At 39.0% G+C, this 110,646-nt stretch overlaps 3 protein-coding genes, 1 long non-coding RNA gene, 1 other non-coding gene and 2 pseudogenes across 5 annotated transcripts; 3 read left to right on the top strand and 4 right to left on the bottom strand.

Annotated features, from left to right (window-relative positions):
* The first annotated feature begins 12,495 nt into the window (after positions 1 to 12,495).
* LOC126973620 (putative nuclease HARBI1) lies at positions 12,496 to 17,061 on the top strand. The gene is made up of 6 exons (XM_050820957.1): positions 12,496 to 14,787; positions 15,269 to 15,474; positions 15,605 to 15,737; positions 15,817 to 15,961; positions 16,241 to 16,634; positions 16,812 to 17,061. Exons 1-6 carry the CDS (start codon positions 14,560 to 14,562, stop codon positions 16,813 to 16,815), a joined length of 1,110 nt encoding a protein of 369 aa, XP_050676914.1. The 5' UTR covers positions 12,496 to 14,559; the 3' UTR covers positions 16,816 to 17,061.
* Positions 17,062 to 45,918: 28,857 nt separating this feature from the next.
* Trnas-gga (transfer RNA serine (anticodon GGA)) lies at positions 45,919 to 45,992 on the top strand. Its single transcript has one exon. It is a non-coding gene; the product is annotated as a tRNA-Ser (tRNA).
* Positions 45,993 to 51,598: 5,606 nt separating this feature from the next.
* On the bottom strand, positions 51,599 to 57,020 carry LOC126973634 (putative uncharacterized protein DDB_G0290521). Its single transcript, XM_050820979.1, has 2 exons — positions 56,729 to 57,020; positions 51,599 to 52,558 (listed from the first exon to the last, which is right to left on the bottom strand). The coding sequence occupies exons 1-2, from the start codon at positions 56,765 to 56,767 to the stop codon at positions 51,659 to 51,661; spliced, it is 939 nt and encodes a 312-aa protein (XP_050676936.1). The 5' UTR covers positions 56,768 to 57,020; the 3' UTR covers positions 51,599 to 51,658.
* Positions 57,021 to 74,033: 17,013 nt separating this feature from the next.
* On the bottom strand, positions 74,034 to 86,567 carry LOC126973660 (uncharacterized). Its single transcript, XR_007731402.1, has 2 exons — positions 86,435 to 86,567; positions 74,034 to 74,564 (listed from the first exon to the last, which is right to left on the bottom strand). It is a non-coding gene; the product is annotated as an uncharacterized LOC126973660 (long non-coding RNA).
* Positions 86,568 to 96,716: 10,149 nt separating this feature from the next.
* LOC126973556 (uncharacterized) lies at positions 96,717 to 100,473 on the bottom strand (annotated as a pseudogene).
* Positions 100,474 to 104,510: 4,037 nt separating this feature from the next.
* Positions 104,511 to 107,342, top strand: LOC126973601 (uncharacterized). Its single transcript, XM_050820937.1, has 2 exons — positions 104,511 to 105,093; positions 106,272 to 107,342. The coding sequence occupies exons 1-2, from the start codon at positions 104,741 to 104,743 to the stop codon at positions 107,182 to 107,184; spliced, it is 1,266 nt and encodes a 421-aa protein (XP_050676894.1). The 5' UTR covers positions 104,511 to 104,740; the 3' UTR covers positions 107,185 to 107,342.
* LOC126973617 (dentin sialophosphoprotein-like) lies at positions 105,105 to 107,475 on the bottom strand (annotated as a pseudogene).
* Positions 107,476 to 110,646: the final 3,171 nt, after the last annotated feature.

The following is a 110,646-nucleotide window of genomic DNA, read 5'->3' as shown; positions in this document are numbered from 1 at the left end:
TGGAATATTATTCCAAAAATTTTAGTTATATGTGTATAATGTGAAAATTTTCGATTAATAAGCTAAAATTTATTTAAATATTAACAATAAGGCGATTTTATACTCTTATTGGAATATTATTCCAAAAATTTTTAGTTAAATGTCTATAATGTGAAAAAAAGTTTCACTTTTACCGTGGTTTCATAAAAACTCACAATCCTTTTTTTTATTTAAGACTTATGTTTCAGGCTATTCGATGTAAGCCTATAAGAGGCTGTTAAATTTAAAAATATTTACAATTATTATTTTCACAATTTTAAAGCTTCTAAAACTGCGCCTCTCCTGTTAAAATTGATCATTGTTTATTTAGAAAAAAGTTTTGAGCAACAGGTTTTTCGGGATCATATACTGCACTTCTCACATAATAACACAATAAAAATATAACCTAATAATATACGAAAACCAAAGTACAAAAAAAAAGTCTGTGTGTCAGCTCCGACGCACGACTGGAGTTCTCTCCTCAAGAACGATTATCTTTGAACAGTTACTAAACAAAATCAAGTCCAATGGAGTCGGTTACAAACAGACTTACAGCAGAAGGTAATAAAAGCGTATTAATTAAAAAAAATATAGATATTAAAAAAAAATAGCTTAAGTTAATAAATTGTCTATTTGGCGTTAAATGCGCTATATTTACTCTCAATATTAAATTGAACATTTAGTTATGTGTATAGCTCATATAAATTTCTATGAACTATATTGATAATTCAATATTAAATAAATACAAAGCACACATATTTATATATACAACATATGTCATATTAATGTATGAATTGTAAATTACTTAGTAGCCACGTGCTTATCAGATTTCTGGTACTATTATTTACACCACTTTCTTCCAAAATTTATAGAATTTTCACTTACTTAACTTTATGAAAGTGTAATATTAAATCAATTTCAATAATATATTATTATAAAGCTTCAAAATACAAGAAAAGAAAAATGATGTTTGCTATCCGTATCACTGCAATACAACTAATATAGGGACCGAGCGTCTAGAGTCTACACTGTCACGCCAACTGAAAAGTGAAAGTTGCGCGAGAAATGATGCGCACCTAAAACGTTACTATCCAATTGATGAGTAGGTTTTACTCTCCATATTTTCTCATACCGCGTGCCTTATACGAAAATCGATTCTTAAGGAGTAAACTCCAAAAATAACTGTTTACAGACAAAAAGAGGTTACATATCACTACCAGAGTCTGCCTGCTGTCAGTGTCGTGGCTATACAGTATTTAAAACTTTATAGAGTTATATACAGTCTAATAATTTAAATTATTATTACATTTAATGTTATAAAAGTAAAAATTAATGACCAGAAAACTATTTTTCTCAAATATACATGGAAATATTGTCATTATTTTCGAAAAAAGAACACGCGAAGTATCTAATTTTCGGACAGAAAAATCAAATCCATTGCTGGAGCGTTTTTGAATTTGGAACATTACAACGCTCCTGCAATATTGTATGAAACGGCGTGCGGGGATTATTAAATACTCTCTGATCGGATGCTTTTCGTCATTTTTGCATACCATAGTCTCTTTGCATTTGCCTGTCGGCACAGATGATAAAAGAATTGGCGGCAAAGCTGAAAATCCGTCTTGATTTTTTATTTACATACCTACTTAATATATATAAATTTAATAATAATCAAAATGAGTTCCAACGGTTCAGAGAGTGAAATGGAGATTGATTATACTACACCAGATTTAATATCAGAAACCAAATTAGCAATGGAAAACCTGCTTCCAGCGAAGTCAAAAGAAAAATACATGAAAGTATATGAAAATTTTATGAGTTGGAACAACGAGAAAAAAGTGAACATTTTATCGGAAACAGTATTTTTGGCGTATTTTAATGAGATTTCTGAAACGAAAAAGCCATCACGGGCAATTCATTCCGTACCAAAATGTACAATTCATGTTAAAAATGGCATTTACTTGAAAAATTATTGGAAATTAACTACTTTTCATAAACGACAATCGACCGGATTAAAAAGCAAGATACCGAACAATTTTACTGGTGAAAAAATAAAGCAATTTTTAATTAAAGCTCCAGATGATAAAAATCTTCGTCCAGCGAACATAACATCAGATAGGATTTTGCATGACGCAACGGGCTCGGATTACAAAATAATTTATTTCCGTTCAATTGTTTGGGTTTGTTTATAAAAACGAATGTCAATGCTTTTGTTTTTAAACAAGTTAGCGCTTTGTTAGATAACATAATAGATACTGCGTAATTTGAACAAATTTCGTATAAAGTAGATCTGTCATGCTTTTTTTAGATTTACCTACAGATAACATTTCGATTATTACTAATGAATGCAGTAATTTTTTATAACTAAAACATACTTCAAAGTTACTAATTACTTACACTCTCATAGTGTATATCGCGTATATACCTATATTTAGATAGGAACATCGTGGGAATATCAGATAACAGATTAGTCTTACAAATACAAGTAATTAGTAATAGAATAGTTACTAAAACATCATAGATAATACAAAAAAGAATTTTTAAATCGACTGCTACAGATAATTTTTACGGCTGACCGCATTTTGACGGCTTGTCGTATTTTCCACAGATAAAGTTTTAAAATTAAAAAAAAATATTTTATAGTCTGTTCAATTACCTTTCTTGTAGTATATCGTGTAGCTTGTTTTACTCTGTATATATATATACATATAACGGAAAAATATCTCTGCGCGTCCCCGCTTCCGCCTTGCAGACATTGTCTAAGAGAAAATGTCGTTCTTTGCAGAAAATCCACATGTTAAAATATTTAAGAGGTATCTACATCCAGGTGGAAATACCTACAGTGGAAAAGTGGTTTGAAAGTAAAATTACTAAACATCAATATAAAGTCAAGAATGGTCAAAATTTGCAGTCTAAAAACAATTTAAAGGAAAATTTTAAAAGTCCTCTTTACTTTTAATATTTAAAGTAAAGAAAACACTCCTTAACACCGACTGAAATAGAAGGGTGGTATAATGTGTGTATCTGTGTGTGTCTCTCTACTAGTTCAACTTTTTGGGTCAGCTGAACTGCTTGTTTTTGTTAACTTGATTGAGTGTTCTTAGGTATGATGTAAAAAATTGGTTAAGCCATTTAAGGATGCTGCAGCATAAGCTAGTATTTGTAGGATACTCTTGTTAATTACTGTAGATAGTTGGTGAGCAGGGACTGGTGATGGATTTAGAAAGAGAAGCAAGAATAGGTTTGCGTCAGAAGTGTAAACAATAATTGATCTTTACTGTAAAAAATCTGATTGCTATTGTATTTTGTTTGGAAGGAGACTCATTGTTTTAGCAGTTCTTCATATCCAAGTGCAGAGTTGTTCTTAGATCAAATTTATGTGGTGGGTATTGCTTCTAGTTTTATTCAAATTCAAATTTCAAATTTATACTTAGGGCATCCATTGTATAGACTTTTATCTTTGTAAGACGAGAGGGCATTTTTGATATGCTTCCTTTCATAATCATAACTATTGATATAGAATGACTTGTCATAATAGTAACGAGATTGACAAATGACATGTTTATGTTCATTACTATTGACCTAGTTATACCCCAGTTCGTTACCTGGAGTGTGAGCTCCCATTAATTTGATGCCTCTGCATTAACCATGCCACATTTGTTGTAGTCTCGCATTACTTTCCACCCATATGTGGGAGGTTAATCCATTCTTCAACATGATTTATTTATTTTTATTTAAACACCAGCAATGCATCTCTTGACACCTGATGTTGCGGATGACCATGGGTGGTTAGCTCACATATACCTATCCCCATGAGCCTCTTGCCCATTCGCCCTCTTATATAAAAAAAAATTAGTTTGATCTTTATGATCATGTTTGGGTGGTTAAGTATTGCTCTTGTATTGATTGTCTGGAATCCGTTCCTGTCTAAGATATCCAGTTTAGGGTTTATAGTAAAGGTCTCCTGGAACACCAAGCACCAATGAGGCAATTGAGCTCTGGGTAGGATCAAAGGTGATGTGCCTTTTCTGAAGGCATCTTAAATTGGCTGAAATTGGAGGAATGCTTGAAATAATGAACAGCTACGAATACTTTTTAATTTCTCGACATGTATTGTTTTTAATGCCCTATAAATAATATCCAGCGTCCTAAAACATGATTCAAAGAAAATGACTAGATCATCCCATTTAAGCAAAGTGTCAGACGGAATCCCATTTATTTTTATTTCACCCTGGAGCTTCAAAAGTTACTTTAACCCAGGAGCAGGGTCTGTAGAATGGCAGTTGAGGAGAGTTAGTGCTGGAAGCAGTGACGGATTAAGACTACTTCATGCCATTTAAGCAATCCATGGCTGTGGGCCCCCCTATCCGTATGTCAACTAGAATCGATCTTTAAACCTTTAATGCCTAAAAACATTAGTTTTTTGTAAAATAAGATAATGAGTTGGTATATTATAAATGAAAACTTTAGAAGTGTTAAGTTTAGGTCTTCTGGATATGTGTTTACTATATTTGTACTGTGCTGACTGTATTCTGCAGTTTGATCTGGACACATAACTTTAGCGGCATAGGGTATTTTATTCAAGAACGAGAAATTGTCGGATTTTTTTTGTGCTTCTTCCCTCAGGCATGATGCCCTAGGCAATTGCTTAATTTGATTAATCCGCCACTGGCTGAAAGGCGTGAAAATTTATGAGTGGCAGAGTAAAAATTTACCATTTTGATTCACTCTGACTCCAATTTCCTCCCAGTTATTTTCTCTTCTTTGTTGATATGAATAATAAGGGTTTTATAAATAATATAACAGCTATAGTCGTATTTTTAATAAGACGAAGTCAAATCAAATCAAAATCAGTTTATTCAAGTAGGTCACAAAAATGACACTTATGAATGTCAAAAGAAATAAAATATTTTTCTTATTGAATTTACCGCTACTTCGTAAAGGGATGAGCTAATGAGAAGTAGCAAGAAACTCATTGCCCCTCTTTTATATCAAGATTTACAGATCATTTCAATTACAATATATGTAAAATGATGCAACAAATACACTCAAACCTCAAATAGTCAATGTCTTACACGAGTAAGTCAAAAAAAAATAAATGTAAATTAATACAAAAGTTATTGACTACAGTAGCTGCATCATCCACATACACCATAAAATATAAATCAATAAAGGTATTCTGTGAGCATTTTATAAGCGATTATAAATAAATAAACATGTATATATCCATACATATATATGTATACACAATAACTTTAAAGAATCTGAAACCGAGTCCCCGGTAACAGGATCATCCCGCCACCACAAGCAGCGCCCGTTCACGGGCATGACGCATGAGCCAGCCATCGCCTCCCTCGACCATATTTTAGGGAAAGGGAGGACCCGCCCATGTCGCCGCCAGTCAATTGACTTACTGTGTTGTTACTTTTTGATGAAATAAAAACAGGGTTGTGACAAAGTGAATGATTGAAAAAAGTCTCCTGAATGAATGAAATTGCCTCGATTGTCTAGTGAATAGTTTGTGTGCCGAACTGCCGATATCGGGTACAGGGTTCGAATTTTAGTCGTGCTTTGTACATACCAACGAGTTTTTGACGACTGTTTCTATAGTATCTACCTATACTGAATACCGAGTGTTTTAAACATTAAGGAAAATATTGCGAGGAAACTTGTAAAACTGTCCTATTTTCAATACATCATTTAGTTGAAACTATAGATGTTTAAAATATAACAATTATATTGAGGTAAGGAAAATAAAAAACCATCGCTTATTACATAATTTGTTTTTATTCATCTTCAGTAAAAAAATCATCACTATCGCTTTCGGTGACATTCATTATTAATCTGTCTGAAACATTGTCGATCATGTGGTCGAGACACGCAGCTACTCCATTTTTCAGGTGTGATATGTTGAAGTCCCTCTTCAAAAAGTTTTTTTACTTCTGTCATTTTGAAGGTTTTGTTATTTCTTGCAACATATCCTTTAGCCTGCGCCCATACCAACTCAATGGGATTGAGCTCACAGTGGTATGGGGGCAAGCGTAAAACAATTATCCCATGCTTCGCTGCCACCTCGTCCACAACACACTTATCGCAATGTTCTTGTTTGTGCTGGCGTACAATGTCTGTAAGAGTAGCTTTAACCTTTTTTGGTTAAATAATAAGCTCTCTTCTACGAATCCTTCGATTGTGAAAAATATCAATTATTTATTGAAAGTACAATTTAATCTAAAGAAAACAGAAAATTGTCATTACCTCCGTTGATCCAGGTTTCATCTTGGTAATAAATATACCAGGGATGCACAGACTAGGGGCCATTCGGGCAAATTATGAACTGATGGCGGGCCGCCAGAAGTGTAGGTAATTAAAGACATTACAGAATTGATAATAATGTATTAAAATTGAAAAATAATTTATTAATTTGAAACGTGGCACTGCATAGTGCTTACAATCTTTTTTATATTTGTCTCAAATTTACTTGTAGCAACTCGTAAAACTGCTTCCAAACTTTCATTTGCGAGGCGGTTTAGTGTTTTTGTTTTATTATTATTTAGTATTGAAAAGGTTTGTTCACATATATAGGTAGAACCAAATAAGCTGGCACATTTCAGAGCGTTTATGCGCAACTCTTTGTACGTATTTTTATCAATGCAGCGGTAAAAGTTCAGCAAGTCTCTTTCGTTGAATTTGTTGCGTAAATCTTGGTCGTTTTGAATGTCGATAATTTCTAACTGCATCTGACTCTGGCGCATTTTCAACTGAAATCATGAAAGGATTGCTGAATATGTCCAACAGAGGTTTCACTTTTTAAACTCCGAAAATCTGTCTTGAAAAGATTGAATCAAAATATCTAGCTTTTCTACGTAACTGAAATTAATCGCAGTTTTGTTGAATTTTTCAGCCATTTTGTTATAATTCAGAAAATGATTGTAATTTTCCAGAATTCAATTGCGATCTGAAAAGTGTCAGCTTGCATTGAAAGGATGATACATGAGCGTAGAGCTGGGATATCAGTTGATTTTTGCCTTGAAGCCGTGTGAAGAAATTCAAATTATTTGTAATGTCAATTAAAAAAGCCAAATCGCACAACCAATCAGGATTTTTAAGTTCCGGGACATCCCTTTGCTTTTCCGCCAGAAATATTCCAATTTCTTCTATTAAATTTAGAAATCGTTCCAGTGTCAATCCACGACTTAGCCACCTCACTTCTGTATAATACAGTAAATCTCCATATTAGCTTCCGATGTCATCAAGGAATTGTTTGAATTGCCTATGATTGAGTGATTTTATGAAATTTACAGTCGAAACTACCACTTTCATGAATTTTTTTTAGAACAGAGGGCTTCTTGGTGCATAATGCAGTGAAACTGTGCAAGATCTTCAGCGTTTATGTTTTTTTCTTGCAGATGCTTTTTCAGCAAAGTAACTAGCCCAGAATTGACACCAATCATCGAAGGAGCACCGCCAGTCGCAACTCCCGATAGTTTTGATAAGTCCAAATCAGTTTTTGAAATGATAACATTAAGAAAAAAGTACATTGAGTATATCAACTGCTCTCGTTTGATCTTTCAATGATCACATTCCTAATAACTCTTCTAAGACTTCAAAATCTTGAGTAACATCTTGAGTCAGTGAGTCTGTAACGTTTGTGATGTTTTTGGCAATCGTGTTAAACCGACGCGTATGAAGTCTCTGTGCGTGATGTCGGTATTGGTTTTTTAGTTTGATAAATCTTGTTATGTCGTGTGGAAGTTTGTTTGTTTCGGTGTGAACGTCGGGATGTTCGCGTTACGGGATTATAGCGTCAGTCAGTGTCTGTATGGCGTTGTCCACTAATTCAGGTCGGTGTAATTTTAAGGAGCCGGGGGAGGGGAGGGCTTCGTTAATATGTTTTTTATAAGTGTCCCATTTAGCATTTCCGTATTTAAAGATAGGTCCCGAGATGCGCGGGATGAGACTATTAATTTCGAAAATAATGGGACAATGGTCCGAGATAACGTCATAAGTCAGTGGGTCTGTAACGTTTGTGATATTTTTGGCAAGGGTGAGTTGTAATTTAGCGGCAGAGTGCCTAGAGTTGGAGGGGAGGTGGGTCGCTTTGTCCGGAATTAAAATATTATATTCGTGACCTGCAAAGTGATTAAAAAGACGCGATCCATTGGAATTTGCTCGATTGCATACCAGTGTCTATGGCAGGCGTTAAAATCTCCGGAACAGATGACGGTGTTGCCGAGAGAGAGAGCTTTTGCGATGGCTGTCGTGATTCTTCTGTCTTGCTTAGGGCAATAAAAGTTAACTATCGTGATGGGTGTCTGTCCGCGGTGAGACTCTAATCTAATTGCAATTATATCGCATATACCATGTTCCACCGGTGAATGATGCGATATATTTGTCTTAACAAAAATTGCGACGCCACCTCGGGTGCGGTTGTCTGTCTGTCCGTCAAGTCTGTAACAGGTGTAACCGGGAATTGAAAAACGTCGTGTGGGTACGAGGTGTGTTTCTTGTATGAGTGTAATATCGATGTTGTGTGTACATACGAAATGTATATGAGTTCTCTTTTCCTACTCACAATAGCGTTTATGTTAAGCGACGCTACTCGTAGAGGACGAGCAGTGCCAGTCGGGGGAGGGGTCGCTGTCTCTTCATCCATGGATGCTCAGGAACTCAAACACTGTGATGATTTGCTCCTCGTAGCTCATGCTGCGGCGGAGCAGAGGCTTCAGCTGACCTGCGATTTTAATTAGTTTTATAATTTCGTGGGTTGACATTTCCTCAGAGTCTGGCTCTTCGGTTGTTTTAAAGGGTGATGAGTCTGTCTCGACTCTTTTAAAGACACCTGGCATAGGGCTTGTCTTGTCTTCCGGACTGGGTGCCCGTGAGGGGCGGCGGTCCGGCAGTGGACCGCGTTGTGGGTGGCTGACGGCCCTGTGGCTGAAGGCCTGACGGTGATGGGGCGTTCCCTGTCATTACTGAGTTCCACCCGCGGCCGTTCGCCATGTTCGATTTGAACAGGCGGGGCTGGGGTGGTGCGCTTTGGCGGGTCTGGAAGCGCTCCTGGCGCTCCTTAACGGCCTCAAGGTAGATGCGGCGTTGGGGGCACTGGCGGTACGAGGCCGCGTGCTCTCCGCCGCAGTTGCAGCACCGGACTGGAGCCTCCTCCTTCCGGTCGCACTCCGCTGTGAGGTGGGCTCCCGTGCACTTGACGCAGCGGGCGGCCCGGTTGCAGTTCCGTTCTGCATGACAGAAAGTCTGGCACCTGGAACACATGGTGCCGTATTTATTATTGGATTTATATTTAAATATGAGCACCGATTGATGGCAGATATATTTAATTTTCCTGAAGGCACCTATGTCAGTGCTCTTCGGGAGCGTTACTTGGTACCTTGGTACCAGTGCGTCGCCCTTAAAGGCGACAACCTTGGTGGGTTGGAACCCTAGTTCTTGTAGAGCCTTGCATAGCTCTTCTGCAGAGCTATAGTATAGACCTTGGACGACAGAGATGTGGGCTCTGTCGTCCTTTAATTTTAATTTTTAATGCCCGCGGCAAGAAGCGCCGCACGGCATCTCTCGAAGTTAAAGTTCTCCTTGGAGATAATTATTGGAGTCGGCCTCGCCTGTGAGGGCTTGGCCGTTACCTTGGCTCCCGGTGTCTCCTGTACCGGGAGCGGCTTGAACACGTTGTCCGTCGCCAACGGCTTGGGGCGTCCGTTGTCCGGGCGCGGCTTGGCCGCACGCCGCCGCGTCACGGCGATCCAGTCCGGCAGGCCGCCGTGCAGCCGCTGGCCGGACTCCTCCTCCGGCGGCGAGGCCGAGCTGTCCACATCCAACTCGGCGATCACCTTCGCCGAGGGTTGCTCACCGGGGCTAGGGCAGCCCCTCTTCATGTCCTGCGACACAGAACAACACACGTATTTACTTTCCACTGCTTCGAACCGTTAAAAGCGCGCCAACGGGGCGCGTGTAGTTACTAATAAAAGAAATTGCGATGATAATAATTCCACGAAAACCAGCGCGCAAACACGTCACGTCCGTTCAAGCGCAGGTAGCGGAGTCAACTTTTTTTTTTTTGCGCCCAAGCAAGGGAATGGGCTACCCTCCGTGATAACGACGGGAGGGAGGTGGTGAGTCCCACATAACCAAAGTCTGCGTTGGGTATGTGGGACTCACGTAAAAACCTAGGTGCCTACCCACTAAACACCACCTGCAGTTGGCTTTGGGCAGGTGCCCTCTAAGCCTACATCGAATGCGACCATCTCTTGGGGAGAGAGAGGCGCAAGTGGCACTGCCTATGGAGTTTCCGCTGGGATATTGCACAGAAGGTGCTATCTAATTGGGACTAGTGACATCAGAAGGATGATCACAAACTAGAGGTGAATCTAAATGCGTCTGATTATCCCCGGATGCCAAGAGGCGTTCCAGGTCAGACGAGAGTTTGTTAGGGGATCGGAGAGGGCGTGTCTGGGCCTCCTGACTTGATAACGTGAAGGAGGGGGGGGGGGGGGGGGCGGTATAATCCGCTGCCTCCTTAATCAGGGGATTTGGGTGATTGTCTGAGGACTTAAAGAAAGTTTCAGACAAGCACTTTAGGTGTTGTTGGATGGTGGGGAGCTCTAAGTCCCGGTGAAGGTCTGCGTTTCTAACGCACCAGTGGGCATTGACAGCCTTACGGCAGAAAATGGATTGGACTGTTTGGAGTTTATCTATAATATTGGGTTTCACATGAGCGAAAATTGGAGCTGCGTAAGTCATAATCGGTCGAATGCAAACCTTGAAGAGTGTTCGCTTGTTCCTAAAACACATTTTACTGTGCCTACCTAACATACTGCTTAGGCGGTACAGATAGAAGCGGGCGGTTCCGGTCACTTTCTGGACGTGAGGCCTGAAGGTGAGTTGGGAGTCGAGGGTCACACCCAAGTACTTGGCTGTGGACCTGAAGGGGATAGGGGAGCCTAATAGATGAATGGGTCGATCCCGGCAGAAGCGTCTGCGCTTAAAATCAAAACGAACTGCGGAGCTTTTATCCGGGTTGACCTCAATACGCCATTTCCTAAACCAGTCGGGGCTGTGTTTGACCTGCTCGGGGAAGTGTTTGAGCGCCAGGTTGGAAATACCGTCGGCTTCTGGAGCTTTGCGAGGTTTTAATCCACGGATGATGGATTTAACCTCCTCTACAGTAGTTGGAATGGGATCGTCGGTGAGAGGCATTGAGTTCAGACGGCTGACCTCATTCTCCACCAACGCTACGTGGAGGGGTTCAAAAGAAGAAGTGCTGGGTGAGCATTATGAAGCAATGCTTTCAGCAAAACACTCCGCTTTATCCCTGTCCTCGAAAGCTGTACTGCCGTCGGGGCGTATCAAAGGCGGAGTGTGGAATATTGCGTCAGTACGAAGGGCTTTCGCCACTTTGTAATACGCCTGGTGTGAAGGGGAAATGTTTTCCATGAGTGAATCCCAATTGGAATTCCTCAATTCGGAGAGACGTAACCTAACTTGGCTCTGGAGAAAGTTAGCGCGTGACCTATAGTTGGGCGTTGGGTACTTGGCGGCTCTTCTGAGAGGTCTTGGCTCTAATGAGGTTCATGACATCAAGCGGGAGCTTATAGTTGTTAACCTTAACCACCCGCATTGTCATAGAGAGCGGACTGCACTGTTTGGGTAAGTGCTTTTACCGTGATGTCAATCTTATCCGTACTATCGAAATAGTTGGACGAGATTGCATATGGTGAATTGGGGGCATCAAAAGTTGATGCAAGAGACTCCCTATAACCCTCCCAGTTGGTGAGGGTTTTAGGGTGAGTGGTGGTAGGGGTGGGGGCATGGGGCCCGAGCTTGATGGAGACTGGACGATGGTCGGAGCCCAGGTCATCGAGTGGCTCGATCGCCCTTAAATTAAGAGCGACACCCTTGACCAAGGCGATGTCTAAAATATCGGGAGAGTGTGCTACGTTATCCGGGTAGTGTGTTGGAGAGGTGGGACTTAGGACGTCTAAGTCCATAGACCTAATTAGACGGCGGAGCTTGATGCCATTCCCGTTTGTGGATAGGCACTTCCAGTCAGTGTGTTTGGAGTTGAAATCTCCAAACAAGATGACTGAGTCACCTAGTGAGAGAAGAGTCTCAAGGTCGCTCTGGAGAGGGATCTTGAGAGTAGGGAGGTAGATTGAGGCTATGATCAGAGACGGATGTCCTGACATGCCCAACTGACAAACGGTTGCTTCCATGTTGGTAAGCACTGGAGTAGCGATTTGCGAGCAATGAAGGGATCTCTTGTAGTAAATGGCTGTGCCTCCGCCACGACGGTCGTCGGCTCTGCCATTGTGTACAAGAGAGTAGGAAGGGATCGATAATCCCTTTGAAGCGTCGGGTTTAAGGAATGTTTCTTGGATAAGCAATAGGTCGATGTCCTTATTGCGAACAAATTCCTTAATCTCTGGGAGATTGAGAGAACGTGCGCTCTCCTTCGAGACTAGAAATTCTGTCCCCACCGCCGACTGCCGAGTCTAACACGTCGCGGGTGGAGGAAGGTGCGGGGCACGCATCGCGATGATACGTATGATGGATTTAGAGATCCGTAGACAATATTAAGGCTATTATTAATTATTCTTAGTTTTATTATATGTGTTTATATTTGATTATATTGAGTTTTATAAAACTACGTTACACCTGTTCCTCAGTTGAGGAAAGTTCGCGCCAGTGGCCGGAGGTGGCCCTGGTTTTGAAGACTGCTTCTTAGCAGTCTTCGTTGTTGAGGGACGAGGGGCGCGGGGACATCCGCGGTAGTTCGCGGGATGTCCTTCCTGCCCACAAAGGACGCAAGCGGGAGGAGTCTCCGCATCGCGGGTGCGTTTGCACTCCTTGGTTGTGTGAGGCTCTAGGCACTTGACGCACCTAGGCGGGGCTGAGCAGTTTGCAGCTGCGTGGCCAAGCTGGCAGCGATGGCACTGCCCTGGGAAGTCCCGTCTGTGTGGAGCTTCTACTCGGATGTTTGAGAGCCCACATACGATGAGCTCTCTCTTGAAAATTTCCCTCGACTCGGGGACATTGGTTAGGATAACCAGAGCCAGAGGGTATTTCTTGCCGGATCGGCTGTACATTTTGTGTACAACCTCGGCCTTGAACCCTTGCATGGTCAGGTCCTCCAGGATGACCTCACTGGGAAGCTCATAAGGGACGCCACGTAGAATGGCTTTCACTTTGCGCTTTTCCGGGAGCGCATAAGTGTGGTATGCGACACTCTTATGAGTGAGGACTCGGAAGTCCTCCGTAGTCGGGACGACTACGCGGATAGCTTCACCCGTGTTGGTAGCTCGGGTGTATTGCACCTTTTTGTCGGCGCAGAGCTGTGCAACATAAGTCCACTTTGTCTCGGATGAAGATAGGCGGTGGGGGCTTATTTGCAGGGAGGACAGGCGTGCAGCGCATGGCTGGCTTCATAGATGAGGTGATAGAGACCTCGGGCAAGCTAATGTCGAGAGACATTAGAGGGACAGGGGTTGGGGCGGAGAGTACGTTATCCGTGGAGGTGGCTGAGCGCTTGGACTGGCGCTTCTTCCTGGATTGAACCAGTTGGAAAGGTTCTCCAGAGGGACGTCGGGGGGTGTTGACAACGGAGCCAGTGACAGTTTCGTTGTCAGAGTCCTCAGAGGAGGACTGGACTGGCCGCTTTCGGCCGCAGGAGGCGGAGTCGGAGAACTCCATGTCCTCGGGAGTAGTTTTGTGAGCGGAGGGCTCATCGGGGGACGTGGGGGAGTCAGCAGGGGGCCAACTTGGAGTGTTGAATACGGAGGAGAGGCTATCGACTAGTGACTGGTCGAAATGGAGATTTGCGGCTTTAAGCAAAGCCACAATCTGGACTACAACGGCGTTGACATGGTCCGCTGATGGAGCCATGCTGATGAAGCCTCCCCGCCGAGGGCAGGGAGCAACGGGGGTTGGAAGTGGCGCGGCTATCCCTAATGGTTATAGCCGCGAACCGTCACCCTTGGGAAAGCCCAAGTGCAATGGGATCGGGTCGTCCGGTTTCTCTCAGGTCAGGAGGCGTGAGAAACGCACCGGGTCAACGTTAGCCGAGTTAGTTGTCACCGTTAGGTATCCTTCAGCTCAACCGCGATGACACGCAACTCACTTACTACAATAAAAATTGCTGTAAACAAGCTTGCGGGCCGGAACGAATTCCACGTAACCAGTCGAACTTGGCGTAGTATACTTCGTACCACACGTAGCGGAGCTGCGTAGCGTAGCAACTGGCGTAGCTTGGCGGCGTAGCGGGGCGTGAGCACAGGAGCCCTATTACGAAAATCGAAATACGAAGTTTAGGTTGACGGATCGTACATTTTCCTATTACGAAAGTGTTTCGAATCCGATGATCGAAACGAAGTTCGTGATTAGACATTTTGTCTTTCGTTTACCTTATTCCCAAATTCACTTGACATTTACGTTTTCGTTGTTGGACATTGTTATGATCGTAACAACAACGTCACTTTTTACGACAGACATATAGGTTTCGTTTTAGATAAAATATATTTATTTTACTATAAAATGGCACGTTTATTAATATACGAAGAGGTCTTTTTAAACGAAGAAAACCTTGAAAGAGCAAGAGAGCGACGTCGTCTTCGGCAATATTTATTTAATAAACAAATTCCCGATGGGCAATTTGTTTTAAATTATCGCCTTAATCGTAGTTTATATGAAAAACTGTGTGAAGAGATCATACCACTAATGCCTCCTAATAAAAATACGAGAGGGATTGATCCCTCAATCAAGGTAAGTTATATTATTATATTGGATATATAGGAACTCGTTAGTTAAATCCTAATTGTAAAAGATTAATATATTGGTAGGTATTGTCTAACAGCCACTGTTATGTTATTTTTTTATATTATAAACATTTTAATTTACATACCTCTTAGTTTTTGCTTTATTTTTGGGTACAAATAAATATCAAATACTTTCTACACGATTCTACTATTTAAATTGTCAAAATTTCTAAGGCCCATTTAATCACAATAAAATAATCACATATTCATTTTTATTTAAAAGATAAACATCTATAAAAACAATATAATTCAAATTGAAACTATTAAAAATCTTTGCTTTTACATTTTCATCAAAATTGCTTCTTCTATCAACAACAAAACTTTTTCTTCTGATTCCATTTTGTTTAAAAGCTTTTCTATTGAAAATTGTCCACAGGTCATAATATTTCTGTGTCAATATTCCAACCAACAACAATTTATACTTACAGATCCTTACTGCCCTTGCATTTTATGGGAGAGGGAGCTATCAGGGAGTAGTGGGAATATATGTCCTAAATATGGATGGCCCTATGGCACAGCCAACTGTGTCAAAGTGCCTCAAACAAGTAACCGAGGCACTTAATAGTTCATCCATATTAAGGACATATATTAAATTTCCCCAAAACAGACAGGAACGAAATTTTATAAAAGAAAGGTATTGTTTTACTTATAAATAATTTGACAATTAAAATATGATTCTCCCACAATGATAAGAGTGATGTGCTTGAGGATTTATTATATTTTTAAATGAAATTTCATTAGTAAAATTGCATTTTTGATTTCAGTTTTTATGAAAAATATGGGTTTCCTGGCATATGTGGGTGCATTGACTGTAGTCATATAGCTATTGTGAGGCCACAAGAAAATGAAGAGCGTTTTTTTAATAGAAAACATTTTCACTCCATTAATTGTCAAGTGGTGAGCTGTCTAGCATAACATACAATATTTTTTTTATACATTTTACAATAATATATTTATTATTTGTAATCTCTTTTAGATATGTGATGCAAATTGCAATATAATTAGTTTAGATGCCTCATATGGTGGAGCTACTCATGACTCATTTATTTGGCAGAATAGTGAAATTTGTGACCACCTGAAGAGTCTCACTAATACCACAGATGAGACCGCTATACTACTTGGTTCGTAGAAAAATTATTATTAAATTTTCATTAATATTATTGTTTCTTAACATTGTTAACATACAAAATTAGAATATTTCATGTTTACATACTTCATTTTTATGTGTTGTTAATTAAAATATAGATGTAATGTTATGTTTGATTGTATGATTAGTTTTAGATTGATTTGTTTGCTGCGTTTGTTATTCTTGTTTGTTTGTAACTGTCACATTAAGTAATACCTCTAATGATAGTTGCTATGTGTGGTAAATAAATAAATTAATAAATGAATTATTGTAGGTGACTCCGGCTATCCTCTAAGGAGATATCTGATGACCCCAATTGATGGAGCTCCAGATGACTCTCCAGAAGGACACTATAATGCCAAACATAAAAGAGTAAGATCCACTATAGAGCGCACTTTTGGGCAACTAAAAGGTCGATGGAGATGTCTTTTGGCAGCGCGGCAACTCCATTACAAGCCAGAAATGGCCGCAAAGATAACAATCGCATGTTGTGTTTTACATAACATGTGTGTTCAGTCGGGGTTAGATCCTGTAGAATTAACACAGGACGAACTTCATGTAGAAGCGGAAAGGCAAAGAAGGGTGAATCAACATGTTACTGGGCCACCATTAGAGCAGGGGCAGCGCACACGAAATGAGCTAATACAATTACTCAACAGAAATTTAAGGTAATCAAGTAGTTTTCCACTAGATTTAACTATAATTGCAATCTGCCTGTAAGTGATAATATAAGAAGTTGAGATGAAGACTACTCTGGCCAATATTCAACGAATTGTATTCTAAGAAATCATAAAAATTTGTGTTTAATCATGTAAATACAAATAATATTATTTCTTTTGTTGCAGATAAAGACAGAGGTTTTTGTACATATATATATTTAAATATAAAAGGGACTAAAGTTTTTCAAATATATTTTTCAAATTATTATTCAATTCTTTTAATTCCTCCAGGATGCCTGCTAGGATATCCCTTTTATCTACTTCAAGGCGAAGGATTTGTTGCTTTATGTCGGGCTGTGACACACGTACCCGTCTGCGTGGCCGCCTTGATGCTGTAAAATTTTGGTAGAAAATAAATAACTTAACTACATATTAATAGTGCTTGTTTTTTTGTCTATACCTTTTTATTACCTTGAATATTGTGTACTTCTGAATCAATATCGGGAGTAGCTTCAAGGGTCTCTTTGTTAGTAGAGGTGTTTGATATGGTTTCAGTAATTGTCATTGGTGTAGGCTGTTCTAATGGCTGCAAGTGGAAATGAAAAATATACAATTGATTAAGCATTATATCATAAATAGTCATACACAAATAACCATATGAATAACACTTATAAAACATATAATATTGATAATCCTTTATCTCAGATATAAGTAGGTTGGTATGTATATTATATTTCTTGGTATATTAATTACTCATTTTTTATACTATGTTAGTATGGTTAGTAACACATACTTTGAGCCCAATGGTTGTTTCCATGTACTGCTTAAAGAGGAGGGAGTTATTAGCAAATATATAGGTATATAAACATAATATAGTATATATCTGTGCAAATCATAAATAACAAGCATTACCTCAGGAAAAGCTGGCACATTGCAACCTGGTATATTTGGCTCACCAAAACCATGTCCCATTACAGCGATGACCTTTAAATCGTTCTGGGATAATATGCCAGCTGTTGGTGGCCCACCACCAGTGCCAGTGGCAGATCGAAGCGCTGCTGCATTGGCTTTTTTGGCCAAGTATTTTTTATCAGCCCACACCTTAGCACGAACATGCAATAATTATTATTTTTTATTATTTCATTTATTCAGGATACAAACGGTCACAATTCAAAAACTTTACACTATTTTATTTAATGAAGACCTATAGTTCCATAAAATAATTTTAAAACTACTTAATACTTACAATGTGAGTGCTTTGTTATAAATAAAATAATACAAAATTTAATTGCAAATAAAGTGATAAAATATAAAACCTATAAAATACAAAACTTAATATATTACGATATGAAAACAAAACAGAGAGATTTACTTATGCTACTTATGTTTAGACATGGCTTCTTTAATCATAATTTTGAATTTAGCAAACGGCAAGTGAAAAATATCTAATTTTCCAAATTTTTCATTAAAAAGTTTACAAGCTCGTCTGGTATAACTATTGCTAGTGTGACATGTATGTGCTCTTTTGATGTTAAACACATCTTTTTGAAGAGTGTGTCTTTCAGGTCTGCAAGGAACTCTAAAATTAATCTTATGTAGTAATTGAGGAACGTCCACTTTATTATTAAGGAGTTTATAAAGATATGTTATGTCTAAAATATCCCTACGATGTCTTAAAAGCATTATATTGTTGCGTTCAGAGGATTCTAAGTAATCGTTGTAAATATGTCCAGTACGGTATTCAAGTGATTTGACAAATATCTTTTGTAGTCTCTCTATTCTATCGATATGAACTTTATAGAATGGATGCCAAACAGTACAAGCAAATTCTAAATTGCTACGTACGTAGCTATGATAAAGCAACTTATAAGTGAAGATATCCTTGAAAGGTTTACTTAAACGTAATATAAAACCTAACTGTTTGAAGGCTTTATTTAACATTTGATCGATGTGAGGGACAAAATTTAACTTAGTATCCATAATAACCCCTAGATCTCTAATTTGATCAACTCTTTCTAATATTTGGTCATATAATTTATAATTGAATTTTATCATATCATTTCTAAGTATATAATCTTTTCATAAGAAAAGATTATTAGTATTGCAGAATTGCTCAAAATTCGATAGATCAGCTTGAAGAAGTTCGCAATCACTAGTATCCTTGATAATCCTAAAAATCTTTGTATCGTCTGCGTAAAGTAAAATATTCGAATTAGTGGCTATATTGGTTATGTTATTAATGTACAATATATAAAAAGTAATGGACCTAAATGAGAACCTTGTGGGACCCCAGAACTTATATTACAGTATTGAGAAGTATATCCCCTTAGAGCAACTGCTTGGCATCTGTTACTAATATATGATTTCAACCACCGGAAAAGGTCGCCATGTATTCCTAGTTGCCACAGCTTCTGTAATAATGTGTTATGAGAAATTTTGTCAAAACACTTGGCGAAATCTGTATAAATAACATCAACTTGACACTTGTCATCCATGGCATTGAGAATATATTCGGTAAACACAAGCAAATTGCTATCTACACATCGTCCTCTAACAAAACCGTGTTGACATGGAGTTATAATAGACTTAAGAGCCGAGTACATTTGTTCGGTAACAATTTTTTCTAGGATTTTTCCAAAAATATTTAGTTTGGAAATCGGGCGATATTTTTCGATATCTTGCGTTATAGACCCCTTTGGAATCGGACTAATAAGTGCCTGTTTCCATAGCTGCGGATAATATCCGTTTGTAATACATTTTTTATAGAGGAATGTGATTGGGATAGCTAATGAAGTTGAACAGCTTTTTATTACAATGGGGTGAATTCCATCTGGACCAGCACCTTTATTAATATCAACAGATTTTAAATATTTCAGTACTTTATCAACACTAATTTCGATAGAGTTCAAATTAATAACAGCATCATGACAGGGCTCCAGTTGGTCAATGTCAATCTGATGGATCTCTAATGGATCTGAGCTCAATGGTTCAAATACAGATTGAAAATGTTCATTGAATAAATTACAAATATGTTCTCCATCTGTTACAAGAGACCCTTTGTAAGACATTGTTTGTGGCAGTCCACTATTAGATGATATTGACTTAACAAAGGTCCAGAAATATTTAGGATTTAATTTGATTTTGTCTTCAGTGTAATTTATATAGTAAAAATAGCATTGACGTTCCATGCTATGTGCTCTCTTAATAATTTGAATGTTTGTTCGTCTAGTGGATTATTATATATTTTCCAACGCTTATGATACTTATTTTTCTCATTAAGTAATTTCCTCAGCGGTTTAGTATACCAGATTGGTATAGAATTGGAAGATTTGATGGACCGATGGGGAACATACTTGTTAAATAAGTTATCGAATAAGTCGTAAAATTTAAGCAAACATTCATCTAGAGATAAGTCACCAAAAAATAAATTCCAGTCTATAACTGACAGTTCTTTATTCATTCCTGTATAATCTGCAGTGTGGAAATTGTATCTGAGTTGTGGAGCCGCCCTAAGTGAAGATGAAGATATTAAACTTAAATCTATACACAAACATCTGTGGTGACTGTCCTCGGGTGTGAGAGGATGGTTACAGTGAGAGATGAGACAGAGAGTATTTGACATAATTAGATCTAGAATTCTATGATTATCATTGAAATTACCATTGTACTGTTTAAAATTACAGAAATTCAAGAATTCAATCAAAAGTCTAACACAGTAATTAGAACTGGGCGATAAAATTAGATCAGAAATTGACAAGCCTATTGTCCACTCAGCATCTGAGATGTTGAAATCGCCAGTTATCAGAAATATATCATTAGGTCTGTCTATTATTAGTTGACTTGATATTTCAAAAAAAGACTGTAATCCATTTCTGTGGTTGGCTCCGTGTGGAATATAAACGCAGGCAATGTTTAAGTGAAATGATTCACCTAATGGAATGGAGACCCACACGCAGTCTGCGGCGTCGGGCGGCGGCGAGGGCCAGTCGCGACGAAACGGTCGCCAGCGCTCGCGGACGCCCACCAATACACCGCCGCCGCGCCGCGCACCTCGAGCGGTCTGCGACCGGTCGCCACGGAAAACTATGTATCTATTGTCAATATACTCACGGTCATTAAAATCTGATGTTAACCAAGTTTCCGTTATACAGATAAAATCGTAGTTGCACATCAGCACCTGAGAAAGAAAATCGTGAGATTTTGTGCGGAGACCTCGCACATTTTGATAATATCCGTTCAATAGCTTACTATTCATTTTTATAAATTATACTACATAAAGTCATCCGTAACTGCACAATGTATACTAGATTCCAAACAGACCTGTACGAGAATGTGTTATAATTATGGGGGAACAATGGATTATAGAATAAAATATAATAAATAAAGAAGCCATATTTTGACGACGCATGACACAATAACACGGTGAGATTTACACAGTTTAAAAAAAGTCACTTCAATTTATATGAATCAGATTGATTAGAGATATGAATCACTCTAGAACTATCACTTTTTCTCATAAATATTTTACAGTCTCTGATCCACAAATAAGAATAATTTAATTCAATCTTCGGTTGCCGTGCTTGTTTTAAAAGCTGTTTATTGAGTGGAGTCAAATGGTCTCCGATATAGACGCTGACGGAGGGCCCTGGCAGGCCGATGTCGGATGTGGTGAGTCCTCGGCGGGCTCGCACGGCCGCCAGCAGCGTGTCCTTACCTATACGGCGAGTGTACTTCACCACTATGGCCGGTGAACGGCGATTCTCACTGTTGTTTTTATCACCAGGCGAGCCGTATCGACGCACACGGTGAATAGAATCGATTTCATTCAAATCGAAACTTAACCCCACTTTAACATACATTGAGCGCAATATGTCGATCAAATTTTCTTTATTGGATGCTGGTAATTTGAAACCTTGTGGTACACCAGAAGGTATCGCAATAAAGTCAGATCTTAGTCCATTTAGGACCACGGCTTGATTCCTGCTGGATATATAGGAGCTGAACCATCGGAGAAGGTCACCGTGAATGTCCAAAGATTCTAACTTTATGAGAAAGATTTCATGGTCAACGCGATCGAAGGCCTTTTCAATGTGTATATGGTGTCTACCTGACTGTTGTTATCCATTGCTGTTAATATGTGATCTGTAAACACCGCTTAGTTGGTGACGGTAGAGCGACCCTTGATAAATCCATGCTGTTGATGTGGAACAGTAGCTGCTATATAAGGATTCACAATTGAATGTACTACTTTTTCCAACAGTTTGCCTAAAGTGTTCAGAATTGAGATTGGTCTATAATTTTCAATTAGGACTTTGCTACCTTTTTGTGCACTGGTACTATGTGAGCTGTTTTCCATATTAATGGTACTGTTCCTACATTCAAAGATCTAGTAAATATAATAGATATTGGTTTAAGCAGAGTTTTAGCACATGATTACACAATGTTATATCTACGTTATGACTCGGTCTATTGTTTTATGGAAACATAATTTGATACGAAATACAATCAATGCAAAGTGATACAACAAATACGTTGTGTTTATTTAGATTATTATAACTACAAAATGTATAGAGTAGGTATTTTTGCTTTAACTAGGGATGTGAAGCGGCCAGTGCTTGCGACGGTGCTAGGTCAAACGTGTTTAGGCTAATTCAAAGTACAAAATACAAAAATAATACTTCCACTTGCAGCCCCGACAGCTACATTCATCGACGTCATTGTCGGCGGGCTCCCCGTCAGCTCCAAGTGTCCATCAGGAGTGGCCCTGCATCTATACAGCGGAACCAACATTTCTTGGTCCGACATTTTTATACAAATATGTTAGTTTCTGTAAAAAATTAAATAAAAACACGTGCACAGTTAAAAATGAGAACCTCCTTTTATTGAAATTGGGAAAAATACTTCATCAAATATTGTAAAAAAGAATAACACCCCATATCTAGAAACTCAGCCCCACTCTATTCTGACACTCACACATTCAAGATGATTAATTTATATTTGTGCGACCTTTTTGAGAGGACTCGCATTTAGAATCAATTTTATAAAAACCTATTTAATATTGCGACAAAATAACTACAGAAAAGTATTTAACGATAGTTTTACAAGTAAAGTAAAGATATTTCAATACATTCTAATGAATAAAAATAATAAAAAATCATCAAATAAAGGAAACTATACTTCAGTCTCCATCTTTAGCCGTTAAAAATTTGTGTAGAGGCTTTTTCAACAAATAAATATACCAACAAATACTATGTATTAGCCCTTCTTTGCATGATTTTTTCTAATTTCATGAAATAAACAAGGGGGACGTAATAAATGCTATAGATTAAAGGAAAAATATTAAAAAAAATCTAGTTTAAATAAATAATATGAAATGCATAAAAAACAATATGATGGAAATATCCATCATCATGCAATGTCACAGTTTTTAGTCAATGTTTAGCTCAGTACTAAATGAATAAAACATAGAATATCATAATACTTTTTTATTCTTCATGATATCTTAAGAAACAATTATTATTTTTATTAAGGCATAAATTAATTCCACATTTATTACAGGATATTGTGGAATAACCCTTACATTTAGGATATTTACACCGGAGTGACCCACCCACTATTGGCCAATGTTCTAAACCATCTCTCCTTAGGTCTTTTGGAGGTGAAGGGGCTGGAGAACCTTTTCTTTTTTTTGACAGCAATTCTTCTTCTAGGAAACTGCTGCTAGGACGCCCTCTTTTAGGATCTTAAGTGGTTCCTTTGTTGCAAAGCACAAATGCCAATTCATGTCTAAATTGACTCATTGTAAGCAAGCTCTTTTTACGTTCACCTCTTTTCTGAGCATTTTTTTTATAAACAATCCATGAGTTTATTACTGCAAGATCAAATAAATGAAAAAAATACGCAAGTACCACTTTTTAGATCTCATTGTTATATGATTTCTGTCCAAAAAGCTGTCCATAAGATCTACTCCTCCCAAGTGTTTACTATATTCTTGAACAATAAATGGGCAAGTAATATCAATTTTTTCTATTTTTTACTTGTCATATTTATGGACCACCCGAATGCCTTCCTGAGCTCTGATGCTCTCCGTATAAGAGGAATAAAAAAAAACACAATACCAACTCATGCAAATTTTATTGCATAGCATTATCCGCTCAACAGCGGAGGTGATACGCTGTATGGCGAAGTCGAAGAAACTGCTCTTCGCAGTTACCCCTTCGGCACTTCTCACGTCTAAAAGCAACCCGGCACGCACCATCTTCTCTTCTACAGCTGTGCCGATTGAAACGACAATATATATAGAGTCATGATAGCCACAGCCGAACCATAAACGCTCTAATGTAAATAGGTTGTTTGAATAGGTCTTTGGTTTTGCTTGAAATATTGATGCTGTGGTCTAAAAACATTATTTGGATTTTGATATTGTTGTCTTTGGTTTATCGATCTTTGAGTCGCTGGATAAGTGTGTTTGTAATTTTGTTGATTTTGTGGATACATGGGCTTAACAATTTGTGGATATGAATTATTAATAATACGCGGTGGTAGGAAGTATATTCGAAAACTATTGTTTTATATTATCGAATCTTCCTTCAGCTTCTAGTTGCAATATTTTTGTCGCCGTTTCGATAAGCCTACAATTGAAAACATAAATTTGGTCATGATAACCTTATCATGAGATTATTCCATAACGTATTTTGTGCCGTATTGATGTGTCGATTTATTTCTTCTTCTACTATGGTTTGCTCATTCTTCTTCTTCAACCTTGATCTACCCAATGGTGAGTGAAGCCGCGTTGACACGATCAAAGTATCCTCGGACCGAGTGCCCTCGTACGAGTCTGCTTCATACGAGTGTACACGGATACTGGTTTACACACATCAGAGTTCACTCGTTTTCAATTAGCACTCAAGATCACAATTCAATATGGCACAGACGGATTTCTTGCTACAGGGTATCGGAGCTGTTGCAGACATATTAATCGAAGAGTTGGCAAATCATTACAAGAAACAGCAAAAGTCACGCAAGAGAAAAATTTGGACACGCAAATGGATTTTAAGGCGCAAAGAGCAAATTACATCTGATAATTTTCTACGTGAAGTTGAAAAAGAAGATAAGGATACATATAAAAACCATTTAAGGCTCAGTAGTGAACAATTTGACTATCTATTACAAAAAGTAACACCAAAGATACAGAAAGAGGACACTCTTATGAGACCTGCTATACCTGCACGAACCAAGCTACAAATAAGTTTGCGATATTTAGCAACTGGTGATTCTTTTAGTTCTTTAGAAAGCAGTTATCGGGTTCCAAAGAGCTCCATGTCCAAGTTTCTGCCAGAAGTATTAGATGCAATCTATGAAGGGTTGGAGGAGTACATACAGGTTAGTAACAATAACTAGTACTAATCGATTTTTTATTGAAAGGCAATCTAAAATTACAATTCTCAAACTTAAAACATTTAAAAAATCATTCTTCAGCTGTCTCGTTATTATTGATCCCTCCGATGCTTCTAATTGCTGCTTCTAATGCAGAATGTTGTACCTCATTGAATGACGTTGAAATGTCTTGGGTTTCTGAATCATGTACCTGAACCTGAGAACCAAGATTGTTGAATATATGTTCTGGTATTTCAATAGTATATTCTGCTGCACTGCTTGATGAAGAGAAATGATTTTCCATGTGCATACGATGAATTCTTTTTTGTTTTATTACCTGTAATATATCTGCTTGAACATCAAGAGCATCTGAGAGAGGCAGTTGTCTTAGCTGACTGGCCACATTTTTAGCAAAGTGTGAAAACTCGTCTTCAATCTCTCTGCTATTTAGTGTTTGGTTTTTTATGAACTGCAGTGTCTCGATAGATTTTTCAATGTGTGGAGGTAGCGATGTTCGTTTAAATCTTTTACGTTGAGGGTTAGGTTTAGCAAATGTTTCATTATTCGGATTCGACACTGCTTGAATATCTGATTCTGGTGATAGCTCTCTTGTTATATCTGGAGAATGATGTAATGGTATATCTAATGAAGGCTGCAATGGTGTGTCTGGAGACGAACATGATGGTATGTCTGGTGAAGATTTAGGCGAAGCAGCATCTGAGTCCGACTGTAAAAAAAAATAATAATTTATTTTTAATTATCAGATCCCAAAAACAACTGAAGAGTGGATTTGAATTGAAAGGGGATATAACAATCGCTGGAATTTTCCTGATTGTTGCGGTGCGTTGGATGGAAAACACATTAATATACAGCAACCATAACACACTGGAAGTGATTTCTATATTTATAAAGGTTACTTTAGTACTGTTCTTCTAGCCCTCGTTGACAGTAACTACTGCTTTACGTTCATTGACGTAGGCAGCCAAGGAAGAGTTAATGATAGCTCAATATTGAAAAGAAAACTAGAGAACGGAACACTAAACTTTCCTACTTGGAAAGTTATATTAGGTGATGAAGCTTTTCCTTTAAAAAAATATCTCATGAAACCTTATTCCCGTCGGTTGCCACTAACTACAGAAGAAAAGATTTTTAACTATCGCCTGTCCCGTGCCAGGAGAATTTTTGAGAATGCCTTTGGAATAATGGTAATGAAGTTTCGTATTTATCGTACACCAATATATGTTTGTCCCGTTAAAGTTGACAAGATTGTAAAAGCAACCTGTGCTCTACACAACTGGTTAATAAAGACAACAACACGTTATTACGCTCCTACGGGAGTAATGGATTTCGACGGTATAGATGGTTCATGGAGATTAGAACCCAGATCCAGTTATGTTACTGATCTTGGAAATCAAGGCAGCAATCATTACTCACAGATGGCAGAGCAATGAAGGCAAAATATAAAAATTATTTTGTTAGAGAATGTGCAGTCCCTTGGCAAAACAGTCGCATATTTTAGAATAAGGAATAAGTACATCACTTTGTTAATATTACCTATTTAAAAATTCGTAATAAAAATACTTAATTGTGTACATCTAGCGTTTTAATGAAATAAAACACATTTTATTTCCTTTGGCTTCAACATAATGTTACAAAATCAAGGGTACTTACTACATTTGTAAATGTTTTTCTGCATTTCACTGCATTAGCCAAAAATCGGTCAGCTATTTCAAACAATGGTAGTGTAGGTACATAAACATCATCTGCGCCTGATCCCGTACTCAAAGACTTCTTGATTTTCGCCTTCTCTTGGCTGTAGGTACTTCTGATGTTGTTGATTTTTTTGTTTAAATCCTCGAGAGTGATGTCGAAATTAAAATTTTGTATCAATCGCTGGATTGCCGCATTCCTCGCGTCTTTATTTTTATATTCGCGTAATTTTAGGTTCCAGAGAACTTCTTTTGCTTCGTAAAGTTCAACAAATCTAGTAGTATCACACTCAGACCATTTTTTCATTGCACGAGACGCTTGTGAATTGTTATTCGCCATTTTGTTTTACAATTGTGGCCAGAGCTAGCTCGAAACAATAGAACGCGGTCCGAGTCGACCCAGATCGGACGGCGTAGTCCGAGTGCGCTCGGATTATGGGTTTCCACAATACGAGTAACGTCGGAGTGGGTATCCAAGTGTGCTCGGTCCGAGGATACTTTGATCGTGTCAACGCGGCTTAAAGGTCTCTTCCATTTTTTTTTTGTGGAATAGGAGGACAAACGAGCGTACAGGTCACCTGTTGTTAAGTGATCACCGCCGCTCACACTCTCTTGCAACACGAGAGGAATCACAGGAGCGTTGCTGGCCTTTAAGGAAGGTGTACGCGCTTTTTTTTGAAGGTACCCATGTCGTATCGTCCCGGAAACACCGCACAAGCAAGTTCATTCTGCAGCTTTGTAGTACGTGGAAGAAAGCTCCTTGTAAACCGCACTGTGGAGGACCGCCACACATCCAGATGGTGAGGATGATATCCTAACTTGTGGCGTGTCGTGCGAAGGTGGGATTCGGCGGCAGGAATTAGATAAAACAGCTCTTCGGAACACTCCCCGTGATAAATGCGGTAGAAGACACACAATGAAGCGACGTCTCTACGCAACGCCAAGTGATCCAGCCGTTCACTGAGTACTGGGTCCCCGACAATTCGAGCTGCTCTGCGTTGCACGCGGTCAAATGGATCGAGCTGATACTGGGGTGCGCCAGACCAGAGATGACAGCAATACTCCATGTGTGGCCGGACCTGCGCTTTGTACAGCGCTAGAATGTGGGCCGGCTTGAAGTATTGCCGTGCTCTATTGATGACGCCTAGCTTCTTCGAAGCCAAAGTGAGGAAGCTGGAGGTCCACTTGCACAAGCTCTCGGGAAGCCCAAATGATGGTAGTTTAGAGAGGAGCGCCTTGTGCCATACACGATCAAAGGCCTTCGCTATATCCAGGCTAACTGCCAGGCCTTCCCCCTTGCTTTCAATAGCCGCAGCCCATCTATGTGTTAGGTATACCAGAAGATCACCAGCCGACCGACCATGGCGAAAGCCGTATTGTCGGTCGTTGATCAACTGGTGACCCTCTAGGTATACCAAGAACTGGCGGCTTATTATGCTCTCCATGATTTTGGAGAGCAGGGAGGTAATAGCAATAGGCCTGTAGTTTGCCGGATCCGAACTGTCTCCTTTTTTTTGGATCGGATGGACAAGGGCTGACTTCCATGAGTCAGGGACTACGCCTTTGGAATAAGAGTGCCGGAATAAACGCGTTAGCACCGGTGTCAACTCAGGGGCACACGTTCTAAGCACGATTGGAGAAATGCCATCCGGCCCGCTCGACTTCCTGACGTCCAACGAAAACAGAGCTCGCCTAACAGTTTTCTGTCTGAACTGTACTTCAGGCATAGAGCTCTGACACCGCGGGATGGTCGGCGGTGTTTTTCCGTTGTCGTCAAGAGTTGAGTTGGAGGCGAAAAGAGCGCACAGGAGATCGGCTTTCTCTTTTGTCGTATGGGTCAGGGTGTCATTCCTCATGTGCAACGGCGGCATGGACGGCTGGTTGAAGTTACCAAGAGCAGCTTTCGACAACGACCAGAACTTGCGTGTTCCGGTCGGGTAACTGGAAAGCTGCTCGCCGATTTTGACGACGTGCTTAGACTTCGCACGGGCGATTTGCCGCTTAAAAAAAGTGGAAGCACGGTTGTATTTCCTCTTTAGAACTATGCAGTTCGGATCCTTTGTGCCCGGCGCCGCAACCCAAGTTCGATACGCCTGTTTTTTGCAGTCAGATGCTGCTTTAACTGACGCATCGAACCAGGGCTGTGATCCGCCACCGATCGGTACTACAGAGCTTGGTATAAAAATATCCATACCCTGTAGTATCACATCGGCTACTGCGACGGCGCAGGCACTAGGATCATCCGAAGGGAAACAAACCCTGCTCCAAGGGTAGGATGCAAAAAAGGAACGCATCCTATCCCAATCTGCTGACTTGTAGTGCCAAACGCGGCGGGTCGCTGGTGGTCTGCGACGTGGGCGTCGGATAGGCACTACACTCCTGACCAGGCAATGGTCGAACGTTCCGAGAGGGGCGTCGACAGTGACCTGGTAACCATCGGGATGTGTAGTATGTGTAGAAGATCTAATAAGGACGGCATGTGGCTATCCACATCCGGGAGCCGCGTTGGCGACGCAACCAATTGGGACAGACCGTACGCCAATGCAAAATTATGCACAGATCGCCCTGCGTAGTCTGTGGTACGTGATCCAAGCCATTCGGCATTGTACCCGTTGAAATCACCCAAGACTACAATTTCAGCGGAGGGGATCTGTGCAAGCACGTCGTCAATTGCCGCTTGAACGCAGCCCATGAGATGATCGGTTTCTGCGTTACCACTATGGGACCTGTAGACACACGCATAGATGCGGACGCGGTCCTCTAAATCTACGCGGAGCCAGAGAGTGGACAGGCCCCTACCCTCAAAATTGCCGAGACGGCGACAGCAGATATCCTCCCTAACGTACACACATACCCCGGCATGAGGCAAAAAATTGTGCTCAATTTTGTACCCGGGGTACGTTAAATATGACGTATCGCTAGGTCCAGATATCTGCGTCTCCGTAAGGAAACACAAGGCCGGCTTCGCCGTCTCAAGGTGGTGGTGGACGGCGTTTCAGTTGGAGTGAATTCCCCTGTTATTGCATGAGTCCATGTTTTTTTTTTTTTTTTTTTGAGAGGAGGAAATACTGTTACATATTTACGCCCCGCAACGGGGCGTAATATGCCGGACTCGAGTGTCCGCGTAAGCGGACGCCCCATACCGACTAAAACCTCCTCTGTGCTGTTAGCAGCCCTGGCTTTCACAGCGAAGTAGGACGTGGGCCGTGGAGGCCGCAAAGACTACGCAACAACAGTCGCGGGGCGTCGCCTAAGGAGACTCGAACCTCAGACCGGCTGTGTGCTTGTGGGAAGGAGAGAGAATGAAAATGAAAATGAAGATGAAATGAAGATGAAAAGATGAGAAGAACACACTCGCCGGCGAGTGTGGTGATGTTTAGTGTAATGTTTGTAAGTGTGTGTGTATGTGTTTATGATTGTATGTATGTATATTTGTATGTGTGTAAGTAGTGTAAATGTTAGTGTGCATGTATGTTTGTGTTTGTGTCTGTTTGTGGTTGTGTAAGTGGTGTATGTCAGTCCGTCAGTCAGTCCGTGTGTGAGTGAGTGTAGTGAAACGATTACAGGACGAGGACTAACGTCTCGTCGGGTATCAAAACAATGTGTGGTGTATCTAGGGTGCGGGCCGCTGGCCATCGTCAGAGTGACGAGTGCCAGTGGTTTGCGGTGGTTGACCGCGCCTACGCCTGCGAAGGCGGTGTGTGCGTGTCTGTGTCGGTGTTTGTGTGGGTGTCGCGTTCGCGATGGTGATGTCGTCATCCGGGTCTACCGTTACGTGTCTGGGACGTCTTATTGGGTTGAGACTATGGTGAAGGGGGGTGTACCCGTATGCCTTCCTAACCAAGATGTTGGGATGGTTAGGCGCCTTGTCAAAGAAGCGTTGCGAGATCTCTTTAAAGTGTTGAGCTATCGTCGGAAGCTCTAGGTCGCGGTGAAGGTCAACGTTTCGGATGAACCACGGGGCTCCGGTTGACATGCGCGTGAATTTATTTTGAACTACTTGCAAACGACGTAAGTATATAAGGTCGGGTGTGCGCGAAAACGACGCTTGCGTATGACAGTATGGGCCGTACGATGGTTTTGTACAGCGTCATTTTGTGTTTGAGCGGAAGTTTGCTTCGCCCACACACAAGTGGATAAAGGCGACTGAGGACAAATCGGGCTCTATTGCATACCGTATCAATATGTTTCTTGAAGTTCATATTGCTGTTGAACGTGACTCCTAAGAATTTGTAATCCTTCACCCACGGTATGAGTGTTTCGGACAATTTAATGACGTCGGTCACTTCACTTCAATCCGCCATTTTCTGAACCAGTTGCCTAGTTCATCGACGGCGGCTTGAAGTACTTTAATGTTCCTGCTCAAGGTTGAGCGGTTCAAAAGAGCGGAGCCAAAGTAGAGTGCCGTATCGTCAGCGTACTGAGCGAGCTGGACACTCGGAAACTTGGGAATGTCGCTCGTGAAGAGCGAGAAAATAGTGGGAGAGAGGACTGAACCCTGTGGCACGCCAGACCTGATGGGTCTGGGTGAGGATAGGGTGCCCTCTACTCGATATCGGAAGGAGCGATCAGTAAGGTAGGCTCGTATGATGCGCACGAGCCTGTCTGGCACTCCCAGTTGATACAGCTTGAATACTGAGCCGTTGTGCCATACCTTGTCGAATGCCTTCGCGACATCGAAAAACACGGCTGCCGTGGTAGCGTGAAGTTGACGCCGTACGAGAATGTACTCGGTGAGTCGGTGAGCCTGCTGGGGACACGAGTGAGCGGTTCTGAATCCGAACTGTATGTCGGGTATCAGGTTGAGCTCCGCGATGTAATGATTAAGACGCGCGAGAATTAATCTTTCGTAAAGTTTCCCGATCGAGTTAATTAAGCTAATAGGCCTATAGCTACTCGGATTAGCTTTAGGTTTATTGGGTTTTGGGATACCGATAACAATGGAATCCTTCCATTGTTCGGGGAACGCGCTATTAGACAATAGAATATTAAAAATGGTAACCAATAAAGTAATAAGAGTCGAGGGTAGGATTTTAAGAACCCTATTGTTTATAGTGTCAGGCCCCGGGGCCTTCTTGGAGTGAAGCTCCTTAATGATTAGCTTCACCTCTTCGTAAGAGGTGGGTTTTATTACATCGCCTGAAGGGCTCAGAGCGGAGCGACGTTCAACTTCACGATCAACTTCGTCAACGTGTGTCGGGTCGGCTGCTGCATTTGGAAAGCACTGACTCTCGAGACTATCGCCGAGGCATTCAGCCTTCTCATCGTCATCGAGCGCCGGCTGCAGTCCCGGTCTGTCCAAAAGGAGGCATGACAGTGGGCGGCTCCTGTTTGAACGCGCGAGGCAGCTTCCAGAAAGCCACATGTGATGGCTTAAGGTTGCCGAACAAGCGGTCCCAACGTTCGCCGCGGAGTTCCACGATACGTTCCCGTACCACCCGCTGTAGGTAGCGGAGGTGGCGCCTATTCTCGACCGACGGATACCTGTCGTAAAGTCTAGTGGCTCTGTGCTTCTGTGTGAGTAAGTTCCTGACCTCTGGAGGCAGGTTTGGGCGATGCGGTTGCATCGTCGGAACCTGCCTGGAGCAGGCCTTGATCCTATTCTGTATATGTGACGTCACATTAGAGATAGCACTCTGAGCCGTGTCGACCGAGTCCATGACGTCCGGTATAAGTTCAAGGTCGTCGGACTTGATAGACTCGAGATCCTTTTCCAGCCGTTGCCAGTCGATCACTGTTTTCGTCGGTGGTTTAAAGTTAACCGGTGGGCCTAGATTTAGGACGACGGGCCGGTGGTCTGACTCTAATTCGTGAAAAACCTCGATTGAATTTACATTGAGCGTGACGTTCTTAAGTAACGCAACGTCTAGAATGTCGGGTCGGTGCGCGACGTTATCTGGATAATGTGTTGGTTCGTCGGGTGCTATTACTGAAAAGTTCAGCGTGTCTGTCAGCGAATCTAATAAGATTCCGTTTCTATTTGTGGCTCTACTGTTCCAGCTGGTGTGTTTGGCGTTAAGATCGCCGCCCACTATGACTGCAGCCCCGTGGCCGAGTAATGCTTCTATATCTGTGTATAATACTTTTTTGTTGGGCGGAAGATAAGCTGAAATAACAGTGATCGGCTGGTGATTCGCCATACTGATTCGGATGGCAGAGGCCTCGATGTTAGTGAGGACCGGAGGATCTATAGGTATACAGTGTAGAGACTTTTTAAAATAAATGAGGGTGCCGCCCATACGGGTGGTGCGATCATTTCTGACTAAGTTGTAATTAGCGATACGCGGATCGCGTATACGTGGTTTTAAAAATGTCTCTTGCACTAAGAATAGGTCTACGTGAGCGAACTCCTTCACCAAGTCTAGATGAGGCTTAAGGCCTTGGGCGTTAAAATACGCTATACGGAGCGTATGTGGTTTAACCCGTCCGCTTACGTAATTAGGCATCGCGAATGTTTTTATACTTTCGCCCTATATCGGTGAGGGCACGGAATATTTTGCCGTTGTCTGCCATAACTTGCAGGAGCGACGGCGGGTCGTCCCGGACAGCCTCGAGCCTGCTGGCCAGGGCTGTGATTTCATCTATGTCGAACAGCTCTGACAGTTCGAACATGAAGGCAAAGGTGCTGCCGCCTTGTTTACCTGTTGCCGCGGACGCGGGCGCGGGTGTCCTCGGTCGCGGGACCGACGCCGCCGGGCGGGACGCTGGCGGTGGCCGGAGGGGCGCGGGGGCCGCGAGAGTGGCCTCTGTGGGCAGCGTTGGCAGCCGGAGGAGACCTCGCCCAGGCGTTTACCTTCGGAGGCGGCGCAGGTTTGAAGGTCGGAGTGAACTCCACCTTCTCTGCTCTGCCTTGCGGCTGGCGGCGCCCTGGGTGACGCTTGTGTTTGGGTGCCTTGGGACACCCGCGATAGTTCGCGGGGTGCCCCTTCTCCCCGCACAAGACGCAGGCCGGGGGCTCCGCGCATTGCGCTGGTCGAGGGCACTCCGGCGTGCCGTGTTTTCCGAGGCACTTCACACACCTCGGGGTGTGTTCGCAGTTGCGTGCCGAGTGCCCGTATAACTGACATCTGTGACACTGACCAGGCCCCCCGCGGTTGCGAGGAGCTTCGGCCCGGCTGCCCTGAAGGGAGCAAACCGATTTAATATTAAAGATTTCCTTTCCCTCTTGCGTGAGGTCGAGGACGACAAGAACCATGTTAAATGCTTGTTTGTTGGTGGTTCCGCGCATACGGTGCACCTCGTGTGCGGGGTAACCCTGCTCTTTGAGGTCCGACAGAATGTCGGCCTCGTCTAACTCTCTGGGGACGTTCCTAATAACGACCATCAGACGCTTCTCCTCAGGCAGGGCGTACGTGTGGAAACCCACACTCAGCTCTCTAAGAAGAGATGTCAAGGCGCGGTGGTCCGCTACCTCTTTGGTCTCTAATTTGATGAGAGATTGGTACGCCCTCGCCTGGAAGGAGAGCGTCTTCGGGATCCTATTTTTGATAACCAACCAGCGGCCTCGGTCTCCTATAAAAATAGGAGGCGGGCGCTTGGTCGGAGGCGGTACGCGGGCTTTAGCGGGCGCGGGCGCGGACGCGGGAGTGGAGCCAGTCGTGGCCGCGGGTTTCTTGGCGGGTGTGCCATCAAGAAAAGACGATTCGCGACCGCGCTTCTTCTTGCGACTGACGGTGATGAAGCCGTCAGCATCCGACGCGACACTCTCCGCTCTCGACGGTAGAGCGGTTTCGGGCTGGGCCGGTGAAGCACTGGAAGCCTGAGGGGCTTCCGTGCGGTCAGGACTGACCGCGGGGACCTTAGGGGTCGCCTGCGCGTCAAAGTACGCCTGACGGACAGGCGGACGGGCTGATCGGGTGATCATTTTTCTTGGTTTGACCGAAGCTACGGAGCTTGCGTCGGAGTCATTACCTAGTTCCATTTCGGATTCCCCATCGGAACCCGAAACGTCAGATGACGAGTTATATTTTTTGGATTTCACTCTAAAAGCGGGATCCACTGTCTGATCTATTGTTTTTTTAATAAGCGGTCTTCTCCGAAAATAACCTATCTAAGAGAGCGCTGAAGAAGCCCTCGTCGGGAACCATTGGTGAAGCCATGGTTGTCATATTTATTAACTTGGTTGGGCGGGCAACAACACCCGCTGCCCGAGTCAGGCAGAGGGGGAATATAATAATTAGGCGGCAACTATAGTTAAGTTGTACACTTGCACATTAATAAATAACATTAATAATAATAAAATATGCAAAATTAAAAGAAATTAATAATAATAATTAAGCCTAAGACTTAGCTTTGCTGGGTGTAGACTGGCTGGGCCGGAACCCCGAAATGGCCTCCGGTCCTCGACACTAACCTAAACGAAACATAGCGGCACTAGGCCGCTACTTCACGCCGGAATTCTGTGCGAGTGTGGTAATTAACCCGGACGAGTCTGGCCCGATTGTGCTGACGTCAAAAGACGGCTGCGTGACTCTCCCACTTCTAAAAGCCCTTAGTCGCCTCTTACGACACCCACGGGCCTGGGACTCCCCTATTCTTTTTATGCCCCGGTGAAAGTACAGGGCAATTTAGACCATTTTGTGCGGTCCTGAGTTTTCCGCATCCAGTGCTTCCCAGCCCCTCGCATCAAATCGTCCGTCCATCTTGCTGGCTGTCTCCCAACATTCCGGAACCCCTTTCTTAGTCTCCACTCCAACAACTTTTTACTCCATCTTCCATCGGACCTACGACAAATATGGCTCGCCCACTTCCACTTCCTAGAGGCTATAGTTTTTCCTATGTCAGTTTGTCCCGTCTTCTTGCGGATTTCGGTGTTCCGAACGTGATCGCGTAGAGAAATCCCCAAAATAGCTCTTTCCATAGTCCTTTGGGAGACTTGTAGTCGGTAGACGAACTGCCGAGTCAGCGTCCAAGTCTCGGCTCCATAAACCATACGGGCAGGACGCACTGTTTGAAAGTGCGGCGCTTGAGGTTTAAAGGCACTCGTTTGTCTCTGAACACGTCGGAAAGTTTGCCGAAAGCCCCCCATCCCAACTGAATACGTCACTTTATCTCACGTTCCTGTCAGCTCCTCTCGATACTTGACCTAAATAGACGTATTCGGCAACACTGTCGATCCGTTGACCGTGCACGGTCACATATTCAGCGTCGGCATTGCAGCACATATTTTTTGTTATTAGGCTGTTCATTTTCACAGTACAATTTCATCATCTGCGAAGCGCAAGTGCGACAGGTATTCTCCATTGATGGTTATGCCTCTATTGGAACAGTCGTGAAGCTTAAATATGTCCTCCAAGCAGACCGCGAAAAGTTTTGACGATATTTTGTCCTCCTGTCTCACCCCCCTAACGGGAACCGGTTTTGTAAGGTCGTGCAGTTTAACTTGCAGTGTAGCCTTGGTTTGCTCATTATAATTATCCATTAGTTTACTTTTTATGTAAAAAGTTTTTGCTTAAGTTCGCATTTAAGGTTTTATACGATCCTTTCCTCTTAACATTAGCTAATTCTATTAATAATGTATTAAATTCACGGTTGTCTCCGCATGGTCTATCATACTTATGCTTATAGCAGCTTTACGTTCTAGTTTACTCAATAGTAACATAACTTTTTCAGGTTTATCACCTCCTGCTATTATCAACCATTGCTTTGGGCAATTTATATAATTGTACAAAGTAAATGCGTCTCCATTATAGAATGGGACGAAACAAGTAAAACTTGTTGGGTCCATAGTCGCGTTATTTGTCTTTGTTATGAAGACTTGTTGGCTACTAGGTACTCTACGATCGTTTGACAAATTATGAGTCGAACTTAAAGTGCTCTTGCTATTAAGCAAGAGCACTTTAAGTTCGACTCACAGAAGGAGGGTGATTCACATCACCTTCTTACTTAGACTTAAGTCTTAAGTATTATTGTATTTAAATACAAAAGTAGGGTATTTCAGGAAAAATTGAATTTTGATCAAGAATAGTGCTTACTCGGTATTCACAATATTTTGATAACGACCGATGTTCTCAGCATTTTTCTTTTGACTAATTTATTTCTGTAGTTCCTAGCTTTGTGTAGGATGTTATTGAATGCCAATACGGAGTATTCCTCCATTGTGTTTTTTTAATGAGTTCATTGTGGATACCTCCATTATGTTCTTTTAATGAGTTCATTGTGTCTCATTGTTTAATAAACTCGTTGTTCGAAGTCCAAGGTGTTGATTTAACTGCTTCCTCTATGTGACCTTTGTGTCTATAAGGCATTGTTATATTGTTATCTTTATCGCCATTATGTGTCTTCTTACAATGAACTCTTAGGTTCTAGGTGGCTTGACTCGCGTGTCAAAATATCTTGAATAAAGGTATTTAAAAAAATGTATTTTATTAATTAATAAATAAAAGTACAAATCTTATTCCACTTTACAAAAGTATTACTGAGCTACGATGATGTGGATGATGGTCCTAAAAAAAATTAAATCTTTTGATACTTATTTTGTTTAGCTTTATGAACTCCATAACTATTCATCTGTTTTACCCAATTACATACAGTCCATTCACCTAAACCCAAACGGCCGTACAAATAAGAATGTTTTATAACAACTATATTCCACCATTATACTGAGTATGGATATACTTGGTATAATATGAAAATAGAATAAGAAAGTTGTTGACAATTATACCAAATATTGCCTTCTCTCTTCTGTTAAGTCAAAATACTGGGAAAATCATGTCAAAATGCACGGTTCGGCAACAGCGCAACTTGATCTTGATCACTTGTGGTTTTGATCACTGCTACATTTTTCTTATCCCTGTAGTCTAAAGTTTTATTAGAAGATATTAGTATTGTGTGAATAAAACAATGTTGTATTGAAAGATACATTTCATAAAACCTTTATTGTTCACCTTTGATTTGTGTTATCAGTTGTAAACATCATATTTAATAATAATAATAATATTGACACACTTATACACAAATTATCTTGCCCCAAATTAGGCATATATAGCCTGTGTTATGGGTTGCAAAACAACGATATATTTAATACAATATACTTACTTAAACATAAATACGTATAAACATACATATAAACATCCATGACTCGGAAACAAACATCCATATTCATCATATTATAAATGCTTGCACCTACCGGGATTCGAACCCGGTACCTCTAGCTTAGTAGGTAGGATCGCAAACCACTCGGCTATACATGTCGTCATATAATAAAAGCATTTATTTTTAGATTTACTTTAACACAAAACAATCTATCTTTTGCATTAAACAGAGTTTGATTAGCATGTCATGTATATAGATTACCATAATTGGTTCTTAATTACTTACCTAAGTTATCAACTGATGTAGAAACGCAGATACTTGGTTTATCATTTATTCCTATCACCTCCAGTTCTTGACTATTATCAATAGTGTGTAGAATAGCATCATCACTATCAAATTCATTTTTTATTTCATTTATCACCATAGGTGCAACCTGATGAATAAAAATTTAAAATTAGAGTATGGACATCATTAAAATGAGACAATAGACACATACAGGCCATACATAGCAAGTCATTAAGAGGATATTATTAAACAAGGTAAAATGAAATATGACTACCCAGAACCAGACAGAAAATACCTACTAAATATAAAAAACTACTATGATTACAAATAACTACCTAGTTCGGATGCTAATCAATTCGCAAATTAATAAATATATTAAGACCAAACCTGAACATATAATACACTCATATCTTGGGCCAAGCTTTCTTGCGCTCTTTGCTCTTTTAGAAGAAATTGTCGTAATTTCGTTTTACATAAAGGCAGACTTTTTAAATTTCTAATGGGTGGCGGGATGTTATTCCAAAATTTGGATGCCTCGTAACGAAAGCTACCCCGATGTTTCTCAAAGATCATCTGAACAGAACATTGCCGTGACCCACAGGACCTAAGACTAGCCGTTCTTGATAGTTTGTCATAAAGGTATTTTGGCTTCTCGAATTTTAACACACCAAATAGAAGGCAAGCCAAATGTAGTTTTCGCCGGTGTCTCATTTTTAACATTGAATGCTCATTCAAGAAAGGAGTTACGTGGTCTCTATGTGATATATTGAAACAATAACGGGCGCATGCATTCTGGACTCTCTGTATCAGTTTTTTTGTTACGGAAACTAACCGCGGGCCAAAGACGACATCTGTATAATTCAGTTTTGAGAGAACTAGACTTTCAACGAGGTGGATACGCATTTCCTTCGACAGATAAGGTCTCATCCTGTATAATACTTTCAGCCTGTAAAAGGAGTTACTGACAAGGTTAGTGATGTGATCATGAAATCGCCGTTCACAGTCGAGAAGAAGACCAAGATTACGCACTACGTATGTACGTTCAATGGGTTCACCGATCAAGATTATGTTAGGTGAAGACTTTAAGCGAGTAAGTTTGTTTTTTGGTGCCACAAATGATGTTAATAATTACCTACAATATATTTCAGAAAAGATGGTCCCAATATTAACACACCTCATAAACTGCTCCATTAAAACTGGCATTTATCCAGACCTGTTAAAGATAGGAATAGTACGGCCAATATATAAAAAAGGCGAAAGGAATGATTACAATAATTATCGTCCAATAACATCGAGCATAAATAAAATAATAGAGCGATATATTTGTGATAAAATAAATGCTTTTCTAACCAAAAACAATATAATAAACGAAAATCAATTTGGTTTTCAAAAAAACAAGAGTACTTCGCAACTTTTAGAAAAATTCTCTAATGAAATAAATGGTCACCTAAATAATAAACTAAATATATTAGTGATGTTTATTGATTTCAGCAAGGCTTTTGATGTTCTAAATTACGACATACTTTTTGAAAAGCTCTCGCAAAATGGGATACAGGGACCATTTCTTAACTTAATCAAAAGCTATCATAATAATCGTTGTACATCAGTGAAAGTATTAAACACTAAAAGCACTATGATACCTACACTAAGCGGCTGTGCTCAAGGCTCAATCTTAGGTCCTTTAGAATACTTACTATATGTAAATGATATGTGTGGTGTAATCACAAAAGCCTCAGTGTACCAATTTGCAGATGACACTTGTTTGGTTGTTGCAAACAAAAACCTTAAATTAGCAGAACATGATATGCAATCAGATTTCATTAATATGTGTATGTGGGCTCATGATGTCGGATTGGTTATTAATATTGACAAAACTAAACTTATGTATGTACATTCGTCTCATCATAAAACACAAAATGAACCCGCTATAATCGCCCACCACCACCGTTGTTTCCACAATCCAATACAGACGTGTGATTGTATTAAAATAGAAAATGTACAAGAATACTCGTACCTTGGGCTTGTGATTGATAATAGACTCAATTGAAGACCTCATAAAAACCATGTTTGTGCTAAATTGAGACCGGTGCTTTGTAAACTTGCATATTTAAAATATAAGTTACCTTATAGTGCCCTTAGATTATTATATATGGCTCTGGCGGATTCCGTTATAAACTACGGACTAAGCAGTTACGGAAGGACGTACAAGTCATATTTAGAGGATATATACAAATTACAAAAAAGTTTTCATAAAACTATCGTTCCAAATTATTTTTATAAACACAAAGAAAATACGGACCTTGCACTATTTAAACATTGCAAGGTTATAAATGTCTTTGATAAAGTGAAATTCCGTATATTGTCAGATATAAATGAATCTAAATTCCTTCGAGAAATTCAAAGACTGCCTCATCTAAGACAATTTACAGGAACAAACATGTCATTTAAATTACCTAAATCTACAAATATATATGGCACCAGAGCAAACAACTACGTCATTCCTCTCTCCCTCCTTAGAGATTCAAAAATTAAAATAAATATAAGTCATCTTTAAAAAAGTACTTATTACAAAATCCTTCTTTAATTTAATTGTATCTGCGGTAAGCTAAGTAGACAACTAATTTGTAATTACTAACATTTAGTTGATAATAATTTTTTGTTTTGCATTTTATTGATTTCTATACTACTTTGTTTAAAATTGTAATTTAACATCTTGTTATAACTGTATTTTTTTATTTGATTTATTTATTTGTTATTTGAAATTTATTAATTGAAAGTAATTGTTGTTTTCTTTTTAAATATTATGTAATTTAATTCTAAGCGGCTTCACACACAGATAAGCTTCCTAAAGTTTAAGTGTGTGTTATTATATTGTAAGCTATGACTAAAAAAAAATGTATTTTGATTTTACCGGATTAAGACATAAGCTGTTTTTCTGGGCCCACAACATAATACTATTAAGGTCATCGTTAAGCAACTGGACCGCGTTATCTATTTCATTTGGCTTACAAGATATATAAATTTGGGTGTCATCAGCATAAAAGTGGTACTTGCAATGCCTAATGTGGTTTTTGATGTCTGCTGTGTACAAAATAAATAATATGGGACCCAAAATAGAACCTTGTGGTACTCCATTTGCAACCGGTAAAATCTCAGATGTCAAGGTAGAACAACTGTTGTGGGAGAGCTGTACAGATTGGTGACGCTCACGAAGGTAGCTATTGAACCATTTTAATGCACCAAAGTCAAATCTATAGTAATTTAGTTTTGATAGCATTATATCTATATTTATTGTTTCAAAAGCCCTAGAAAAATCCAATAGAACAAGAAGAGTACAATGACCACTGTCTTGCAAACTAAGTATATTGTCAGTGACATCAAGCAAGGCAGGCATTGTGCTCCGACATTTCCTAAAACCTGATTGTGTCTCTGGTAACATATCATTTTTCTCCAGGTAGTCTGTAATCTGCTCACACACCACTTTCTCTTGCACCTTTGAGAGACATGGTAAGATACTTATAGGTCTGAGATCCTTCACCTCTGCAGGGTTAGGAACTTTAGGCAAAGGCCTTACTAAAGCCTGCTTCCAGCTATCGGGATATTAATTGCATCTAAAGAATTTGGTAAAGACAATAAAATCATATCTAAACTGATGCCATCACATCCTACAGCTTTGGATTTCAATGATTTTAAAGTTCTCATTAAATTGTTTATGGATATAGACTGAAGGTGAAAAATAGCATCATTAAAACTATGGTATTCAAAAAAAGTAATGTAAGAAAGCTGTGTATTCGGAACAGAAGGTGTTTTCAAGAAATGTTTATTAATTATATTAGGATCATTAAAGTGCGAAGGGAGTTCACTTCCAGTTTTAGGTAAAATTACTTTTTTTATATTCTTCCATAAATGTTTAGGTTGTTTGATTTTACTATTAATATTATATTTAAAAAATGCTACTTTTTCATTGTATAGTATTTGTTTACTTATGTTTTTAAGCTGTTATAATATTCTTTTTTACTGTCACACTTTGTTCTATGATAATCTGCTAATGCTCTCTGTCACGCAGTCTCATCATTAATTTAATGGAGTCTGTGGTCCAAGGATGGGATATTTTTTTATTTGAGTTATTCTCATTGGTGCGTGTAGATTAAAAAGTGCAAGGATTTGTGAATTAAAATTATTAACCAAATCATTGACATTATTTAGTGTTAACATGTTATCCCAGCTTATAGCCTGTAAGTCAGTGTTAAAGCTGTCTATGTTAATGTATTTAATAGGTCTATATATAATAGTATAGGGTTCAATCTTTTGTTTTTTAATATTAAACTCGCATCCAACCAAACAATGACCATACAAGGAAGCAACATGTTCAATAAATATATTTTTTGCTGTAAGATCGGAACTAATAATGTCGATCAATGTTTGTGTAGACTCTGTGAAGTGAGTTGGTGATGTAATCAATTGATTTAAGCCTAGGCACCTTAGAAAAGTTATTGGCTTCCTTGATTTTGATTCGTCAGGACAAAGAAGATTTATATTAAAATCATCTGTCAAGATTAAATAGTCATGACTGGGTATTGCATTAATTACATCTGTAAGAGCATAAAAAAATCTGTCTATGTCCTGCCATGGGGGCCGGTAAGCTGTGCCAATTACTAGCTTCTTGCCATTTATAGATAGCTTGAGCCACATATGCTCAACAGATATATGAAGTGGATCAGAGGACGATGACAGGGTGTTTGTAACTATGCCATTACGAATATAAAACCCAACTCCTCCACCACGTGCACGTATATCTGGAAGCCGTGGCTTGTGCCACAGTTTGTATCCCATGATATTTGGGGCTCGGGATTCTTCCCCTGATTTTAACCATGTCTAATTCACAGCTAATATATCCAGGTCAAGCATATTAACTTGTGCAACAAGGTTATCTTGATTTGTGCCTAGAGAGCGTGCATTATACAACCCAACTTTTAGATCTGTATTAATCATTTTTAGTTTCTGTTATTAATGTATATGATGTAACCATACAGTGAACCAAACTAAGACAAAGAAAATTCTCATAAAAGTATATGTGTATGTTTACTAATAAAATTATAAAGTTATGTATATCAAGGATATATACCATATTATTATTGCATAAATAATATAAAATGAAACTAATGAAATTAATTGTATAGAATGGATTATTGTAAATATCATAATTGTAGTTTCTTGGGATAACAAATAATTCTGTTACATTCTTACTATAATATAATATTAAATAATCAAAAAAAAATGAATAATCCAAAGCTAGTAGGAATGTTTAGTAACAAGGTAGTGATAACTTGGAACATCAGTGATCTATTAAAACTAAAAGGGTGATATAAAAGATACGTATCTACATATTTTGCAACAAACGAATAAACTAATAAAAAAACAATTTTATTATACCTAACATGCAAGCATATTTCCAATTGTTCGCGCGCGCAATTGTGCGCATTTTGAAAAAAAAAAATCTTGTTCATTAATGTAGATTTTAGTGGGACTCGTGGTGAGCCCGAGGCCCTCTGTAGTGATGTTGCGCCGTACCCGTGCCGCCTGCAGAAAAGCATCGCGAGCCGAACGGCGCAACAGCCGCGCTCCGTTAGTACAAGGTCGCGCTCTTCGAAGGTCAAACCCAGCTTCTCTATAATTCTACATACGAGAAGTGCTGCACTCTCTCCGGGTTGATCCGGTATTCCACTTATGTCAAAATCGTTGCATACAGCTTCCTGCTCCAGATCGTTCACCTGCGCCTTCAAATTCTCGATAATTCATAATAGGCCACTCACCTCCGAGCTGAACTGCAAGTTTTGACCGGTCTGTAGGTTATTAAATTTATCTTCCAGTCATGCTAAACGTGACTCCATATTGTCTAAACGCCCACTAAAATGTTCGACGTCGCCACGAAGTACACTAAGATCTTCCTTCATACAACCAAAATCATCTTTGATACTCATCATATTAGCATTTATATTTTTCAACTCTTTCAACATATCTGTACAAGTGCCGCACGAAGAATGCGACTCCCGAGAAGTTGATATGAAATCTGATTTGACACCCCGTACCGGAATCTCTGTGTTGTCTTTGCGGGGAGTACGAGCTTTACAATCTGGGCATAGCCAACCCGCAGCAACTGTTCCTTCAGCCGGGATGTTAACACAATGTTTATGAAAGTAAGACGGGCATTTCGAGCACCTAGCGCTATCTGCTGTGTTTGCAAAGCGGCCGCAAGCATTGCACTTTTTTCCCATATTTTATAAGCGATTTGATTCTTGAAGCCATAATGACAATTAACTAGATGTCTTTTTTCTAAAGTGTTATTCAGAATTTCCTTAATACTATTTGAATTTATAGTTAACTTATCTTTATTCGTACAAATCTGTAAGACTGCTTCAACCAAGAAGTTCATAAATTTGTTAGATTTTATGAGATTGCTCAGGTGTGTGTCGATATACTTTGAGTTTAATTGGAGGAAAGCAGATTCATTGAAGAGATCTGAGTATCTAACACTACGGGATTTCACTTTATTTTTTCAGAGGACAAGTAGTAGAGATATCTATGTGATCTCCACCACAGTTGACGCATTTTGTTAAAGTTTTTGGACACGTTTTAAAATTGCGATTGTCAGAACATATGGAACAAACTTGATTATTTCTACAATATTTTTCATTATGGCCAAATTTCATACAGCGCAGACACTGTTTAATAGGGGTTACATATACATTAACCTCATGCCTCAAGTGATCAAGTGTTACATATTCAGGTAATAATGTTGAAGCAAATGTGACTGCAACAGTTTGCGTTGGAACAAAGGAGACAACACCCTGTGTGTCCTTTACTCGCCTCATGAACCTTCTCACGGCAATAACTTTTTTACTCGAAGCAATTGATGAATTTTTTTGGTTGGAATAATCAGTGGGAACAGAAGTAAGAACTCCAGCGACCTACGTTTAGAAGTCGGAATTGAAGCAACCATCTCCAACTCGCTTAGTTAGATTTTTCATATTTTTAAAATACATTTGCATTGTTAGGCAGTCCAAAATTAACACCAACTTTGAAAGCATTAACGGACCTCAGGTGCAACACATCCGATACGCAATGCCTTCTAATTCCATTTGCCAGACCCAACCTGTCCTTGTCTGATATTTTGACTTCACCCTGCTTGAGGTTGAGAAATACTATAAATTCCTTCTTATTTGAAGTTTCGTCGTACAACCTATTATAATTTGTCGCTCTATAAGGGGTATACTTCTCTTAATCCTTTCTTCTTACAATAGTCGTTCAGTCACCTCCGCGTCAGATACCGAGGATTCGGATAGGGGAACTTCGTCTTCTGGTTCTGCGTCGCTCTAACCGTTCTTCGGTACGCTTCCCCATGGCGATGGGGAAGCGCACTCAACAATTTATAAATACAAAAATCGAATACTTACAAACCAGGATAAACAATTTACAAAAATGAAAAATATATGCACAATGATCAATAATTTAAACAATTTTTTTTTGTATAAGCGCGCCTTCCTTCGTTCACTCCTTCCCCCACACTTTAAGAAACAAAAATGCACCAGTATTGCTAACTGGTTCTGTCACTTTTTTTTTTTGGAGTTTATGGCCTGGTACCTTTATGCCAAGTCTTTAGTATTTTTATTCGGTTTATTATAATTTCCCATCTGTATCTTTTATGAATTTACATAGAGGCACGTAATAGGATCTATTTTTTAACATATCACTCAGTATGTTATGTTTTTAAAGTGATAACCCTCACTTCTAGGATTAATACACAAATAAAATTTGAAAAACAAAATTTTATGAAGCCTCAACCTGAGAGTTGAACAAAGCAAACAGAATTTTATAACGAGGCGGTACTCGAACGGTTAGCTCAGTGGTTTAGAGCACCGGCATGGAACGCCGGAGGTCGTGGGTTCGAATCCCGCATCGTTCATAAAATTTTGTTTTTCAAATTTTATTTTTGTATTAATCCTAGAAGTGAGGGTTATCACTTTAAAAACATAACAAATTGTTTAGATTTACAAGAGTGACATCTCAAGTCATTTTCCTAATATGCAAATATTGGGGTTGAGCAGGTTATCAACTGTAAAGTAGATCCTGTAGATGAAGCCACAAACTGAGAGTTGAACAAAGCAAACAGAATCTTATAACGAGGCGGTACTCGAACGGTTAGCTCAGTGGTTTAGAACACCGGCACGGAACGCCGCACGGACGGGTATTAAACCCCAAAGCATGGCCATTAATCGCATTTCTCATTGTTAACAAACACAAAGGAGATGTTTTTTCTTGAGCAGGTAGATAAATTGCGCGTCAAACCACGTTATTACTACCTGCGTATAGTTGACGGTCCTAGTGTAGGGTCAATCGGAACTGCGCACTCTTTGGATACAGTTGCCTTTGCTCTCGACTACGCGCTGTGTTATCAACTTTTGCTTTTGAAATTTTAATTTTAGGAGTGTTTCTGAAGAATAATATATTATGGATCTCCAAGTACAAGGTCTGCACTGTGTTTCCTGTAATTTTTAATACATTTGATTGCTTATTGCATTCAAAATAGTGCTCTAAATTGCATGCTAAATCCAAGTTTGTTTTTTGAAATGTTTTATATTTTTAAGTGTTTTTAAATGGGTTCTACTAACGGATACAGGACGAAATATATATTTTATGATGCATTGAAGTATCTAGTTTTATCATAGCTAAAGCCAAAGGTTTCCATAGTTTTCCACAGTAACTTTAAAATAAAAATATATGGGATTACATAAAAATCAAGTTTTTTTGTTACAGTATCGGAGGCCTCGTATAGAACGTTTACGAGACAATACCTCCATGTTATCGTGAGGGAAAGCACTAAAAAGTATTTCGATGACAAATTAAATGATCTGCAGGACAAAGACTTTGACTTTGACAAAGTGTCCCCCGGCAAAATTGGGTGAATTTCGTCAAATCATCAAAAATTTCAAAATCGTGTACAAACGCCACTGGCAATCATGTAAAGGTACTGATAAGAAGTTCCGAGAAAAGCATGATGAATGGCTTAAACAAACAATTGACTTGCCTTGTGCCCCTAGTCTGTTAGCTGCATCTTCAAAGGGTCGACCAAGCAAAGAATTTGGCGAATGCAGTTGGCGAACAAAGCGTCGCAAAACAATGGCTATTAGAAAAAATGTGCCTGTAGAAGAACTTACTTTTGCGGCAGAAATGAGTAATCGCGCCGCAGGAAACTTAGATGCCGCAAAAATAATGAATGAAATTCAAAAATCACAAACCAGAGCCTCAAAATTTCGCAAAGAAGCTCAAAGAACGGCAATGACAAAAAAACATTCACCAGAAGACGCCTTAAAGATATTTACGGATGCCAATCTGACTAGAGCTCAGTATGATATAATACAAGGAGCCAACAAGGAAATTTATCCGTGTTACACGCTTTTGCAAAAAGCAAAACAAGAGATATATCCTATAAAAACTATATCTGAAACCGAGCAGAAATAAAATTGCAAGATTTAGTTGATATAACAGCTATGAGGCTTTGCAAATATTTAGATGATGTTATCGAGCTGTATTCTGACATCGAGAAAAGTAAATTATCACTTTTTTAAAAATGGGGCTGTGACGGATCTCAACAAGCACAATATAAGCAAAAGTTTCTAAATGATGGTGATAGTGATGCTAACGTTTTCATTAGTTCTCTCGTGCCCCTTAGGTTGACAAGTGGAACCAAAATTATATGGCAGAATCCTACTCCATCGTCACCCAGGTTTTGTAGACCAATCAGAATAAGATTTACTAAGGAAAACAAAGATGTAACTAACGAAGAAATCGATTACATCGAACGGCAAGCGAGCGGTCTTCAACCTACCTGTATTGGTGAGGCTGTAAAGATATCGCATACCTTGTTTCCTACTATGGTTGATGGAAAAGTATGTAATGCAGCGACGAATACGACGTCAACTTTGAGATGTTACATATGTGGCAGAACTCAAAAAACATTTAATGATCTCACGATCACAAGAACCGAAAATCCAGAGACTTTTAAGTTTGGTATCTCGCTACTGCATGCCCGTTTCAGATTCTTCGAGTTTTTGCTGCATCTATCATATAAACTTAAGGCAAACTTATGTAAAAGCCGATTAAACAAGGCGACCACACAGATATCGAAAAAGCAAAAAAGAATATTCAGAAGAGTTTCAGGAATAAAATGGGCTTACTAGTTCATATTCCGAAAGCTGGATTCGGTAACACTAATGATGGCAATACTTCTCGTCGATTTTTCAGTGATACAGAAACAGCAGCTGAAATAACTGGAATCAGCAGAGATCTTATTGTAAGGTTTCGAGTAATATTAGAGGTTTTGTCATCGGGATTCGATATAGACACAGATAAATTTGGCGCCTACACCTTCGAGACAGCAAAACTCTATGTGGACTTGTACCCCTGGCAACTGATGTCTCCTACTGTCCACAAAATATTATTACATTCACCAAGTGTGATAAAACACGCTTTGCTTCCAATAGGGCAGCATTCAGAGGAGGCATCGGAAGCCAGGAAAAAGCATTTCCGCCAATACAGGGTTTTCCCTGTTTGAAAAAGAGGAAAAGTTTTCTTTTCCAGGAAGTTTTCACGGTCGGAATGCTTGGAAGACATAGTGAATAAGCTGCTCCTTACTTCAGACCCCTACATCAGCAGCACTCGCTGGAGGAACAAAGCACAAAAGAGGAAAGCTATTTCAGATGATGCAATAGTTTTCTTAAAACCATCAACAATCGTGGAAAATGACAGCAGCAATACAGACAGTTCTTAATTTTTATCTCTTAATTAAGTTTCCATTCTGTTCTTTCAGGTTATATTGTGATTTGTAAATATATTTAAATACCTATCCCTCAGAAAAACTGTCTTTTCATTGAAACTTATTAACAAGCTTTAATACATAATTTAATAAACACAAAAGCACATTACTCATTAATTAATTTATGCACCCGTAATAAATAGTTGTAGATATATATTTAGGACATCAGTATACACAACTCATTACCTATTTATACACTAGATATGTACTCACACAACTATTGTGGCTGTTTTTTTTTATTTTTTTTTTATTTATTTAAGCAAACTTTACAGCATTTCTATTCTACAGATTAATTCTATAAACTATATACATGTATTGCCTTTAACAGAGTTTGGCAGATTAAATTATAATGAAATAATAACGCTAACAAATAAATAGTAAGTAATTATATAAAATAAAGAAGAAAAAGTCCTGAATAATGTGTGCTTGTGATACATGATTATTAAACAGATATGTATAAAGTGTGTATGAATATGTGAGAGTATTATGAGTTGTGAGTAGTGTGTAGTGTTCAGTCTAATGGGCATCGTTCTCAGCTTGGGACGTGTGCTCGATCACTGAGTTAATAAATTTATTACGGCTGATGAAAAAACTGTCAATATCTTTAAATTTTTTTTCGTATAAATTTACTATACTGTGCAAAACAGAATGTCTGCCATAGTTAGTACGCGGTTGGCCAACGTCGAAAAGACGTCTACTCCGTGTATGTGCTGTACTGGCCCATACTCCGATCCGTCCGGTCAGAAGCGAACAATATATTGCAGAGTTAGCCACATCAAATAATAATTTCATGTCTGCTACTTTTCTTCTTCTTTATTTTTACTACGTTTTACAAACACTTCATTTTGGCTCTTTGGTTAGGAACATTATTTATCATATTTTGATAGTTTTCCATATTATCCCATTTTTTTTTGTAATTTTATAACACAGTAAGAGATTTTATATCGAATAGGTGAATAAAACATTTTTGGCCATGTTTTGAGGTCAAATAACTCACTGTGCGCCGGAGTTCATGGTTCGAATCCCGCATCGTTCATAAAATTTTGTTTTTCAAATTTTATTTGTATATCACTCAGTGTTAACCGCTCAAGAGATAAGTTTAAGGGTACAAAATTCAAGTGGTGTTGATGTAACTCCCTAAACTGAGCGAAATCGACTGCATGAGTACGGCCCATAGGCCGTATTTTGATAGTGCTCTACAAAGTGTTTGCAATAAAATTAATAACAAAGAAATGAGTATTGTTTTTACAGTCCTTCCAATTTGAATCCTCCATTTAATTAAACTGTGTTTAATTAAGTCCAATCCAGAGCCAATGATATTTGCAGGTGATTTCAATGCTCATCACATGTTGTGGGGATGTGTTGATACATTGCCTCGAGGTAAAGATGTTTTAGAAGTTATAGATGAGAATAGTCTTGTTATTCTGAATAATAGTCAAGCTACCACAATAGGATCTCCATCTTGGCGTCCTGATGCTCTTGACTTGACTTTGGGAACTCCATCATTGGCTCTTTTATGTGACTGGTCAGTTATTGATAGTCCTCCGGACAGTAGTTATCATCTCCATGTACGAGTAATAATAAAAATGGCAGTAAGTAGTGATAGTAGTAGTTTGCAAACACATTCTGTAATAATCTACATTTGCCCACTCACCCAAATTAAAATCAGGTGAATTGGAATATTTACAGTAACTTAGTTGTTTCTTATTTGGATGATGTTAAATTTGACACTTTGTCTTCAATAGATGCTTTTAATTCCTTTTGTAATATTTTACTTTCTGCTACCAAGCAGTCAATCCCTAGCTGTCAGTTTTCAAAAAGTTCTAATTGTAATAATGTCACTAGTTCTTATTCACGAAAATCTTTCAAATATCCTTGGTTGCCTTGGTGGAATCAGAAGTGTACAGAAGCAGTTTTAAATGCTAAAAATTGTTACATTAATTTTAAAAACAACTCCACTGATGAAAATTATGTCGAGTTTAATGGGTCCGCGAGACAATCAAGTGCACTTGACAAGTCTACGTGCTTGACGATTTCACTTGACGCGACTTAAAGGTGCCGTCAAGTCCACATGCCGCAGTCGTTCACCGCGCTGCGCTCAGGAAAGTGGTCGTCGCAAAAATTAATAATGGTTTCCAACGCAGACAAGGCATTCCTTGCTATTACTTTAGCGGTATCTATCACAGAAAAAGAGAAAAGAAAGAGGCGATGGTGTAAGGAATGGTATAAAATGAGATATCGATTCACGCATGAACATTTGCAAAGAACTCTTCAAGCAACTGAGCCCGACGATTATAAAAATTTTCTACGAATAGGCAAGGATTCTTTTGAAACATTGTTGGAGTTAATTCGACCCAATATTGAAAAGCAAGATACCAATATGCGACAAGCTATTCCTGCCAGCCAAAGGCTCTCTATAACTCTAAGGTACTTGGTCACTGGTATGGACTTGGAAGATTTAAAGTTTACGTGTGCTGTCGCTCCTCGTACTTTGGATTTAATAATACAGGAGACGTGTGAGGCTATAATTCAAAAGTTAAAAGAAAATATTCGGGTATGTACCTATTATGATATTAATTTGTTTTCATTTATCTTAACCAAAATAATCTTAACAAATATATTACTTAATGTGATGGTGAAATATGAGACAGACAAAACAGAAAACTTTTTATTGGTTTTTTTTATTTTATCTTGTATGGCTCGGTTGTGCAATCGATTCATACCCAAAAAGTTCTCAGTTTGGTCTATAGAAGTTACTAAAAAGAATAGAATTGTTGTAAGAACTTAGCCGCAGTCTGTGATTCTTCTTCTTCAGTAGTTGGTTCTCGTATATGAAGTACGGGCTGTTCATCAGATAGACTTGGCGCTTGCATAGGTTGAGATGGCACAATTATAAGTGATTTAGCAGTACCATGCACCGGTGTCTTGCCGACTTGTGAGTGTGACTGATGTGGTGCGGGTGATTGGTATGTCAAAGTTGAGTGGTGCCCACTTGGGGATGGTGACTGGTATGTCATAGTTGAATGGTGTAAATTTGGTGATGGCACAGTTGATGGTGACTGGTATGTGGTAGTTGAGTGGAGTGCATTTGGTGATGGCACAGGTGATGGTGACTGATGTGGTGCGGGTGACTGGTGTGTCAAAGTTGAGTGGTGCCCACTTGGTGATGGTGATTGGTATGTCATAATTGAGTGGTGTAAATTTGGTGATGGCACAGGTGATGGTGACTGATGTGGTGCGGGTGACTGGTGTGTCAAAGTTGAGTGGTGCCCACTTGGTGATGGTGACTGGTATGTCGTAGTTGAGTGGTATATATTTGGTGATGGCACCGGTGATGGTGACTGATGTGATGCGGGTGACTGGTATGAGTATGTGTATGTGGGTGAGCTAGCAGGCAAGATGTGAATTCCGTTTCTTGACAGTGATCCCATTTCGTCTTCGAACAAAATGTCATTTATTATTTTCTTCGCATAGCGTCTTTGATCTGGTGATAAACGTTTGAGTTTAAGAGCCCAGCCCTTCGCAATTATATCCGATTCAGAGTCATCAGGTTTTTTGAAATAATGCGATGCTAGATCTATCAGGTCTTGCTGTGATGTGTTTTTGCTTTTCTTTGGTTTTGGCATCTCTTTTTGATAATTGGATAACCCGGAAGCCTGTAAAAAAATAAACCAATGTTTGTACTATTCACAGGTACCGAGAACGACCGAGGACTGACAAAAAATTGGCCAAAAAGTTCGAGAGACGATGGAACTTTCCCAACTGTATAGGTGCTGTTGATGGCAAGCACATCGAAATAGAAAAACCTTCAAATTCTGGATCTTACTATTTTAACTATAAAAAGACATTTAGTATTGTTCTTATGGCTATTGTAAACGCCAATTATCTTTGTAAACTCAATATTTATGATGGTTGATGTTGGTGCAAATGGGCGGATGTCAGATGGTGGAACTTTGAAAAATACAAAGTTTTGGCAATTGTTTTCTGAAAGTGAAAACAAACTTAATATTCCGGAGCCATGTGAGTTACTAGAAAGCGATAAAAAGTTTCCGTTTGTACTGGTAGGTGATGAAGCTTTCCAACTGACTCCAAACTTCATGAAGCCAAACAACAAAGCCGTCTTGACAGACGAAAGACGGATTTTCAACTATAGATTGTCAAGAGCCAGGAGAGTGGTTGAAAATGCTTTTGGCATCCTGTCTTGGCGATTCAAAATATTTAAAAAAGACATTGGACTGTAACCCGATAAAACGCGAAAAGTTGTTTTGGCTGCCTGTCACTTACACAACTATTTGTGTGAAAAAAAATAAAAACAAATATATTCAACCAGGAGATTTTGACATAGAAGAACCAAATACCACAGCCACAAGAGGTGCGTGGAGACAAGGACGCCAATTGTTAAATATAGAGCGAGTACGAGGAAACTCGGCAAATGAGGCAAAAAGTGTGAGAGATGACTTTTGCGAGTACTTTGCGACATTTGACAAGGGAGGACAACTCTTGCAATATCATACAAAATAGGCAACATTCACCAAATATAAATGTTACTGCTATAGATAATCATAATATAAAGCTCATAAATATTGTTCACCAGAATATACAAGGTATCTCAAGTAAGGAATTAGAAATTGAACTGTTTTTGAGCTGCTGTAATATAGATATATTATGTATTACAGAACATTGGCGTAAGAGTCATCAGCTCCAGTTTAGTTTTAGAGAACATAAAGTAGTCAGTTCGTTTTGTAGAAGTAGGGCAATACATGGAGGTTCCCTAATTATTATTAATAATAGATTAAAATGTAAAAATAGAAGAGATATTGTTAATCTCTCTATAGAACAACTAATTGAGATAGCTTGTATAGAACTAGAGCAATTTATTATTGTAAGTGTATACCGCCCCCCCACTGCATCATATGAACAATTCCAACATAGAATGGAGGAGGTACTATCAAAATTTAGCAAAACTAGCAAGTCAATTATAGTGTGTGGAGATTTTAATATAAACTTGCTTGAACCTTCGGCCAATTGTACTAGCCTTAAAAATTTATTTCAAAGTTTTAATTTGTTCAATGTATTTTGGGAACCTACTAGAATCACTTCTACAACAGCAACCTGTTTAGATAATATTTTTACAGATGTTACTATTACTACTAAACTCATAATTAATAATCTTCAGTCCGACCATAGTGGGCAACTTATAAAAGTAAATACAAGATTGGACAATGTCAGACCAAAAAAGGTGACGATTATACCAGTTACGGGTAGCCGTCTTGAGAGGTTTAGAAATAATTTGGTAAATACGATACCATTTTTACACTGTGGTGAAACTGCTAATTTTCACTATAACTTAGTCTTCAATTCCTTCTGTGAGGAATTTGACAGGATTTTTACTCCAGTAACGGTGACAGTAAACAACAAACATAGTTTTAATGATTGGGCAACAATGGGTATCCACAAAAGTCGTAAACGCTTATATGACCTTTATTATGAGAAACATTACAATAATAGTGAAGAATTTAAAATATATGTAAAAAAATACTCCAAGCTTTTTAAAATAGTTTGTCATGAAGCGAAAACACGTTTCATTGCAGATAAAATTAAAAACAGTAATAATAAAGTAAAAGCGACTTGGAGTGTAATTAACAATGAAACTGGTAGATCGAATTGCCGTAACACCTCTATCTGTTTAAATATTAATAATCGCGTTATAAATTCGGAAATAGAAATTGCAAATGAATTTGATAAATACTTCTCCGAAATCCCGATTGTCACGACCAAATACCTTAACGCTTCGCCAAAAGCAGCATATGATATGCTTAAATTACACGTACCAGTATCTTCTACTGACTTGAAATTTAAGTATGTTACAGGTAGCGATATAATAAAAATCTTCAAATTAATTAACCTAAAAAATACAAAAGACCTATGGGGCCATTCGACTAATATTGTTAAATACATACTTGACATTATAGCACCTGAATTAGCAATAATATTTAATGAATGCATAGATGAGGGTGTGTTCCCTGACCTCATGAAATACAGCAAAGTTATACCTTTGTTTAAATCGGGCAGTTCTTTTGACCCTGCTAATTTCAGACCTATTTCAGTGCTGCCTGTTTTTAGTAAAATTTTTGAAAAACTTTTGCTTCAACAGCTACAAATGCATTTTTGTAAATTAATGAACAAAAATCAGGTTGGTTTCACTAGGGGTTTATCAACAATTAATGCGGGTACTAGACTCATTGAGCACATCTTTGACGCCTGGGAAGAGTCACAGGATGCATTGGGCATTTTTTGTGATTTGTCAAAAGCATTTGACTGCGTCCACCATGAAACTTTACTCCTAAAACTAAAGCATTATGGAGTGAAAAATAGAGCCCTAAATCTGTTAAAATCATATTTAAGCGAAAGAGTTCAGATAGTCGATGTAAATGGCAAACGGTCTTCGGGTAAACCTGTGCGAATAGGTGTTCCACAGGGTTCTATTCTCGGTCCTTTCTTGTTTGCTGATGATACTTCACTTATTTTTAAAGTGAAGCGACGTGCGGATATTGATGACGAGGTAAGCAATGCACTCTCAAAGATAGTGCGTTGGTTTGAGACGAATAATCTGCACTTAAACAGTAAAAAAACAAAGTGTTTACGGTTCATTACACCAAACACAGCGGAGGTACAAACCAACGTACTTATAAATGACCAGAGATTGGAACTTGTGGACACTACGGTCTTCCTGGGTATCACGTTAGATAAAAAGCTTCAGTGGGGTCCACATATTACCCATCTAGCAGATAGACTCAGCTCTGCGGCATATGCAGTTAGAAAGATTAGAGAGTACACGAATGTTGCGACCGCTAGATTAGTGTACTTTAGTTATTTTCACAGCATCATGACGTACGGTATATTACTATGGGGTCATGCTGCTGACATTGATATAGTGTTTGCTCTGCAAAAGAGAGCTGTTCGTGCTATATATCAGCTTGGTTATAGACAGTCTCTCAAAGAAAAATTTAAAGAAATAAATATTATGACTGTTTATTGTCAGTACATTTATGAAAATTTAATATATGTTCACAAAAATCGTCACCTTTTTGCTCTTAATAGTGATTTTCATTATTATAACACTAGAAATAAGGGATTGCTTGTAACTAATTCTAGTAGGCTTCATAAGATACATAATAGCTTTAAGGGTAAATGTATACACTTCTACAATAAAGTCCCAGCCACTGTTCAGGCATTGTCTATAAATAAATTTAAATGTTATTACTCCACTGCTGAATATCTAAATGATCGGACAGCCTGGGACTAGATTGTGATTATTTTATAGCAACTGTACAATATTGTATATTTTTATTGAAAAGAGCGCAAAAAAAAAGAATGCTGGGAGAGTTTCTTGCGCCGCTTCTTCTCTCTCAGAGCGCCATTTGTTTCCGAAGCGGTAGTAGTATCTAGTAGTATAAGAAATGACATCAAAAAGAATTCTAAAGGAATCAATTTTGAGAAAATAAATGCCTTTTATGCCTTTTACTTTAATGGCAACGGTTCAGTCCCTTGGCAAAATAATTGCCTAATTTAGTTATTTAAAAACATAGTTAAAAGTAAAATATATTTACCAATAAATAAAAACAATTTCTCTTAGATAAAAGCTACTACACATAAAAAAGCGCTCTTCATCCTCTCCTCTATAAAACTAACTTGCTGTGCCCGACAGGGTCCATGATTGTTTCTATTTTATTTTACCCACCAGCCTTGTATACGTTATGGAATGCAATAAAGTTATTGAGTATAAAATGTACCTATCTTTGTATTGTAAATAAAAAATGTTTTACCTCACTGTTTAAACTGCTTTCAGTATCACTTATACACATTTGGTCTGACAGAAATAACAGATCATTGTAATAGAAGAGTGACGGTTTTGGTACATCATCGGGAGACGCGCCAGACCGTTGTGCTTGTTCAATCTTTTTTCTTTCTTTGTTAAAGTTGGTTGTTAAAGCATTAATTTTTTTCTTCAATAAATCATCGGTGTAGGCAGGTTTATATACTCGAAGTGCTTTGTTTTTATCCGCATACTCCTTACTTTTAATTTTCTACAATGCAGGATAATCTCTGTAGAGAGATATTAATAATACGACAAAATCACGCTCGGTAATTAGATCGGCACTTGCCGCCAAAGCCACGTCTCGGTCCGGTTCGTCGTCCGCCATCTTCGATGTTCCGGCCGCAAATGAATAAAACTTGTCAAGTCGCGTCAAGTCGCATCAAGCGCAAGGTGGTTCAAGTGCCGTCAATCAAATTTTTTGTCAAGTATGGTCCAGTCCGTAGATACTTGACGGGACTTGTCAAGTCAACGCTGTAAACGATCAATATTCACTTCAAGCACGTAGACTTGTCAAGTGCACTTGATCGTCTCGCGGACCCATAAGAGATTGCGGGCTTTAAAAAACTTATCTTAAAAAGTGAAAGAAGAAATAGCTGGATAGGGTTGTGCAATTCATTTAATCGCTGTACTTCTTTGTCTTCAATTTGGAAATACATGTGCAAATTTAACAAAACTTACATTCCTGACAGTGTGTTGAATGATAGTTGGATTCCAGATTTTCTACAAAAGCACTCTTCTGACTTTGTGTCAAATGAGTTAACAAATTATGTAAATGTGGTTAATGATAATAATAAATATTTGATAGAGCCTTTTTCTTTACATGAACGAAAATCCGCTTTATTTACTAGAAGAGATACATCTTTCGGTCGTGATACCATTCCATTATGATACATTGCCACAGTCTGAACATCTTTTTAAATATTCTTAATCGCCTATGGAAGGAGAACACTATTCCTGCAGAATGGAAAACAGACTGTTTAATCTCAGTTTCAAAGCCAACAAAAATAAATTGTTACCTGAGTCTTATATACCTATAGCTCTCAAGTCTTCTGTTGGGAAGATATTTGAGCAGCTTCTAAAACAACATCTCGAGATCTTTATAGAACAAAATTGTCATTTGCCTAATAATCAGTTTGGTTTTCGCAAAGGTCGGTCTTCTCGGGAGAGTATATCGCATTTACAGCTTGATGCGCATTAATGTTTAGCACGTAATCAGTATCTTTTGTCTATTTTTTGACGTCTCTGGTGCCTTCAATAATGTAAATATTGCCGTGCTTTGTGACGAGTTATCAATGTTAGGTAATAATAAATACCAGGTAAAATAATCCTTTTTGACTGACAGAAAAGTATATGTAAAATATAATAAACATTTGTATGGACTACGATTTTCTTCTCTAGGTGTTTGTCAGGGGGGAATATTGTCTCCTTTAATTTTAATTATGCACATAAGACGATTAAACCTTATTTTGGGGCCAAATATAGTAAACCTACAGTATGCAGATGATTTAGTCGTCTATGTATCGGGAGTTGATCTGATTAATTTAGCCGCTACTATTAATGAAGTACTTGTAAATTTATATTTATATCTTTTCGTATCTTAATTTAAATGTAAATCCAACCAAATCAAAAGTCTTTGTGATTGGTCGTAAGCGCATCATATTGCCTCCCATTTTATACAATGGCATTCCACTGCCTATTTCATGTGATATAAAATTTCTAGGTGTAACATTAGAGATACATAGATAGAATAGATAGTGTTATAAATAAAGCTTATAATGTATTAAAATCTTTGTGTGCAACTTCGTGGGGAGCGGACCCTAAAATTTTGTTAATTTTGTATAAATCGCTTAATCGTAGTCATTTTGAATATGGCTTTCATTGTTTCGCCGCAGACAGCAAAATTGTTAACAGTCTGGATAAAATTCAAAATAAATGTATGCGTACAATATTGGGAGCACTTAAAACTAGCCCAATAGCTGCTATGCAAATCGAGGCCAAACTTCCTCCTTTGTGTATTAGATTCAGTTATCTTAAAGAAAGATTTATTTTAAAGCTATATCTTGCCGACGAACAATCTTCTTAAGAATCTTATTGTTTATCAATCGTCTTCATTTCAGAGACAGTTGTTTATCTTGCAAGATTTTTCTTCCTTTTTTCAATTTTTCCAAGATTTAAATATTCACCGGAATAACGATATACTTCCCTGCCATGCAGGTTATTTTCAATGTAAATATTCTGCAATTAATGTTGTAATAGATCCGAATTTAACTTCAAAAGAGGAGGTTCATGTATTATTGTCAGAATGGTCTAATTGTAAATTTGTTTATACGGATGGCGCAAAAAACAATAATAGTGTTTCTTTTGCAATCTACCATCCTGAAATTAGGAAGGGTATTGGCTTAAAGATTAATAAATATGCCAGTATTTTTACTGCTGAAGCCCTCGCTATTCTTTTTGCTTTAAAACATATTAAGAAACAAAATCAACTCAATAAGAAGTGGGTAATAGTTAGTGCTAGTATGAGTGTGTTAAAAAGTTTGTCAAACAACAAAATGAGTGCTAACATCAATTACCTCATTTTTGCTATAAAGGAATTGTGGTTCGAACTATGTTTAATCGATATTTAAGTGGATTTCGTTTGGGTTCCGTCCCATATAGGAGAAGCAGGAAACGAAAGCGCTGATTTTCTAGCTAGAACTGTCGTTAATATATCCGATCTATCCCTATATCCTGATTGCAAGGATCTAGACATTGAACAACCATATACAGATATAATAAGTAATCTAAAACAGCGTATGACTGTTCTTTGGGAAAGATATTGGTATAATTGTACAGGAGTTGAAAATAAGGCTCATTCGTATACTTTTTAAGATAATCCCGCTAATAGCACACCCTGGTTTTGTAGGTTTAAAAACTACGCTCACAGAAAGTTCTATACTACAATTACACGAATTGGTTACTACCGATTGAATTTTCACCTTCATCGCAAAAACATTGTCTCCTCTCCTTTTTGTGACCATTGTAATAAGCAATAAGATCAGTCTTTGGATCACATCTGTTTTGATTGTTCGTCCTTTGGCATACAGCGCCTTGTGCTCATGGATAAGCTTACTGGAAATGTATGGTGCACCCAATATAATCCCGCTCAGTAACAGATCTATTAAAGGACACATCAACTTATATGTCCTTGTATAAATTTGTATGTAGTACTGTAAATACGTTGGAAATTTGTATACAATTATGTAAATACGTGTTAATAGCATAGCACAATTCGCGAACTGAACAGATAATGTAAATAGGTAGGTATTATTCTATAAAGTTATGCAAATCACACTGGATTTGACTTAAAGAAAAGGGGGAAATTATTAGAGACTATATAACAGAATTTGGACTAACTAAAAGAAAAATATGGAAAATATTCTTTAGAGAATTATACATTATCGGAAATTGTAAAATAACTGTTGACTTTAAGACTGGATTGGATTTGATGTAAGAAACTACTATAAATATTCGCTATCGAATATACATAATTGGAAAAGGATAATGGAAATGATTTCGGATGAAATGAGAAACCTTGATTGGACTTTTTTAATGGGGCAATGGTCTAAAATAATGTCTTGAGTCAGTGGGCAGAGTGCCTAGTGTTGGAGGGAAGGTGGGTCGCTTTATCGGGAATCAAAATATTGTACTCCGTGACCTGCGAAGTGGTTGAATAGACGCGAGCCATTGGGATTTTCTAGACTGAAATTCCAGTGTCCATGTCGGGCGTTAAAATCTCCGGAACAGATGACGGTGTTACCGAGAGAGAGAGCTTTTGCAATGGCGGTCGGAATCCTTTTGTCTTGCCTGGAGCAATTGAAGTTAAGTATTGTGATGGGTGTTTGTCCGCAGTGTGACTCTAATCTAATTGCAATTATATCGCATTGTTATACCGAAAGGAAAATCTCCCTTTTTAAAAAGAAAAGTTTATTTCACGCAATTACAATTATCAATGAAACAGTAGAAAAGATACAGTGAATATAGAAATGGTAGATAACACGTTTGTTAGGATAGAAGACTAGTCTAAGAATAGCAACGTCACCTTGGGCGCGGTTGGCTATGAGTCCGTCATGTCAGTAAAAAGTGTAACCGAAAATTGAAAAGAGTCGTGTGGGTACGAGGTCTGTTTCTTGTATGAGTGTATTAGTCAATGTTACGTATACCTAGGAAATGTATGAGTTATTTTTTCCTACTACATTACCGTTAATGTTAAGCGATGCTACCCGAAGAGGAAGAGTAGCGTCAGTCAGTGGAGAGGACTCTCTTCATCCATAGGTGCTCAGGAAATGTAGAGCGATGATGATTTGCTCCTCGTAGCGCATGCATGCGGCGGTTGCAGCTGTCCTGCACTTTGGCTGAGTTTAATTATCGAAACCCATAAACGATATCCATTGTAATTATATCCTACTTTTTTTGTTTCTCTAGATTTTTCATCAAATTTACCTCTGGTAGGAAGTAAAATTGTCTGACTTTTTGATCCAAACCATTAAAATTCTTAATGAGGGCAGTCTATTTCATTGATAAGCCGAGGACTTTTAATTATATAATTTATATTCAGTTCCTTGTACTTTGTGTAATCATTTAAAAAATCAAAATTAATCGAATCTTTAAAATTGTAGATAATTCATCCATAAAGCATAATTTACACGGAGCCAGTAATGCTGGCGCCAGTCTGCAGACAAGCCAGCGTTGGCCTGGCCCTTGTTGTTTAGACGAGGCCATACATTTACGGATATTTTCTTCGGGTGTGCACACGTTTTAAAAAAATGATACACGGCAAAGGCTGTTGAAAAAGAAATGTTTAAAAAACATCTCTGCAGTATTAAGAGAAGAGTTGATTGTTATATTAGAAAACAAGGGAGCGAAACGACTTTGGATAAGAAAATGGTTAAGCGATAGACCTGTAACTGGAGCTTCTGCCTTGTTGCTGAAACAACTAAAATTAGAAGATCCTTCTGAGTACAGGTTAGCGTTGCGGGTTTCTGCTGAAAACTTTGATGAGTTGCTTTCGCTTATACAGAGTTCGATTCAGCGCCAAGACACTCTGATGAGAGATGCATTACCAGCGAAAATAAAATTAGAAGTAACTTTATCGTTCTTAGCAACAGGAATGAGTGACGAAGCTTGAGTCATTTTTACCGTGTTTCTAAACCATCTATATCACAATTCATACCAGAAGTTTGTCGAACAATTTATGAAGTATTAAAACAGTATATTAAAGTAAGTGTTTATTTATTTACTTAAAATTGAAATAATAAGGCACACATTACAAAATACAACAAACATGACGTTATTGAATGCTTGTTGAATGGCATCACTGTTGTCTACACTTTCATCATAACTGACATAATTATATGGAGTTTCTGGGGATAAGACATCAGTGGTATACTGGGAACACGAAGAAGAGCATGTCGATGGACTGGGATCTGGAGGAGGACAGATTGTAGGTGTTGCCAGAGAGTATTGGGGTACTGTGTAGCTCAGAAGAACTTGTGTAGAATTCCAATTAGTAGGTAGCGTATTTTGCAATTGCTGAACCGATCGTTGCATTTGATACGCATTCTTGGCTCGTATATCTGTGAGCATGCATTGAGTCAATATACTCTGTATCTTTTCCTTAGCAATGACTGCCTGTTCCTCTGTCAATTTTTTCATTTGTGCCGAGACGCTTTTTCCAAATAGATCTAGATCTGTTTCTTCGTATTGTGTGTTATCGTTAATTTCCCTTAAGTCATTTATCATGTTCGATATTTGTGATAACTTGCCCCGCTTAGGTTTTGTGGGTGGGGTAAATCGTGGTGTCTCTTCTGCAGACTCATTTTCTAACCCATTTTCAGAGCGTGGAACCAACGATGGTCTTGGTTCAATGCTATTCGATGACTGATTCATTACTATTTGAGGTATTCATGTTGTCCTGTAATTATACAAAACAAATTAATGTAATTGTAATGTTATAGATTTTTTTTGATGACTAAAAATGGTATTAAATAGGCCGCTTTCATTACTACCCTTTTTTACAGGTATTAAACGCAGAAGAATGGAAAAACATCGAAAGTGGATTTAAAACACGATGGAATTTCCCCTTATGTTATGGTTGTATAGACGGAAAACATGTAACAATTAAAGCTCCTCCTAAAAGTGGAAGTTTATACTTTAATTATAAAAAAACAAGCAGCGTCGTATTGTTAGCTATTGCTGATCACGAATACTGTTTTTCGTACATAGATGTCGGCGCGTGTGGTAGCGCATCTGATGGAGGAGTTTCTAAAAACTGTTCTATATACCAAGACCTGGAAAACAACTTATTACCTGACAACGGAGTCATCGTGGGAGATGCGGCATTTCCACTAAAGACTTATTTAATGAAGCCGTATCTAGGTGTAAACCTCAGTACAGAAGAAAAAGTTTTTAACTACAGGTTATCTCGGGCAAGACGCATAATCGAAAATGTATTTGGAATCTTAGTAGATTCCGGGTATTAGAAAAGCCAATATTAACTAACTTGGAAACAGTAGATGCAATTGTTTGTGCTTGTTGTGCCCATCATTGGCTTAATTGGCTACGAAAGAAATCACAGTCATACATCACCGCTACTTGTGTTGATAGGGAAGATGAACAGGGAAATATTCTGCCCGGTTCATGGAGGAGCCAAATACATGCCCTACAGAGTATTGGCAATCAAGGTAGCAATCATTCAGCAGAAATAGCAAGAGAGAAAAGAGAAGTTTTAAAAAATATGTTTAATAACGAAGGAAGAGTTCCTTGGCAATTAAATAGCATACATTAAAAATCCACTTTGAAAATCTACATTGAAACGGACAACGGACAAATACCTACACGAGCTTCTTTTGTTGTAGTACCTATGCGTGTGTCTAAGTGGCTTTATAATTTTCCTTAAATGTAATATTCGTTTAAAATAAATAATAATGTGATTTTACTTACTATGGTTTTTCTCCTAATAGAAACCGGCTTTACAAACGAATCATATTCATCAAACCATTTTGCTTTTGGCTTATAAACGCTTCCCGCAGCCCCAGATCTTGTAGATTTTTCGATTTTGTCGAGTTCCAAGTAGTACGTATTTCGAATACTTTTGATTTAACTTCATCGATAGTCAGTGCTTCTATATTCATTCCTACACGAAGTTGTTCTAGTGCCGAAGCGCGCATTTCTTTATTTTTATATGCATCGCAACTCTTATCCCACAAGCATTCGTGCTCTCTATAAAGTTGTACGAATTTTAAAGTATCCTCTTCATTGAATTTTTTCGGCATTTTGTCGCAGAAATTCCAAACAAAACAACAAAGTACACACACCGTACGGACGTTCGCCAGTGACTGGCGAGATGCGTCTACACGTGTCCGCAATGCTGGCGCGGGGGTCGAGGGGTATGCGGGCGGAGGTCACTGGCTAGAAAAATAGACTGTTTACACAAGGTCAATACCAAGCCAACACTGGCTGCCAGTCTTATTGGCAGCCAGTGTTGGCTCCGTGTAAACTATGCTTTAACCCTTTTTATATGTATTATTTGCTAAATAATCGAATAAATATAATAAATTGATAAATGAGGCAGAAAATTCCATACAGACAACAAATTTTTTACTGGCATAATTTGTGATTCTAAAAATCATTGTATTCTTTAAATTGATTAAAAGTGTGCATAGATGTTCGGTCATTAGTCATAAGTAGTGATTTACATTTGTCACACTTATTTTTATGTGATTGTGATTCACAATTTTCTTCCAATATTTCCTTATGAATATTATCACTATTTATTGTCCATACTGAAGATGATGTTGAAGCTACTTCAGTATGTTGAATGTGTTGTAATAGCATTTTATTATTAATAATGACATCATTACTGTCAAGCTCACAATTATTTCCACTACCAATATGAGATAGGTTACTCAAAACAAATGTGTTTAAGACTTGCGACAAGGGCTGCAGTTCGAGCCACAATTTCTTGAAATGCACAACTTTTGACCTGTGAGGTCTACTTGTGCTCGAAAATACTTCCTGCGGTCGACTGCAAGGTAGAATTTAGAAGAGAGAAATAAAACATTTCTGTAATAAGTTTGTATGTATTTATTTATTGCATATTACATACTTACTTCGAATTTTTCATTGCGTTTTACGCTTTTGAGTGGATGTTTGACACTGCATATTTTCCACAAGTTTATCATATTGGGAAGTGTACGAAGTAACTTCGATGCGCAAACAGGAAGTTAAGTGAGCGTCTGTTAAGCGGGAACGATTTTTGGCTTTTATTGCATTCATAGTTGAAAACGTTGATTCGCAAAGATAGGTAGAACCAAAAAATGAAGTCAAATATAAAGCCACCTTTCTTAGGCATGGAAACTTTTCTTTGCAAATCACTTTCCAAAATTCTGTACTACCAGATGCTCTAACTTTCAGAAATATATCGCGTCTCATTTTTATTATTTCTTCTTCGACCACAAGAGATTCAGTATCGGTTAATATGCCGATTTTAACGGCCAAGCTGTCAATGTCAATGTTTTCATTGAAAGGGAATACCATGAAACTTAGCACTACTTCGAGAGCGGCACAATCTGCAAACCTTCTTTCGAACTCCAGATGCGAATTCTCCAGCTGTTCAGCGAAAATTTTGTAGTCTCGATTTTAATTGTGCATACATTCTTCTTCCATGCTTTTATAATTTTTTAGTTCACCTCGTTTTAATTGAGATGCATGCATTTGAATTTGACTTTTAAAATTTTAATCAAAGATGTCATGTGAATGATGTTTTGTCTTTCCCTTGAAGATTTAGGTTCAACTCATTGAGTTTTTCTGTTATGTCACAAAGAAAGGCTGCTTCATAAGCCATTTTTCATCTTCAAGCTAAGGTACATTTTCTCCTTTTGATTGAACGAATGTCTTGATTTCTGGCAGTAATTGGCGAAATCTCTTCAAAAAGGCACCACGGCTAAGCCACCTAACATCTGTATGTAGCAAAAGTTCTGATTGTTCGGCTACTGTCTCTTCAAGAAGAGCTCGAAATTGACGCCTTTGCAAACTTCTGGCTCGAATAGAATTAACTATTTTAAAAGCAATTTTCATAATAACATCTGATTCCAGAATTTTAGAGCACAAAACTTGTTGGTGTATGATGCAGTGATAGTTGGTGAAACTTGGAATGTTGTCATCATTTTTGCACAATGAAATAAAACCAATTCTTTGTCCCAGCATAGCGGGTGCTCCATCTGTCGTGATAGCAACTAGTTTGTGTATCGGAAATGCAGTATTTTCTACAAAACTCTTAAAAGATCTGTAAATATCTTCACCTCTGGTTTGCCCCTTCAATGGAATTATTGTCAATAATTCTTCTTTTGTTGTCATGTCTTCAAAAAATAGGCGCACGAAAACGCACAATTCAGCAATGTCGGTTACAACGGTGAATTCATCAAACTGTAGCGACAAGAAATAACATTTCTGCAAGTCTTCATTAAGTAATTGTTCCAAATTTTCACTTAAGGCTTCACTGCGTCGCATTACTGTGTTCCGTGAAAGTGAAATATCATTTATTGCTGCAATTTTTTTTTTTGTTTTTAAAGTTATTAAAAAGTGCTTCTCCAGCTATCTTGGCTTCCTTGATTATTTCTCCATCTTCGAAAGGTTTCTTTCGTTTTATTGGTATTTCTGTAACAGCAAATGACGCCAGTGTTGCAGCTTTTGATTTCGAATCTGGTTTTGTAAAAAAAGATTGTTGTGCGTTTAAACTGCTTTTTAATTCACGTACTTTTATCTTTCGGTTTTCACTGCGAAATGCAAAATCGGTGGCGTATTTGGAATGTGTAGTTTTAAAATGCCTTTCAACATTAGCTCTTTTCGGTAATGCGACACTTGAGTTACAGATTAGGCACACACATTTATCCTTAACCATAACGAAAAAAGAATTCCTCTTCCCACTCACTGTGATAATGGTAAGTCTTACTTTTTTAGCACTCAAACAAGGTGGCCCACTTATTCTGATAAAATAGTTAAAAACACTAAGTCTCAAGGCCCCTACGTTAACTTTTAATAATCGCAACGCAACAAATTAGTTGTAAATACCTACGTTTGCACTCAAGTCGAAACTAGTACTGGCTCTTGTTATTATTTGGCCGATCCTTCGTGGGCGAGGTCACAAAAAGAGAAAACAATGCGAAATGAAAAGAGACAACAATATACTAGCGGTAAGTCGCGTTTACACGACTGACTCACACACACGCACGCAACAATATACCACGTTACGAGTTACGACAGACATGTGGAATGAAATTGCCAGCGGATTTAAAAAAGAATAGAAACACTTTATTAACAGTAAAACACACACCTTCAATTTACAGTAAAAATCTTAAAGAAATAAAAAATTAAATTAAATGTAACAAAAATTATTAAAATATAAACAAAAACAAAATATTAAATAACTGTGCGGCGCGTGATTCCCTGCTAAAAGGAGCTGACTCAGTATATTGTTGGTCAGTGCAGAAGACACCAACACAACACTGGTTTTCAGCAGCCCCTCGTGACATTTGGAGTAAACAGCTGTTGTAGCTTTCCCATTGTAATTTTTTTCATGTACATGTAAATTTATAGAGTTATAAAGTTAGAATTATAAATAAAATTTTTAACTAATATTAAATCATATTATAGTTTTTAAGCAAATATACATAATACTTATATTAAAGGTGGCACAAGGTACATTAGTATAAAAAATGAGATATAGATAATATATTGGTAAACATTAAATACACATAATAAGGATACAGAATTGTGTTAGTCTATATTTACTATAAGATACATTGCATATCAAGATTAATTATTATATAAAGAATCTAAAATAGTTTTTTATATTTAAATCTAAAATTTTGAATATTTTTCAGTTGTCTGATTGGTGGCGGTAAATTGTTCCAGCACTTAGTAGCATTGTATCGAAAACTACTCCTGAACGCTGTTAAGTGATGCCGGGGCACTGCTAATATCTGCGAGGCAGATCTAGTTTTTATATTACTTGCACTGCGTTGCCCTAGCCATACAAGTTTTTTAAATAAGTAAAAAAAGGTGTTTTATTATTTACGATACCGAAAAGTAACGTTGCTAAGTGCAGACATCTCCGACCTTCCATATTAAGTAATATGGCTTCTTTTAAATATGGAGTGATATACTGCCTGGGTGGTATATTCCAACAGAATCGAACGCACGCATTTTGCACTCGTTGGATGGCACATTTTGTTTTGTATAGTAATCTTGGCCCATACACCACGTCACAGTAATTGAGCTTTGATAGTACAAGTGCTTCACATAATTTAACTCGAAGTTCTGTACTTTCTTCTTTCTTATTTTCGAATCTTATATATTACTTTAAGTATAGACTTACTTACTTTTTATAGAAAAACAATTTGCTATTACTTGGCTTATATATTTTTCAAAGCGCATGTTTTCGTCAATTATGAGACCTAAGTTACGCGCCTCGTGAACCCGCTCAATGTCCGTGTTGCTGATCATGACCTTCGGATTGTACTGCTCAGTCGTTTTCACAGACATAGGGGTGCCAATTATCATAAATTTTGTTTTCGAAGGATTTAAAATTGTCGATCTGACCAACTGCAAATTTGATCCAGGTCGGAATTTAACAGATTTGTTGCATGTAACGTGTCCTTGGGTTTAAAAGAGATATACAATTGGATATCGTCAGCATACATATGATAGCGCGTATTTTTTATGTTGCAGATTATATCTGCACTATACAAATTAAACAGCAGAGGTCCTAGAATTGATCCCTGGGGAATTCCTCTGTTAATAGTAGCACAACTAGATAATTTATAACTGCCGGCATCATTATTGACTCCCAACTGTTTGGGTTCTGTTATTTAAATAGCTACTGAACCATTGTATAGCCTCCGGACTCAATCCGTAGTACACTAATTTCGAAATTAATAATGATATATCAACGGTATCGAATGCCCGAGAATAATCAAGGAGTACTAGCATTGCGGCCTTACCCTCTTCCTGGGCCTTATCTTTTTTGGGTAAGGGTCGCACTAGTGCGTGGCGCCAGAGATCAGGAAAGGTACTAGACTGAAACGAGGTATTAATAATATGTGTTAATATGGGCAGAGTATGTGACAAGGTAAGGAGTAGCATATCAAGAGATACATCGTCCAATCCAATAGCCTGTGATTTCATTTCTTTAATTGCTTGTAAAACCATGTTTTCGTCCACGTGTTCAAATTTAAAGACCGCTTTGCCATGGCGATGGGACTCAACATATGTTGGGGTTGCAAGCGTTATTTTGTTAGTACCTGGAATGTTAAGAAAATGGGTATTTATGTCTTCGGGATTGCTGAGGTGAGAGGGAAGTACTGTGTCATGCTTAGGTTTTAATCTTACCTGGTCCTTTATATGTTTCCACATTTTCTTAGGTCTGCGAGCATTAGCGTTTATGTATGTACCTGAAGTACGCTTGTTTTTCTCTTTCCAAGACGTGTGTTACATATTTTTTTAATTGTTTGTACTTCTCCACATTCACGTCAAGTTTCGAATTTTTAGCCAAGATATGAGCTACGTCGCGACACTTCATTATCATTTCCATATTATAAGTGATCCATGGATATCGCTTGTTTTTTGTTGTTATTGTTTTTTTGGGTGCATAAAAGTCAAATAAGGATATTATATAAAAGGTCAGATAAGATACAATGTCATGTACATTATATATTAGTAATGAATTGTTCCAATTAATGTTGTCTAATGAGTGGTTAAATGAGTCAATGTCAATATTTCGTAAGGGCCTGAATGTAATACATTTGGGTTGTATTTTATCTCTCGGTATGTTGAGACTACATGTTATAAAGGCGTGATTACTGAGCGACTCAATGTAGTCTATTATTAAGTCTGTTACGGAAACATTAGTACAAACACAATCAATAAGGGTCTCCGACTGAGCAGTAAAATGCGTGGGTTCAGAAACGTGCTGTGTTAGGTTGAAAGTGTTAAGGAACAATTTAAATTTTCTATAGTTGGTGTGCTTACGGTCAAGAACATTTATGTTGAAATCTCCTATTAAAATTAAGTTATCTGTCCACACAAATGAGCCTATGGTTTCCGTTAGTGCACTAAAAAATAAATCAGGATCCAACCACGGCGGTCGGTACGCCGTGCCTACAACCACCGTTTTACCTTGCATGACGAGCCTGAGCCACATCTGTTCTACCGTGGACGTAACTGGGTGTTGCAAGACCCGCGCTGTCAGACCTTTCCTAATGTAATAGCCAACGCCACCCCCGCGCGAGCGAACACTGTGTGGGCGCGGCGTGTGCCTCAGCCTGTAGTCCGCGAGTTCAGGCGCACGAGCGTCCTGCCCCGCCCGCAACCAGTTCTCATTGAGGGCCATCAGATCAACGTTGTGGCGCCGCATGGCCACCATAAACTCGTCATGCTTAGTACCGAGTTAGCCTGGGTTGAGGAATCCAATTTTTAATTTATTTTTATAAGGCATTGATAATATTTAGAAAATTATAATGCATAAGAATAACATAATATAATAATAAACATACTAAATTATAATTATTAATGAATATGATATGGCTTGCGTTAGTAAATAGTAATATAATACATAATAAATCATTGTATATACTTTTCAATAAATAAGTGCCACATTTTATGAATATATATATACGTGTGCAGCTATGTATACAGGTAAAATAACATATTTTTGTGATTTTACAACATTTATAAGAATGAGTCCTATTGCTACACGGATTGGTTCCGCGTGATGATATATAAGAATACCGAAAAAAATAAGAGTATCGTAAACAGTCAACAAACAAACATCTTAGCTGATAGAAAAAACAAGCAAAATAAGTAAACCAAAACAAATTAATTACACTTACAAAACAGATTTTCACAAAATTACAATACGAAAAATTAGGTTTGTATAAATATCCAAACAAAATAGTTTTTAAAAACAATTTATGACACAGTATATTGCCAAAGACCAATAATGTAACTAGACAAAATCCTTTTTAAGTCCTGTTCAGTCTGAATCAGGTACGGTTTGGATGAGCTATCTCGTCTAGCAAAAATTCGTCCACCCTTTGTCCAAACGAAACGCCATTTTTTATTACGACCTAGTTGCTCACGCGCAAGATGGAACAGCTTGCGGTTGTCGTAGGTTAAATGTTCATTAATATAAAACCGTCGCGTTTGGCCTGCAATTGCGGTCCCGGACGTGTCAGCACCCCTCCGCACTCTCGCAGCGCGAAGCAGCTCGTCTCGTATGTGACGGCGAGTGAGGCTGACCACAATCGGACGAGATCGCGCAGTGCCCCCCTCCTCCGCCGGGCGCCGAGGGCCGCGCCGCGCCGCGTTAACAATATCGCAGTCAGACAAAGTCAAGCCAACTTTGTGCGCCAGGGTGATAACAATATGCGTAACATTTTCATTATTGCTCTCCGGTATACCTGTTATCTCGATGTCGTTCAATAATTTGTCTTGCTCAGAATCATTTATTTTTTCTTGAGTTCGTTTATCGGACTTGTGAGCTCTTCATTCTGTACAATATATTCTTGCACTCGTATTGCGGGGGAATTCTCCTCTAGTTTAGTAACACGGTCCTCGATACTTTCGAGTCTCGAACTGAATTCACTGACTATTGCCGACAGTCGAGTCATATCGTCTCTGAAACTTGATATTTCGGTACGTAGGAGTCTAATTTCTCGTACTAGCGAGGATGATTCCCGCTGCTCTGTATCCAAGTAGATGTCCACGTCTTCATCTCGGTCACGGTCAACGTCTACCGGTCTGCAAGGCTTGGGCTTACACGTCTTGCACATCCACTGCTTATTGGTTTTTGCATCTGGGCTTAATTTATTGCATTGTTTGTGATACGTAACATTACACTTACTACACCTAGCGCCATCTGTGCTGGCGAAGAATTTGCCACACGTGTTGCATTTGTTCGTCATTATGTATATTATATTTAATTAGAAACGCATAAGCACTCGATCCAATTTCAAACAGTTTGCAAAGAATTCAATAGATGGCAGTACGTAGCAAACTTCACTATTATTAATTTATCAAAGTAATAATATTTCGTTTGTATTTTTTAAAGATATTTCAAAATGAATTTGCACAAAATAAAGTTCCCAGGACAAACACTTTAAAATTTTATAGAAGTTAAATTAATTGAAATTCAACTTTCAAACCTTGAGGGTACTTGACTACTTGTATCAATCAGCCGATCGACTACTGTTTTCTTTATTCACTTTTTATTTCACAAAAACACAGTATTTTAAAAAGATAACACTTCAGGACTTAGATTCGATAACAATTCATAATATTTACAAGTTTTTTAATGGTTTAGTTGTTTTAAATAATTTTAAAATCAAGTTAACTGGGAAGTAAGAACTGTCACTCCAACTGTCACAAAAAGCACATTTCTTCAAAATACTAATTTTCCTAATTGTTTAGGTGCCATAGATGGGAAACATATAAGAATTATTCATCCATTCGATACCGGCTCCTTGTACTTTAACTATAAATTTTTTTTTTCAATAGTACTTCTAGCAACTTGCAACTCGAATTTACTTTTTACGTTCGTGGATGTTGGGGCATACGGTAAAGCATCTGATTCTACAATATTTAGAGAAAGTGAACTGTGTAATAAAATACACAGAAAGACATTAAATATCCCCTCACCACGACAGGTCGGTAATCGACAACCATTGAACTTTACATTTGTTGGTGATGAAGCATTTGGCCTCAGTGAAAATATGATGAGGCCATATGGTGGAAAATATTTGGACTTAGACAAAAAAGTTTTCAATTATAGGTTAAGCCGTGCCAGACGTTGCATTGAGTGTACCTTCGGCGTACTAGCAAACAAATGGAGAATATTACATCGCCCATTAAACACTTCTGTTCATTTCTCAGAAGACATTGTGAAAGCTTGTTGCATTTTGTACAACTTTATTCGCAAAAAGGGTGGTTTCAATTTTCGTCACACTTTGAAAATAGTGGGACTCGAAAATATACAAAATACAGGCTGGCCAGTAATACGAGCGTCTAGTGCAAGAGATACGTTAAAAGATTATTTTATGAATGAAGGAGCAATACCGTGGCAAGAAAATAGAATATAAATATATGGTTTTATATTATTTTATTAAACTTACCTTCAATGTTCTTTTCTTTGGCAGTTTTATTCAAAAAATTTCCCACAAACAATTCGCAGATTTCTTCCCAGGCCTTCACTTTTTCTCCTCTATTACTATAACTATCAATTTTTGAATCCCAAATCGCAGGACAGGATTGTATCTCTGATATAAATAATTCTATATCCATATTTATCTACCTATATGAACCACAGACTACGTGCGTGCGTTACCGTCGACGTACGAATCGCGCGAGTGGCGTGTGGCGGCTTTTTGTGTCGGCGTTTAGTGGCCGGTGCGAGCCACAAGAAGCAAGCTGCGACGATTTGTAGCGTGTGGCCGCCACCGGCGCCAACCGTGTGCGGCGAGTCCATATAAAATGTATGAAAATTACAGGAAATAATATGCCAGTGGCGGCGTTTTGTGGTTGTGGCCGGTGGCCCGTGTGCGGTGACCCTTAATTTGACATTTTGCTCGGCATTCATTAGGTAAAGGGCCCTGTAGACGGTCAAATTTGTTTGTCAAACTTCATGTTTTCATCAAACAAAAGCGCATACGATCAAACCAATAGATCAAATAAATTTGCCCATATTTCAGTTTTCTCCTTGACGTTCGTGTGTTGTTATCATCTTCTGTCGTATATAACAATGAGTAATAATACAGATAAGGCGTTTTTGGCATTGACACTAGCACTATGTATGAAGAAAAAGAAAAAAGGTCGTCGATTGTCTAGAGAGTGGTTGAAATTACGGGATAAATATACGCACGAAAATTTTTTACGGGAAATAGTGCTCACAGAACCAAATGACTATGCAAACTTCCTGCGCATGGACCATAAAACATATTTTGAAGATTTATTAACATTGCTAAGTCCTTGCATAGCAAAACAGGATACTGTTATGCGTAAATCTATACCAGCTTCTCAAAGATTATCTATAACCTTGAGGTACCTGGCTAGTGGCGCCGATTTTGAAGACCTAAAATTTCAAGCCTGCATTGCACCTCGTACACTCAGCGGCATTATCATTGAAACTTATGAGGCAATAAATGAAAAATTAAGCAATATTCAGGTAAGATTTTTATTTCAAAATTACAAAATATATAATTTAAAGAGAATAAAAATTGTTTATAAATTTGGCTGCTGTATCATCTTCAGGTTCGGTTGGATTATTTTCATTTGTTTGCGAGTCTGAAATATGAATCATCACAGGTTGCTCCGTATTGGACAGATATGATTGCTCATGGGGTGTACGGAATAGGTGATGGAGTGTTCCAAGCGAGTGCTGGCTGAGACGGATTAATAACTACTGAATGTCTATGAAGGTTTCCTTCTTCTCCTTCAAAGAGTATTTCGTTTATGAATTTTTCTGCCAGTCTTCTTTGTTCTCCAGACATGCGCTCTAGTTTAAAGACCCAGTTTCTTGCCATCACTTGATATTCATTTTCAGGTTTTTTGAAATGATCCCTGGCTAATGTCATTAAGTCATGTTGCAAGTCCTCCTTTTTCTTCTTTTTTATTTGTACAGGACTAATAGATGCTGAAGGTGGCAAAGGTGATTGTGTTGATGTTGATGTTGGTAGTTTTGATGATGATTCCTAGAAACCAAAACAATAAATATAAACATATTACATAATAATAATAAGTATTTTTATGTTTCAGATACCCAAAACACAAGAAAGTTGGAAAATATTGGCACGACAATTTGGAAATTCATGGAACTTTGATAATTGCATTGGAGCTGTAGACGGAAAGCATATCACTTTACAAAAACCTGAGCATTCCGGTTCCTATTATTATAATTATAAGGGAACACACAGCATAGTGCTTATGGCTATAGCTAATGCAAATTATGAATTTATCATGATTGATGTCGGTACAAATGGTAGAGTGTCAGATGGAGGAGTACTTAAAAATACAAAATTTTGGAATATGTTTGAGAACAACCAGTTGCAGATTCCAGAGCCACAGGAATTGCCAAACTTTAATAAAAAAATGCCATTTGTATTTGTAGGCGATGAAGCTTTCCAGCTTCTTCCAAATTTTATGAAGCCCTACAATAAGCAGGTTTTAAATCGGCGAAGGGACTAGAGGGCGCTAAGCGAGTGTAAACATTGACTTAGTGTTTAAAAATTAAAATTAATAGAAAAAGTGCACATATAGGAGTGAATTAAGTTAATAAATATAGTTTAAGCTAAAATAAAACATATATAGTGTTAGCAAAACTTGATATTTGTTAAATATAGTAAAAAGTGCAGTTAAAATTTAGTGATCTTGTGCTCGGAACTATTGCATCATCCTTCAAAAGCTAAGTGACTTGTTGTAATATACCTACACAACATTACATTACAGCCACCTGATTGAAGGAGATTATAAGAGAAGTACTTTTTGTAGTGTGAACAATATAAATTATTTTATTAAGTATCTGTATTTGTTAATTGCTATATGCTAAGTAATTTTAAATTCTTAAAATAAAACATACTATTGCCATCTAGCTTGTCAACATAATATTATATTTAAAATGTTGTTTATAAATCTTTTGAATACATAGCTTAAAAATATATTACCTAGGCATTAAAATAGCAAAAAGGAATTTTACTGCCTGGTCTTTTTCACGATGAACTCACCCCCGAAATGCGCTGGATGCCGAAATGCCGTACCTAAGATAGAATATTTACAGTGTTTAACATGTAAAGGACAATACGACTTGGATTGTGCCAACGTGACGTACAAACTGTATTGTTTGATGCAACGTAAGGATAAATGGAACTGCCCTGAGTGCCTTAATAAAATACCAAAAAGAGGCAATAGCAATACTCCAGTTCGAAACATTGACACAACAATGGACGAAGTCCGGCAACATGTAACGAACAAGTGTGAATGATCTAAGCGTACTCAAAAAAATACAGAGAATGAAAATGTCACGTTGCGTGTAAAAAATCCATCAGCTCGGTCTACAACTACGGATACTACAGCAGAGTTCTCAATAATGGAAGAACTGAACTACACATGAGTGAGCTATTTAACTCACAAATTACTGGCATTAAGGACGCTATTATTAATTTGACGGACACCATTAAGGCGCAAAACTCCCGTATTCAACAGCTTGAAGATCGAGTGTCGCAATTAGAAAAATCGACCGATTTGTCAGTTTTGGAGAACAAAATACAGAAGCTCAGTATAAAAATATTCGAACAAGAGCAAACATTATTAGCAAACGATATTGAAATCTCTGGGTGTCCGGAAGTTCAAAACGAAAGTGCAATGCATATTATAAAGACCGTTGCACATAAAATAGGCATCAGTATCAATGAGAAAGATATTGTCAACGTAGAGCGAGTCGGGCCCAGGCGTCCAGAAGAGAAAGACAAACCGTATAGACCACGACCGCTTATCGTGCGTCTTACACGCCGTGAGACTAGGGACGCGTTGCTAACCGCCGCCCGCGTTCGCCGTGGCCCTAACACCGAAGGCCTGCAGCTTCCAGGCCCTACACGCTCTCTCTATATAAATGAACGTCTCAGCGGACACAACCGATACTTATTTCAGAAAGCCCGCTTATTAGCCAGCGAACTAAAATTTAAATATGTATGGACACGCGACGGTAAAATTTATGTACGGCAAGAGCAAGGAAAAGAATGTTTCAGGATACGTGAGGAGAGTGATTTATTCCGGGTTTTTGGAAAATCTTAATATTTGAGCCTTTATTTTCCTATCATTCTTATTTTAAACTTACATTTAAAGCTTATATTTTTATAATGTGCAACCTTCTGTTATTTCATACTTTTTCTACACAACGTAGTACAAATAATGCTCACACTCTAAACAGAACTCACACTAAACACACAGAACTCTTAAACACATATTCATATAAACATACACAAATGTTAAATATTAGTTGCACATTGTTTATTAAAGTAGTTCATTTAAAAATTCCTAATGGCTAACCCTTAAAAAAAATGTTTGAAAATAGGTTTATTAAATGCAAGATCATTGAATACAGGGACGGATGAGTTATTGATAAGTTTATTAAAGTATGAACCAGATATCCTTGCGCTCAATGAAACGTGGATAAAAGAAGGGGAAGAAGCTCTTGTGCCATCGGTGACCAACTACAGATTTATTCACAAGGCTCGAACCCGTCAAAGGAGAGGTGGTGGAGTTGGTTTCTTTATCAGAAAAGGGATAGTCGCTCGCATTAAACAACTTCCAAGCACTGCTCTCGAGCAGTTATGGCTGGAAGTTCAATTACCAGGTGCTATTATGGCTATCGGTACAGCTTATAGACCCGAGAGTGTCAGCGTCCGTGATGCGATAGATAACATTAGTGAATCAGTAAACCTGATGGGGCACTGCAACTATAGCTGTCTTCTCGGTGACCTCAATATCAATCTCCTCAATGAAGATCTGCCACAGGTAAGAGATTTATTATCTTTTTGCTATCAACATAATTTACATCAAATAGTTAAGGATCCGACTAGGGTTACGGATAACTCGGAAACATTGATTGACATTATCTTAACTGACACTCCATCCAAATGTCAGAAAGTTGATATAATTCATAACAGAGACCTAAGCGATCACGCGATGGTGTTGACATATTTTAATATTAAGAAACCAAGGCTTAACAAAACGTTTAAGTTCAAACGATATCTCCATAATATGGATCTGACTTTATTCAAATCTGACCTTAACAGCTTCAATGATGTAGATCATATGGTTGATACTTTTAACGATCATATCTTAACATTATTCGACCTTCATGCCCCAATTAAGAGATCAGTTCTAAGAGGCCCACCTAAGCCATGGATCACAGACAGTTTAAAAATTATGATGAACCTGAGAGATATAGCTCTAAAGAAAGCAAACATTACTAAATCTGATACCTCAAAAACATACTATCGTACCCTCAGGAATCTTGTTACAGCTACTAAGGAACGAGAAAAAAAAGCATTTTTTGAACACTCTATTAATAACAATATTCACAAACCAGCCCTCTTGTGGAAAAATATAAAAAATATTACTACGATTACTAAATCAGTCAACACCTCTTTACCGGACCACCTTAAAGACCCAAATGAAATAAACGCTCATTTTTTAAATCTACCCCCATACAACAAAGAAGATATAGAAATTACGACAAACGAAAAAGACAGTATACAACAAGCATTTGAACTGAAAATTACATCAGAGCAGGTAGTCCTTAATATTTTAAAGGCTATCAAAACTAAAGCTATGGGTGTTGATAAATTCGACATTGACATGATTTTACTTACCGTTGAAGTTACTCTGCCTATAATAACAAATATCATTAACACGTCAATATTAACCCATAAATTCCCTTCTTGTTGGAAAAACGCACTTGTTAAACCTATACCAAAAAAAACAACTGTTAATGGACTAAATGATTTACGACCAATTTCTATTTTACCCGTACTATCCAAATGTTTAGAAAAAGTAGTCCTAGATCAAGTGGTTGCTTATCTCGACAGTATAAAAGTAATACCAAAATATCAATCTGGGTTTCGTAAGGGTCACGGCACAGAAACAGCCCTTCTACATATCACTGATGATTTGACAGAAGCATCGGATATGGGATATAGTAGTATACTAGTTTTGCTAGACTATTCTAGAGCCTTCGACTGTATCCCTTCAGAAATACTGCTGTCAAAACTAAAACACTATGGTTTCACCAAAAATACATGCTGTTGGTTTGAAACGTTCCTGACCGGTAGAAGCCAAATGGTGGAAATTGAAGACAAAACTGGTAAAAAACTTCTTTCTTCGTTGCTGCCTGTGATAAGAGATGTCCCACAGGGCTCTCTGCTAAGCCCGATAATTTTCTCCACTTTTACTGCTGACCTCCCCAAATATATAAAAAATTGTAAGTACCACCTCTACGCTGATGACACGCAACTGTATTACTCTTTCAAAGGCAAGGATGTCAAAGACGCTATACGTAAAATAAATCAGGACTTAGAAAATATCTACAATTGGTCAAAAAAAAACTCGCTGTCACTTAATCCAGCTAAATCACAGATGTTAGCCCTTGGAACAAAAAACCCAAATTAAATATATATGTAACTGCAACGAAAAAGTAAAAATAAATGATATACCAGTAGAATATGTCAAAACTGCACGTAATTTGGGCCTGGTATTAGACGGCGAGCAAAAATTTATGGAGCATGTTAACAATAAAATAAGAACTGCTTTCTATAAACTATAAACACTATATAAAATAAGGCCATACCTAAAAGAGGATCTACGTACTTCATTGACTGAGTCACTTGTCCTCTCCCAATTCAACCACTGCAGTACAACATATGGTCCCAGACTTAGTTATAAATTGGAGAGAGCAGTGCAGCGGGTACAAAATGCATGTATTCGATTCTCCTTTCATGTTCCAAACAGAGGCTATATAACTCCATATTTAAACAACAAACGAATACTTAATATGAAAGCTAGGAGAGAATTGCATTATGCCTGTAGTATAAAGAGAATTATCTATAACAAGCGCCCTGAATATTTATTTGAAAAATTGTCCTGGAGCCGAAGTTCTAATTTAATATGTACACGTTTTGCCTCTCAAAACTTATTAAATATACCATACTACAAAACAACAAGATATAGATCCAGTTTCAAATTCATGGCTTCCCGTATTTGGAATGATTTGCCACCACCTCTTAGAATGATAAAAAATATAAATCAGTTTAAGGGTAAATATAAAATGGCATTGTTAAAAAAACAACAGGAAGCTGAAAATTTTAATTATTCTGTATGGAAAGAACTTCCCTTATATAAATATTTTTCATGATTAAACCATAACATTTGCAACTCGTTTCATATTACATTTAAACTGACACATTGACACACACTCATATATTTATACAACACGCACTCACACTCACAAATACACTCATAATTTATACAGAGGTTGATACATTTAGAAAAAGTTTAGATCTGCATTGTAATCGTTATTAGTTTGCCCTCTTTACTATGTATCCCACCTTACACCTTAGGGAGATGGGAATGGCTGAAAACCAGCGCTGCATGAAAATATTATTTCAGGCAGTATAAGCTGAGCCTACTCCCTTTTGTCTTAATGTATGTTTTGTAATAAGCTGATATTGTATACTTAAATTAAGTTCAAGGCAATAATTTTTTTTATTATTATTATTATTATTAAATGATAACAGAAGGATTTTCAATTATCGTTTATCCTGTGCTCGGCGAATAATTGAAAATGTTTTCGGCATTCTTGCGAGTCGTTTTAAGATTCTCCAAAAACCCATCAAATTATCTCCTACAAAAGCTAAAATTGTAGTAATGGCGTGTTGTCATTTACACAATTTACTAATGAAACAAAAAAACTACATTAGGAATGGAGAATTAGACATGGAAGATTGTGTTACAGGGACTGTCATACAAGGATCTTGGAGAAATGAGTCAAATCAATTGTTGAATATCGAACGTACACGGGCTGGAAATAGCGCTACATTAGCAAAAGAAGTGAGAGATGATTTTTGTGAATATTTTAATTCAACGGGTGCTATTCCATGGCAAAACAAATGTTTAGAATAGGTAATCGTATTTGCTGTACTTGTGAAAATAAAAAATATTTATTAACTAGCTTTTACCCGCGACTTCGTCCGCATAAGTTTTTTGTTTTCTCCCGGCTATAAGTCCCCCTGCAACAATGTCCCACTATCGTGTTCCAGTCCTCAACTTCACATCAAAATTTGTTCAAAAGCAACCTAAGCTACATAATGGATAGCTCCGAATGTTTCCTTAGTAAATATAAAAAGTAAATAATGTAAATCGGTTTAAAATACTACTAACTACCTACCTGCCAACCCCCGATGTTAGACAGTGTGACATCCGTAACATCATCTGCGTAGGAAGTACTAACTTAATGTAAGTAGTATAATAATGTAGGAAGCTAAAAATAAGAGGCCTTATTACTGTAGTACATTTTTGTAAACTATGTTCTTTGTTTTTCCCTCTCTGGCCAACACATGGAGATTCTGTGGACTTGAAACACGTGAGCAAGCCACGTATAATTGTCCGTGAGAAAAACAACTCTTTTCTAAATTAATGCCGGCTACTTTTAATGTTTGCCCCTGAGCTTTATTTATCGTCATAGTGAATGCGATTTTCAGCGGAAACTGTAATCTCTTAAACTGGAATGGCAAATCTGTCGGAATTATGGGTATACGGGGGATTAAAACGTTCTCTCCTTTTGCCATTCCAGTCATAATGATTGCTTTTACAATATTGCGACCGAGGTGTGTCACTTGCAACCGTGTGCCATTACACAGTCTTGGTGCATCTAAATTCCGCATTAAAAGGACAGGAACGCCTACTTTCAGCCTCAGTTTGTGTGAAGGTACTCCCGACAGTTCTAAAGAATTAAGAAATTCTACAGGGTATGATGTTACTTGTTCAGTATCCATTACAGTGTCTACAGAGAGAAACTCAACAATATCACCTTCCACGCGTGACATAATTTGCTCGTTTATCTGTCCCACCATTTCATTCGTCGGCGCTAAAATTGCTCTTTCACATAACCAGTCTCTATTCCTCATATTAGTTAGCAGTTCGCTATAGACGAAGTTATTTAGATCATCTGGATTATGCACAACATTGCAGAATTCACGATCCAATGTAATCATGCCATTACCATCCTTTGCCATACGATCTTCTCCAATTTTAAGAAGAGCAGCAGCATATTGTCCAGATTGTACATCATTGTGTAGTTGCACTCTCATATTTGTAGACAGACTAAACGTTTTTACGTGCACCCATAACGTTGACGCTTTTAAACGCATTTATTTCATCTGCAGGGGTGCCTTTAGTGATAACCGGCAAAGTCTGTCTAAAATCGCCCGCTAAAAGTACCACCATCCCCCCCATGATATTTGGATTACTCTTGATGTCTTTCAAAGTCCGATCTAGAGCTTCAATTGCTCTTTTATGGGACATAGTACACTCATCCCAAACTAATAATTTACATTGCTGCAACATACGTCCACGCTCGCTGTTTTTACTTATATTACAGACTGGCATTTCTTCATGGGCTAAGTTTAATGGCAGTTTAAGCACCGAATGTGCCGTTCGACCACCATTGAGCAGAGTGGCGGCTATTCCGGAAGAGGCAACTGCTACAGCAATTCCTTTATCTTTTCGGATTTGCGCTAAAAGCAAGTTTAAAAGAAAGGTTTTTCCCGTGCCTCCGGGAGCATCCAAAAATAACAAACCACCTTCGCCATCTTCGATTTTTTTGAAAACATTGTCAAATACTAACCTTTGTTCTGGGATCAAACGTGGAACAGACTCTGTCAATTGTTGTTGTAAGGAAGCAGTATCGTAATCTAGTTCCCGTATTAAATCGCTACTGATTTCCTCGGTTCTCTGTGGTCTGATCATTCCATAATCTGATAAATCCTTTCCAGAAATTGTTTTAACCTGGTCTTCAATTTTTGTCAGACCCTCATTGTAAATTAAATCACTGTACGTGACATTGGGATTTTGCTCTTGTAATCTGTGCAATATATCGTCGGTCATATCATTTTTGTATTTATCCCACAATTGTTGAGGATTTGAAAGACCACATGTCGCTACTAATACAGCAAATAGCTCTCTCATCTTGCCTGCTGATCTACATTGAGCAGCTTCTTCCAGTGTCACATCCCAATGGTTGTCATTCTCCAGTAATCCTCTTGCCTCACATGCCTCTCGAAATGTAGGATAATCTTGTGTGTTGTATTTTTTTAGATCATTGAAAGAGGTAGGTCCGCGCACATGGTGTAAAAGCATGCGTAGACAAAAACATTCCATGTTACTAACATGAACTGTATAAACTCATCCTAAAGCATCTCCAGATTTGACGCCAGGCCAATCGTGAACTGAAGTGCCTTGAATGCGGCGTTTCCAAGTTTTCCTACTTGCATCCCAAGTATTAAAATAAACGCGTTCACCATTTTCTAAATGCACGCTGAGATGTGTCACGGTGGGATGCCTTTCGTGCAACGGAAATGCTAACAGACGCCACACGGCTTCGTTGCTGCTGACATACCGACCAGACTGATAAGTTTGTACCTCATCTACGGGATTCGCAAGATCAGTATTTCTAAAATTGAAAATAGCTTGATCACTACCCTTGTTTATATATTTGCAAATATATTTGATGGCGCGTACTGAACTACATGCCTCAACATTTATGTGGGCGTTAAACATTTTTGATAAAATTGGTGAATAGGGGACTACCCAACTATTATCAACCGTAACGTAGCTACCATTTCGGAGCTTCACGGTTGCTGTTCGACCTCCGTCTGCTGGCGCTCTTCTACGATACTGCGGGTATCCGTGGTCGTTGTGAACGGTCTCTTTCACTAACTTGCGAGGAAATTTTTTTGTGCATTTTCCGTCTTTCATGCAGTGGCACTGTGGATTTTCGGGTCCGCATGGACCGTGAATCATATTTTTTACAATAATGTCATGGAGAGTCTTGTCAATGTTAGGATCCGGTATTTCAGCGCTGATTATGTTATCTATTTGATCGGGTCGTAAGTTATCTTTTAACCACAATAATATATGGACATGTGGCAGTCCACGTTTCTGCCATTCGACAGAGTACATAAAGCAGCGCGCTTCTCTGAACACTCGGCCTTTATTCATCACATCCATTAGTTTTTTAACTTTTAGTCTAAAAACTCTTGCGACTACATCATGTCTATCTATTGCGCTTTGCCCCGGCATCAACTGATTGACTATTTCGGGCCAGGCTGGGTTGCAAGTAAAGGTGACGAATAAGTCAGGGCGACCATGTGTACGCACATAAACAAACGCGTCCTGAGTATATTCGTGTAAGTACCGCGGGCTATTTACAAATGAAGATGGTAAAATGACCATACGACCTAAGTTATTTGGATTTAAATTAGCGTCATTTGCCACAGCGTCTTGAAGATGTATGTAATTCTCTGCTCTTAGTTTAGTTTGATTTAATGATATGTACCGTAACCTCTCGCTTTCAACTTTAACATACATGTCAACGTAAACCTGATTGGCCAGTTGCTTGCATCTTTGTACAATGTTAAAGTTGTTTTCTCGTATCATCATGTTGTAGGCATAAAAATCCATGCATGAAACCTTTTTGTTATGCAAGGGAAGACCTGTTACAGGATTAATTTGAGGAACTTGAAAGTGGTACCCCTCTTGTCCCTTACTAAATATGATCGGATATTGCAACGCATCATAAAATTTATGAGTATCAGGCACCCTGGTTAATGTGTCATCTCGGGCCTGTAAAACTATATCACGGAAAGCAAACTGTTCGCCTGTAACCAAGGCTGCGACTTCATTTATTAACGGTGCATTATACCGCCTTTCATGTTCCCCACTTGGTGTGCGATCGGGGTGCATCACCAACCTATAATCCTCTCCCGGCATTCTTTCTAGTGCTGTTTTGAAAGTATTGATAAGGCGATTATGTTCATGCAACATTCTCTGGATTTTTAAAACAGTATCCCTTTCGATTCCTTGTATATTTTGACACCTGCGATCAGCTTCGTTTTTTTCATCGCCCATGAAATAAAGTTGCAAAAACTTTGGTTGTTCATTATTTGCGGGAAGTAAGGAACCAATCCTGTGATACACCTGTCCTTGGATGGTAAAAGTAGGTGAAAATCCAGGCATTACGACCTCCTTATCTACACCAAATGACGTCATCTGAAAGCAAGAATTATACTTTCTAATCCTGCTTAAAAACCGGCGCGATTCGTTACTGTCGTATAAAAGTAAAGATTTAAGAGGTTCCTCTGGCTCGCCAAGTAATGGAATTTTAACCTTTCCACCAGAACAGCACATACCTGGAGTTTCTTCTTTCCATTTCAGTGCTTCACAATATCTGCATTTTTTATCCATTCTCCCAATAATAACCAATCGGTGATTAACATAGTCGATCAAAGGGTCATACTCAAAAGCGGCACCATTAAATGCCTCCCACGTACTCATTGAAAACGTACGTCTTCTTTCTGCCTGCCGTTCAGCATTTAAAAGACGTTGTCTTTGTGAATCTTCGTCAGTCTCTGCCGCAATCAATTGCGCGTGACGTTCGGCATCTAAAACTCGACGTGTCTGAGTCTGTTCCACTGTCTCAGCAGCTCTTTGAGATGCGTGGCGTTCAGCATCCAGGGTCTGACGGGCCTGAGTCTGCGTAAACGTCTCAGAGGCCCTTTGAAATGCGTGGCGCTCAGCATCTAAGGTTTGTCGGGCTTGAGTCTGCGTATAGGTCTCAGAGGCCCTTTGAGATGCGTGGCGTTCAGCATCCAGGGCCTGACGGGTCTCAGTCTGCGTAAACGTCTCAGAGGCTCTTTGAGATGCGTGGCGTTCAGCATCTAGGGCCTGACGGGCTTGAGTCTGTGTAAACGTCTCAGAGGCCCTTTGAGATGCGTGGCGCTCAGCATCTAAGGTCCTACGGGCTTGAGTCTGCGTATAGGTCTCAGAAGCTCTTTGAGTCGCATGACGCTGAGAATCTAACATCTGACGCGTCTGAGTCTGCTCTTCAGATTCTTGGCTTCTAGCAACTTTTGCAGTTCGAGCTCTGCTAGAACTACGGCTTAGATTGGATTTACGTTTGCGTGGCATATCGAAAACAATAAAACAATAATTAAAGATTTTTAAAATCGGTAGTTTTAAAAACTACAACGTAAGACAATTTTTTATAAAAACTTCGATAAAGCAAACCTTTTTACTTATAACCTAAATATCTAAATCAATCAATAACGTATTGAACCTAAACAACTATGCACCTGACAAACCTAACCAAAAATACGCAACGAATAGTTTCGTAACGCAATATTTCAATATTCGCATACGTGCGACGACGACGTCTGCCCTCGTGCGTCTGCCCGCTTGGGTAGGCACAGTTGGGCACGGCCCTCCCCTCGCGCCGCACCGCCTCTTCGCTCGCTAAATTTCATCAATTAGTATTTACCTTACTAAATTTCATCAAGATCTGTCTGCCTACTGCCTACCCCCTAAGAACGATGGCGTGATTATTTACAGCCTATGACCATTTCTAGGTTATCATCTATCACCATACCAAATTTCATCAAAATCCGTTCAGCCGTTATTTATAGCCTATGACCATTTCTAGGTTATCATCTATCACCATACCAAATTTCATCAAAATCCGTTCAGCCGTTTAGGCGTGAAAGAGGAACAGACAGACAGACAGACAGAGTTACTTTCGCATTTATAATATTAGTATGGATTGGTTAAGTTAAAATATTATTATTGGTTAGGTTAAAATATTATGTTGTACCTATTTGTAACAAGTTGTTTATAAAAATATTCTTTTGAAAATGAATTCTTATTTGAAAATGAAAAAATTACAAATGTTTAGAGTAAGTAACTGTATATGTTGTACTTGTGGAATTAAAATAAAATAAACATTGCTACTATTTACCGTTTGTCCTGTTATTGAACTGATCCCCGATTCTTCCTCCACTTGGTCTTGTAGAAATTCAAGCTCTTTGTAGTACCATAATGAAGGTACATAGAGTTCATCAGTACCAGATCCAGAAAGCATAGATTTTTTCACCTTATTATTTTCACGCTTGAAAGTTGTTCGTAAAATATTTTTTTTTTTTAACATCTTCTTCAGTGATGTTCCCGCGAGACACTTTCAATAACTCCGTCATTTTTTTGATCGCATTCATTCTCTTGTGTTTATCCATATAATCTTTTGGTTTTATTCTCCACAGCATCGGCATGTCGCGATATACGGAGATAAATTCCAAAAGAAATTCTTTTTCAGACATGTTGCCGTTATTGATTACCGCAGTTGTGTTCTCCATGGTTTCAAGGCGATAACTGAGATATTATTTGACAAACACCGTTGCACACTATCAAACAGGTTTGCCAAACACACCGTCAATCAAAATTTCCATCAAACAGGTCAAACATTTCCATTGTTTGACAAACACGTCAAACAAGCTCGCACACTTTCAAAAAATTTGACAAACACGTTTGTCAAACAAATATTTGACAAATAATTTGACCGTTTACAGGGCCCTTAAAGGCCATGCTCTGTTTGCTGACATACATTTACCTTAACTGTTATATATAACAGCCTTTCTCCACAACATTCTCAGTTGTTTCACTGCTCCCAGTGGATCTTAAGACCATATAATGCTTTCCTCAATGTTTAGACTTTTCCTTTTCCTGTTTGAATTCCTTCCAGATATTTTTTATGCACTTCATTATTAAGCCTTCTAATTATAAATGCTGGCACATATCATTGATTTAAGGGTTCATTTTTTTACCCATAAACGATATCCATTGAAATTATATCTTTTTTTTCTCTCTAGATCTTTCATTAAATTTTCCTCTTCTAGAAAGTAAAACTGCCCGACTTTTTGATAATAATTAATATTCTTGATGAGGGAAATCTATTTAATTGATAAACCGAAAACATGATAGCTTTGCGCCACAAATGTTTAGGTAATTGTGTTTCTATTCATTGAGTACGTGCATTATTGTATAATGTTCTGTTCATTTTCTCCGCGACTCCATTACTTTGAGGTGTATAATTTACAGAACCCTAAATAATTAAGACGTTTACGCGCTCTTAGCCTCTAGGAACTGCAATCTTCTTTTCATCTTTTATGCCGTAAGGCACAGCAGCAATCTTTTCCGGTTGAATGTGTCTTACTTTCTATAAACGGAAGTCCTTAAGTACAAGGTCTAATATTGTTTCACTCGCACCCTTCATGGACGCAGATAATTTGATTCGCGTGGGGGGTCGTTTAATCGCTTCAAATGTACCTTATAACAGTAAACGCCCTTTGCTACAACCCTCTCATCATCTCAATAAGTTAAAATTTGAAAAGGAACACATTCACCAATGGATGGACAACATGCTGGACCACAGTTTCTCGCTTGCGTTAGGCAGTATATGTACTATTAATGGTCGGCACCTCGCCGGGAGAACTGTTCATAACAACATTATATTATGTAAATGGACACAGAATAAGACCTCATTCACCTTAATTTAACGAAGCCTTAGTTGTTTTATACTACACTGGCCTTCAAAAGTAAGTATCACTTTTTTTTTTTTTGAGAGGAGGAAATACAGTTACGTATTCCGGGGCGTAATATGTCGGACTCGAGTGTCGCCCCATACCGGCTAAAACCTCCTCTGTGCTGTTAGCAGCCCTGGCTTTCACAGCGAAGTAGGACGTGGGCCGTGGAGGCCGCAAAGACTACGCAACAACAGTCGCGGGGCGTCTCCTAAGGAGACTCGAACCTCAGACCGGCTGTGTGCTTGTGGGAAGGAGAGAGAATGAAAATGAAAATGAAGATGAAAAGATGAGAAGAACACACTCGCCGGCGAGTGTGGTGATGTTTAGTGTAATGTATGTAAGTGTGTATGTATGTGTTTATGATTGTATGTATGTATGTGTGTAAGTAGTGTAAATGTTAGTGTGCATGTATGTTTGTGTTTGTGTCTGTTTGTGGTTGTGTAAGTGGTGTATGTCAGTCCGTCAGTCAGTCCGTGTGTTAGTGAGTGTAGTGAAACGATTACAGGACGAGGACTAACGTCTCGTAGGGTATCAAAACAATGTGTGGTGTATCTAGGGTGCGGGCCGCTGGCCATCGTCAGAGTGACGAGTGCCAGTGGTTTGCGGTGGTTGACCGCGCCTACGCCTGCGAAGGCGGTGTGTGCGTGTCTGTGTCGGTGTTTGTGTGGGTGTCGCGTTCGCGATGGTGATGTCGTCATCCGGGTCTACCGTTACGTGTCTGGGACGTCTTATTGGGTTGAGACTATGGTGAAGGGGTGTACCCGCATGCCTTCCTAACCAAGATGTTGGGATGGTTAGGCGCCTTGTCAAAGAAGCGTCGCGAGATCTCTTTAAAGTGTTGAGCTATCGTCGGAAGCTCTAGGTCGCGGTGAAGGTCAACGTTTCGGATGAACCACGGGGCTCCGGTTGCCATGCGCGTGAATTTATTTTGAACTACTTGCAAACGACGTAAGTAGCTCGGTCGGGTGTGCGCGAAAACGACGCTTGCGTATGACAGTATGGGCCGTACGATGGTTTTGTACAGCGTCACTTTGTGTTTGAGCGGAAGTTTGCTTCGCCCACACACAAGTGGATAAAGGCGACTGAGGACAAATCGGGCTCTATTGCATACCGTATCAATATGTTTCTTGAAGTTCATATTGCTGTTGAACGTGACTCCTAAGTATTTGTAATCCTTCACCCACGGCATGGGTGTTTCATACAATTTAATGACGTCGGTCGGTCGTTTTTTAGCGCGGATGCTATTCGCGTTACCGAAGAGTACCGCTGCACTCTTGGTGGGGTTCACTTCAATCCGCCATTTTCTGAACCAGTTGCCTAGTTCATCGACGGCGGCTTGAAGCACTTTAATGTTCCTGCTCAAGGTTGAGCGGTTCAATAGAGCGGAGCCAAAGTAGAGTGCCGTATCGTCAGCGTACTGAGCGAGCTGGACACTCGGAAACTTGGGAATGTCGCTCGTGAAAAGCGAGAAAAGAGTGGGAGAGAGGACTGAACCCTGTGGCACGCCAGACCTGATGGGTCTGGATGAGGATAGGGTGCCCTCTACTTGATATCGGAAGGAGCGATCAGTAAGGTAGGCTCGTATGATGCGCACGAGCCTGTCTGGCACTCCCAGTTGATACAGCTTGAATACTACGCCGTTGTGCCATACCTTGTCGAATGCCTTCGCGACATCGAAAAACACGGCTGCCGTGGTAGCATGAAGTTGACGCCGTACGAGAATGTACTCGGTGAGTCGGTGAGCCTGCTGGGGACACGAGTGAGCGGTTCTGAATCCGAACTGTATGTCGGGTATCAGGTTGAGCTCCGCGATGTAATGATTAAGACGCGCGAGAATTAATCTTTCGTAAAGTTTCCCGATCGAGTTAATTAAGCTAATAGGCCTATAGCTACTCGGATTAGCTTTAGGTTTATTGGGTTTTGGGAAACCGATAACAATGGAATCTTTCCATTGTTCGGGGAACGCGCTATTAGACAATAGAATATTAAAAATGGTAACCAATAAAGTAATAAGAGTCGAGGGTAGGATTTTAAGAACCCTATTGTTTATAGTGTCGGGCCCCGGGGCCTTCTTGGAGTGAAGCTCCTTAGTGATTAGCTTCACCTCTTCGTAAGAGGTGGGTTTTATTACATCGCCTGAAGGGCTCAGAGCGGAGCGACGTTCAACTTCACGATCAACTTCGTCAACGTGTGTCGGGTCGGCTGCTGCATTTGGAGAGCACTGACTCTCGAGACTATCGGCGAGGCATTCAGCCTTCTCATCGTCATCGAGCGCCGGCTCCAGTCCCGGTCTGTCCAAAGGAGACATGACAGTGGGCGGCTCCTGTTTGAACGCGCGAGGCAGCTTCCAGAAAGCCACATGTGATGGCTTAAGGTTGCCGAGCAAGCGGTCCCAACGTTCGCCGCGGAGTTCCGCGATACGTTCCCGTACCACCCGCTGTAGGTAGCGGAGGTGGCGCCTATTCTCGACCGACGGATACCTGTCGTAAAGTCTAGTGGCTCTGTGCTTCTGTGTGAGTAAGTTCCTGACCTCTGGAGGCAGGTTTAGGCGATGCGGTTGCATCGTTGGAACCTGCCTGGAGCAGGCCTTGATCCTACTCTGTATATGTGACGTCACATGAGAGATAGCACTGTGAGCCGTGTCGACCGAGTCGATGACGTCCGGTATAAGGTCAAGGTCGTCGGACTTGATAGACTCGAGATCCTTTTCCAGCCGTTGCCAGTCGATCACTGTTTTCGTCGGTGGTTGAAAGTTAACCGGTGGGCCTAGATTTAGGACGACGGGCCGGTGGTCTGACTCTAATTCGTGAAAAACCTCGATTGAATTTACATTGAGCGTTACGTTCTTAAGTAACGCAACGTCTAGAATGTCGGGTCGGTGCGCGACGTTATCCGGATAATGTGTTGGTTCGTCGGGTACTATTACTGAAAAGTTCAGCGTGTCTGTCAGCGAATCTAATAAGATTCCGTTTCTATTTGTGGCTCTACTGTTCCAGCTGGAGTGTTTGGCATTAAGATCGCCACCCACTATGACTGCAGCCCCGTGGCCGAGTAATGCTTCTATACCTGTGTATAATACTTTTTTGTTGGGCGGAAGATAAGCTGAAATAACAGTGATCGGCTGGTGATTCGCCATACTGACCCGGATGGCAGAGGCCTCGATGTTAGTGAGGACCGGAGGATCTATAGGTATACAGTGTAGAGACCTTTTAAAATAAATGAGGGTGCCGCCCATACGGGTGGTGAGATCATTCCTGACTAAGTTATAATTAGCGATACGCGGATCGCGTATACGTGGTTTTAGAAATGTCTCTTGCACTAAGAATAGGTCTAATTGATGTTCGTGAGCGAACTCCTTCACCAAGTCTAGTTGAGGCTTAAGGCCTTGGGCGTTAAAATACGCTATACGGAGCGTATGTGGTTTAACCCGTCCGCTTACGTAATTAAGCATCGCGAATGATATTTTATACTTTAGCCCTATATCGGTGAGGGCACGGAATATTTTGCCGTTGTCTGCCATAACTTGCAGGAGCGACGGCGGGTCTTCCCGGACAGCATCGAGCCTGCTGGCCAGGGCTGTGATTTCATCAATGTCGAACATCTCTGACAGTTCGAACATGAAGGCAAAGGTGCTGCCGCCTTTGTTAGCTGTTGCCGCGGACGCGGGCGCCGGTGGCCTCGGTCGCGGGACCGACGCCGCCGGGCGGGACGCTAGCGGAGGCCGGAGGGGCGCGGGGGCCGCGTGAGTGGCCTCTGTAGCAGCGTTGGTAGCCGGAGGAGACCTCGCCGAGGCGTTTACCTTCGGAGGCGGCGCAGGTTTGAAGGTTGGAGTAAACTCCACCTTCTCTGCTCTGCCTTGCGGCTGGCGGCGCCCTGGGTGACGCTTGTGTTTGGGTGCCTTGGGACACCCGCGATAGCTCGCGGGGTGCCCCTTCTTCCCGCACAAGACGCAGGCCGGGGGCGTGCCGTGTTTCCCGAGGCACTTCACACACCTCGGGGTGTGTTCGCAATTGCGTGCCGAGTGCCCGTATAATTGGCATCTGTGACACTGACCGGGCCCCCCGCGGTTTTGAGGAGCTTCGGTACGGATGCCCTGAAGGGAACGAACCGATTTAATATTGAAAATTTCCTTTCCCTCTTGCGTGAGGTCGAGGACTACGAGAACCATGTTAAATGGTTGTTTGTTGGTGGTTCCGCGCATACGGTGCACCTCGTGTGCAGGGTAACCCTGCTCTTTGAGGTCCGACAGAATGTCGGCCTCGTCTAACTCTTTGGGGACGTTCCTAATAACGACCCTCAGACGCTTCTCCTCAGGCAGGGCGTACGTGTGGAAACCCACACTCAGCTCTCTAAGAAGAGATGTCAGGGCGCGGTGGTCCGCTACCTCTCTGGTCTCTAATTTGATGAGAGATTGGTACGCCCTCGCCTGGAAGGAGAGCGTCTTCGGGATCCTATTTTTGATGACTAACCATCGGCCTCGGTCCCCTATAAAAATAGGAGGCGGGCGCTTGGTCGGAGGCGGTACGCGGGCTTTAGGGGGCGCGGGCGCGGACGCGGGAGCGGAGCCAGTCGTGGCCGCGGCTTTCTTCGCGGGTGTGCCATCAAGAGAAGGCGATTCATGACCGCGCTTCTTCTTGCGACTGACGGTGATGAAGCCTTCAGCATCCGACGCGACACTCTCCGCTCTCGACGGTAGAGCGGTTTCCGGCTGGGCCGGTGAAACACTGGAAGCCTGAGGGGCTTCCGTGCGGTCAGGACTGACCGCGGGGACCTTAGGGGTCGCCTGCGCGTCAAAGTACGGTTGAAGGACAGGCGGACGGGCTGATCGGGTGATCACTTTTCTCGGTTTGACCGAGGCCACGGAACTTGCGTCGGACGCATTACCTATCTCCATTTCGGATTCCCCGTCGGAACTCGAAACGTCAGATGACGATTTATATTTTTTGGATTTCGCTTTAATAGCGGCATCCACTGTCTCATCTATAGATTCCTTAATTAGCGGAGCGATCTTCTCCGTAAATAACTCATCTAGCAGGGCGCGTAGAAGGCCCTTGTCGGCAACAATTGGTGAAGCCATGGTTGTTATTAATTAGGTTAAGCGGGTGGCAACCCCCGCTGCCCGAGTCAGGCAGAGGGGGAATATAATAATAAAGTGGACAACTATAGTTTAGTTGTACACTTGCACATTAATAAAATACTATTAATAATAATAAAGTATGCAAAATTAAAAGAAATTAATAATAATAATAATTAAGCCCAAGACTTAGCTTTGCTGGATGTAGACTGGCTGGGCCGGAACCCCGATGCACGCTGTGCAGGCCCCCACGGAGAAGACACACACGGCACGATCTGCAACACTCACAACACACACGATTAGCGTGCAGAATCGCGAAACACAGCACAGGTGCTAACTAACACGATCGTAAAACCGGGTAATTAACACAGATAATAACTAAGCTACGTTCCGCGAAGGAACGTAACAGGTGCGAGACTCAAAAGGTCCCGAACAATAGCGCGCGATAACAATAGCTAGCCCAGGTGGCCTGAGCAGATAGTGCGATAACGCAGGTAATAAAAATATTCGAAGGAGGACAGATAACGCGGCACGTGTGCTCGCGTTGCCTGCCTGAATCGAACTAGTAAGTATCACACTTTTAAAATTGGGATAACGTTTTAAGTTCACAAGATATACTTTCGAAATAAAAAGGACTCCAAAGAGAATTTAATTTTGTACAAAAAAACAAAAATAGTCGGTAACCTTCTTTTCAGAATTGGCTGAAAAAAAAATTCAAAACCAAAACCATTCCTTTTTCAAAGTGGACGTTTCCGAATTACAATTTTACCATTCATATTTTTTTTCTGTTTTAAATTTTTTTCAAGATCGATGGGTCTTGTTTTAAAAAATAATTTTTATGTTAAAAAGCACATAACATTTATTTATCATGCCTCTTTCAGTTGAAGAATGTGCTAGGATCATGGCTTTTCTGGAACTAGGCATCAGTATGCTTCGCACTGCAATAATGGTGGGTGTGACGGTACGAACGGTCCAGAAGGTAAAGAGAAGGTACGAAGAGACTGGACATCATCTGAGGAGACCTTGTAATGGCAGACCCGGGTGTACCAGTGCCCGAGAAGATCGTTATATTATTTCCACTGTGTTAAGAAATCGCCACCAAAATGCTGTTGAAGTCCAGCAACAGCTACTTCAGACCCGGAGGGCCTACATTAGTGACAGTACAGTAAGAAGAAGACTTGCTGAAGCAAATTTAAAACCCCAAAGTCCAGCGAGTGGCCCAAAACTCGAGAGACAGCATCGAGTAGCGAGATTGCGATACGCCCGTGAACACATGCAGTGGGATGAAGAAGAGTGGTCAAGAATTTTGTTTGCAGATGAGTCTTGATTCTCCCTTTACACTACTGATGGAAGGCGAAGTGTTTACAGGCGACCTGGTGAGCGATACCTTCAAGCCTGCATCTCAGAAAGAGTCCAATATGGTGGAGGCAGTGTACATGTATGGGCTGGCATATCTTCAGAAGGTCGCACAGAGCTAGTAGCCATAGAAAATGGCACCCTCACTGGGCAAAGATATGCTCAAGAGATTCTCATTGAGTATGCAGGGCCGTATTTAGCAAATATGGGTGATGGATCGATGCTAATGCATGATAATGCCCGGCTACACACGGCTCATATCGTACAAGAGTATATTCAGGAGGTCGGTATCAGCGTGATGGCTTGGCCATCAAGAAGTCCTGATATCAACCCGATTGAACACGCCTGGGATGAGCTTGGGAGGCTAGTCAGAAATCGCATACCACCACCTACTACCCTCAGGGCACTAAAGCAGGCCCTGGTAGAAGAATGGGAGAATATTCCCCAACATCGGCTCCGAAACCTAGTGTTCAGTATGCCAAACCGGTTCGAAGCTGTAATCAGAGCTCCAGAAGGCAATACCAGTTATTAAAAATTAAATAACATGTAATACATTTTAGTTGAATTTTTTTACACTAAACTAAAAATGTCTGTTTTCATTGTTTTATCTTTTTTAAGTTAAAAATGTTACTAATGTATAATTTTAGTTTCTAAGAATAAAAGCCTATAAAATTTGCAGCAAAACGTTTTTTATCTTAAATCTCTACCTTCTATAGTTAAGAAAAAAAGTGAAAAGTGTGATACTTACTTTTGCAGGCCAGTGTATATCCTTTGTCCACCAACCCAAATGACCTTGTTTTTCTGACTCCAGGGCACTTCCTTCTTGGACTCCCGCTGAATGCGTTGCCTTCACCGATCTAAGAAGATTGCAAGACCTCTCAATTGAAGCGATACCAATAGATAGAACAAATCCGGCAGCATTTTTGGCGGAGATAGCAGAAAGAAGATTTGTCCGGACTCCAACAAAGGACAAAATGGAGGACTAATGACACTTCCCTGAATGATCTAGTGCTGCTAAAGGAGGACAACCCATACGCCAGCATAGTGGTGGCACTATGCTGACGTATGGGCCGCAACATAAAACTCTTTCCTGGCCCTGATGGTGTAAGCCATGTAGCTGACGTTCGAACTACCCATGGATGTTACCGGAAGCCCTTGACACGACTTTGTCCCTTACTAGCGACGGAGGAGCTCATGTTGAGATAAATGTCGGAGACTTTTAACAGCCGAGAGAATATGTTCAGGCGTTTAAAAACGTGCGCGGCAGTACTTCGAAATGCGTCAATACTTTTATAACATTACCCGCAATGTTGTGGTTGCATCTATCACATTGATATTATAAGGAGCCCACACACTATGCGATTGCCTGCCGTCGCCTCAACAGGCGAACGTAAGATCAATATCGCCGAGCAACATACACTACCAGCACCACCCGCCTGCAGGCGGAATGTCGGTCGCGAATCAGGACTGCAGGCGAACTACAGTTTTTCACCATGCTCGTCGGAAACGATGCGCGTTTTACCTGCTTTTAGTTTTTGGATCCCCCCCAAAAAAAGGTTTTGGGTGAAAAAGTGGCTCCAAGATAGACACACGCTAGCTCTTATATGTCATTACTCCGCCAACTGAGGCAGTCTCACCACGAGAATCTGATGAATTATGTGAGGATGAGTGAAGAAAATTTCCAAAAAACTTGTACATTTGGTTTCAGTAAAGTGGACACCCATTTGTGCCAGGCAATCAGTGCCGAAGAAAGGTTGGCTGCAACTGTGAGATTTTTGGCAACGGGCCAAAGTTTCGAAGATCTGAAGTTTTTCACCTCAAGAAAATTTCACCTCAACCACTTGGGAAAATCATACCATAGACCTGCAAATACATTTATCCTGCGTTGAAGGATTGTTATCTAAAGGTAAGATTCAATAAATACTTAATTCGCAATTTATATGTATTATTTTACTCAATAACATTGAAAAATTAGGGAAGTCCATACGTATTGAATGGAAATTATTGGATCAGAAATATGTGTGAATGAGTGAATTTAACAGAAAACAGAGAATCGAAGCATTTTAACTATTTCAACACTAAAAAATCAGACAATTGATCAGATCTCAAATATTCACGTGAGGTATCTTCCTCTTCAGTTGTCGGATTTATATTGTTGGTAGTCTGGAAGAGTTCTTGACCAAAGAAGGTAGGTAATCGCACTTTCTGTACGTGGAACTGGTGTTTGGGGCTGCTTAAACTTCAGAGCACATAAATCTATCTCCTCTTGAGCAAATGCTAACGATCGCACCTGATAAATCCCAATTACATAATAAATATAAAATCACGGCCGAGGATTGGTGGACCCCCGTCTCGCATAACAAAAACACACAGCACACATACTACACACATACACACACAAACACACAATACACGCCCTAAATAATATATAAAATAGTTTCTGTGTTCATAATTTGTTGCATAACTTCCATTGTTAGACCTTAAAATATGTGATGTTTGTTATTTGACATTTTAGAATGCACAACTGGGAAGAGACTGACCCCCATGTCACGGGCTGTCCTAGTTTGGGGGTCGAGGGTAATTTTAAGCAAAATTGTATTTTTTTCTTTGCAACAAATAAAGATTTATTATTATTATTATTACGTGCGATATATTTGCATAACTTCTAACTGCGCGACAAACAATTATATCACCCGTATAAGAAAACAAACGTATACTAGTAAACGACAATAGTACATTGCCAAAGTATTTTTATATGGTTCCTCGCAAATAGCTGTAACAGCCGAACCACTATCTATCTCGAATTTTAATTCGACTTCCGATACTGCTACCGTTTTAATCACGGGTTCCCATTCATATGTCAAATGGTAAAACACTCAACGTCATCATCCACAGCTCTCGATTCGACATAATTATTTTTATGCACATCCTACGCAGATTCCCTGTAGCATTGCATTTCCTACATTTAGCCCTAGCGAAACGACACTGGGATACCTGATGATTATGGTATCCACACACTTGACAAAGCACTTTAACTGCTGAGCTAGACGCCGCCTCTCCATGCGGCGGATTCACAGCCTCCGTCGCCCGTCTAATCCTGAATAGCTGATTGCACGGCGCGGACTGTACCCCAGCACCCGCAGCTGTACGTGCACTCTGCGCATTCTCTGCCAACTCTATCGCCCTGGTCAGTCAGGTCCGCGATGTCTAAGGAGAAGTGTTTCTTCCTGTCAGCTCCTGGTAGCATTCCCATAACAAATTTGTCCCGAAGAGCTTCTTACACGTTCGAGAATCCACAGTGCGCTGTCAGACCGCGTAACCTCGCTGCCCACTGCGCATAAGTCTCCTCCTCTTGTTGTTAGCCGCAAAAAACTTAAACCGCTCGCCGAATCCACACTGCTTTGGAGTAAAATGCCCATCCAAAAGCTTAATAACGCTAAACTTAACTGCTTGGATAACGCTAGATCAGCCGCCAGCTTGTGCGTGCTATCGCCGAGTGCGCTCAGCAAGATAGCTCTCCGTTTTATTCCTTTCGGATCACTCACCCCATGATGTCATTTGCCACACACCACTGTTTAATGCGGCACTTGTAAGTCTCCCATGTTTTAACATTGTGATCAAACACTGATAATAAACCGAAAAAGGTGCCTGACTGTTTATAACGTAGGTACTCGTCGCCAATGTTAAGTATGAGGACACGAGTAAAACAACTGCTTGCTGGAGACACACTGCCGTTTAATAAAACATTATGCGTAAGCGCACGCCATGTACACGCCACATACACAACACAGTAAAGCCTATTGGCTGTACTCATGTGTTTTCATTCGCGCTATTGCGCGAATAACTATTGGAAAATTTGCAATCGCGCGAAATTTTCTCATCGTTTGCGTCTGTTCGACCAAGGAAACAGGCATTTTTATACAGATATTCGCGCTAAACTTTCACCAACCCTAGGTCTTACTTATATATCGTTGAGAAACGCCGTGTAAGTCTGCCGTATCATCTTGAATCTGAAAGTAAAAAATACACAAGAGTTTAGTTTTAAATGAATAGTCTGTCAACTATTATGCAGAGAATTTTGCTTTAAAAACAAGAAACACTTACCTAATCCCGAAATGCACAAATAACTTGGACTTCAGGACTCAACGAAGATCCTCGAGGATCACAATATATATAATTAAATCGTCACGGATCAAAGCAACATTTTTTTTTGGCAAACACTTTACTACATCTGTATTTGTATTGAAAATCGTCATCATCTAATTCGAAAGGGTTGACTCTACTGCGACGTCTATTAGGTCGCCGAGATGACTCCAGCATGTCTAAATCTTCTAAATCTATTAAATCTCGTCGATTAATGTCCATTTTTGTAGAACTTTAACATAATACTATCAACAATTACAACAACGTTCTCAAAATAAAATTCAAAGAAGTTTGACGTATGTCCCAAAGTTAGGCCTTGTCCAGAAAGGGCGAATACGCCGCGAATCTCTCGCGCGTAATACGCGCGTACGTTGCGTCCAGAAGGAGCGTACTAACGCACGAGCATTTGGGAACGGAGCCAGTCGAAAACATGGAGTTGAACGAAGCGGTCTCGTTGTGGTTAGCTTACTGTTGCTGGAAGAGACAGAAACGGAGGGAAAATAGAATGTATTTAGTATATCCAATTCTTAATAAGATTAATAATAGATTAATGATTATTAATTGAAGAAGATTTATCGCCACGTGCAAATTATGTTCCGTGCGAGGATTTTGTTTCAGCGGAACAAAAACTCGTGATAACTTTAAGGTCCTTACCTTATTGTTTTATTCATAATCTCTTATAATACTAATACAGCCTTTAGGATACAAAATCAGGTTTACTAATAAAAACGAATTAAATGTAGTATCAGTTTAAATAAACAATAATTAAACAATGTCATGGTTTTGGAAGAGGTCAAGACATTCACTATACTGAGAATCACTTGATGACGTTGATGGAGAATTTACGTATAATGCCGCCTGTGAAGATCTTGGCACTGAAATAGAATTTCGGCCGTGCCATGCTGTTATGTATGGCGTTTCTGGGTCATATTCTTAAAAGTAAATACATTTGGTCTTGAAGGTTGTGCATGGTATCGAGGTCGAACCGGAATTGAAGGTGAAGAAGAATCCGAACTGTTATAAAAGTACGAATACGAATTGTTTGAATACACAGTTGAATTAAACGTTTACTTCATGTTATAGTTGGAGATGAGGCATTTAGCTTATCAGAAAATATTATGCGACCATATTGCGGTAAGAATTTAACCAAAGAAAAACGAGCATTTAATTACCGCCTCTCTAGAGCAAGACGTTATATTGAGTGTTGTTTTGGAATTCTGGTAAACAAATGGCGAATATTTCACAAACCACTCAATGTATATATTGAATTTGCGCAAAACATAATTAAAGCTTGTTGTGTTCTTCACAATTACGTCAGGTTAAGAGATAGTTACAGATACGAAGACACATTGTTCGTAACAGCTCTAGATTGTCTGAGTACGACTACAATTCGACCTGGTGTAAGGTCTAGAAACACGAGGGATATATTCGCTGATTATTTCATGAAGGAAGGTCGACTGCCGTGGCAAGACAAAATGATCTAATTTTATTTGTTTGTTACTAATCAATAAAATAATAATAATTACTTACCTAAATCTTTCCCTTTTTTCCTCGGAGTCTTCTTTATCACAAAATTTTTACACCAATTCTTCCCAAGACCTTTGTTTTAAAATCCTACTGGCATAATCAGGTGATTCGAAATCCCATAGCGCCGGTTTTTTTTCTATTTCGTCTATAAACATTTCCGTGTCAAAATTTTGGCGCTCCCATGTCCCTCGATACGTGCACTCGCTCTAGAGTTGAATCTGAATCCAATTGCTCTCTCGTTTGTATGTTGTAACAAAAGGGCTCTGGCAAAAATTTTACCATCCGTTTCACACATTCAGAGGCATCGAGTCCATTTGGCATCTTTGATAAGAAGCCTTTGAAAGGAAATCAGATAGTGATACCCGTGTAGCTGACGTTCGAACTACCTATGGATGTTACCGGAGGATCTTCACACGACTCTGCCGAAATTCAGAAATTCTTGAGATTCCGGCTTCGGCTTCTCTCATAATCTAATTCCGTCGGTTTGTGTCGTACTCAACAGACTTCTTCGTTCGGAAACTTTCAGCTAGAAGCTTCCTGTTTTAATGGCGTTGAGTTTTTCTACCAAGTTGTTGCGTGGAGTCCACTTTCGTGGTTGCGGGTGCCATATCCATTGATGTAGGAGGTTCTTCCCAAGCTTCAGCGGAAAGAATATAGAAAATTCCCTAATAAGTAATCTACAGGATTTATGTTTTTTATTATGATTTCTCCTTCCAATCGCGAGCGAGCGAGAGTTGTTGTCCTCACCAGCTTCTGAAGAGAAATTCGTTCTCGCAGCTCTGCTGCTCTATCAAAGGGCTTTGAATAAACTTTTTCTTTGAGAACGCCCCAGTAAAAAAACATTCAGGGGATTGCCCAAACGTCCAATCCACCTTTCCGGATATTCCTGGTCAAAGAAATCTTTTACTTGCATTGCGTTATGCGCTGGGCAGTAATCTTGTTAATACTACATGTGGCGACGATCTGTTAGTGGTACGTCCTCTAACAAAGTTGGTAAATAATCTCGTTAAAAATGTAGGTAATTCGGGCCATTCAAGTTCAAGGCATTCAAGGCAGGTCAAAAGGCCCAATAATTTTGCCGTTTAAAATTCCGGTCCACAGGTTTACTTTAAAGCGATACTGGGATCTGTCTTCTCGCATTAAATGTGGAATCGCCATATGGCACTTGTGAAAATTGTGTGTGATCCGGATAGCGCTCTAAATTTGGATATATTTCAAGATAAAGTGTAGCGGCGGCACTTGCGTTGTATATGCATTCCCCGTAAATGAGATGCTTGTTCGCATATTCTCGTGAAGTGTAGCGCGTTGGCATGGTAGATAACATGGATGCCAACACATAAGTCCAATTCCAAAGGAGAGAAGCCAAAATTCCCGCTATGTAATCAACAAGTCCAATTCACAAAAATCCAAGTCCAAAAAGAGAAGCCAAAGTTGTCAGTACTAAATCAACACACGCGAATACGGAAAGGTGCACGGTAGACGAATGCGCGGAACGTACTAACTGGTGTCAGACTGGCAGCGTAGCCAATTGTTTCGGATGGCGACTGTATCTGTTGCATTCGCACGAATTAAGTTGTTGAGCCAAGGTTTATTTAAAAAAAAATATTTATTTCAAAAATTGCATCGCAAGTCTATTATAACAATAATCTATCTACTAACTAATTACAATTATCAATAAAGAAAAAAGAACTAATTACAATCATTATATACTTATTTTAATACTTACAAATAAATATATCATTATATATCACTCTAATGTTCTAGTTAAAGTGCTGAGGTGGAATTGCACCTAAAGCTAATTTGGGTAGTGCTGTCACTCTTAACTCCCCCCTCCTTAAGCGAGAAATTATCGGAATACTTCTTAAGCTTACGATAATTTCGAAAAAAAAATTGAATTTATACAAAACAAAAATGACAAATATGAAAATAATAACATATAAACTTAAAGTCCATACACTAACTTTGTCCATCACCACATATTCTTGAATTTTATTCTCACTAACACTATATTTAGCATTGTTTAAAATTTCTTTCACATCACTAAAATCTAAATTTCAATCAAGTTGTTTTTCTCTTGTCTTCAGTATCCCACGTAGATTTGGCATTGATATAATTGAAAGTTTATAGCTTATATCTGTAGAATTCAATGATGGTTCAGTGAAAGTATTGCCAATTTCAGTTCTATAAGATTGATCTGGTGAAATAATATATGTTCCTTGTAATTCATGTCGCTGTACTTCTTCACCACAATACTCTGTAATTACTAAATTTTCTTCTGTATAGAGTAACCAATGATGGCTGTATACCTTTTGTAATTTGGTACTCTCGATTTTAATTAAATGATGAGAACAGCGATTGTATTTCTTTAGCATCATAATTTCCTCTATACAAGTTTCCTCAGGATATGGAACTATATTATCTTCCATGCATAGATATTTGGAGTCTTCTATTTCCTCACATGGCTTTACGACAGGTCTGAACTTCAAACGTTTCACCATTATGAATAGGTATTTAGGAATTATTGTAAGGGTTTCATGTGTTTTGGATTCAAAAATGGGGATAGGAATTATTTAATAAAATATATAATGATCTTTTTCTATAAGGGGAATTTCTATTACAAAAATTAACCTATCACCATTAAAATACGACTTTAGTATAAGATTATGTTCTAACTTAATAAAATTTTCTATACCAGCTGGATAAATAAATTTAAAATGCTTCTTTATTTTTGTGAATACATCGAATAAATCTGTTTAATTAATGATTGAATGATGCAAGGTATGTAGTTTATTAAGAGCTATAGTAGTTTCTACCTCTTGAATAATATCAAATATTGTTCGAAAGTTATTGAGAATACTGTAAAATTTATTCATTAATAGAATATTGTAACTAATTTTATTTGTCATATCCTGAAGTTCCAGGTTTAGTGCTATTAATTTATTTACATGGGTCAGTGCTATCACCACTAACCCTGACCTGTGGAGGACGTTCAATATTTTTAATTGCGACTCTCGTTTTTCTTTTATTTAACTCTACTGGTTTAATATTTCTAATAGGTTTGTCTATTACTTTTGCTTTTTCGAATCCAGGCAAAAATTTTGATTTCCTAGTTCTAGTATTTTTCATAAAAATATTATCACCTATTTTAATCTCAGGGGCTTCTTCACCCTGTTTCTTATTTATAACTGTAATTTTATCCTTTTCTACTTTTTCCGCGACATACTCATACAATACCCATAATCTTTTCCTGTGATCTTGTAAAAGCTTTTGTATTAAATTCCGATCCCGGTCAATATCAAACACATTTCCTGAATCATAATGTCCAAAAACTAATTCAAATGGAGCAAAATCGGTTGCCGTATGAATACTATTATTATATGACATGATGGCATATGTCATTACGGAACATGCATCTAAATCAGTTTTATGATATTTTGCTTATCTATAAATTTCATTAATTGTTGAATGAAAATGATCTACGATTGCCATGGAACTTGGATTGTTGGGTGTCCTAATATGCAATTCTATTTTATATAAATTTAGTAACTCTTTTATTAAATTCGGCACCGGAGTCACTGTTTATCTTTTTTGGTATGCCATACATGCAAAAATATTTAATTAGTGCCCTAACTACTTCGGGTGTGCTACGAATTGGAATATTAATTGCTTGTCCTAACTTACTAAATGCATCTACTAGGATTAAATAATAGTTACCTTCTATAAACAAAAGACCGATGGATATTTCTTGAAAAGGTGAGTTCTGGTTTGGCGTTAATTGAATAAGTGGCTTTATTGGTTTTCTTTCATACTTCATTTTCTTACAGTGTTCACAAGCATTTATAATAGCTGTGATAGTTTCTTTCATATTGCACCACCAATAAGTTCCATTTAAGTTTAAGAAAAGTTTCATTGATACCCATATGATATGTTTTGCCTTCATACTATTTTAAAACAACGTCTCTTTGATCCTGTTCTGAATCTGTTAAGTTAACTATTCTTTCTGTACATTCTACTAAATCTACAGAACCTTTCTTAAATAGTCCAATAACAACGTTAGAAAACGTTTTTCTGAAACGTGGACACTCAAAATAGATCAAATATTTATTTTTTGGATTAATATATTCTTTAAGGAAATCTTTTAGTAAATTATCATTATTTGCTGTTAATGCGTTGTTTATTATTAGATATCTCATTAACTAATATTTCATTTTTAAACCATTGAAAAACTAATATTTGCCTTGGTTTTGAATCTATGGCTTCATTTAATATTGGGATACCATCATGTTCCCTATTTGATACTGAATTATTAATTATTTTATTATTTATTATATATTATTTTATTAATATTCGCGGTAAGGCTGCCAGTCCACCAGAGCGGAGCGAGGCAGCGGAGCCGAGAAACGGACTAATGCGGAGTGGAGTTGCGTACTGTGACTGTCCACCGGAGCGGAGCGAGGCTGCGGAGCGGAGTGAGGAAGTAATGCGGAGCGGAGTTGCTGTGTTTTTCAATATGCGGAGCTAGGCAGCAAGTACGCGACGAGTGATTTCGAGCTCCCGGCGTGGGGCGATTGGTTTAATTCTACGCGAAATGTCAGTGATAGCAGACATGCCATCGAAAAAGTTGATACATTATTACCTTACATTGCTTGAGGAAGAAGCGTTGGAGTCAGAAGAAGCCGAAATACTTACCATATACCATTTGAACAATTCTATGAGGAAACATAGATTTTGGTTAAGAAATCATATCAAACATCGTTCAGAACACAGTGAATATTTTACTTTTTTCCAAACAGCTGATGAAGAAACTTTCGAAAATTCTTATAGAGTTTCAAGATGTACTTTTTATGAACTTCACTCCCTGATTGAACCATATATTCGGAAACAAGACACAAATTACAGAAATTCAATTAGTAGCCGTGAAAGATTAGCGGTGTGTTTAAAGTAAGTACACATTTTAAATCAAAGTAACTTTTATTTTTGCATACAGTTATAGAAGCCATGTTATATTAATTTAAAAATCGTAATCTGTCTCAAAATTGACCGCATTTTCATTGGGTTCTGTTGGCTCTGCTGCAGATGTTTCAATATCCTGGGTTGTTGGAATTTGTAAAGCGCTAGGATTAATGATACTAGTGTTAATATTATCTGAAGCACTAGGAATATTGACACTAGTGTTGGTATTATCTGAAGCACTAGGAATATTAAGACTAGTGTTGATATTATCTGAAGCACTAGGAATATTGACACTAGTGTTGGTATTATCTGAAGCACTAGGAATATTAAGACTAGTGTTGATATTATCTGAAGCACTAGGAATATTGATACTAGTGTTGATATTATCTGAAGCACTAGGAGTATCGATACTAGTGTTGATGTTATCTGATGTAGGTGTTGAGCCTGTAGAATAACCATAATTATTCGGAGAATACCAACTATGTTGAAGATTACTTTCTTCAGCTGACATTACCGCATTAAAGCAGGTTTTTTTAATTTGAAGTTGAAAATAATACGGCAGCTTTTTTGTCGATGCAGCCAAATTTAAAAAAAAATAAGTCTATTTCATCGTATTTATCACTGGCTGACATCATGTTTTTAAGTTCTATCCGTTCTCGTTCCAACACTTCGCGGCGTTCTTGATTTTTTTTTAAATAATCTAGAATTTCATCGTTCTTTCTTTTTTTGGATGTTGATGGAAGAGATTCCGAAGCTGTTGGATTCTTAGGATCATCGGCAGAAGGAAGATTATTTGAATTTGATGGCAAAAAATTGCATGATTCCCGTGAACTCTCTTCAATGGTATTTGGCGGATTTGAAGTTTCGCTTACTGAGTGGTCCAGGGGCGTAAAATTTGTTGACCGGTCTCTGTTACTCATGTAAGGCAATAAAAATGACATGGCTTTTTGATATTTCCATTCTTTTCGTTGTTTTCTAGCCTGTCCACTCCTTGTTGCATTTTGTCTTTTTAAGGCATCCCGATGGTTATCTCTCAGTTGTTTCCATCGCGACTTGGCAGTTGTAACTGAAACAATCAACAAACACAAAAATGTATTACATGGTCTATTTATGACAAAAATATTACATCACTTACGCGAAGTACAATTAAATACGTTTTTTTTTAGGTATTTAGCAACCGGCCAGTCATTTACAACGATGGGAGAGAATTTTAGAATTGGATTGAAAAGTGTATCAAGAATTGTTGAGGAGGTTTGTGATGCTTTATGGAATATATTGCAACCTCTTGTCATGTCACAACCAACAGAAAACGACTGGAAAGAAATCGCAAAAGATTTTGATGAACTATGGCAATTTAAAAATTGTATAGGTGCTCTTGATGGCAAGCACGTATATATCAAGGCTCCCTCGAAAACCGGGTCCTCGTTTTTCAACTACAAAAAGAGATTTTCTGTAGTATTGATGTGTTTAGCTGATGCCAAAAGGAAAATCATAATGGCTGATGTGGGATCTATGGGAAGATTTTCTGATGCAGGAATTTTTGATAACAGCATTTTCGGAAAGAGTCTAAAAGAAAAGAGATTGAATTTACCTCAGCCGGTACCATTTTATCAAGGTGGAGCAAAAATGCCGTTCGTATTTATAGGAGACGAAGCTTTTCCATTAATGGAAAATTTTATGAGGCCTTACCCACGTGATGGACTTAACGCAGAAAAAAAAATTTTTAATTACCGATTATCAAGAGCACGTCGTATTGTTGAGGCAACTTTCGGTGTATTGACGAGAAAGTGGTACGTGTATCATAAAGATTTTGAATGCAAAATAGAAACAGTTGACAAGGTAATAAAAGCAACATGTGTTTTGCACAATTATTTAATTCAAAGACAACCTAATTATATAAACAATATTGAAAATAACATGGAGCAATCATTATTATCAGTTGGTGATATTATAGAAACACAACATTCTAGTAACGATGGTTATCAAGTTCGTGAAATGTATTGTTCATACTTTAATAATCAGGGGAAGGTACCATGGCAAGATACTCGAATTTTGAAAAGAATCTATAATAGTCAGTGATGTGAGACAGATATAGATAATTTGGCCAGCTGCGGACATTATTTAACTATTTAGGCTATTACATTATATAGGCTATTTTGTTAAATAAAAAAAAAGATATCAATATGTACCTACTAGAAGGTATTATAGAATAAAGATACATATTATTTACCATCCGATATGTTTGTTTCAATGATAATTTGGTCCCACGCAGCATCTTTTGTTTCGTTGCATTTGTAAAATTCTGAAGATGTGTTCCAAATGCACGGAAACTTTTTCACACTTTCAATAAGTTTTTCATCCATTATCTTCGGTCACATACGCACTGGTCGGAATACGGCGGCACACTGCCGGCGCAAAGTGCGCCCGCGCCCGCACTCGCTTCCCCGCTCCGCATCCCCGCACGTTTCCCCGCTCCGTTTCCCCGCTCCGCATCCCCGCACGTTTCCCCGCTCCGTTTCCCCGCTCCGCATACCGGTTTTATATGAAATTTTAAACTAGCTCGCAAGTCCCTGTCCACTTAAGAGGAGCGGAGATTTTGTGCAATCCTATTGGTTAATATTTCTCCGTTTCTCGGCTCCGCTGCCTCGCTCCGCTCTGGTGGACTGGCAGCCTAAAGCATCTGCCTAAGAGTTTTGCGATCCTTTCTTATATTCCCTAAAAAAAATTCCTATACTAATTCTTTCTTCCTCATTCATACCCTCTAAACGAATTTTATTTAAATTATTATTTAAATTTTTTTCATAAATTCCATTATTTTCAGTGAAATTAACTGTCTCTTTTATATACTTTTTCTCTATTGGAGAGCCCAGTATGAGAAAGTTTCCCGACTGATCGTTAGAAGAATAACTATGATTATTAAACTGATTACAATTGTTATCATTTTCTCTAAAGTTTATTCATCGAGAATTCACCGTTCGCATAGTGACAATCAGTCTTTGACCTAGTTCCACCGTCAGTAACATGAGCGGCGGAGCATTGTACGAACGATGCTGATTCTGCATTTGCATTGAAGATTTGTTGTTATACGTATGACGATTAAAATTGTTTAAATTGTCCATAGACCTATTACTTCTAGATTGATATGAATTATTATGATTATGATAATTTGACATATTTTGATTCTGATAATTTGATTTATTAAAAATCAGTGCTGTGACCAATTGTCACAGGTAAACTGAGTAGCATCCCTTTTGACACACACTGCCACACAGCTGCTATATATTGATATCTTGGGAAAGTTATTTATTTATTCATTATAAAATATGTTCTAGGTCACTTTTAGTTAAAAATTTTCTTTGTAATTATTATTTTTATAGCAATGTTTGTTTGTTGTTTCATGTGTGTGTCAAATAAAAGATATTATTATTATTCTCTTTATTACAAATTCATCTTATTTTCTAGATTTATATATATAACATATTTAAAAAAAAAATATTACAAATATAAATATAAAAAATAGAGTCCCGCCGGCGTTGGTTCACGATTATGGTTCCGGTGGTTAGGGCGACAGACTGAGGAACTTCCGCACGATGAGTGCCGTTCCCAAAACAGCTGCTTTCTGTAACTGACCCTTTATCCAGTTATTAAGTGAGAGCCTCTTGAGATGATGGTCGAGGCTATTTGCTAAAGGACCGTTAACGGAAACGACTATTGGGACAATTATTCATGAATCAACATCCCACATGTCAGTAACCTCGTGTGCTAAGTCTAGGTACTTCGACAATTTGTCTATTGCAGCTTTCACAAGGTTATCATCACACGGAACGGTGATATCAACAATAAATGCCGGACGCTCTAACCGATCTACCAACACAATATCAGGCTTATTAGCAATGATAGTTCTGTCCGTGATGATAGATCGGTTCCAGTAGAGCTTGGCACGGCTGTTTTCCAGAACTGGCTCCGGAGTATACTTATAATATAGGACTTCAAAATGCACACGATTGTATCGAAGATTAAGTTGCTGATGGATAATCCTGGCTACTTGGTTGTGTCTGTGCAAATACTCTCCATTGGCAAGACGAGAACGACCGGAAATAATATGTCTGATAGACTCACCAGGATGATGGCACGCCCGACATATGTCTACTGTGCCATCCTTCATGATATATTTTCGGTAGTTAATCGTCTTGATAACTTCATCAGCAATTGCACAGGCAAATGCTTAGGTTTCCCCAAAGAGGTCACCAAATCGTAGCCAGGTCACAGACGAAATAAAACTAGAGCCCGGTAAAACCGTCCATGAAGCTCTTTTCTCCTCCATACATTCAAGCGATCTTGAGTACTGAGTATAACCGGTTTCCGACAATTCTCTTTGTATAAAGAGAGCGGAATAAGTCCATTGTCACACACAATTTCTCAATGCACTGCCAATTCTTTACAATATAAGGAAGCCATTAAATCGGTTTAATCGCTTCCTGATATTGTTTAGCTAAGCACCCGTGTGAAGACCGCAACCATTTCAACCAAAAATTTTGTAATCCATCTGGCCCTGGGCTTTTCCAGTTGTGGGTTAAACTAATTTGCTTTTGTGACTTCAAGAGGACTAATAACAACAGGCGCCATAGGTTGCAACTGTTCACACGAGCGCTCAACGGTATTCATCCATTCATTGTCAGTATGGTTGATGGGCACCGACCAAATATTTTTCCAAAAAGAAAACATCTCATCCATATTTGGCAGGTGAACATCAGTACCACCGGGTGCGTTGTCTTCCCAACTTCTATATACCTTTCTTTGGTCACTTTGGAAGGTGCGATTCTGATGATATCTGTCTGCGCGTTTTTTACAGCGACGGATCCGGTTTGCCCACGCGGAAACGTTCTGCTTTAGATAGTCAATTCGTTCCGTGACACAGGTATTATAATTTTTAGGTTTTATATTTGTTCCAGCAAAGGCCTGTGTCACAAAACGCATGACTCTTGGGCGGGTATTACCCGATCTAAAACAGATTAGTTTGCATATCTTGGTTCTAGCAGCATTGATACGTTGTTCGATCCTTTTTTGCCAATGGGGTGTTTCACCAGCGACCCGTGCCCCCTATCAGAATCCGGAAACCTGACATGAGCGACCCAGCATGCTGCAATGGCTGCACAGTAAAGGATCGAATGTGTATCAGCAAGGTCATGGCTAGATTGTAAATAGCCAGAGCCAGAATTAACGATATGTTACGATTATGCGTAGGAAAACGCGGTTTCCCAGAAGCTGGTATTTGTCTGAACTCATGAATCGAATCTTCCAAAGCTCTCCTCAATTGCTCATTATCTTGGGTACTTACAGTTACAGTCTCGACGTCCACCACGACAGAACTACAATCTGTAGGTGACATCAGATTAGTTTGTGAGTTCGCTTGATCGTTAGGTGGTCGAGATTGATCAGTGGTAGGTGTAGAGACTGTCACCTCAGAGCGTAGTCGATTAAGCATGGCTGATGCTACGCTTGAAGATAGTCGTTGTGTCGTAACGGTCATTCCTGGTTCAA

The sequence above is a fragment of the Leptidea sinapis genome, chromosome 29 (assembly GCF_905404315.1).
Source record: "Leptidea sinapis chromosome 29, ilLepSina1.1, whole genome shotgun sequence".
In the NCBI taxonomy this organism is placed as follows: Eukaryota; Metazoa; Arthropoda; class Insecta; order Lepidoptera; family Pieridae; genus Leptidea; species Leptidea sinapis.
Note: the sequence above shows the minus strand (reverse complement) of the source record. Positions and strands in the feature narration are given on the sequence as shown.

Bases quoted from the DNA above. Each gene is read 5' to 3' on its own strand.
- LOC126973620 (XM_050820957.1), top strand. From the start codon at position 14,560: ATGGCACGTTTATTAATATACGAAGAGGTCTTTTTAAACGAAGAAAAC. The intron at 15,475-15,604 runs GTATTGTTTTAC...TTTTGATTTCAG, and splicing joins CGAAATTTTATAAAAGAAAG to TTTTTATGAAAAATATGGGT. The intron at 15,738-15,816 runs GTGAGCTGTCTA...AATCTCTTTTAG, and splicing joins ACTCCATTAATTGTCAAGTG to ATATGTGATGCAAATTGCAA.
- LOC126973634 (XM_050820979.1), bottom strand. From the start codon at position 56,767: ATGTGTATAAGTGATACTGAAAGCAGTTTAAACAGTGAG. The intron at 52,559-56,728 runs GTAAAACATTTT...ATTTTTTTACAG, and splicing joins AAAGCAGTTTAAACAGTGAG to GCTTCCGGGTTATCCAATTA.
- LOC126973601 (XM_050820937.1), top strand. From the start codon at position 104,741: ATGTCAGTGATAGCAGACATGCCATCGAAAAAGTTGATACATTATTAC. The intron at 105,094-106,271 runs GTAAGTACACAT...GTTTTTTTTTAG, and splicing joins AGATTAGCGGTGTGTTTAAA to GTATTTAGCAACCGGCCAGT.